The sequence below is a fragment of the Motacilla alba genome, chromosome 1, assembly GCF_015832195.1.
Source record: "Motacilla alba alba isolate MOTALB_02 chromosome 1, Motacilla_alba_V1.0_pri, whole genome shotgun sequence".
Classification (NCBI taxonomy): Eukaryota; Metazoa; Chordata; class Aves; order Passeriformes; family Motacillidae; genus Motacilla; species Motacilla alba.
This window is the reverse complement of record NC_052016.1, coordinates 13,724,805-13,868,983: the sequence shown is the minus strand read 5'-3', so window position 1 is coordinate 13,868,983 and position 144,179 is coordinate 13,724,805. Positions and strand designations below refer to the sequence as shown.

The window sequence follows — 144,179 nt, the reverse complement described above, 5'->3', positions numbered from 1 at the left end:
AAAACATCCACAGATTTCAAAAATTCTGTGAACCATCCACTACAGGTAACATAACTGAACTATTTCAATTCAGTAGAGCCAGAACATGCATAGTGTGTTCATCAGCTCTGAGTTATACTACCCCTTATCCATTTTATGGAATAAATTACATAGGTAAATATTTTCCATGCTCCTCTGATACACTTCTACTATATTCTATATATTCTACTATAACTTAGAAAAAGCTAAAAGTACTACTCTATTGAAAACCTACTTTTGAATAGGTTAAAAAGCATTCTATAAATTTGAAGATGCAAAAGCCACATGTTTTATAGTAATCCTGCTTCCACTGGAGGAAGGTGTGAGGTAGAACAGCAGGAGCTATGCAAAGAACAGGAGAGGAGTGCTTGTTCAGAACAGCTGGCTCAGCCCCCAGAACTGCCTCAGGCTGTGCCATGGCAATCACTTCTCCAGAGGAGAGTAAACACCAGTGCCCCAGGCAGCTCATCCCATCCTTGCCACTGCTCTCTAACCATGGCTGAACACCTTCTGAGGGACAGCTCCCAACAATCCCTGCCCTTTTTTCCAAGGGGTACCATGGCCCAGAGTCCTGCCCATCCCCACAGATCCCAGTGACCCCCCTACCACCCATGGGAGCAGCACCAGGATGCTTAAGGAAGGCTCCTCCACCACTCAAACTCCCATTTAATGGTCAGCCAGCCTCTCTCAGAACAAACAAATGAACTGATAAGCAAATTTAGACCTGTGGCTAAAGCCAACCCCTCTTAGGCAAGTCTTGTTATCAGGGGGTCAGGCTGTTCTCAGCTTCCAAAAAAACAAACCTCATGGAGATGGTGCAAGCCAGACAGTGCTGAAATATCTTTCACAATGCTCTCCACACAGCACCAATAAAGCAGAAGCAATTGTAAACAGCTGTTCAGTCTTAAAACAGCTTTCAGCTGCAGTATATAAGTACAACTTATGCTACAGAAATGTCTTTAGTGAATTTTGTTAACAGCAGCTAGTCACGAGAAGCCAGTATGTTTATGTAGCAGCATTACAGATTGTTATTGTGGCTTTATGGGTAGAAGTAGGTCAAATGGATTTATACAGCAGCCCTGACAATACAGTTGTTATTAATATAGGGGTAGTTGAGTTTATCACCAAACAATGTATTCTTATCTCATTTTCTCAGTACTCCAGAGCAAAGTCCACAATATGATGCACATATTACATACACACCAAGGCAGCAAACAGCAGTGTCATTAAAGGCACTGCACCACCAAGAACACTGCTTCCTCAGCAGTTATGAATCATGAAATAAAACATTAAAAGTGATATCTTTTGTGTGGACATGAAGAGAACCTTTGGTAGAATTAGATACTTCATCTGGCTGTTGTTATGTCACAGAAGTGCTCCTGTGCCATTAAGTAATTTGGCTGATTAACTCTTTTGTATACCAGGAACAAAGCCGATAAAAACCCAAAGACAAATGCCATTACCATCCTGTTAAGCAGTATCAGAAACAAGGAAAATGTTTTTTGTTTTGCAATAGTGTGTAAACAAACATGAATCTTACCTACACAGAATACAAAAACAAAACAACAACAAAAAAAATCCTGTAATTGCCATTGAAATATTCAGAGGGTTTTGGAAGGCCTTTTATTCTCTTCTATAAAATACTGACTTCTTTGTTTGAAGCTAATAAACAACACCTGCCAAAAATCACTCACGACACTCAAAAAAAAATTACAGACACATTCAAAGAAAGTTACATGTCTTCTCTGGCTTTGAACCAAGCTAAAGTCAATTAACCAAGTCAGCACTCCCGAGGGACCTTGGGGCTAATATTTCCCATAACTTCTCACATGTCTGTAGAAACATCCTTCATCATCTTGTAGCAGCATTGACCATGCTGAACAGCAACTCCCACAGGCACAAGCTTTGAAACCACTTACCCTCACATTTCTGAACTGGAAATTACTTTATTAAAAGGCAATTTAGAACAAAAAAGGCTCATCTGATCATAGCCTTGGCCAAATAAGGAACTTTTCCCCTGTTTAACATGCAATTCAAATAAAGTTACAAAATGCAGGCAGCTTTCAGCCTGGTTTGAGCCCTCCAGGTCAGAAGAGCCAAGAAACAGGAGGCAGTAACCAGCCAGGTGGCACCTGGAGGTGCCACTTCCAGAGAAGCTGCAGAGCACAGAGGTTGTAGGGTTTAACCAACGAAACCACAGACACCAGGTACATCTCAGACATCTCACAGAATCATTAGAGCTGTGCCAACCCACAGTGCTGCTGCAGCTCTTGCTTGCAGGAGCATGCTCACGTCACCGGGTCAAATTCCACTTCTGTGACCATGTTTCCTCTCCAACTATCCTCACCTGCTGCCCAGGATCCTGAGGGCTTCCTGTCACATTTCTTGAACAAAGTGTCTGTCCATGTAACTGAAAGGGTTATTTTGCAGTCATGAGAGGGTGGGGGAGAGAAGAGGGTTAATATTTCCATTGCCCAGCAATCCAACAATACACAATCCATTTTGGAGCTTTCTTCAGTGGTTCTTTCAGGCATTTTCTCTCCAGGAGAATTCTCTCAGACTCTGCACACCTCCTCTTAGCAGAATCTTTCCATACCACTAATTATTTTTGCTTCTTCCACCTCCATTTCTATACTCTTGTCAGCAGCAGGCTAAGAAAGCACACACTGCTTTCCAGGTGGCTGCACACCACACTGAGGGTGACTGTCATTATTTCCTTTGTTCTTGCCACAACCTGCTGGCAATTATGTTTCTTTATGATGGCAAACCATTTGTTATTTGTGGACTGGAGCCAGTAAAAAAGTAAACAGCACACATTATTCCTTCTGTTGTACATTAACTTTCATACACCAAGGATCAGTTTGATCTTCCATGTGCTATACGGTTGTTTTATTTTGCCAGGTCCTTGCAAAGCTCCTATGTGTAGTACATATCTATTAAGCAGCAAACAGGATGCTTCAGGGTTCAAGAAACCTGACTTGAACGTGCACTGTCTGAAATGGGACCTGCTATTCTCTGTGATGTGACTGAAATAGTAATTTTTACTCCCATGGCTTACGACCTTCCTTCAGGACCCCGTTCTCCATCGGTTTCCCTGGTACATTTGGTATACTTTGGCACTGGCACAAAGAAGAACTGAACAGCAGGACTCAGTCTGCTGACACCACCACACTGGTGTGTGCAGCCCCTCCAGGCACACACAGAGGCACCCTTGAGCCCAGAGCGTCCAAAGCTCCTCAGCTCAGTGTGAAGGCAGAAGGCATCCTTTCTGCAGATCCAAGGATATTTATACCTCTCCCACAAAGCTCCAAGTCCCTTTCCTGATACTGACTACTGCAGGATCAGTGTCTGGATGTGGTTCTGTCTAGAAATGCTCCTCACAGACCTAACTCCCAATACATCCATTATCTTATCTCCAAATGGCATCCAGCTGCACAAATAGGTAAGCAGTAGATGGCTACACCACTGGAAGGTGTCTGGTTGCTATTCAACAGGAGTAAAGGTGGCGCATAATTGGGCATTTGTTGTTCTTTATAGCAATCTCAATGTTTCACCACTTGGCAGCGTGATCAGAAACAACACTGAGAAGCCCACCTGGCTAAATGTGAGATGGATCTCTCCAAGAAAATTCATTTCTCAGACTAGTATGTTTCACCTATCCAGCAACAGCACTGTGTGAGCACATAACTGCACAAATTTATGTAAAAGAGCAACACATTGAGGGTGTTGCAAGAAGAAAAATGAGAACTAAGGCAAAGAAACACTTCCACAAGATAACGCAGGAATTTAAACATTTGCATGAAAATGCTTGAAAAGGAATATAAAAAAGGCAAAAGGTGGAGGAGTTGTAAAATATTTTAATTACTGAAAAAGAAACAACCAGAAATAACAGCCAGTAGAAAACAAGCAGACATAGAAATGAGCTTTATTCTACAGGCATTTTGCATATGCCTTGGTTGCACAACTAGGAGATTGCAGAAGCCAAATATATTTCCAACTGAAGGTCATTTGAAAACACAAGGTGAGGGGTGAGAAGAGCATGGGGAGAAAGTTTCTTCTAAAAGGAAAAAAGCCTCCAAAGGCAATGAAAAAATCCAGGACAATTTCTTAAAATAGTTGAGGTTTAAAATGCTTCAGAAATAGAAAGATCCACAAAAATGCCTGAAAAGCTTTCTCAACACCTTAATATTGAAAAAGACTACAAGGCATCCTTTGAACATGACTGTCACAAGCTGGGGAAGACTAGGATTGGGAGAAGTTTAGAACCAGAACTTTCAGGAAGCACACAAAAGCCTTGTTGTAACTGCAAGACCCCACCAAAGCAAAACCTTACTTGGACTCCACATGTGCTGCAGAGATAGTTGGCTGCTCCAGCCAGATTAGCAAGAGCAGGATGCAAGGCTGGAATTACCTTGCAAGAAGCTTGCCATCAATCTGCCCAGTGTACCTACAGTCAATAAATCCTCAGGCAGCTCTGAGAGACTCTTTATAAACAGCACCATGTTCAGAATTCACCCCACACCATTGCAAACTCACCAGACTACCACTAACGTGGGGATTTCAAATACAGCATTGATTTCCTTCTCCAGCAGTTCCTAAGCCTTCTTATAAAAGCATGGTATTTGTATTTCAGAGGAAGGATACAACCCATGCTTCATTTGTTTTATAGATAGTTGATTATGTCTTAGCAAAAAAAGTTGTCCCTTCTGTCTCCTGCTATTTTATGTTGAAATATAGGGAAAAAAATACTCTACAAGCACAGCTTGTGGTTACTTCATTTCTTTGGACTACATCAAGATAAGTGTTTTTGCAAAGTAATATTACCCAAGGCAACAACTATCACTCAGATGAAAAGAGAATTTCACATATTTTCAGTCATCACTTAATCCAGTTTAGCATCTGTACTGACACTTCCACCTAGTTTTTTGCATCCACAATGTCTCAAACTGATGTTTGTGCTGAAGGACATTTTCTCTCAATTCAAGGAAGGATCTTTGCTCCTATAACAGAAGCAGCAAGCAGACACCTCAGGATAAGCAGCCAGCTCAAACATCTAAGGAAGAAATAAAACCCCAGATTCTGAGCAGAGAGAGCATCTGTTCTATAGCTGTGGAATCTCTCCCTGGGGCTTCATCAAAATGCAGTTGCTTGTTAAAAGCAAGGAGGCAGGATAGATTCAGTTGCTTTTCCTACAGCTACTCTTATTCCAGAGGAGAAGCTGAAAAACAAGGAGAGTGTCTGTGTAAATCCCAGATGATGATAAAACTGGCGCCTTGGGCACTTGGGCATATACATTTGCTCTTTAAGAATTAGGGTTCAAATCAGCAGGGACAAATCCGTGAGCTCTCCAGACAGACCTATAAGGGAATTGGCCTAAGGAATATTTATTTATATGAGGCAGCACAGAAAGAAGAGAGGCTTAGAGATGCCTGCTGCATGAGTCCTGGCAGCACAGTACACCATGAGATCCTGGCCATTAATTTTCAGTGTCAGTCTGTGCTTTTTCTTCTTTTTTTCAAGGACAACAAGTAGCTTAGAAACATGAGGAGGGAAATCCGTGGTCTGCACTTTTACAAGGAAGGTGTTTCACTGAAAACTCATCCTTCCTTCTTTCTGCATGATAGAAGCCCTCCAAGAGCATTTCTGAAAATGCACCAGGGACACCTAAAACACTCACCACTCTCTCCAAACAGCTTCAGTTTGGAATTCATAGAGTACAAAGAAAAACAAACCATAAAGCCACATAATAGGCTGAAATATCACCCAGCTGTGAGGAAACATCAGAACTGATGCATGACAAACACTATATACTGAGAGATAAGAAACACAAAACTGCTGGAGTGAAAGAAACACCCTCACCAGCACACATAGATCCAGGTTCTTGAGAGAGCTGCAGTCTGAGCACTCAGTTCACACAAACTAAAAACCCAAACTCCACCAGAAAGTGAGAGAATGACAGCAAACTTCTGGGAAGCAATCAAACAAAATTAAACCTGTTTGGCTACATCAGAAAAAAGATTTCCTCATTTTGGGAGCATTTAGCATGCATCAGCAGGTAAAACACTGGACACTGGCTTCTCAGATGGATTTCTGCATCAGAGCTGTTTCTATCTACCTCCAGAAGAAACACAGATCTCCTCCTGCTTTACCTGAGAGTGCATTAAGCTCTACAGCTACAGGGAAAGCACAAGAACTGCGCACTCCGGGCACATCTCTTGAAGTAAATGAGTGAGCTGTTTACCTTGGAAAGTCCTGGTTTATTGAACTGTTAAGAGATTTCAGTTTAATATGTTCCTGCTGTAGCATGCAGAAACTAAGCCATAGTTCACCCAAAAAGATAGTAATCAGTTCAATGCATTAACATCAGCATTTCTCTTTCTTTTATGCTTGATCAAATAAAATCACTTGGAAATCATTTATTAGCTTGCTTACCATCTCAGTTGTTCAAGAGATGGTGTCAAACTAGAAGGAAAACAATAAATTGAACCACTTATAATGTTCAACTCTGGCTTGTGTCATTCAAGAATTGTTAACAGCTGAGACTACTCTAAAATCTAAGACTAGAACTAAGACTGCATCACAGCAGCATTATTAATATCCAGCCTTAACCTCCCCTGACACAACTTCAGGCCATTTCCTTGGGTCCTGTCACAGGGCACCACAGAGACGTGATCAGTGCTTGCTCCTCCTCTTCCCCATACGAGAAAGTTGCAGACTGTGACGAGGTTTTTCTCTCTCCAGGCTGAAGAAGAGAAGACCAGAATCAATAGCAAGACTGTTTGAAATATTAATTATTTTGAACCATTACTAGTTAAAACAGCCATTATGAGAAAGTAATATCAACTTTCAGGTGCATTGTTTGTTGCCCTGCTCTAAATATTTGCAAAAAATAACCACTAGAACACTGTCCCTGATGGTACTTCATATTTCTAAAGTGAGTTGGGGTTTGTACCAAATGACTGCTCTCACAATTAATACTTTTTCATGCACAAACCCTCAAAGTCAAGATGCTGAATGATTTGCACTGATGCAGCAAAAGATAAATGCAGACAAGGCAACCACTACCTCTTGTTGCTTTGAGTATCACAGCTGAGAGCTTGAACTACTCCATAGTTCCAGGATGCCATTGGTGAATTTACAGCCTCCTAAAGACTTCACAGGATGCCTCTCAGCCAGCAAAAACTCAAGTCATGGCCATATTAAAGATAATGAGCTAACATTTACCTGAAAAAGAATTATTTGTATGATGGGAATCTGGTTTATTCAGAAAGTGGAAACCTTAGGTCTTCTCCTCCTTTGTATCTGTGTTTGCAATAGCTCAATGGCATTGACTCCAAGTACAAGCACAGGATGTTCCTGGGAATTACATCTGTGTTTGCACATAAACCCAAACCTACTGTGAACTCACCTTTCTCAGTCTTATCACACTACTTGATCCCTAGCTAGAAATCCCACTGTGACAATGGTAAGCACAGTCATTTCCAAGTTCAGATCTCTTTCACTAGGAATAGGAAGGACCAAAGGCATGAGTGTGACACCTCATTTTTGACACAGCCTGGATTAGGCAAAGTGTTTTCTCCCCTTCTCTTTCAAAGACAATGTTATACTAATTCCTACAAGCAGGGCCACTCCCCTACCAGATCTGCTGCATGACCACTGACTGACTGCCACCTACACCCATCCTGAGCTCTTTTTTGAAGGTTGGATTAAATTAAACCAGAATTTAAGTCAGCTTCAATACATATAAAAAAAGAAATACATTAGTGGTGAGTTTTATAGGCAAGTGACAGTTGTTGGGCTCATTTTGTAGTCATTCACCTCTGGGAAGTCCTTTCACCTTTCTGAGTACCCATTTTAGGGACAGAGACACGGCAGAGTTGCTATCAGTGACTCCACACCCATTTGTATGGCTTTCAGGAATCTGCTTCTCAGATGTCAGGAAGACACAGTAAGGTCACTAGAAGTACTGAACAAGTCCTCTTGGTACTTCAAGACATCAAAATTATTACCCACATCAACCTGTTCCCCTCAGGTCCCTTTGGTAAAAGCAAAGCCTTATTTTGCAGCAGGAGTTTTGCAAGGACAGGCAGCAGTAACCTGTAAGTACTTTATCAATTACTGGGTGTTCTGGATGTTTATTCACTGAGTTGGAAATAGTACAAGACTGAAGAAATACAGTCCTTGTTTCTGGAAACAAGTCCCATTATGGCCCAAATCATTAACTTCCCCAAAGACATGATGAGTCAAATATTTTCCTGCATGATAACAACATCCACTGTAGCAGAGTAAAAATAACAGCATGTGTGCTCTGGCAGCTGAAGAATCACCATTTCAGTGGTAACAGCTTTTCACAGTAAGGATCAACTAAAATTTTAATTGCTTCATGCTCACCTCTCCCTTTCCTACTCATCTTTTTTTATATTATACCCATCTTATCATTATGCTGCTGTACCACTGCCTTGCTATTCTCAGTTCAAAAGCAGAGCAAGCTAAAATGGTTATCTTTACTCACTGAAAAGATGTAGATATTGCATATGACTCAGTCTTACAACTTCAAAAAGTAGAACTTAATTTATTAACTTTTATCTTGAACGATAATTTCTCTGACCAGTATAATTTCAACTCTATCATCTTTGTTGCACCATAAATAAAAGGTGTTTCTTCCATAGTACTCCTCACATGACACAATGAAGTTCTTTCCCTTCTTGTTTTACTTCATATAATGCAACTGCTAATAGAACATAAGAATGTGAGCAAAATCACACCTGTTTATAAGGTATTGTTCCATTTTCCTCATGCCTTTTTAAATTAAAACAAAAGCTTTTCAAACTTGAGGGTAGATATCTCACACCATCCATTTCAGCAGGTTTTGTCTTTCTTAGTACATGTATTAGGTACTACAGGCAAGCTCTTTTATTACTATTTTCTTTACTCTTTATTATTATTATCACCATTACTAATATGGGAAGGGGGCAGCAGAGAGAAGGCAGGAGAGGACAGAGGAAACTCTTACCTTTTCTTTTAGGAGAATACAAACTGACCAACCTCCTGAGCAGAAGAATTTGTTGCTACAGGGACACTAAAAATGAACTTGACTCAATGATATCACAGTGAAATGAAGGTGCAGACACTGTTGATAGGATTAAATATTTTATAATAGCCCCTCTCTTTATAGTGATCCAACATCTATCTAAATTTTACAAACATACATCTTTAGAAATTGCAAAAAATATGCATTTTGCAGTAATGCAGTAATATTGCAGTAATGTGTCAAGATACTGCTAGTGCTGCAAAGGCACAAATCAAAATGCCTGCAGTTCTCCAGCCCCTTATGCATCCATCAAATAGGGATAAAAAGATGACTGGCTTTAAATTAACTGTCTGACAAAGCACTACAAAACAGCTATCACAGAAAGATTGATATTTAGTCTCTTATGTTAATGAAAAAATAAATGAACACATAAGCCTTACAGAGAGATTCAGACTTTTAAAATAACTTGTCCCAACAGCACTGATGTGTCATTATTCTCAAGTTCAGTTATATTAATCCTTGCAATCTTTCCAAATGCACAGCTTAAAAGCATGTCTTCCAAGCAGTTTGCAGTCCCTCTGATGACTAGAGTTCATTCCAGGAGAAATCTTTATGTAATGGCCTCATCACCAGTTACACAGGTGAGAAAAAAATAAGTCAGAAAGCCTTATTTGTAGCTGTGTCTTTCTCTAATGACTGTTATAGCACAAGATTATACACAGGCCTAGCAATACATTGCTACACCTCAGAAAAGATCACATAAGTGACAATACAGCATTTGTCCATGGCAACCTATACGAGGGCAACAGTTACTAAAAGTGACAAGTGCTAAAAACAGCAGATGAGCTCACAAAGAAGGTTTTCCTTGTGAGAATAGGCTAAAATCTGGAAGCACTGTTCCATCTTCAAAGAGCAAAACTTTCTATTTTCTTAAAAAACACAATAAATGTGGTTCATAAAGCCATCATAAATCAAGATGGTTGTTTTTCCAGCAGTTACTCTACATTATCAAAGCTTTCTTACTTTACTCCTTCCTCAAGTACTCCATAACATCAAGAATTTGTGGATTTGAGGGGGAGCAAAGTAAAATAAAAATATAAAGTATATGGTGAGAGAAAAAAAGCGTAGGCCACCAACAGGAAACATAATTCAGTGAAGAGCAAGTCAAAAGAGAGGAGACAGTCTCAAGCTGCATCAGGGGAAATATAGGTTGGATATTAGGAGGAAGTTTTTTAACAGAAAGAGTGATAAAATATTCGAATGGTGCACCTGGGAATGTGGTGGAGCCACCATCCCTGGATGTGTTAAAAAAAAAGACTGGATATGGCATTTGGTGCCATGGTTTAGTTAAGGCGTTTAGAGCATGTGGGTTGGACTTGATGACCTTGAAGGTCTCTTCCAGCCTAGTCATTCTGTGATTTTGTGAAAACCAATCCCTCCCATACAGATATGGTTGACAATGGTGCCCTCAGAACTAGAATTGGGGTTGGTTATTCCATTCATTCTTCTCCCTGCACAGGCTCCTTGGATAAGCAGCTTCCAGCTTTGAGCGGAGCCCGACACAAGCACCCAAGCTGTGCTTTAGAGTAGATTTAATTACAGCACAATCCAGTCTTTAAAGAACAGGAACACAGAGCATATACAGCCCCCCTGAGCTATCCCAGTGTTGGCGTTTGGTCCAACTCCTACATGTTCACCTTGAGCAGAAGTGTTTGGAACATGTCTTCCCAGTCAAGAGCTGATTGCATCAAAATACTCAGTAAGAAAAAATATCCCCCAGTTGACAGGAGTGCCACACAAGTTCACTTCTGATTTAAACAGGCAGCCTGGGGACACAGACCCAGTGTGTGTGGGGAGAGCGAAACACCTCCAAGGGCTGCACAGATCAGCTGCTAAATCCCGCTCCTGCACACGCAACTCCTCATGGTGCACAGCACACACTCCTGCTGGCAATCTGAGCCTTTCTGCCTAAGGCAGCATGCTTCTCAGCCTGTGCTCTCCTGGCTCAAAAAAACTCTGTTTCTCTACTTGCTCTCTGAACAAAAATTCTCCACAAGCTGTGTTGAGGCTTTGCCTCCCCTCAGTGAGTTGTTTTCCAGAGCACATCGGCTTTCCACAAAGTATTTCCTCCAGCAAAGGGCTGGTTTTGACTTTTGGGTAGGATACAAAGCTTAAACATATTAATCATAGATTTATTTACAGGATTAGCAAAAGCCCAAGTAGTGGTTTTGGTAGGAAGGGAAAGATGGTGTTTAGATGTGAGAACTATGATAAGACAGCATTAAGATTAAGGTGTTAAGATATGAAAACCAGCATCTCTTCCTTGATCAACTCAAACACCTTTAACTCTCTCCTAGAAATCTAACTATCACTAGGAACAAGATGTACTTTGCAACGTTTTCAAGCCTGCTACTTTGACAAATCTCCTCACATACTGGATCATTCATGCAAGCGGCCACTATGCCCAATGTCAAAGACGAGGAGAAGAGCCTGAGATGTACTGCATAAACCTCTGGCTTTAGAGTTGCAAACACAAACCGATCACCATTAAATCAACACAGAAGTCCCTGGCAAACCAACCACCAAGCAAGGTAAGGCAGGGTCTCAAGACAATCCCTAAGCCTGTTCTGTAGGGCAGGCCCTGGCCAGAGGATCCCCCATACTTCACTGAAGGAAGACAGGTCTCACTCCCACAGGCATTTCCCAATTCACTTCTCTCAGGACAGTGTGAATGATTTTTATAGAAAATGAACAGCCATCTGCACATTAATAGCACCAAGGAATGTTTGAGCTAATGCTCTTCCAGCAGCTGGGGCTGACCAGAACTTAAAACACCATCAGGCCATATTCTCCATACTGGCAGAATTGCCACTACAGCATCATACTTTCCATGCTGGCAGACACAGCTGGCAGGAGCAGCAGGCCAGGATTTAAGACATATTATGGCCAGAAATAGGCTACCACACACCAGTGGATCACACTGGGGTAGAGCCAGCCCCAGGAAACCATGGTCTACTCTACAGGCATGGCTGAGTTGGCCACCAAAGACAAGGCTTCATTTACTAAAATCATCCTACAGGAAAGGTGTCCATGACACTGCATACAGAGTCTTAGTGGAGGATTTGAAAGTGACTAAAATACTACAAAAAATTCACTCTTCTCTTCTGCAAAACATTTCCTGTGGCTGCTTAAGCAAAAGGGAAGATGATACCATCTCCTCTATCAACGTTTGCGTCAGAGCAACAGCTTGCAGCAGCTAACACCACATTTCTGTGATCACACAGAATTTCTGGCCAGTACCATCCTCAGATTTTGTTCTTCCCCTTTCCTGAAGGGATGACAAAGTCCATGCAGAGAGCACATCATTAGAAATAGGAGCAAGGGGCATGTAAGTGTCTGTTCAGTTCCATATCCCTCCTGATAAATTGATAGTTCACAAATGTGTGCCAGCTGTTCACAAATGGGTACTACTCCACTTGAATTACAATAGACACTTGAATTACAATACTTGTTTTGTATTGTTGCTGTGGATAAGCCACATCTACCTCTTCTCATCCTTTAAGTCTCACAGCAGCTTCAAATATTTGAAATGCAGTGAAAGTTTTCCAGCTGTTTAGCAACAGGTTCTTTTGTAATGTTCCCTGTGTTTGTGAGCAGTACAAAACAAACTGAGCAAGTAACAGCTACCTGTACTAGCAAACAGCTCTCTTGGGTATCTTGGGATACAGTCACCTCTCCCATGCCACAACATCAGCAGTGGGACAAAGCAAACTGACACTCTTCCCTGTTTACTTCCAAAAAAACATTGGGATTCTCCATGAGGATCTTTCTCAGTGGCTGTAGTATGATCCTAAAGATTCAGTAAAGTTATACAGATTTATTTAACAAAAGGGGCACCTGCACAAACCCAGACCTCAGAAACAAGTGCATAACCGGTTATACATGGTTAAAATGCTGCTATGGCACAAAAATAGACTTTCAAAGCCTTTTTCCTTATCTTTCTTTTTGCTCTGATTTTCATTTTCTTATGAGCTTTTTCATTTTCTCTTTCCAGTCTGACTACAAGGCTTGTCAGGACATCTCAGAAGATCCACACAGAAGCAATAAGCACTGTGCTGAAGGCTCTCACATACTCAGGGAAGAGAGGTAAGAGCATTTTAATATGCAAGAGCAAACCTCTTCCCTACCAGGGAGAAGTCAGTCACTAACAGCAAGGATTAAAGCAGAATCGACTCTATTTTGATACCATTTTCTCTGCTCAAATACAGCTTTCAGTAAGAGACTGGACAACACATCCTCTACCCAGGGTTTCTATCCCGTGTCACTTAGCAAGGTTATCCACTCACACCCAGGGTCTGGAGCTCTCAGCCTTGCCAGGAGTGTTTGAAAGCCAAGTGCGCTCAGAAACCTCACAGCCTCAGCCTTCCTCAGCACAGAAAAATGGTACTGGAGACATTCCACAGGACTATGATCTTTTGTTTTACAAGCCAATCTAGAAAACAATGCCAAAAAAATGTGAAAGTGAAAAGGCTTTTTATTGCTCCCCAATTGAGATGTCTACAAATTCAGCAAATGGTATTTTCAGACAGTTTTCCAGATTGCAGATGTTGGCATGAGCACATCAGCTCTTGGATTCTTTGCCCACCAGCTCAACCTTCAGATTTTTCCAAATCATTAGCATAAGATCTCCAAGTAAAATATTTTCCCTGATGTAAAATATGAAACTATTTCCACAGATATTGATTGCTGAACTACCACTCTTTTCAGAAGAATCCAGATATAGACAAGGATGTGCATTATTAGTCTGATGACATACAGTGTAATCAAGCTAATTAATTTGACAACTTGAGATTGAAAGGTACAAATTGAGACATGTGCTGTAACAAAAGTAGGAAAACATGACAGATTCAAGCAAAATATTGCAAGCAGAATGCAATGTTAAAGAGGGAAGTTTAATTAGAAGCACCATGTTTTTTATTATTTTGAAAAGCATAACTAGAAAAATTTCCAAATTGTTAATTGGAGAGAAAGTAAGAATTTTTTTCTTCACAGAGATGGAACTGAATTAATTTACACACAAGTAAGCCAATAAACACTGCACTACAAGACTCCTACAAGTTAAAAAAAAGCTCAAAATTGAACAATTAACTGACAGCAAGAAAAGCACTTTTTTTTTCAGGCATGCAGTAACTTACCTTGAAAAAGCAACAAACCAGGCAATCCTGTTGAAGTAAAATTTACTGGAGGAAATATTTTGCAAATTATTTTATTGCTAACTACCTCAAATGGGCAGTCACTCCCAGTCCAAAGCTACATCTCTATTGTCCAAACCTTTTGACAGTAGTGAGCAGCACACATAAGCTCTTAAGAAAATGAATACTGCTGTGTGTTTGCCAATTAGAAATGCCAATTGCAATGTCTCCCTAAAAATGTTTTAAAACATCATGCCTTCTCAAAAAGAAAAATGTAACTCTAAAACACGTTTGTGAAGAAAAGGCCACCAAGTTCAAGTCATTTTTGCAGCCAATATCCAAATACACTAATTTTCATGATATGGCTTCTCAGTTAAGAGAAAAGGCTTTAAGTCTTCTACTTCAAATGGAAATTTCTGGCTCTCCAACTCAAATAAATTCACTCATCAACTCCATCCTCCCTCCATGCTACACATAATTCTTTCAGATCTTCCAGTGATCAGAATATAACATAGAGGTAAAAATTGATCTTTCATCTTACAAATCATGTTGTTATTAAGTGTTCATAAATATATTTTGGGAAGTAAAAATGGCTAGTCTATTTCCTGGAATGTGATTAATCACTATCAACAAAAAACTGTGAAATTATTATACTAAATCAACACAGAATCTTTTTAACCCTCTTAGCCCTTTTAACCCTCTTAACCCTTCTATGAATTTCTGTGATATTAAACTGAAAAAACATCTGTACATCTTACAAGAAAAAGTGGATGTCGTTATGTGGAAAAGATCAGTGGATTCCTGTCATAGAAGATTTAGGTCCCCTTTAGACCCACACTCAATATGACAAAATTGTGTTTACCATTATTCACACTGAGGGTGAGCACACAGTGATGCTGAACTAGGAAAAAAAAAGAATAAATGATTTGAAGAGATAAATGGTTTTCATCCAAATCTCCTTAGATTCATATCCATACAAGCCATAGCAGACAGGAAAGGGACCACTAGGTTCAAATATCACTGACACATTTTACTACCTAACCATTCACATTAGCATCACCAAAATAAGAATTTCACACACTTCAAAAGCCCAAAAACATGACGGCAGAAGCAGTAGGGCTCTCACCTATTCTAGGGACACAAAAAGCCCACAAAAGAGGTTTGGAGACACACTGATAATCTCTGATGTCTGAGCCATACATTCATCTCATGACAATGCCCCAAAGGTTTCTTCACTGCATCCAGAATGAATGGGGCGCTTTGCTTATAATTTATCAATGCCTCACAGGCAGCAAAGGTATCAGACAGGGGCTTTCAGGTGTGAAGTTTAATGACTGAATACACCAAAACAAAACACCATTTTATCTCGCTTTCTGTCTTATGAAAGCTTCTTCAAAACCATTTCATTGTTCAGGCATATTTTCCCCCCGATTCATCTTTTTCTCTTTTTTTTCCATGTTAATCCTAAACACATTTCTAGGGGTAACTGTGGCTGAGGTTAATGCCACACGCAGCAGACAAGCACCACGAGCTCTTTCCTCTGCAGTGAACAAGATTATTTCTTGTCACACATAATTCATAAAGCAAATTAAACATGTCAGAGTTGGTGAACATTGTGAAAGTGACTCTTGCAGAGCAGTCAACAGATGGAAAACAGCAAGGTAATCATGGCCTCATTAATTACTTACAGGCTGAGATTTTTTGACCATCTCAAAACTGTAGTCAATATAGCAAGGTGATTCTGAAAACACTTGGCAAATACTGAAACAGCAAGAGTTCTTGGCAAGATCTCTCATAAGAAAATATAAAATTATTCCTCTCCATACAAAGGAGTAAAATTCTCACAAAGTGCAGAATCTGGATAATTTATAACTGAAGTGTTGCACTAATAAACCAAAGTTGAAAAATGTCTTATGTTTTTAGTGAGGCAGAAGTGTTTTGTACAGACACGACTGCAGCCTTGCCTAGGGCATGCCAAACATGAAAAATTACAAAGTTGTGAGTACAGCAACTTTAAAACCCTTTATGAAGGTTTATATATATAAAAGATGAAAATTTTGGCACAATTTCCTCCTGCTCCAGAGCATTGCTAAAATTTCTCAAAGAATTTAGCTTTTGGTAGTTCCAGAGCAGGATTAGATAGAAAACAAACCATTTTGTTACAAATGCCAAGTCAAAATGGGGAAGAACTGCTGACTTACTGCAAGTTTGTATTTTGGTCCTTCTTGTGAAGAGGAGGAGACTTAATGCCAACAGCCTTGGTATCTAGTTAGCTTTCTGTAATAAATCACATCTCCTAGTAATTATACTATCACTCCTAATAAATTGTGTCATTTTTCATTACCGTGATTGCAAATCTGCCTGTCTCACCAATCTTATAAGAAAGGATTTCATTTTCTTTGAGGCAACAGAGTAAAAGGGAATAATCAAAAGGGTAAACTAACAAATAAGGGATTTGGGGAACAAGAAGGAGAAAAGAACTGGTATAAGAAAGCAAGCAAAACAAGAAAATTCAACATTTCTTCCCTTTGTGAAGTTACTTTGTACTCAAAGTCAGAATTTATTGCCATTATTCCATGCACCCAAAGCAATATATGCACATATAAGTTGCTGCTTATTGTAAAGCTAAACCAAAAAATTTCAGCTGTTCTGTTCAGCTCATTTCTGCTCATGGAGAAACCTTTTCTAAGTAGGGAAAACCTTTCAATCTGAGCTAGTACAGCCAATTCACGGTATGAACCAGACTCTCCCTTTACTAACACTGCACAGGAAGCCCTCCAAAGCTCTCCCACTACTTTATCCTTCTGAGTGCATGGATGGAAAATCAGCAAGAGGTTTACTGACAAATAATTCATTGCATTAAGAACGGCAGGAAAAGGTTCTTAACACAGCCAATAACAGCAGCACTAAATATGACTTAAAATAAATACCTCTGATAAGACTTGAATGGATGTGTCACTTGCAGCGGAAGAATACCAGTGGCAATGAGCTCTTTCCCATTATCTAAGTACATTTTAAATTCATATAAAATTATATTAGTAAAAATAAAGAATTACTTATTTTAATGGTTCTTACACATAAGTAGTAGAAAATGTTACTGCTAGTGGAAAAGGACTAAAATATTTCAGTTACATAAAATGAATACTACATCAGTGAGTACCAGAAACAGGTGACAAACTCCTTCAAGAAGAAAAGATACAACATAAAGAAAGATGTGTGCATGTGCACATCCATACAAGTTCTCAAAAAATCAAAAATTCCTTTATTAGAAAGACAAAATAGGCATCCACATCTCCACAGTGACAATTTTTGCTGAGGGCCAAGGCTGCAGCTCACTGCACTCGTACATAGAGCAGGAAACAACATTTTTATTCATGCAAATTATGCAGCGGTCACCAAGCATCGGAAAATCAGCTCTACCAACATCAAAGAGGTTCTCACCAGAGAGGACATGTCAGTGTGACCATGTCTTACACACATATGGGGCCAGTGGAGAGAAATGCTTTGACATTTAAAAAGGATCCTATCAAATCAGAAGGCAGAAGACAAATAAAAGCTTCTATATTTATATTGTAATTGAAAGTCTAAATACTTTCAGTAAGTGATCTCCATGAAGTGGAGCCATTGAATTTAGAATGTTTAGGATGTTTAAAATCCATGTTTAGGATCTTGCAGTATCAATAAAGTTGTAAAGGTCCAGCCTCATTTATTCATGACTGATATTTCAGCATGTGCTGTATCCATGCAGCAGCATTAGTGTCCTGTGGGCATCTTTTTCAATTCGCACCAAGAATACCTCTGCCATTGTAATTCAACCTAAAATCGATTAAAGCTATTATATTGTGCATAAAAATTGATGAACAGCAAAATTTTGAGCAAACCTAATCACCCATATATTTGGAAACATCTGTTGGATTTTTACAGGAAGGCTCAGAGGGGTATCACATGTGGCAAGAAGCAATGTAAGTCTCAGCTAACTATAAATCCTGTAACTAAATAAGAATTACAACAAACATAACAGATCTGGGGTTACCCTGTGGTTTCACAGCAGCCTCCTGATGTAAATGACAGTTTCAAAATATTGATCTAATCTAACATTTACCACATTGCTGTTCAATCCTTCTCATAAGGAGTAACAGCCTGATTTCACATCAGCACAAGAAATAAATATGAACCATACTGTTTAACAGCTTAAGTCACAATCTGAACTTAGAGGAAGCTGAGAGCTCAAGATTTCAGGTCAGAAAGAAATAATTCTTCAGTGAAGAAAAAAAAAGGAAGCAAAGAGTTGTTGGTTGACCTTGAACTGCTTTGGCTTGTTTTATTTTTCAATCAACACCTTCAAGCACAATTAATTCCCATCTTCCTCCATGTTACACAGCTGTTTATTCTCCTACCTATATTTTCATGAGTTTACAAATTCATATTTCACTGAGAGTGTGGAGCTCAGGCAAACTTAGAAAAGCATCTGTCACCATTTGTCCTCCTAAAAACCTGCTTGTGTCCTCAGGGAAAATCAACATACCATAGCTGAACAGGGTGTTATACAATGGTAAGACATGCCAGCACTACTTGAATCACCCAGCACAAACATCACCATTTCATAACATACCAAGAATGAACTTTTTCTTGTCAAGGTTTTACCCATCTTCAGCATGGGCACTTCCTACAAAGAATGAAATTTTGACCTTTAGCCAATAAAAAACATTGCCTGAAGTCAACCCTCAAGAAGCTGTGTGACCTTTGGATATTCTAAGGAGAAAAACAAAATCTCTTGCAAATATCTGCATTTATTTGGTTACAGAATTAATGGTGCCAGCCCATCTCACAGATGACACATGAAGAAGCAGCAGCTGCTCTTTCAGACACTGCCTGTAGCCAAGTGACCATGCCTTGCCTTGAAAAATGGATTACACTTCATCAAACTTCTCTGTGATGTGATTTTATGAAGGCAGTGTGATTTAATTCCTGGCCTAGAAGCAGATACTTTCCTGCATGATGGATTTCACATCTAGACATTCAAGACGCTGGACAGATCAGATTTTTCATAACTAAAATACCAGCTTCTTATTAAATTGACAGCAGAGTGCGCATTCATGCACATTCACACTTTGCAAGGAGTTTAGGAAGCACATTCCTGTGTGTGGAGCCCACTCTATTGGGCTATTGGGCAAGAAATTGAAAGCCTCCTCTGGTCCATTCAGGTTTCTACGGACACTTCAGAACCAGGCTAGTACCCTGGAGGTGGTCAGGATCATGCAAATGAAGAGCACACCAAAGGATCAGGTGGTTGCTACATCATGACACAATGAGGTTCAGCAGCAAAATAAACATGGTGAATCCAGCCACTTGATGATGAGAAAGGTTTATATGATTTATGTGTTTCATGGCTAAGTGCTCTGTCTGCCAGCACACAGACTTGTTTAAAACTCCATTTATAAATCCCTGAATAGAATACTCTCTCCTTAACCATTGATTGCCTTGGCCCTGACACTGTTCCCTCTCTCCTCATAGGGCACTGGGCAAGGTGACTGTCACTCCTCCATCACCTCAGTCCCTTGCAAACAGACATAAACACACCCACAGCCCACCAGAGCGGGCAGTGCTCCCTCCACTGCAGAGCAGAGGAAGAACCCAGTGTCTCCAGAAACAGCAGGCTTCAGGTGCTCAGTGACTGACCAGTAATTAATTATCCCAAAGGAGGAACTGAAGGTTTGAAGCACAAAGCTGATCAATACAGTCATTAGAAAGAAGGATGCTCACCAATCTTCTGTGCCATTCTGGAAGTGCAGCTTTCAAAATCATAATATAAAGTGTTCAGGAATTGCATATGCATTAGTGCATTTACACTGTGTCTCTAAAAGCATCAATTTGTTTATTAAGCATTTTTCATTTGGAACATGAATCTGAAAATATTCCAGCTTCCAAGACTTTCTCAGTTGTCTGACTACAGAAGATTGTCTCCCTTCCATTACTAGTAAAGGCCTCAGCTGATTTTGGGTCTTTTAAAGAGATGTGCAAGTGTCACTTCAGGAAACTCCACATGATGAAACCCTCTGCAAAACATTAAAACCTGTCCATCCTGAGTAGTAGCCAGAGCTTTTCCACTAGTTACACAGAAACATATCCTTATTATATGATGCAGTCAGAATATTTGTGCTCAGTCCTAATTTACCCTAACAAATCCTTACCACTACAGGGACTGACTATTTCTTATTGCAGGTGGTTCTCCACTTGCAATTATGACCAGATATTTTATCCAGGACCTAAGAGAGCTTTATTTCCTAATTAAGTCCTGTCTGAACCGGCACCTAAGAGAAACTTCTACTGCAGATTCACCATCACCACTACTTTGAAATATCCTCACACAGCCAGCAGACCTCAGTGAGAAAAAGACATCACTGTGAAATGACTGCTGCTTACAAAGTTTTTTAGTGGGCAGAAAACTAGGCCATTATTTCCATAAGTCATATTTTCCCTACATTTAGAATTAAGCATGAAATCACCCTTATATCAAAAAAGTGTTCTTCATGAAGCATTACAGAGAATTATAAAACAGCCATTAAAAAGATATTTCCCATTTTTTGTCATTCTCCCCAGTGGTCAGTTAAGCCAGGTTTCACAGCATTGTTTCTTTTAAGTCTGTTTTATAAGTGATTGAATGCTAGAGAGATGAGCAAAATGCTGCCTGCAGTATTTATGCTTATTTGTCACAGCTTGAAATTGAACTGGGATACTGAGAGCATTTCAGAGCCTGTGCAAATCCTCTTTGGATTATTTACAACCTGTTGATGCATATTCAGGAGCACACCATAAAATGCCATTAAAATGAAAAATCTGTCCTCAACTACTATGAGCCTTCCCATCTTCTCTTGCTCTTTCAGACATTTTCAATTGTTTTCCTTTTACTGCTAACCCAAATACGGCATCTTTTCAATAATAAAACAGAAAGTTCACAGTGCTGAGCTATCTCTGTGATCCTCACCTATGGTGCTGTGAAACAGAGGGCAGAGACTTTTTTACTGAAAAACAATTATCCTGAGTGCAGAACAGGAGTGCCAACTATTTGCTGTGAATGGATGCTGCAGTTATCAGCTGAGCTAAGATGCCTTTCATTGTCACTAATTAAATTTGGATATACAAGTAGCAGAAAAACCCCAAACGATAAATGGTTCCCATCCAAAGCAGAAAATGTGTTTTCTTGAAACCAACCTCTGTGCTATTCACACAGCAACATTGCTGTTAACAGTTTATAGTGCAAACTCCTCCCTCTTCAATCTCCAAGTCACCATCCTGCAAGCCTCTACTTCACTTTTTTCCCCTTACAATTTTGATTCTCTTTATTCAATAACTTCTTTGATTAAAGTCAAGAGAGTTAAATACTCAATTCTTGCCATCATTTCTGTTCCCATATTCTAGGAAGAGTTTTTTTTGTGCTAGAAATATCCATATTCTAAAATAGAAAAGAAAGTCAAGGTCCCCATGAGTGCAGTATTTCTTTATCACAAACATCCTGTACACTAAATGGCATCTGTCTACCTGAAGGAGCAAGTTTTCCTTCCTTCCAAAGCAGTCAAATATGGAGTGCACTGCAAGCTGTATTTTGTGGTTATTACACAAAAGAAGAAATATCTCCACATTTATTCCCTTTCCCCTGGTGACTGTCAGATTACAGCCAACTGCAATTCAGAGAGAGGCGAGGGAGAAGCACAAGTGCTTAGTCAGCAAGCAGAATTGTTCACAGGCTAAAGGGAGTGTGTGCATTTACAAGAGAGGATTTTGGTTGCAGGAGAGCTTGACTGTATCTCAGTCATGTGCTGCTTCTGCCAACAGCATCCCTGATGTTCCAGCACGGTTCCAGAAGAACCACACACACACTTAAGGAGCAAAGATTAAACCAACATTTTATTGCCTCAACACTATGAGCTCTCACATGCAAGCACACGGGGGATAAAAAGAAGAAAATCTCTTCAATGACAGTTAGAAGAGAGCCAAGACTCCTTGTTTTTGCCAGAGAACACTAAAGACAGGGAATCATTCACACTCAGAGTCCTCCTCAAGGCATGCCCTTGGCCCTGCTTTATCCAAAGCATCCTCTAATCCCTCTCCTCAGGGCTGTGCTTCAGCAGCTGGTAACATGCTAAACCACAGCTTGAGATTCACAGAGGCTTTTGTCCCAGGAAACAGCTCAATTACCATCCCAGGAAAAATGGCGCACTACCTCCCAACTGCCTTTTGCTTGACTCTTAAAGCACTCAGCCACTGAAATAAAAGTAATCTTATCTCTGGTTTAACTGCTCCTGCACCAGAGTGCCAGCCAAACTCCGGCTTTGCACCTCATGTTGTACAACCAAATCCTACACACACACACCACAAAAGGAACATTATTATTATTATTATTATAGCCAAACTTCCCAATCTAATGCAAAGACGGGGAAAAAAACAAAAAAAAACAAAAAAACCAAACAACCAAAACAAAAACCACCAGATATGAAGAATTGCTTATGGTGTACATATTTAATTGAAGAGAGAAATGCAGCATCAGGTTGATAACCTATCTTCCCTGATCCTAGCCAGACTTTGGATAGGCCCAATTATTGCAGATTCCAGAACAGCTTGGCCCTTCACTGTGCAAGCTTCTGGTAACAATTCTACCCCTCAAATATCTCAAACTGCTTTTTACTAAGGAATTAGCCTGGAATTTCACCAAAGTGTTTTTTTTCTGAAGAGAAATTCTCTTGAACCTGTCATCCAAAGATTTGTTTTGTTTGTCTCATTTATACTGCTGTAGGAAGGATACTTGTGATCTGAGGTGATGGTTCCTCCTATTTCTGGGGTTAATAACTGCATTAAACATGTTATCTGCAAAACTAGGAGAACATTCCTCACTTTATTAGTGTCTTACTCTTACTGGAAGAAGAAAAGCAACCAGTAATTTCCATTTAGACTACTGATTAGAAAATGGAAATATTATATGAAGCAACTGTCAACATGGTTTAAAGGATTTTTTTTTCCTGCTGTTTCTTGAAAACTCTTCCAAGTCCAAAAATCAGAAGTCAAGAATTAATTCCCTAAATATTATCTCAGATATTAAAAATGGACACCTAACTGCATCTTGCAGCTGTCACTATTTACTATCAATTTGTTATGAATGAAATTGCCAATCTAATTTTTAATAATTTGCGAGAGCCAAATTATGATATAATAACAAAATACAAAATTTATTTCACGTTCAAATGACAAAATTTCGGTTAGCCACGGATTGGACAGAGTCTAGCCCGGGACTAGACCCTGGGTGACGCACTTACACAGCTCTGAGCCCCTGCATGCATCAGAGTGGTAGTGGCACACCATGGCCTTCTCAAACCTAGGTTTTATCCTCTTTTTCTTGCCGCAGGCTAGGAAGTCCTTTGTCCTTTTCTTAATCAAGCAAGTCCCAAAGGTTTCTCCGGTCCAGTAGAATGCTATCTAATGGAAGATGGTCCAGTCCTCGATGTCTTCGGGAATAATTCGTCGACTTCTGGTCTTGTGCTAGACAGGACTCAAACAAGTATGCTGACAATCCACACCATCCCATACCAAGAGAGAGATGTCCTTGTTAACATTCTGAATACTCAATATTCAGTCCTTACTGGAAGTCTCTCTGACGAACTAAGAGATTTCCCAGAAGCAGATTACAAATCTGAATAGTGTGTGCTCCTTCCCTCCGGTCGAGTAGTCAGGTGTGCTGCCGATGGTGTAATTCTTTGCTTAACTGAAACCTCGAAAGAAACTCTGAGTTAGTGCTGTGCTTCACATGTAAATGTAGTCTATTGGTGTGGTATGTGTGTGTGTGTCAGTTTCTCAATACTGCTGGCCGTTTTTCCTGGCTTTTCTGAAACATGTCCAGACGCAATCCCCACATCAATCCCAATCTTTTAATATCTAAAACTACTTTTGATATACTTTATACTACCTTACATTTGCTTTTTACCTAAATAAAATATGAATTTTGACATTCATCCATAACAAATTTATGGCCACATAATTGCTGCATGTTTCTTAAAGACCATGTAGATAATTTTAAGGCATGTCCAGTATGGCACAGGTCAGTGAGATGAAAGGTAACAGTAGTAGACAACACAAGGGATAAGCCTGAAAGGGAGCATGAAAGTATGAAGTATGAAAGGAAGAAATGTCTCCAGTCTGTGGGCTTGTTTTGTATAGAGTTACTTCATTTTTGTTACACATATATTTTTCAAGCCAGACATCAGGTTTTTTTTACAGTGTTACCATTTCAAATACTTAAGATAGCAACCATACAGAAAAATGTTTCTGCTGTAATTAAAAAAAAAACAAACAAAAAACAGTTTGCAGCATCAAGAGACTTCCACCATAGTTCTTCAAAACTATCATTGCTATTATCCAAAAGTTGCATTATGCCTAGTGCTTTATTTATGTTGCATTAAAGCTGTCTGTAACTTCAGACCTGCAGGTAATGAACAAACTCACTGAACTCAAAGTAAAATTATATTTACCATAGAGGAAAGGAAAAAAAAAAACCCCCACATGTTGTATTTAATTACTGTTATTACCCTGCACAGGGACACCAGGAGAACTTTAGTGTAAGGATCAGCTCTGTAAACCATAATTCCCTACCCAAACCATCAGCACCTCCTCATCTTTAGGCCTTTCTGAGGCAAAATTCCTTTCCTCTGCATATGAGGCAAGTTCAGCTGATCATTTCACATTTACTCCAAGTCCTACCACACAATGAATTCTTCCACCTGAACAGATACTTGGGGATTGTGTGGCTCCTCCTCAGGAAACAAGTTATTTCCAACTTTTCCACAGGATAAGAGAAATAAGGACAGTCAACCTTCATGTAGGTAGTAATAATCAGTGAGTGATCTCTGGCTGTTGTAGCAGTCCTAGGAGAGAACAGATCCTCTGAAGAGCTGGGCTGCTTTTCCATGGGCTAGGCAGACACTCATCTCACTAGCACCAAATCCCAGTAAGATCCCTCCTGCTGTGGAGGATTCAGGGGTCCTGACTGGAGCACATCTTTCAGAGAAGGGAAAAAACCAAAAGCAAGTTGTCTGCTGAAAGAAATTACAGATATTTCAGAGACTAATGTAAGAAACACTTCAAGAACTCACTAGGATGAGGTGAGATTCCTGAACACTGGGGGTGGAGGGAGGAGCTGTGCAGAGTCAGGCATTGCAGCCTCACAGAGAGGTTCCCCAAAAAAGCCCAGGGCAGCTACAAAACAGCCTTTATATTTTCCCTGCTGTTACTGACAGCCCATCAACCCCAAAATGCTCCCAGTGCAGCTCCTAACTCTCACCTTGGCCTGAGCTTGGAGGAGTGACAGTGCTGGATTTGGAGCAAAACACAGGAATCATTGAGCAATTTATGCACAGACAGATGTTGGTATGAAGGCACAGTATAACAGTATATTGAATATTGCACACAGAGACGTGGATGTATACATGCTACATCAAGAATTACAGATAGTAGGAAAAAAAAACTTGGCAAAATTCTAAGTCTCCCAAGTTTCTTTTGTGGCGTTGCAGCCTTGAGCAAAATTCTAATAGCATCGTTTGGGTTTTACATTCACAAAATTGAGTGTGCAAATTCTACTGCATACAAATAAGACATTTGCATATATTTGACCAAGTTCTGTAAGTTTTGATAAAATTTATTAGCTGCTATATCAGTACAGTAGAAAAATCCACCCTGATGTTGATATGAACCACTTTGAGGAAGAAAAACAATAATAAATCAAGCTTGGCAGAAATTGAAATTCAGAAGGTAGGCTGATCACCAAACTCGAAAATGTTATTTAGTGATACACAATAAAACAAATAACCTGCATTCTCCAATTCCCCAGTTAATGTTTATTGATTAAGTTTTGCTAGGAAAAAGCTATTAGCAGTGCATATCCTTAGACAGGTGCTTAAAGCAAGTGGTATAACTTATATCTAACCGTTTGTTCAGTGAAAAGCATTTACAAGGAATTGTTTTTTCACTCTTGAGGGGGTAAAAAGTGGGAGTACTTTGCAACAATGCAAGCAGAACAAATTGAAAAAAAATGCATTCTGTTTTATTGGGTTATAAAAATAAGTCATTGCCAAAGTTTCATAGAGGTACAGTTAGTATGCTCAGCCTTGTGTTGTATTGAAAAAGTGCTTTTCTATTTCCAGACTTCAGAGCAAGCCTTGGAAAAGAAACCCCAACATTCCCTAATGCATCAGAAATAGATACTGAATTTTAAGTACATTAATTGTATGCAGCATTCTATTTACCTACATCTATTCTGAAATTATGCTAGTCTTGAAGATTAGAATTTCCACTTCCATTCTTGCATATTTTAATCCTACAGAGCAGTTTTCAGTCTAAGTGAGTCAAGGAGAAGGGGGAAAAATTACCTACAAACCATTATCAGTCAGTTATATTATTGCTGTAAAGGCATCAACCAGGTGACTCACTTAAATCTAGACAGAAGAGAACACTCTGTTCTTCTTCAGTTCTCACATTTCAAGGAGTTTACCACAACAGCAGCATGATAATAATAAACTTGTAAACAAGTATGAACAGTCCCTGGACATTCTCTTATGACCTCTGCTTAAAGCAATCGCACGTTTCTGTCCCAACCAGTCTTTGCTTCTAATTGTACTTCAGGCCATCATGGTTTAACGAGCTCAGCCCAGCCACTCACTCACTCCCTCCCCCACAGTGGGATGGGGGAGAGAATCAGAAGGCTAAAAGTGAGAAAACTCATGGGTTCAGATAAAGACACTTTAATAGGGATAGATGGAAACAAAGGACACCTTTTTTAGATAGAAAGTAGTTATCCAACAGTTTTCTACTGAGTTTTACATCAAATAATTAATGCACAACATGGTTTGTGGTCTTGTAGCATTTCAGCTTAGTATTCAGCAAAATAAATGTTCTTAAATACATGTTGGAGCATCATCAATAAACAGCACATTCTAAAGGTCAGTATATACAAGTTCTCCAAGAAAGCATAAAGGAAAGTCAGCTTTAAACAGTGAGAGAGCAGGAAGAGTCAGAAGGATACTAAAAATATTTCATTACAGTACAGCATCCTTTCAGGAACAATTTCTCAGTAATACCACAGGTGCCACTCTGCTAAATCTTTTGTTTCTTTCCAAGCTTATCTTAGAAATAGTTATCACAAAGGGACAGTTTTGCTTAGGAAAATAAGTGTGGGAAAAGGCAAATGCTGCAGGGTTTGCATTTCCAGAAGTACTCAAAACCCTTCTGTAAGCTGTCATTAATTACAAACAACTACAGAGAAAAGGAACCAAGTACTCTTGCCCAACCTCCATCATGCCATGCCAAAGCCCTTTACAGCTTATTTCACTATTTCATTAAAAAAAATAATTTATAAGTCCAATTAATTCCTATTTCCATCATCTCCATGGGCTCTGATTTAGGCAAATAGTAGTACACTATAACAAGAGAACAAAAATGCATACATTAAGAGTTAAAATAGGAATATGTCTTTTCAGAGGATCAAAGCATTTGACTACCTTAATTCCAAATGTTTATCTCAAGGTTAATGGCAAAATATAATTTTATGTTCTCAAAAGCATGCTCAACTAAAGCTTAAAAATAAAAGGACTGCTCACCCCTCAGTTATTGGCACAAGCATTTCCATTCAAGGCCACAGCACCCACCAACAGCAAGATCTTCCACACCAGACACTTCCTCCCCTTTAAATACAAGGGTCATAACATGCATCAAAGCTTAGTTTCTTAAAACAACCTCAAAAGTCAGGCAACAGTGAGGTGAAGACGACCAACAAAGACAAGACTGTTCACCCAAGAGGCCCCTGGGGCAGCACACAGTGAGGCTGGAGCCCATCCCTGCAGGTGATGACCTCCAGATATGGGAGCCACGTGCTATCTGCACTTAACCAGAACAAAATGGAAATGTATCAACTATAAACCTCCTTACCTAGACTTTGCTGAGGTCGATTAGAGACACTCTGTGGAGTCAGCAGTACTCGCCTGTCCCCCGGCATCCACCAGGCCTCATCCTTTGTCCACAGCCTGAACACTGCCAATTCAGGTGCCAACTCCAAACTCTCATCTTCTTCTCTTCCAATAACTAAACTTTCAGCTGCAGAGCACCAAAACAAGCTGACAACATACCCAGAGGAGCTAGAGGTGCCACTAAGGTGTTACTTTTCAGGATACCCTCTACTGCTAAAGCAGAGAAGCCACCCAACCCAAGCAGGCTGAAAGCAGCTCAGAGCCCCCAACACCTCCTCCAAACAAACAAACCCAGCTCCACGTTTCTGTTGCTTTATGGAAATCACCTGTTTCCCACCTGGATCTGATAACAAAGCCAGCTGGATCCAATGGCAAACAAAGTCAGCTGGATCTCAGCCTCAAGCTCCACCTAACCTGCAAAGCAGATCAACAGTTACATTTGTCAACTCAAAGTAATGTGTTTATAGTTTTGAATGTGTTTTATTATTAACTTCAAGTGCTTTCCCTCATAAATACCTTCCAAAAGACTGGTGAATGATGTTGTCCTGTTCATAATATACTTGTGTATACATACACACACACATATATATGTGTGTGTCCATGTGCATAAAAGTTCAGGAGAAACACACAGGAAGAATCTCAGTTTTCATGTTAGACTTCTTTTTTCCTTGCAAAGGCAGTTTCATACAAGTAATGCAAACCAAGAAGGATTAAAGTTCAAGGAAAGCAGTAGCTGAGCTCCACACAGATGATGTCAGGAGCAAACTAATGGGACACCTGTCACTCCTATATCAAATAAATCTCAAGATTATGGATGTGACAGACGTCTTAATGATATTTTACTATTTCTCATCAAGATTCTAGGCTATTCTAAAACAAAATAGGAGTAAGAAGCAAGACCCCTAAGGGTATGAAAATTATTTTGAAAGATTGTCCCTACTAAATGTTAAGACCAAAGGTTCTGTTAGAGGTGGAGGATCAGATTAAAGACTGAAAAAGCAAAAAGCATGGACAACACAGGAATCAGAGGAAAGAACATGCTCAGAAGGCATCTTTCTATGTCAGGGACCAGGTGAAGGCCTAATAGCTTTGGAGGCATGCAAGGGCTTGTAAGGTAGAAGAGACAGAAAAACACAAATGGAAGGATAGAAAACATATGTAGAAAGTGGATGCTCCCAGGAAAGGTATGAAAGAAAAATGTTCAAAGCTCCATGGTGACAGAGAGAGCTCAGCATCTCTCAGGAAAAAAAAAAGAGGGGAGGCACAGGGATGAGTAATGCCAGGCAGAAAACTTAACAGAGGTGGTTTTCTATTGGGAAGCAATGGGACATTTAACTGAGGTTTTTCGTGGCAAAAGCACAACTGCCAGGAACTTCCTCAGTCTTCTTGTCTTTGGTGAAAGGCAGCTATCCCTAGAAGTTTTTCCTCCATTTTAAATAACTGGAAGGCTGGATGTAGTGAATGGCCATGAACTTTATCAGCCTCAGATCTTGGGGTCTCATCCAACATGCAGCCAATCAATATAAATCTATGTTTGTTCTATTTTGGTTTTTTTTGGAAACCTGCTCTACACTAGTGCCTCCTCATGACAATCTCATCATCACTTACAATGTTACATTTAAATATCTCTTGAAAAATGAAGGTATAGTTTAGTGATTTATGTAAAAAATAACACCACAAAGCTTCATCTATATTCTTCCAGCAGGACTTTTTACAGATTGAAATTCATCTGAACTTCAAAATATGTTTTTCAGAGATGGAGGAAAACATATAGATAGATGAGTGGGGAAGGGACCTAAAATATGATTTACATTTTTACAAGTCAAGAAACTGAGGGGAAAAAAATTGATCTCACAGATTTCAAGACATGTAGTTTGGTGGCAGAGCTGCTTTTTAGAAAACAGACACTTTTAAAATCTCAAACACATTCATTTCGTAGTCTGTACTCAAAGCAAATGCACCAAGCTTTTGCACAAAAGAAGATGAACAATCAGCCAGCTATACACTATTCACTAATGATGCAAGAAGCTATTTCAGAGAGTGGGATCTTTAAAAGCAAACACTGTCATGGAAAGATGCATTTATTTAGAAGTCATTAGAATATTTGTCTCATCTATTCTTCCATTTTCTCACCTGAGCTCAGTCTGTTTAAGAGCAACACAGTCAAGCTGTTTAATAATGGAAAATTCAAAACCTTTGCAATAAATATGTCCCTAGGCTATTTATTTTTCAATGCAATTTTCAAAATATTAATCAAAGCAGCAGAAAACAAAAAGACTCAGAGATATCTGAGCAAATCTCATAATTTTAACTTATATTAAATGTTTTCTCTCTGTGTGAGCTATTTATTTTTTAGTCAATCAGAACCAACCATACACAAGGATTTCTTTAAGAGAAACAGTAGAAGCTATTTAGTGCCAAACTGGGTTGGAATTTTTTTATTTTTCTAGGTGTGGTGGGCTGACACCAGGTACCCATGGAAGCTGGTCTATCATTCCCCTTCTCAGCTGGAAAACAGGGAGAGGTCAATATAAGAAAAGAGAGAGGTCACTCACCAGAAAAACTGATTTCACTTGGGGAAATGGCTTTATTACCCACCCAAGTCCTTTTTCTCAGGCTCAACTTCACTCACAATCTTCTCTCCTCCTCCCACCAGCAGCACAGGGGTAGAGGGAATGTGTCTGTGCTCAGTTCCCCACAGCCTAATTTCAGGCATCCTCTAACAAAGTCACATTTAAGTATCAGGTTCCACTGTGGGATCCTCTATGGGCTGCAGAGGAATCTCAGGGGCCTGGAGCACCTCGTGCTCCTTGTTTCCCACTGACCTGGGTGTCTGCAGAACTGTTTCTTCCCTTCTCACCTCTCTCTCCAGCCACAGGTTGTTGTGCAGGTTTTCCTCCTCCTCCTACTCATATCCCAGAGGCTGTTCCACCATCCCTAAGGGATTTGGCCCTGGCCAGCAGTGTGTCTGTCTTGGAGCCACCTGGCATGAGCTCTGTTGGATGCAGAGGCAGCTTCTGGCAGCTTCACACAGAAGCCACCCCTGCAGACCCCCACCAGCAAAACATGGTCATGCAAACCCAATATACTGAATTAAGAAGGGTAAGAAAAGGGGAGAATATTTTTTTTAAATAAGAAGTCCCACAGTCTTTGTGGCACTCAGCACTTGATTGAAGCAAACAGTGGCAAATACTGATCTAGATGTGAAAAAACACGTTCGTCTCATTCAGTCAAAATCATGACAAATGTCCATGAAAAGTGTAAAAAAAAAGCTTAGAGCAAGGGATGCTAGACTTGACAGCACTGAAATAAAGGGATGCACACCATTTAGCCACCTTGGAAGAATTGCTTTATTACTCCTCTGCTGTTTGGCTGTCTTTTTCTGATTCTTCTCCAGCACAGATCCTACGTTCATTTTGAAAAAGGTGATGTAGAAACCTCCTTTGTCATTCCTGATGACTGATAAGGATGACTTTTTCTTTACTGAAGAAAACAAATCTAAGTACTCTTAACATTTGCATTGTTAGACCTGCTTTTTTTACATCAGGTGGAGGCAGTTATTCCCTTCAGCAAGTTCTTATTAGTTTGAAAACTACCTTGAATAGGACAAAGACTCTCATTCTCAGTGAAAGTGACTGAGCGCCACAGACTTCAATAAATCTTCAACTCAGAACAAAATCAGCCCAGTAACTGTTCAGCACCCTGGGACAGAGACCAGAGTGCTTCTTATCAAAATGATTCTGGTAACTCATTGGAGGGAATGAAGTTCTAGGTGTTCTAGACAGGAGTCTGGACAAAATGCTTCTAAACTATCCAAAGGGAAGGAGTGTAGTAATATCAGAATCTACTAGGGGTTTTTCTACCTCTTCATCAAATCATAGAATTTTAATGGGCTTAATGATGTGCTATAAGGGCACTATTACTGTAGCTATCAGGATATTGTACACCATTTTGCTCTGTAATTAGCAATTTTCCCTGTTGCTGGTCAAACTCCTCCTTTTCCAGTGGGATGTTGCCCTTATACCAGGCTCTGTGTGTTTGTGTGTGTGTGCATGTGTGCAAATATGATCACAGCAGCTGACAGAACAGCAGCACCCAGCCAAGTGGAAAATACAATTTTCAGAAGATAAAAAACATGCATTCCCAGAGACAGCAATCTGTCTAAATAAGTCATCTGTTAAACATAGTTAGCCAGTAATGGAGCAGTGAAAATGATCAAGATTTCATCTAAAAGGTTTTTTTCCTCATCTAAAGTTTTTCTATGTTCTTTTTTATAATCAAAAATAGATTTCATAAAATCATACAGTCATTAAGGATAGAAAAGACCTCCAAGGTCATTGAGTCCAGCCTCTGACAAAACACCACCATGTCAACTCAGGGCTGTCTTAGCCACCTACCTCTTAAGCCGCTATCACTTTGGATAAATAATTGTATATCACAGAATCTGAACTTTAGAAATATGAATATATGAAATACGGAGGACATCCTCACTTTTGAAAGACTGAGGAAAGTACAGGGATTTTGGCAGCTTCTGTATTTCTCTACATGAATACACACTCTGGTATATGCTGGCATGAAGAAAGCCACTGAAGTCCCAGTGGACAACTGGAATCGAAGATACTAAATCTAAGAAACAGGTAATAAACCCCTTGCTGACATAATGAATTAGGATATAAGCATCCTTGTCCTCCCTCTCAGCTGTGTGTCATATCCAGTTCCCACACTCTGAAAGCTCAAATGAATTTTTCTGGTAACAGTAAGACCTGTGCTTTTCTTCTGAATGATTTCTCAGTGCATTCTGCTTTCCCTGTCCATTGTGAGGAAACATTCATGCTTTTTTAAATTCCAGTCTTTTTCTTCAGTCTCCAATTGCTGGGCATCTCCTTTCCCACCATCTGACATAATAGGTGTGGCATTTCCTTCTTTTTTTTTTTTTTTCCCAAGAGGCAGCCTTAGCTTCTCAAGTTTTCTTTCAAGAAGAGTAACACACCATGCCCTGCCCCATAGTCCCTGCTAAATGTTCTGGAGGACTCCCTTGAGCTTAATGCCTTGGCCTCTGTGATGAGAGCAGGTTTAAATACAAGGAGTGTAAATGTTATTTACAGGGAATAAACATCTTCACGTTTTCCCCTCTTTAGATGGATAGCAATGAGACACACACATTTCATTAAGCAAAAATGATAATCTGTTTTCCTAAGCAGCAATCTTCATTCTCGCTTAATAATCGGCCTTTAAGTGTACTAAGAGTGTTTTATTCAAAGGATGCAAACAAATGGTGTGACTTTGAGAGATGCTGAGCACCTGGTACTGCAAACTGCAGATGGTCTGTCCTTGCTCCCCCGACCTCCTCCTCTGACCCTCGTTAAGGGCACACCACAGCACATGATGGCTGTGCAGAGTCAACTCTCACCTCTGTAGACATCATACTGTAAATAATAACATCATAACCCCTGTCATCTAACTGAGGCTAACCTGGCATCTGCACGGCACAGTTTATCCCAAATGGGTAAGTACTTACGGTAAAGTAGAAAAGGCAAGAACTGTGAGGGATCAGGCTCTAGGTCATCCTGGGACTCAGCAACAGCTACAAAAGATGGCTCTGATGCCAAACACTGTCCAGCCAGCTCCTTTTCTGGTCTCAAAGCCATTGAGACCACTCACACTGCTCTGAGGGGGGTTTGTCCTAGGACTGAGGCTGCCCCAAATCTCTGTGTCACACTGATTCAGTCTCCCTTCACCCCACAGGAGCTAGTCAGGATACAGATATGCTCCAAAAGAAAAGCAAAAGTGTTGAGGAATTTAAAAGCAGGGGGAAATGGTCAGCTAGATCTTTTCTAAGAGCACAGCAGTAAAAATAAAAAAAGGATGTGCATCCCTGCAATGCTGAGTTACTGCCCTAATAAACGCCACTGCCAAGGAGGAGCTTTTTGCACAAGACAGTGTGGCCCCAGAGACTAAACAGCCACTTTTATACTTGCCTTTCATAAACCCAGTGGGAGGAAATTTTTCTGACAGCAGTATCTGCCACATTAATTTCTTACATTGGTTCAAGCTGTTTTATCTCCTCTTTGGTGTCTTTGGTTACATCCACAGAAACGATTTCAGGGCCTCTTCTCCACTCCCCAGAAAGCAAATGCTTCTGGGGGGGGCAGGGGTGTCTGATGGAGGACATAGTGGTGTCACAACTGTAAAAACTCACTAAAACTTTCCTTGGTCCCTCTGTCACAGCTGAAATCAGCATAGGTAAGGAGCTAATATGAGAGGTAAGGAGGAAGAACAGGAGCGAAAAAACTCCAGCATCCCAATCTGATTAACTTCCAGACCTGCAGTTACAACCCAAGAAGAGAGGAAAGAGGTCTGCAAGCAAACTTCAGCTACCTGATCCTTGTCAGTGAATGAGAAAGGATGAAGAAGCAGGATACAACTAAAGCTTCTTAACATTCCTGGAAAGAAACATCCCAGAAAGGAAAAAAGCATGCAAAGGGATGCCATACAGGAAATACAAATTATCCACCTGATTTATTGCACAAGGGGAATTTAAATGTGATGGAAACTCCCAAAAGTTTCAGATGTATCAAGTCTACACTGTCAAGAAAGGAGGAGAGTTTACAAATTATGGTGGCTAACACAGAAGCTCTAGTCCTTCTTTCACTACATAACCATGTAAGGCAGAGTTTGAGAAAGAGGAAAGTAACACAGACTTCACAGCTGGATTCTGGAATTTCAAACAAGGTGTTAAACTGAGGGTTTCCCGCCCTGCTCTTCTCCAACACCAGCTTTACACAACAGCTCAGAGACCAGCCATCATACAATTTTTAAATTTTCTTGTTATTTATCACTCAAACAATCCACTATTACAATTTTAGTGTCATTGTGTCTTAGAGCCTGAGTCCAGGATCAAGACTTTGTTGCAGCAGGTGTCATGCAAACTCAGGGCAAAAAGACTGCCTCATAAAATTGAGATTTAAGTACAGAGGATGCATGGACATTCTTTCCCAAATAAACCCTGCATGCAGATGTTTCCAGTTCAATTACCCATTTCTGTTTTTATTTTCTTTTTAATTTCATGCAGGGGATTAAATAACTTTATCCAAACAAACACAAACATCACTTGAGCTAAGTAAAACTTTCCCACCACTTCCTGACTTTCCATTTGAAACTTTTTTTTTAAAGAAGTTTAAAATAACAAAGAAATACTTTTCCATAAGCCCCATGGCTATGTGTGCAGTAGAGTGCCTTGCTGGAGCGACAGAACAGATACCAAAAGCAGAAATGTCTTCAAAAACCACCTGTAGATACTCTTTAAAAAAAGATCTCTCAAGGTGGTTAGATACAAAGGTACAGGCAGTGTTTCAAATCTGCATTGCCTAAGCCTCAGGCAGATGAGAGGGTGTTCCAGGACAAGGATCTCCCTCTATTTGCCCAGGTCTCGTGTTCTTTTCCTAAGTACCCACTGCCAGCCCTCCTCAGGGAGAAAACAACAGACTCAGAAAGAATTTCTGCCTGACCCAGCATGACCATTCCTGTGTAAAAGACAATGACAAAAAAAATTGGCTCAGAAAAATAAGCTTTAAATTGCTACCTGATATGATCAAAACAGAAGAGCCCCTTGCTACCATCAAATCCATTTCTGCAAGGCACAGCAGCTGAACAAGATGTCACTACATTGAGCAGGGCACAATCTAAGGATGAGCCACAGTTTGAAACCAAAACAGCACATAAAATAACAACAAGCAAACTCTTAGCAAACACCGCAGGAAGCAAGAGGTCCTAAGGAGCTATTTGAAGGAGATGGAGAGACTACTTGCTCTCACTGTGACATCCAATGCCCTTGCATACTGTTTTGGGAATTACTAGAGAGTTTCTCCCACCATCAATGTCACTCAGGCAGTTTTCCCTAGGAGAAATGTATTTTAAAGGTTTACAGACACTGCAAAAAAATAATATACTAAATTGTCAGTTCTAGAGAGGCACTTTCACATTCCTGCTGGACTGAGTGTAATGGCATCAATCTAACAGCAAATGCAGACTACAGCACAGAGATTAATCATAAACAGTTGACTCTTACTGGTCAGGACCAATGGACAGAGCAGGAATGTTTTGCTATAATTTCTGCCATTTCTAAGGTCACTTGTGGTATAATACATTAATTCAAACAGTAGCCAGTGATGCATGCAGCTGAGGGAGGAGATTGTAGTCACTAGTGCCAAAACCTGCAAAAGGAAAAACTGTGTTCAGCTCATATAAAACTGGAACTTAAAAAGCCTGCAGAAGACAGGTCCTAAGCAGCAAGTTCAGCACCTGGCAGGCACCAAATGACCCGGGGAAACTGCATCTAAGTAGACTGATGAAGTTACAACATGGCTGTGTGATGCAGGTAGTTTATAGAACTTCTGTCTTTAAAGGCTTTGCTTTTCTTAATAAACAACACTAAAAATTTCCTTCTAGTACTTTCAACTCTTTTAAGCTTTTGTGGAATAAATATTTGCAATGGAATGTAGAGGCTGGTTTCACTGAAACACATTTTGGGTTTGCTTCAGAAACAAAAACTCTTATAAATAGAGGTCCAAGCAAACAATAAACATCCTGAGCTAAAGGAAAGGGCACTGAGTGGCACTCTGGATTACTCGGCACCAGGGTAAAACGTGCACCATGGAAGTGAGCTGCGAACAACATGCAAAGGGGAGCTCAAAGCACTGCCTGCAAACAGGTTGTGTGTGTGGCACTCAGCCCTCTCCGATGAAGGGCTGGAAACAGCCACTGAGAGGTGCTGAGTCTGAGTCTCAGCGCTGAGTGCCGAGCAGAGGGGGAGAGAAGGCACCGAGTGGGTGTGCGAGCGCTGGTGGGTGCTGAAGAGCTGGGGCTCAGCCCAGGGACAGCAGGTCACAACTCCCAGCCGTGTCTGAGCTCCTCGGCAAGCTGTCACCCACTCCAGCTTCTGCTGGTCCAAGTACACAACTCTGACAGCCCCGTTGTTTCTCTGCAGAAGAGCTGAACACATGCTTGTCCACCTCTGCACCACCTCACACTCACCCTGGCACCCCTTCCTGGCAGCCCAGCCGTAACATCTCGGAGCGGATGAACAGCCTCACCCCTGAGGAGCACGCACTTGCGATCCCAAATCCCACACAAGTCGGGCGCTTGAAACAGACCTCCCCCTTCATCCCCGCTCCAAGCAGCACCCTTTCCACCCAATTTAGGATACACTAGGGCCCCCCCACTCCGGACGACTCGTGTGGCCCCTCCCAACCCTGGAGCCGCGGAGGCGGCACCGGCGCACGGTCCGCGGTCAGCATCGCACCGGGAATGCAGGTGGGCGCATCCCGGGAGCCGCGGGAGGAGCACGCCGGGCATCCCGCCCGGCATCCCGCCGGCTCGGCCCCGGCACCGCCCGCCCCCCCTCCCTCGGCTCCCGCAAGTTGCGGGCAGCGCGGAGCCGCCGCGGCCGCAGCGCCGGGCAGGGAGCGCTCGGGGCGGCGCCGGAGCTTTCCCCGCCGGCGGCCGCTTCCCCGCCCCTCTCCGCCTTCTCTCGTTTCATTTTTGGCGGGGGCAGCGCCGTCTGCGGAGGGAAACGCTTCGCTCTCCGCGCTCCGGGACCGGCGGCTGCCGCGGTGCGGATGCGTATGGACGAATCCTCGTGAAAACAGCTCCTGACGTTTCCCCCCCCCCGCCCCAAAAAAACCCCCAAACCCAAACAAACCACCCATTTGGATAATTAAAACGGTAAATCTAGCTAACTTTTCATTATCTTGCTTGCTGTGTGCTTATATGTGTAGATATTTGTTATTTATCTGGCTTCATTTCGTCATCCTTTGGTTTCTGTTAATTATCTGATCTTGTGCTGCCGGAGAACTTGAAATATAGGGGTTCAGAACAGAGGAGGACTCTGTTTCTGCTTTTTCCTAAAGTTGGACTGAGGAATGAAAATGCTCCTAGTTCATACCAGCCTTGTGAATATGTTTACTTGCTTTACCAACCTGAACACAGATGAGATTTCCTGTGGCAGCATCCTCTTGAGTCTGCTTTTCCTTTAATTTTTGCCGATAATATAGCAAAGATGCGTGTATGCTACACACATGCAGTCCTGTAGGCTGATAGATTTTGTATGCTGGCATTCACAACCGAGATTCCAACTAGGCTTTGAATGGCTTTAGTTTATGATGTTAACAAGTGAACTGTCTTCTGTTTTTATCCTAATTCAACTTGTGGATTCTGCCAGGAGATCATCTGAACCGAATCAAGCCGTGTTTCTTAGCCCTTTAATTATTTCGTTGCCTTTTCAGAGATAGAAGCACGCTCTCGTTTGTACAGGTCACACAATTTGTACAGCTTCATAATCCAGAGGGCTTTTGTTTGAGAGGATATTCATTTTATACAGTCCCTGTGTTGGTTGGATGCTTTATGAGATTGGGCAAGCCCAGGCTTTCTGCACATTATGAAAACCAACTTTAGGAAATTAAATGTCTTTGTTAGGTATTATAAATCCACAGGTACTTATGCTTGCTAGTATAAGCTATTCTTCTTTTTGGACTATTAATCCAACAGATATTTACCTGACGAAAATTTAAATTGAGAGGTTAGTTTAAAAAAAATCAATGTATACATGGAGAAAAGACTGTCTTACTCTCATCAAACAAGAGAAAATGAGAGCATCAGTTGCATAGCTGATAAAAATTACTGACCTGAACTTTGTTGTAAAATATGGGCTAAACTTCCAAGTCTGACTTGGGAAAAACTTCGCTCAGGGTAGACTCTGTTGCTCTTCATTGATTTTGTTTCTTTCCTTTCTGAGAAGTCAATCACATATTAATCTGCCTATGCACACATGCATGAGCATATTCACCTGCACAGGCACATACCTGATACTGTCCAAGTGCAGGACTTGTGAGTTGAGGTTTTGAGCCACAGAGGACTACAAACAATGCAGGGGAAAGGAAAAAGGAAGGAGGGATTTAGAATATTTGCTGTTGGGCATGTATTTTGGGGACCTTGTCTTGGAAATGAGTCTCAGTAGTCAAAGAAGAGAGGCAGGACCTCATATGCACTTGGCACAGCTTCTGCTCTGAACTGCTGCCTGCTGTGATTACATCTGTATTTAAATTAATCTTTGAAAAACTTGTGTTCATCCATCATTTATCTTGTTAGTGTTAAAAATGGGATAAACATGCATTTGCTGGTTAATTTGGTCTGCTAAATTCTAAGATCTGTTGACTCAAGAGACAAGTACTTTGCTTAGGGGCTGAAAAAATTATTTTTGTTTATGGTCATACAAACTGCTGTGTGCTGACACTGCACGCTTCACTTCTTGCAGTGTTGCATGAAACAGGAATATGGAATTAGGAGTCATCTTTTCTCCTGCACACAGGACTTCAAGGGGTTAAGTGACTGGTCAGCAGCACTGCTCAGAGCATTAGTAACTCCAAGGATTATTACTTTCTGAATGCTTGGAAAGGTACAGGTTGTTTTAAGGTACTGTAAGTAAACTGCTCTTGGTACCCCAGCCTCTTCATAATTACCATTCACACCTTCTCTCTTTGGTGGAATTCCTGCAAAGTTCAGATTTCCACCAATCCTGTCATAAATAGCTGGGAGTTTCTTCTTTTTGATTGTGGAGACTGAGGCACCTGGAATGTTAAAGGAGAGAAAAAGGAAATCAGCTCCAAGCCATTGAAAAAAGTTAATACAATATCTAAAATAGGATTTCTGACTTACTTAAAAGCCTGGTTTTTTGAAAGGAAATTAATCGAGCCTTTGTTGGTTTGGAGTTTTATTGTAATTATTATTATTATTCCCAGAAGTTTTGAACTCTACAGCTCTCACTGCCGTAGTGAAACCTGCATATAAGCAAGTTTCCTTGCATGCTTCCTCCTCCTTCCTTTCCTGAGAGCTCCAAATTGCCTGTTTCTTTACCCAGGCAGCACATGAAAGGGCTGACAGAATTCAGTCAGGCAGGAGGCACCCACTGCATGCAGAATCTGACTCCTCAGTACTGAAATTCCTCTTGAGCTGGGGTTACAGGACATCTCTCAGGTGCTCATGTCATTTTGTGCTAATTCCACATGTGAGGGTGACATACCACTATTCTAGTGTTTGAGAGAGCATAAGTGATTAAAATTCTGATATTTTTAATGACTTACTGATGCACATCTGTTAAAAGCGACAAGTGAATTTATTTGATCTGAAAGAGTAACACCTTTTTGCCCCAATTTTCTCTGAGGTATTTACTGGAAAAAAAAGCCTTATATGCTGCCTGATTCAATGTTTAGCCCTACTATTAACCCCTCACCCAGAAAGGGGGCAAAAGAAGGCACAGCTTCAAAATACATGAAAAACTGACTTTAAGATAGCTTTAGCACTTGAAATCAGTTTTTATACCTTTGTCTTTAAATGACTAATCTCTATCTGTGGGTGTCCATTTAACCTGTGATATAACTTTAGAAACTGCTGGAGGCAATTTGTACTATAGGATCTGAAGTGATTAACATTGGGTACACATATACATAAAGCATTTCAATATTTGATGGGTTGCATCTCTTGGCTTTGGATGCCTTTCTCTTTTTTTTTTTTTAATGTCACATTCTCATCTGCAGGGTAATTTATAAGCGCAAGCAAAGGTCACAGACTCCCTAATTCAAGCTTCAACTGTTATGGCATTTTTATACAAATGCTCATTTTCTTTGTCATACCATTTAGCAAAAGGATCAATGTGCTCCATTATCCTGCAACTACTGCGTGAAAAAAGTGGTTCTATCAAAAATGTGTCCCCGGTTGTATTTTTTTTTTTTTTGCAAACTAATTATATATGTCAGACATAATATTGCCCTCTGCTATTACGTTATGTTTCCAAATGTAATAAAGTTGGGGAAGTTTCAATGCATGAAAAAAACAAAATATTTTTTCCATGGGCATTTAATGTCCATGGCTGGAGATTTGCTCCTGGCAGAGGAACAAGTCCTTCTGCCTATATAATTCACATTTTAATTAAAACCAGGGCACATTTTAGAAAATATTGGGAATGTATATTATATATATTGAATTTAAAGTGTTATTTTCTTGATGATTCATGTTATAAATTAATGCTGGAGTAAGAGAATGGAATTGGAGGTCATTTCCTCCACATTCTCTTTAGGTCCTTAGTTCTGCAGTTACTGGAGGAAGAAAAGCACATGGGAGTACAGTGAAATATGCAGACCAAGACATCCTAAGAATTGACTAAACACTTATGAGTTTGCCTTGCCTGCAGTAGGAGTGTGTCACATGGTAATTTGGGAAGCTTGCTTGGAAATGGAAGAGTTATGAAACTGGGTTTACCTCCTACAGGTGCACATCCCTGTGTGTGCATTTGCAGGTTTGCCATAGGGGAGAGGTCAAAAGCCCAAAATTAACAGCAGGATGGCTAATTTTAAACAGCCTTGCTCTGCCATGAAGCATCAGCACTACAAAAAGTCCAACCTAAGGACTCCCATACCACTGGCTCCTCTGCAGAATGGGAGGATTGGAAAAGCTCTATCAGTATACGAGAAAAGTAGCCTTGTTGACTATGTTTAAGTATTATTTTTTCTTGTCAAAATGCAAGATGAGCTTTGAAAATTTTGCATGGCAAGCACCCCCAAATTTAATACAAGTCTTACCAAAGTTAAAAAATGGATCCTAAGTTGTGGGGTTTTTTTTCTTATTTGTTCCTAGAATCTTGTGCCTAATTAAATTCATTTTGTAAGAAACCATTACTCCACTATGTTAAATGGCCCTGTTACATTTTCAGGCTTTGACTGAACTGGTTTTGTGTTGATTGTGGAAAATAGAATAGTTTGATGGTGAAAACATCCAAAAAGAATCAGCCAGTCAGCTGGCTCATGCACAAACACAGCAGTTATTCCCTAAGCGTCTAACTGTTAAAAAGTCATTCTCTGCCACAGGGAATACTGGATTGCAGAGTGACAATCCTGCTACTGAGCTGTCTGTGAGGTGCAAAGAGGGGCCAAGGTGATGTAGCTGCCTACTTGCATAAATAAGTAGGTGTCTGTGCTTGCATATGTACACAAATACACAGAACAGTTCCATGGAGGCCAATACAAAACCCATGTGAATGAACAAAAAAAGTTGTGGTGAAATGTGAAGCAACATTGGGACGATGACCTGCTGGAGAAATAGGAAAGGAAAGCAGAAATGAAAACTAGGAATCAGAGAAATGTCTGATCCAGTATGTAGATTTTTGACATGGGTGAGAAGGATTGGAACTGGCTAGCCAGAAATGCTTATGCAGTAATGAGAGGGGATTATATTTTGATGGAATTCTGCCAAAGGGTACTCTGTACCCATTGAAGTGTGGTTTCATTTGGCAGCTTCTCCTGACTTGAGGAGAACTTCCAAACTCTGCTGCTGTAACTCACAGTCAAAAATATGACGATGTTAGAACACTTTGACCTTCAAAATAGAATTTGAGAGTATTAAATTACTGTACCTGTAACATAGTCGTGTCTGCAATAACCATTACAGGCAAAACAACAAGAGTCAGCATCCCCTTCCCCCTTTTTCACAGCAGTGGAAATAAAAGTTCATTTTAGTCAAGTTATATTCCTTTCCCTTTCTTCCTAGAACTGTCTGTAGTTGGTTCCTGCAGCAGCTGAGTGAGTAGAGCAGGACAGTTGGCTTGGGTCTTCTCATGGACTGGAATGCCAAATGTTCCTTCTTATTGTTCCCTCCCTCTGACAGGGGACACGCTGTTCAGTGAATCACTCTTATGGCCAGCAGCAGAGCATGACTTCAGCATCACCTTGCATCTTCTGTCCTCCCAGTCCTGCTGTTTTTCTTGCCTCACAGCAATTAGGTGTCAGGCAGCCCATCCGTCCTCATCCTCGGCTGTTAGAGTTTCCTGGGTTTTGACTTGCTGGAGTGCTGCTGATTGCACTCACGTGGAAGCACTGCCCTGCCTGGAAAACTTCCTGTGTGGGCAGCAATAATCCTTTGGGCTGTTGTGTCTGCCTGAATCCAGAAGCCACTGTGCATGACACTTACTGGAGGGTGGCTGTAATACATCAAAACAAGCATTTTCCAGTTTTAAGTGCAGATGATTTATTTGTATTATAACCACATTAGCTAGTCTCTAGATGGCCATAATTTGGGCTATAATTGGATCTTTCACTGTATAAGAGTGATCCTTCCTCTAGGAGGAAAGAAACACATTCTTTTTTTTTTTTTTACCTAACTCTGTTGATTTAATAGCATTAAACCCATCCAGTTTATTTGTATTAAGCCTAAGACTATCTCTAAATTTAATAGGGGGGGTGGGATGAAGTAGCTATCTATACTCATTTTCTTATGTTTAGCTTTGTGCTAGATTATAAAAAACAAGCTGGCTTGGAGAAACCACTGCAGTAGGCAGTGGTGGAGCCCACGGAGTACAAGTTTGTCACGTCACTGCGATGACTGTGGCTCACTGAGTCACTGACAAGAAGGGGGTGCTCTGAAACCAGCAGAGACAACTGAAACAGGGAGGTCTGTGATCAAAATATCATCCTTGGGAGAGATTATAGGCCATGGCTTATTGGTAACTCGACCACTTAAGGATGTAGGCTAACTTGGACCTCATCAGTATTACTTAGAGATGCAGCCCAGTCAGTTATCAGAGTCTCTTCCTCGAATTTGTGTTATAATAAATCCTGGTAAATACAGCACAAGCTTTTAACAGTGCCACAGCCACAAAGCAATAAGTGCGTGTTGGGTGAAAATACTAGGAGTATGTACCATTGTCTGGAAAGCTTTAATCAAAAATAGCTCATTATAATAACTATTGTCAAGTTATAAACCTTACACCACTTGTGATTGTTCAGGAGACTCTCCTGGGTACCCTGAAGTGTTTTAATTAATAGTTTAATAAAAATTAGTGTTTAATTATTCATTAACTGTTGAGCTGAGGGAATGACCTGTAAAGTTGGTAAGTGCGCAGGTGATGAAAGGTTGGGGAGGAACACAAATGGATGGAACAACTGAGTTAGAATTAAAAACTGTCTTTAAAAATGCAGCTGAATAGAACCAGTATCAGGGATGCTCTTGGGCAGGAACAATCAGGGGTGCAAATTTAACAGGGGAAATGACAGGCTGGGCAGAGCTGACACCCCTGCAATATCACAGAGCTGATTCATGTCCTGATGATGTCACTGGTGAATCCTTTTAGAAGAACAGCTACATGGCTATCCACATCCTGAACCTGGGCACTTGGAGAACAGGGAGAGCAGGGCTGCTCTGCAAGGGACACATGGGCTGGGAGCCCAAGTGACCCCAGCACAGGCACTCCTCACAGAGGGGACACTGCCAAGCACAGGCGAGCAGAGCCAGGTGCCCATAATGGGGCCAGTGACAACCCCAGATCAGTGAGGGAAGGAACCAGGGGCCACCCAAGGGAGCAGCCAGGAGCAAAAAAATGACAGACATTATTTAGTGACACAGAAAAAAAAATTCAAATGTACGAGAGAAAACAAGCAAATAATATAATTATCCTCTCAAGAAAAGAGGAAAGTCAAACTTTAGAAGTCTAATAGCATTTTGGTCTCTGTAAAAGATGCATTTAAGGCTGTTGATTTCTTTCCTAGGGAAATGACTTCCATTCTGTCCCAACACTTGTATCTACATAAACAATCTTCTGTATTGGACTTGCCCAACATAATGGCATCATTACCATCTCTTCCACACAAAGAATTTTTACATTAGGGTCATAAATCAAGCTCCTTCTCACTCTGCCTTATACTGAGGGCTTTTAATTTTTTTCTTCCATTCTAGTCTTACTCTTCTCAAAGACTGTACTGCAGGTCTCGTTATGAAATTACCTGAAGACTGACAGTTGCCAGTGGCAAAAAGGGCCCCTGCTGTTTTGTAAAAGGCAAAATGTGTTTCTTTTCATCTAGACCAAAGCCTTGTGTGATGATAGGGGTTTGCGTTTTTTTTTAATTAATATTTTAGGATGTTTACATCTAGAATAAACAACCATTTACTATTAATAATAGGGATCTGTGTCTACACTGTCACTTCTCTGATTTGCTGTTAAGTCCCTATCTCCTGATCATCAAAGCTGCATCAGTTTGAGTTTGGACCCTGTTATGCAGAAAACCAATCAATTCCTTTCAAGACAAAAGCCAGATGTGGATTTAGAGGTGGTTTGTTGAGGAGACCATTTCAAATAAGCACAATAGCCAAGACCATATCCAGAGTGGGATCTTTCTGTGCACAGTGTTTTCCAGCGCACTTCCAGCAGATCTGCTCTCAAGGGCTTGCAAACCTTCACGCCATGTCCAAGGATGTGCAATTTGTCCCCCTTTTCATACTAGGCTATCAAACTGCCAATCCACTGATTGAGCCCTCCTGTCAATTTAGGCCTTTTGAACCATAAAATCTCTATAAAGAACAGTGATGATGTCTTTCAGCCATATGGCCCTGTGTTACAGGCCACACAGTGTGGGCACAGCTGTTTGTTCACACTGCTCTAGATGGAATTAACAGGAATATTGTGGGCACCAGCCCCACTTCAGCTAGGGAGCAGGGAACTCTCAGCAAGAGAGACATCTTTTTCTGTTTGTTTCAGAGATTTGTGATTCAGGATTAAGTTTTTTGTTTGCATTTCAGATTTTGTCAGTGGTATAGAGGCGCCCTAAGATTTCTCCTTGGGAAAAGCAGATCAGGCTCTCCTCAGCCCAGAGCAAGGCAGTTACCACTGGACAGATGACAAAATGAAACAGCAAGATGAGCAGGATGCATCCATTAGTTTTTCGCACAAAAGTCAGTGGTGCTTTGAGCTCTATGTGAAGACAAATCTGACCTACAAAAACCTGTATTTGGATCCAGCTGCCAAAGTAAGACAGGTAAAGACAGCATTAAGTGTGGAGCCCGCTCGTGACTGTCTGTAGTGGCAGCCAGCACCTGTAAATGTGGGACCATCCAGATCCCCTCATAACAACAAAGAATGGGAGCTTTACAAATGCTGTCACTTTTCCAGAACACAGTTTGCTCTTTGGTGAGGCAGTTACACAGCCCCTTGTGACCACCAGCCTGGGCTGTGTGTGTATATGGTATTGGGACACAATGTGCTGTTCACACTGGAATTCCAAATCCACGGTAGTCGCCCAAAAGCCAGGAGTGTCATCTGCACTTAGATATGTGATCTTTAATCAGCAGCAACAGCACTGGGTGTATATCTTGTTTTTAAGATGACCTATGAAGCTGTCAGCTGTAGCTGCTTGACCTATAACAGATAATGCCATCAGGAGGAACAAGCACTAAGATGAAAAATAGCTTTCCTTGCTTGGCCTAACATTCATCTGACACTCCTAAAGGCTGGGCAGCACAACTGCACACAGAGTGCAAGTTCACTATGAAGGTGCACCTTAATCACCTCTTTCTAGTGGGCTTATGTTTCTTCTCTCACTTCTCAGGTAACAAGTCAAGTCTGCTGCTCATTAGTCCTATCCTTGATCTTGTGCTGAAATTATTTATTGGCTCCCCTGGTAGTTTGTTAGACTAATGGCACTCATTTCTTGCTATATACAGCTACACGTAAGAAATAAGCAAACCAGATTTTGTCATTTCAGTCATTGCAATCTACAAAACCTCCCAAACAGAACAAAGAAAAGGGGTGCTTAGACGCACTGAAACTTCATCTGGCTTTTAGTATTAACAAGCTAAATTCAAAAAAGGTACCAGAAAAGTGTGAAAAGTATTATTTAGGAAAACTAGGCATTAGATTTCCAGTGAGATTCTTTGGGGTTTTTTAGACATTATCCTTCAGAAGCAGCTGCTGTCTCAATGGCACACATCACTGGTTACATGAAAGATTTCTGTCGAAAGCATGACATCTAATTTCAGAAAAGCAGTCATTAATTTCTAGCTTCAAAAGTCTGTACAGTGTGTCAATCACTAATGACAATTAACCAAAAAAAATCTCAAAGTAGCAATAATTTAATCTCCAAAAAAGAAGAGAGGATAAAAACATGTCTTGGACATTTGCAGGGTTATATGGTTAGACTAGAGTTTTTGTCAACACATTCTGCCTTCAGCTTCAAAATGTTTCTTGTGTTGTGTTCTGAAGAGCTAAAGAATGACTGGAACTGATAGAGGAAATAAGAATTTTAGTGGACCATATATCCACCAAAATAATGCCATTCAAAGAGGTAATTTTTTTTGTAGATACACTCAATTTTTTTTTTGCCAGAACAAACCTTAACCAAACATTGTTGGGCACAGCTGTAGGGTTTTTTTAAACAACCCTGATACAGCAGGAAAGGAACATAGTTGCACCAGGATGGCAGTATTTCTGTTTCCCTAATAGTTCAGTAATTGGAAAGCGCAGTCCAGACATAACTTCTTGCTCTTTGGGTGTTTCTCATCTTGGAACACTTTTAACCTCACCAAGAACCACTGTCACAGTCTCCTGCTCCTTCTGCTCATTACAGGCTGTTCTCAAGCAGGCTCAGAGCCACAGAGCAGCAGCAAGAAGAGCTCTCTAGCCAGCTTTTATAGCAGTCCTGAAGACAGACATGCTCTGGTTCAAAGCTCTTTCATCTCCATTTAAGAGGAGGGCCTGAAATGGTCTGAAGTTAGTACTGTGAGGGGCAGTGGGAAGCAAGCAGAGCTTTGTGTTGCAAGGTGTGCTGGCGCCCAGACTCTGAACTGCTTTGTCCATCCCCAGCACAGGCAGAGCTGACCTCTGCTGGAATCAAAGAGTATATAGAAAGTAAATCAAGGGATTTGATTTACATCCACATGAAGAGAGGAACACATTTTTTGTAAACTCTTCATTGCTTTTCAGTATGCTTTTGCAGAAAATCCCATTAAATCTTCTTTGTCAAGGGCTGTTTGTGAAGGCTGCTGAGTGAAACTCATGATAAATGGGAAAACAACACACCAGAAGCACAGGGTCTGTGTTGCATCCACTTGCAAGAATGGGCTGGGTCTGTTTGATTTGGACATATCCTGAGGCAAGGATGAAGAAAGAGGAGGATGGGTCCTGATTCTCTTTGGAAGATGCTTTCCACTGCAGACCCTCAGAGATAGTTCTCTCCCTTTAAAGCCTCATGTGGTCTCCATTACTGCAGTGTCACCTGGGTTTTACTGAATGTCCATCCCACTGCAGTCTGGGAGGCTGGAAATGTGACAGTTCCTTCCATTTTATTGATTCAGAGGGAGAGGCAGACCCCTGCCTAAGGATGATATAGGGGGTCAGGGAGTTAGTCTCTCGTCTCCCCAGGTAACACAGCCACAATGCTGATGGACTTCTCGGGTGTGTGGTGAGGATAAACTGGTGACCCTCTGCATTTACCAGGGCCATTGCAACACACCCAATCGGCTCATAACAGTCAAAGCCTTTTTTAGAATCTGCTCATCTCTGCTCCATCAAAAAAAGTTACATGACAAAGCTCTTTATAAAATATTAGAAAAACAGGTTTGGCCTGAATTTATCTGGGAGGATACAGAATTAAAATGGACTTAAATGCAGAAAGATGACAAAGCAACCCAAGTTTTTCTGACCTGAAGGCACCAGTCTACTGAAATCTGACTTCCATGTATCAAAGAGGTATGTAACCAAAAAAGAAGGGAACAGTACATATATCTTCACTTCTCTCATAAATCTGGGAGGTACCTTGATGGAAGTGGCACAGAAATCTGGATTGAAATTCAATGCAACAGTAGAGAACCTAAGTTAAAGTCTCAGACAGAGAGATGTGCTGAAAATACATATGGGATGGGCACCATTTACACAGGAAAGAGCACTGGAAACTGCAGGAGCTGCTTGAATTCATCAGAACTTACTTCACATAGAAGTGTAATTCTGACATTTTATTGCCAATTCTTTTTATAAAAGCTGCCCTTTTCTTAGTTGTGACCAACTAGTTTCTTCCCTTAACTGTTACTGAGGGAACTACTTATGCAATGACATAATTTAGTGATGCCTTTTCTGCATCTTAATGTGTAGTACACCTGTGACTAAATGATTTTTACTTTCTCATTTTTTATTGAGACAATATTGTGCAGACTTCTTTGGCAGGAACCTGACATAAAGCTCTGTCTGTGCAGCCCAAACACATTTACTTTCTGGAAACTCATCCATTTAATCTAGAGAAGCATAGATCATTTGAAGAATGATAAAATTACATGGTCAGCCTGAAAATTAAGCCATTTATATGAAGAGGTTTGCTCTTATGCAGCTGTAGATATGAGTCACTGACCTAAAAAGCTAAGGCATTGCAGAGATATTAAGAAAATAAAAATAAAGAATTTAATAAGTTGGTGAAGTAATAAAAGAAGACAGGAAATAAAAGACTTGTTTGTCCCGACTGAAACAAAAAATCATCTTTTTGTGGTAATGAGAACAAATCATACCCCTCATGTTTCCTGTTACAAATCTTCTGGTCCAACACCTGTCAAATGCAATTGTTGGATGTTCTGCCCATTAAAGAGCTGTAGCAATCAAGGATCAAGAAGTATTGCTCTTGCTTTCAGTAAAGAAGACTTTGTCACTCCTTTCTTCAGACTCTTCCTGCCTGCAATTGCTGCCAGCTCAGAAAGAGCTGAATTGGAACAAGGAAATATCCAGGAGGGGTAGAGAGGGCCTTGTGGGCAGAACTGTTCTCCCTCTCAGACACAGCTACTTCCCAGCCAGGAAAGAGAAAGTAGTTTTGGTTGAGGGTAGAGAGGGGAAGAGAAAGGGTAACAATACCTTTTTTTCTTTCTTTCTTTGCATCCTCATCTACCTCTAAAACCTATCCTGAAAGTGAGAATCACTTCTTCTTCTGTCTCTGTGGTGGAGGGAACTACAGGAATCTGTTCTCACCTCTCATTTGGTGCCTTTGAGGGAGAACTCTGAGCTCTCAGGCAAGAGCCTCATCTCCAGCATCTACAGGGGAGCAGCTCATACACTGCAATAAACTGGCTTGGAGTCAATTCAATTTAGATCAAAGTGATGATAATGCCTTAAAGGAGCTAAAGAGAAGATTTGAAAGATGTGTCTGCCTTCTGGAAATTTATCCAACTAGCTACTCTTATCCCTTAGGTTTGTTTGCAAATTTGGGTTCCAAGTTACTTCTAAGTGCCCCTTGCTGAAGTCACAATGTTTTTTGTGTGCAAGTGCTTGTCTGTTTTTTACCCCAATTTAGATGAGTGATTGCAGAGGCCAGTGGGAAATAGAAGGGTCCCTATCAGAGCAAAGGTAACACCTTAACAAATAAATTGTGAAGATAGAAATATTCCTAGTGCAGTCTCTGCTTTTCAGATTTAGATTCTCTGTGTTAGGGAGGAGACTGTACCACAGACCGTGCCATGGGCTCTGCGTCAGATTACAGAAGTAAATCCTTATTTAAACAGGTTTTCTTGCTGTTAGCTTGCTGCCTCTCAGACACAGGCACACACTACCACCATCCCTTTATGCTCCCTGTCAGGGACTAATGAATGTGCTCCATGCCAGCATCTGCGAGTGGCCACAGGGTGCATCTTCCTTAACAAGAGGCAGGAACTGGGCTGGACTTCGGAACTGTGCCTGCTTGTGTGGAGTAGGGATATAGGAAAGTCATTTCTGAGGCAGCGGAATCATTCATGAATTGCAAAAGTCCGGCAAGTCTGAGCCAGGAATTCCAGTACAAGATGTAATCAAATTGCAAATATACATATTAATATACATAATAAACATGATCCTAAAGAAGCTGCTAAATCAAAATGCAATAGGATAAAAACAAACACAGATGATGATAAAAAGATGAAATAATTACAAGCCAGAGACTGAAACTTAAGTTCTGCTATATCATCTACCTGTTTTTCCCTCATACCACCCCAGCATTCTTGCTAGACCTTTCTGATTCACACTTGTGATATATTGTCAGTTCAGCAGCAAAGCTGGAGATAAGGCACCATCATTAAATCCTCACAGAGACTGTAACTGAATAAATCAAATTATGTAAGTAGTTAATTTTCATAATTTGAAATTACTTGTCTTTTATGCAGTCAGAATCAATCTAGGCTATTAGCACCTACTTTGGAGTATTTTTGGACATAGTTTATGAATGCTCTAAGGGAAGGCAGCAAGCCATTTTTGTAAGCAGGTTTGTAATACCAAGTCTTGCACTGGGTTATACTCAAAAGTCATTTCAAAAGTGGTGGCATAATGGTCAGTTCTGGGAAACCTGATAGGCCAAAGCACAGTCAGAAAAGTGCAAGCAGGAATCAGAGAGCTGGTTTGAGAAGGGAAGAGGGGCAGAGAGCACATGGAAGAGCTTTCCACCCTGCTGAGAGCCCGAGGCTGCTCCTTCTCAGGGCTCTCAGAGTCACTGCCAGCCCACAGGTCAGAGGGTTTGAGTTTAACTTAATCCTCTGCCAAAATGTGTGACCTTGGTGTCACCATTTAGTCTCCCGGCTTCTCCCTGTCCTGACTCATAAAGCCAGGTGAGGAGCATTCCCCTGATTAACAAAGAACTGGGAATAAAATCTACATTAAACAGTAAAAGGCATTTGAGCTCTGTGAGAATGTGCTGTTGCTTACACTGACAGATCTTCCTGTGAGGAGCTTCCCTGCAGCTTCGAGTCAGGGTTACTCAGTCTGTTCTCTTGGTATGGGGACAGGCAGAATACCTGCAAATAAGTTTTAAGCAGGACATGCAGTTCTGGAGGCCTCCACATGAAAGACATGTGCCTCTGATTTTCTCTATAGCCAGCCCTAAGTTTATAAAGGACAAGAATTTGCAAATGGTGGTTTGGTCTTACAGCTCTCCCCTCCCACCAAGCTGATAGAAGGCTTTCACAGCTGGTTCTGCAGACCTTCACAAGACCTTTCTGTCTTCTCTGCAAGCAGCAATGGCAACTGAACATTGATTTTCAATGGGGCTTTTCATCACTGAAACTCTGACACTTTAATTATCAGGAGGCCCTGCACAGGTTGGAATTAGAAAACAATTACAAGTACTTAATTCATGGAGCTTAGTACAGCAACTCCCAAAAAGTTATCTGAGCAGTGACACTTTTAAAGCTTGCTTGCTGTAGTTTTTGTTCTTACAAAAGTTTTCAGTCCTTCTGTTCCCTCACACAGACTGTCTAATGTCTAATGATATGTTGAACACATGCTGTGGCCTTTCCATTAACAGGGGCCTGCCTTGTATCTGCTTGTTTTCATCAAAGGCAAAGGCACTCTTGATCTCTCTGCAAGTTTAGTTGAAACTGGGCAATGAGTTCAAAAGGAGCTCATGGGGACTGACAATGGCACAATCTTGTAACTGTTATTTCCCAAGGAAACTGGATTAAAAGGAAGCATCTGACTATGTGGTAGGCTAAGTCAAACCTTCCTTTCTGTCAGTTATAAAAAAAGGTGAGGAAACATATTATTACGCAATATTTACTAGCTGAGTTTCAGTCAGATGGAAACTGACTCCCCAAATGTGGGTTTTTTTCTCATTAGTGGGTCTAGAAGAAGGGCGGGTTTATGTTATTGGACATAACTAGAAAAAATTACTCTTTTAAAGTTCCCTCTTTTATTAATTACAGGCAATTTGCTTTTTCAGGGGTTTCCATGGAATGGTGTCTCCTTTGAAATAATTGCTAAATAATTCTCTCTTTAAGGTTGTTTTGAGCAACATGATGGAAGTCTCCCATAGCCTGGTTTCCTACTGGAATTTTTATCCTTCTTGATTATAGGCTGTGTTCCCATGACAATTCCTGTGCTCATGCATCCCAGAATTAGCTCCTAACACGTTCCAGCCTGATGGTACATTGAGCCCACTCAGTGCTCTGCAAACTACATGTACGCTCTAGGCTCTGAATATGTGGGGAGAGGAAGGTCTCTAATTTGGGTGTTAAGGCTATGGGATTTAAAGATGGGAGAAGGGGTGGACAGAAGGTAGTAGAGAAAGTAAAAGATGGCCAGGTTTATTCCTTTTTTTTTTTTTAATAGAATTGCCTCATGTCTGCAGGCTAAGAAGGGTATGTAAGAGTAGTAAGTATAAGCTTTTGGTGAAATGGAACACTTGCTTGAAAATGACATCACTTTAACTTCAGAGTCAGCTGACAGGGAAAGCAGTTCTGTGTTTTGAGTTAACTTTCCTGCAGCTTTCCTTCACTGAGCCCTCAGTTTAGCTGCAAGTTCACTGTTTCCATGGGGTGCCCGTGTGACATTCCCACTTTAAACACCACAGTGTTCAGCTGCAGAGCTACACACCTTCCTAGAGATCTCCTCTTAGTCCAAACCTGAGGAATCCTAGTAAAGACCTTCTCAAAAGCAACAGCTCTGTGCTCAGTCCTACCTGCCAGAGTAGTGCCAGAGCTGATAGTAACATCCAGCAGTGCCAGGAGCCAAGAAGGGAGCACTTGGATACTCCCCCACTGCAAGAGAAGTCAGGGTCCATTGACAAAAAAGGCTCCCAGTAGGGGCTGGTTTGGCTCCAAATGGCACTGATGGATTATTAGGAAGATCACCACTGCATTCCCATGTTTTGTGGACAGCATTAATGTTTCTCAGCCAAGACACAAGGAATTCCAGCAGGACTCCTGATGGATCTTCATGGACATCCAGCACTGCTATCGGGACATGTTCAACCACTACAGCTACTGAGAGAGCTGCTCACTGACTCTTTTCCACCAGCAGTTACAGCTCACACATTCAAGCTGTTCTGAGGCGTTCTGGATGTTTTTGCCCCCAGCCTGTTCTCAAGAAGCTGTCCAGACCGGAGAAGCAAAACTCTTCAACATGTTTCCATCTGAGAACAGCCTACCATCTCACCATCTGTCACAACAGCACTTTCTAACATTTTCTTCTCCCTCTTGGTGCTTCTTATGCCTCTTCAAAGTTTGCCCTCTGGCATTCTCCGAATGGCACAGCAGTGTTGGGACACTTGCATTTGTGGAGTATCAAAAAGGCTCCTCCCTCCCATATTTTTCTTGCTCAGTATGATGGTACCACGAGGGTTAAAAAAAACTCCCAAAGCTTTTAATAATGCAAGCATGGTTACCAAGATATCAGGCATAGGAGAAAATGCAGTTGAGATTGTAGTTTGCTTTACAGTTTGAATGATGCTCTGAGCCTTCAACTACCTTTAACTTCTACAAGATACATTACCTAAACTAAGATACGTAAAGATGCCTACGGATTTTAAGATACTCAGTTTGCATTAATCACAGTCTCACACTATTAATGATTTGAATTCAGAAAAAAATAGTGCAAAATGTCCAATTTTTTTGCTATGCAATTTGCTCAGACCTTCAGATGCCCTAAACCCAAATTTCGAGGATGATACATTCAAAGGCAAGAGTGTCTTTCTGAGGGGGTCACCTGTAACAGTGACATTGACCTCTCATCCTCACAGAACCTCAGTGAGAAGCTTCCCGCAGAATTATTGCTGCATTGTTGCTACTGCACCAGCTGCCATGGCCATCTCAACAAGACCCTTTCCATTCCTTGGTGACAAACCTCTTGGTCAGATCTGTCCCACACCTCAGGGGCAGCCCATACAGTTGCACCAGGAGGTTACTCCTGATGATTTCTTCAAATCTCATCTATTTTGCAACAATTCAAAGCCATACAGGCACCCTCCCAGTCCCTGTGCCAGTGCTGGTCTCCAGGCTGAGCCCAGGAGGAGACATTGGAGGGGAATTCCAGGAGTGAGGGAAAAACATTGCATTAGTGTTGCTATGGAGATGAAAATTAGCACAATAACTATTGTGTTCTGTTTCAAAGCTTCCCCGTCTTCAGTTTTAACTCCTTCCCCTACTCTACCACTGTTTCAGTTCTGTCCCAGCAACATTCCAGCACACCTGACAGATTTCTGGGCCAGGAACTGGAAAGGGAATGGCAGAAGACCTGAAGTCTGGGCAGGGACCAGAAAAGAAGGAGAAAAAAGTGAGGGAAGGCCTTGTAGAATGAGAGGATAAAATAAAATCAGGGAAAAGAGAAAAAAAAATAAGAAAGGAGAAAAAAAAAAAGTAAGAGGCAGGGATATGGAAAAATTGCTTTTGAAGATAGGGCAGAAACAGAATTGGAAAATACTTTGGTACCATATGGTCACCCTCTACTACTCCATAATGAAGCCCTGCCCCTCACAGAGAGCAATGTACAGGCTGTGCACACTCAGCAGTGAATACTGAAATCTCTTCCTTCCAGGATGCAACAGCCTCTCACTTTTCTTCAGCACTGAGAGAAAAAGCAAAGCTTCTAGAAAAGAAGTATAACATCATGCTTTCTTCTCAGAGGAAGAGAAAAAGCTAGAATTAATTTGATAATTTGAAAGTTTTCCACATCCACAGGGTTGCACTGAATTAGGTGGTTGTGCCATTTCTGATAGGGTTTATGTTTCAGTTCCCTAAAGCTTGCACTTCTTATGGATGAGTTGTTGTTAACCTGAGTTCAATCCTTTCCATAAAATCACTCGGCCTGTAAAAGTAGTGCCCTGCCCTTCTTCAGAAACACTGGAAAAGTGTTCAGGCAGTGTAATAAAGATTCAGTGGAGCTTGTAGATGAAAATTAGGAAGATGAGGCACTTATGATCAACTAGGCTTCACAACTACCCACAAGGGCATCACCAGCCGTGTAAAGTGTCTCTGAACACACCTTTCACCCATGGAAAATGTTGTCTTCTTGCTGCCACAGCCCTTGTGCAAAACCCATTGAGCAAGCCTTGCTCTGTTACCTCTGGCTCAGCAGCAAGCACTGCCTTTGTCCTTCTACCCTTCCAAAATCTCATTCCTTTGCAGGCACTGAGGGTACAGCTGACTGTATTTTGCACAGCCAGCAAGAGACACCACAAACCAGTCCATGAGCAGAGGATAGAATGTGTCTCCCAGGAGAACAGCAGCATGCCTGGTCCTGCCCAGCCACCCTGTGCCAGGGAACAGGGCTCCAGTCACAGGGAAAGGGGGTTACAAAAAGGGTCTAAAATGTGGCTGGCAGATACTCACACTTATACCTTTGTTATATACCCTCATCCCACATCACATCTATTCCTAAAAATGAATACTGATTTCCTAAGCCCAGAAACTGAGCTGGACTCAGACCATTTGGTGCAGGCAGAGCTCACAAAAACTACCCATTAGACTTATTCCTCTTTTGTTCAGACTGACAAAGCCACTGACTGTTGTGGCCACCCGTCTGTGCCATGGCACACCCAGAGACAGCATCACCCCCACGGGGATCTCACTGCACCACCTTCCTTCCTGCTGGCACTCAACAACTGGAAAATGGGCATGGTTTGCAAAAGACACATAAATGATACAGAAGATTTTTGAGTTTATGTTGGTCTCCAGTCCCAGCATTCCCAGATGTTCTTATGTGGTTTGTCACCACCCTTTGAGGGGGAAAAAAAACCCACAATAATTTTTTCCCAGCCCTTCAATATGAGAGAGACTAACCAGTCATGGGACTAACTTTTTTTGGGGTGCTGTGGTGTCAAAGATATACTGCAGCACAGATTTAAAAGGGTAGCAAGGAATGACCAATCTTGGCTATTAGTTGCTGTGCAAAAATTTTCACATAAAACCATAATTTCTTGTAACTTGGATTGTAGAAAAGCCTTCAAAAGCAGGGAGATAAATGTTTTCCTTCCCAGAGTTTAAAGAGGGGGGGAAAGCCTTCACTAATTTATTGATTTATAAGGTATATTTTGTGGAAGCTCGAGCAAGTCCAAAACCAGAATAGGGATCAGTGAGACTCTCAGTCCAACTATAATTCTACTGTTACCATCTCATTTCTATCTCCTTTCCCTCCTCCAGCCTTGCAAAGGAAAATAGCTTTAGACTAAAAGTCCTATGTCCGTTACTTCTGAAGGCTCATTCCCTTGCTTTCCTGTAAAGAACTGTAGAAACGCCTTTCTGAGAAAACTTCAAACCAGATACCAAACAGAGACAGAAAAACTGCTCTTTCAAGCTCAGAAAGTTAAGAAAAAAGCTGTTGCAAATCAAGACTTTGAATTAAAATTTCTCCAGTCAACAAAACATCAGACTTATCTTCTTCTTGGAAGATTATCTTATCTAATAAATGTTTAGTTTAAACTTGAAACTCACATGCAGTATAGAATAGCTGAAGTCTGAAAATACTGGAGGAATCATGGAGTTGGGTGAGTATGCTACTAACTACCCCTTTCCCTGAAAGTAATTTCATTTTCTTTTTATGGAATATAATACATTAAACTGTGACAACTAGCTGAGATCTTTCTAATAGAGGAAGTATCAGGAGAGGGAGAAGCAGCAGGGTATGGATTTTGTTCACATGCCAAAAGCATGTTATATGAAATGTCATTGTGAAGTCTAAAAACACTGAAGAGGCTTGCTTGGCAGCTGGTTAGTTGGGGGAGATACTTATCTGCTTAACTCGCTAGCAGTGCTGAAAGTTTTAAGTGCAATTCAAAATCATCTTTCTACCACATTTCCTTCTCACACTTTTGCAAGACAGGGTGATGAAATCCTTTATTTTGTGAACTTTGAAGAAAGACAAGAGATTACTAAGAGTTTGTTTTTTTTTTAGCTACTGTACCCTAATCTTTCTGGTTTTCTGAGAAGTGTTGTCTTTAGGATGATTTACTTATCTTTATCCCTGGAATTTTATCTACCACACAGAGAATGCAATTTTTTAACAACAGAGTACATGCTCATGTTTCTATTCAGGGGTCATTTCATAGATAAAATGCTTGTATGAATGCCTTAATTAATTATTAGTCACACTGAAATAACCCAAACAAAAAACAGTTTTGGAAAATGCTGTGTTAGGCTGGGGCCATACTGTCTTAATCTAGATATTCCCATCCTGATGATGTCACTGAGAGAGGATTGGTTTTGTGAGGATGATTAATCTCATTTTCCCTGTAACATCATGAATGCTACTAACCAGTCCATTTAAGTTTGCGCAGTGTTGTTATTAGTATCATCTCACAAATAGAACTTAGCCTGACATGTCAGTGACATGGGCATCATCCATATCAACAAATCCTTCTTACACGAGATTTATTCTACAATTTCTATTTTTTAAGCCTTAAAACAACAGGGTCAGTGTTAAGGTACAGAGAACTTTCCCACCTTTTGTGAGGGGCTGGACTAGATGAGTTGGAATGTCATGAAATAGCTCAGATGGGTCACAGTGATGGTCTGGTACAGGCAAAGCCACACCTGGATCTTTGAACAATGCCTGGGTGAAAAGCAGTAGAGCTTCTCAGGGTGCTCCATCCCACCTATACCAATGCATCCCACAGGAGACACACTGCCTCCCTGGGCTCTGGTTCTAATGCCATCTGATGGTGACTGAAAACACCTCAGGTGATGCGACCAGAAGAGAAATCCAGGCTGAGCTCTATCCGTTTGACTCCTGAGCAGGTGGAGTCGTGCCACATGGTTCAGCAGAGAGCTACTGGATGGTGATGCTGCTTTCTCTCCTCCAAGGAGTGCTGTGCTGTGCACTTGAGAAGCAGAGCTAAGCCTAATAGCAGGTGTTGCTGGGGTCTCTCCACTGCCATGTAAAACTCATGAATGTTGCACCGAGCTGTGCTTTGATTGCGGTGTTTTTCAAGCCCATTTTCGCTTTCCCTTACACTCAGCCTTTCCAGCTTTGATCACAATGCAGCACAGCTAAAGGCACCTGAGAAACATTGCTAGGCAACAGATGCTGCAAAGGACAGCTTCCCCTCCCCTCACACTGAGGTGGCAAGAGACCTTACAGTGCTCCAAGTTGCCTATCACAAAATATTCAAGGCAAAAGCTGCTTAGTTTTATGAAGGCAGTCAGTTGAAATTACTGTGAAAGTAGAAGCTGAAAACAAACTGCAGTAGGAGAAAAGAGGCAATTCAAGAAAATTCAAGAGAAACATGATGGGAGACAACAAAAGGCAACCTTAATAAAGAGTTATTAGATGTGTGGGAACGGGTGGAGAATGTGAGGAATGAAATTAGCTAAACACATGTACAAAACAGGAGTTGAAAACTTTTGTGTTAGCATAAATATACCTAAGCTTAATGAACTGTCCTTGTTATAAAAGTTGATTTATTGCTGAAATTCTGGTTAGTGTTCATTTTACACCACTGTATCAAAAATTATGTCTTCCTTGAGGAAACCAACATTACAGTTGTGTTTTTCTTCTGAATTACCAGAGTACTTCACATTAATTTTTGCTCAGTCCATAAATGTCATCCGTGGAGTAAATAGAAAAGTTTCATTTCATCACCATTTAGGAGTGAATATAGAAGTTACATAAAGACACATAAATCTTTATAGAACACAAATGGGTATTTCACCCAGCATATAGCTTGAAAGCCACACATAAACAGAAAATGGTACATACTAAGCAATGCTAAGTAAGCAAAGAGAATGTTGCATCTGTCTAATGAGAGTTTCCTTTAGGACAACAAAAACAAGCTGCTAGAATAACCTGACCTGGAAGCTGTGAAGCACAGTGCAGTACTACATTTAGGAAATGTGTTTTTCCATCGTTTGAATCTTTGACTGCTCTTTTAAATGTGTAAATAGGCTTGCCCAGTAGGATGAACAGTGGCAACGAAAACAGATGTTGGAGATGAAGAACCAACGAGAAAGTACTGAGTATCAAATTAAGCTGTGTGTTAGAAATTAGCAAATGCAGATTTACAGTGAAAATTAGACTTGGCAAAGGATATTAAAGTAAACTGGGGGCAATGGAGCTACTATGCAGGAAGGACAGAGATTAAATATAATCTGGATACAACCCAAAAACTGGGTAAATACTCTGTGCCTCGTTTCAGTCAGAGGAGATGATGCTGAACATCATCTGAGTGGAGATCATGCTGAACATGGAACAGGAGGCAGAATGGCTAAGAGGAATCAGGTTAGCTTAGGTTGCTAAGGAGCTTATTTGGTCTTTTGAGACCAAATAGTCATCACAGCAGAATTCTGAAAGAACAGGATGCAAAATAGCAGGTATAGCAAATACTTTCAATAATTCTGCTGTGTCAATCCATTCTTAAGTGACCATACAACTGCAAAGAAGTTGCTGAGTTTGCCAGAGTAACAGGTTTGGCAGATAAGCATTCTGTCAACAAACATACAGTTGAAGTAAAAACCAGAAAAGGGAAAATAATATTTTAGCTGAAGGGTAATGTTTCCATGAGAGCAAACACAACATGAAGTTAGAAGAACATATCCAGTCTTCAGTGCAAAGAGGTTGGGTTTGGGGAACATTTTTCTCAGGGTAATTGGCATAGAAGTATTTAGAAATGGAGATAGATGAATTTGGGTAATTAATTTAGAGATTAATTTGCCTGAGGTGAGTAGAAGAGAGACCATTGCTAGAACAGAAATAAACAGGTTTGTTCTTTCTGTTCTCTCAGAAGGCAAAGGTTTCTGTTGAATGTGCTGACATGGCACAGACTCAGTTCTTCCAGTTGTTCTTGGAGAGGAGGGAGGAAATGGAAAAGTCAAGCCCTGCCTGCTGTAACAAGGGTTGAAATCCCTACATGGCTCACCCTCCGCTCATGGAATCGACTTTACCCACACTGCCCAGATGAGAGACACACTGAGGGAAAAGCAACCAGCTGTTTTCCCTCAATCAATTATTTCTTAACTTTACCAGAGTTCATGCAGGTTGTAAAACCTAAACCAAATTATTGACTGTTTTGAAATATGAGAATAGAATGGAAGGCATGAGTATCTTTAGATAATTACTGTAATGCTTTTCAAGTTTCAAGTACATGGGATATTCCCTCCAAGGGCTTAACCAAACTTGGGTATGTTTTGTTTGTGAACTCTTCAGCCAGCTCTCTCTGCCACTGACACATCACTTTGATAAGTCCCTTTTTATTTCCTTCAACACACCCAGTTAAAATATCTGACTCATTTCACAAATTCACTTTAAGGTTTCTTATTAAAAAGCTTTGCAATAGTCCAAGAGAAAAAGGGTTCTGCAAATAAAGAATAAAGTTGACTATTCTATTTTTGGAAAACGAGAGCAGTGCTAATTAGCCTGCAGCAGTCTGATGGTGAAATTCCCCATGCCCTACCAGGCAAGGTCACTGGAGCTGTGCCTGCATGTTGACACAACCTTTTAATGCATATACGCATTTAAAATAATTATTTTGCATGTCAAGCCATATCTTCCTCTTCTAAGTTCATTTCCACTGTGTAATGGATGGCTTGAAATCCAATTTAATTAATTTTCTTGATGCAATTTTCCTCCATGTCTACTATTTTCAGTGCATATTACATTTTTACTACTTCTGAATGCATCTTAAGTAATAAACACCACAAATTTCAATTCTGTAATTTTTCCTTTCAGTCAACTCTAATGTTTGTCATTTCTGAAAGCTTAAAAAAAAATCTCTTGAATAAGTATGCACTTCAATTGTTCTTCAAATCCACTGAACAAAGACATTTCATAGCTAACTTGTATTTATTTATCCCTAAAACCAATTCCATTTTCTATTGATTCTTCTTAATGTGGGTTTGGTTTTTTTTGCTTTATAATAATTGATATGCAGTTATGGAATTCAGTTGGATCACAGAATTGTTTTTAAAGCTGGAAATGAAATTTGCTAGCATTTTTTTTCAGATCCTCAGAGTATCAGTTTGATGTAGTTGAAACACTGCTACAAATGAGAGTGTGAAACAAGAGAACAGGGGGCTGTGGGAAGGTCCAGAGAATCTGCTCTCCTTCTAGCCCTGAAGCGTGAAAGGGTCTGGAGGGATGCTGGGACATTGTTACCCTCGTATCCCACATGGAGGAGGGTTCAGGATTTTGGGCAAGGGTGTTTTTTTGGTTTTGCAATCTTCATATGAAGCTCCTCCTGCTTATGCACGACCAGTTCTTTCAAAAGTTTCAACTTTAGGAAAAAATTCTGCTTTTAAATAAAGCAAACAACAACAAAAATACCCCAGTCTATCTTAAATCTGGCTACCTCACAGACACTAAATTTCACAGACCCTTCCATTAAAGCTGTTTTTTTCTCCTGTTCTGTTTCACAGAAGGGACAGGCTGTTTATCAACACGTTTTTCATGATGCCTTTAAAGGTGTTCTGTACCCAGCTATTCCATTCTAAACAGATTTAACTTGATCACAATGAAACCTTCAGGAGAGAGTGGTGGTGCTTTCTACTTCCATTTAAATGATAGTTCTGTCTGCAAAGTGGTCACGCAAGCAGCAGGCAGGAACTTTCTGAGTTGTTGTCTGTCAGTTATTTCCATGTAAAGTATACATTATCTGCAAGTTAAATTTGGTTTGGTTTCCCCAATCTGTCAGTGCTACCAACTCAAGCTGACAATCAAGCAAAGTCCCTCTCATGCATAATTACCTTTAATGAGGAATCCTCTGGCCCAGTTGTTTCACTGACACTTGAGCATTGTTTCTTGCCAGTATTTTTTGCACAGACAGTACAGACCAGAACTCCCAAACAATGCCAGTGACATACAAGAAAATGTTGAACCTGGTTTACTGTCAGCACATCTCCTGTGCTGAGCTTGCACACCAAAGAAAATAGTTAAAACATCAGTTTGAAAGGCAAGCAAGTAGCTGTGCCTTTGAATACACATAAATAACATACTGAGTGGGTGGTAATTTTACATCGAAGTGGGAGATGTTAGATAAAGTCTCTTTGCAGAGCAGCTTTTGAAATACCTGGAACTGAGTGCTGCTTTCACATTCATCTTACTCTGCTCTTTGCTGAACACCTGTAGCACCTCCTCTTTACCCAACCCCATGGAAAAAATTTCTAGGACAAATAATCTTTCAGGGCTTGGAAAAAGACAATTAATTTCGCTTTCTTCTTTAAGAAACAGTGTAAATTTCAGTGTTTAAACATCTCACTTTTGTTTTCATCCACTTTTGGCCTTAGAAAGTTGGAAAGTTTTATGTGTATGGCCTGAGCACAGGTAGAGTGTTCTTTATCTGATACAATAAGCAGTTATTTTAAACTGGAAGCAACAAACTGATAATTGCTACTTAAAGAATGAAAAATGTGTTTCATAAAACATACTTTACCACATAATATTTGTCTTACATCCAATCCAGTGGGCCAGATGCTGATTTTTATTTGGAACAAAGGTCAGGAATCCCTGCCAGTATGAGGTCACTATTAAAGTCCTCATGAGCAGGAGAGAGGTGATCTCTCAGTTTTTTCCTTTGTCCATACACGGTAGCATACACTGGTTCCTGCTATCAGTATTTACTTTTATTGTACTGCTATCTGCTTTTCACTGTAATTTATGGAATCACATTACACACCACTCATCTAGTAGCTAGGAAGCACCCATAACTTCTGCTCTGATGAAAGACCACTGCCACACACAGTATCTGTGAGACATTTATGTTGTACCCACTCACATCCAGATGTCAGCCAGTCCCTCATGCCTAAGTGATTTCTTTCAGTGGCAGATGAAACTGCCTTCCCTACTTCTCCAGATGCATGAATTTTTCAGCTTATTGCTTTTTTTGGAGGAAAGGGGATTAAAGTGAAGATGATGATAAATCTCTCTAACTCCATCCATATCAACATCTTCAGACAGAAAGATGAAGAGCTTTAAGTATGTTTGCATAAAGATTCTTTCAGCATTGTACTGATCTGCAAGAAAGGATATATGTACTAGTGTCAGTGCTGCAGAACTTTATAAATACACTCCAAGATGAAATTGTCAGCTAGTAGCAAATAATGCTAACATTTGCTGACACAGTCAACAGAGGACTGTTTAAAACAGACAGATTGTTATTTACAGCTGTGCCAGATGGGACAGTTTGAAATATGTTTAACTGCTCTTTAGTTAACATTTAAAATATATTCCTCAACATCCTCAAATAATTTTAAATTGCCAAGATTTTTATTTGATGAAAATTTACCTACAAATATTTTTACATTCCTGCTGTCAACTAAAATTACATGTGCCTGTAAATAACAGACAGTCTACAGAAAACTCTTACAGGAGCTCACAGAGTAGAAGCATTAAATATTAAAAAATTAATACATCAATTTCATACAAACTGAGTGAACTATGTAGGAAATGTACGTGTTAATTTACAGTAATACATTATTTTAACATGACATTTGTCCTGCACAATGCATTGGTGGGAAGTTAGTGCCATCTGTGTGTCTAGCTCTCAGACAAATGATTAATAACTAAACCATTAAGGAAGGACCATTGAGGTGGTGCTGTTTTGATTCAGTGTTATTTTCATTTCTTTTTTAGACCCTACATCTTTCTGCTATTTTCTTCCACCCTTTTGCAGTATCCTCCGAGAAAGGTAAAATTATTTTAACAAAAGATTTTAGCAGAGTGGCTACAGCCAGTTCATATCTGAGCAGCAAGCTATACTGTTTTACAAGTTTTTAGAAATTTTGCTAACAGTGTTTGTGTACAGGACGTGTACGTGGTGAATATACCTGGGAATGTATCTGTGTGAGCTGCTTTTTTTTTTCCCCTCCAAAACATGTATGTAGGCTAAAGCACCTGAACTCCATAATTACCTCCCATTGCCCCTTGGATATGATTCAGCTCAGATCTCCAGTAAGATCTCTGGGGACATCACAGCTTCAGACTTTGGCTTGTCTGCTAAGACTTCTGGCAGCACTATCAATTATTTCAAGAGGTGCAGCCCAGGATCCACCGAAACCTGGGAAAAGTTAATTTTACATACACTGAAAGAGCCATTGTTAGCTTGGGCTGGATTTGAAGCATCAGCCTGAAGAAGCAGCTTTAACCAAAATTCCCAATTCCCTAACAGCCCAGGGACAAGAAGAAAAAAAAAAAGGCACAGATAAATGAGATAATACAGGGAATCAGCTTGCCCTTCCCTCTGGTACTCCAAGGTATCATTTTTTTGCAGTTCAGAATGCCAAAATCATGTCAGCAGGGGGTTTGGGATGTCATGCTGAGGGGTGGAACAAGGACAGAGGGGTATCTGGGGTGGTGCCTGGACTGGCCCAAGCACCGGGGCCAGACCCAGATCCAACACCAACCTTTCTAACCCCCCAAAAAAACACGAGACAACTCTCTTCCCTGTGGCAGGGCTTTCTTTGCTCCTCCTGGCCTCAAACAGTCAAAAAGGAGAGAAAATGGTTTTTGTTTTCAGATGGACATAACGTATCAGTACCGTGCATCAATGTGCATAAATAGAAGCCTAAAGTTTTCATTTTGATGCACGCCAGTAGCTTATGTTTCTCTCATGGCATTGCCTCAAGCATGAATTTCAGCACAGGTGCAGAACAGAGTCTTGGAATTTGCATTGGTATTTTAAGCACTATGTGTTCCCTTCAGAATTCTTATTGCATTTTGGATGCATGTCTAAGAAAACCCAGTGTGAACTTATCTAACCTTCTATTTGTACAAGCGGTTTGGACAGTCACTATTTTATTAGCTGTTAAATCATTTAGCCTGTGCATTGCTTCTGCTGTTATGTGCTTGAAACACAAATTACAAGATTCTTGTAAGGGTAAACTAATATTTATCCACTTTTGGTTTCCCACAGGGGTGGATGGGGGTGGCACAGTTAGCCACTGCTTTTACACATTTATGGCTACCACAAGTGGCTCTGGTGGGTTTGCCTTTTGGGGTGGGGTTTTTTGTTTGTCTTAATACTGTGCAAATTAAAGTAGTCTCTATCACTCAGGAAGAATGTGGAGTCAGAAAACCCAGTAGACCAGCTGGAGAAATTTAAGAAAAATATTTCTTTTGCTTTATTTTCCAGCTACAGTAGCTCTAATGGCAGTGGTAGAAGCATTAACACATTGGATCAATAGCCAAATGAAATCTATTGTTCTGGTCCTTTTTTCACTCTTCAGTAGATGAACAGGGAAAAGGAGGAATAGGGAACAAAAAGTTTAAAAAAGAATCCCTTGGAGACCTGAAAGATGAGCTTAAGTTCTCTTGTTCTCATTTTAAAATTAAATTTGCAAGATGATTAATGCGGAGCTGTTTAGTCATGGTAATTTCAGATTTAGCACAGTCCTTTGTGTACTGTGCACAGATCAGGAAAGGTCTATATCCAGTTTCCAAAATTCTCACTTGAGACATTAACTAAATAACATACACTCTCTATTGTAGTTTAGCACACACTCTCAAAAGAGATGTACTATTAGGGAACAGATCTTTTCCAGGACTGTGGGAATTGCAGCCAGTTACAGCAAGTGCAGAGATCTGGGACAGTTACAGGCCCCTAAAAAACTTCATTTATGGTGGCTCCTGCCTGTGGTGAGGAGCTGCTGCTGAGCACAGGGCTGTAGGCTCTGCTCAGAGATCTAAACTGAACCAAAAGTAGAACCTCAGGTATTTGACTGCTGCAGGATGTTTCAGAGTAGAGACCTGCAAAAAATATGAGCTACCTAGCATCTCCTCAGACAGGTGGACTCTGGACTACATGGTTAAGTATAAAAGAACTCCCTTACCCCCATTCCCTCAGTAGAAAAAAAAAAAAATCCTGGCTTAGTAGGAGAGATTTGCCAAGTGGTATTGCTGATCCACTTTAAAGCACGCTGGATTTATCACAGCCAATTTTCAGTCCAGCCAGATATTCATACAAAGATAGTAATGCAGCAACCATATATTTTCTATAAATCTATTTTTTAAATGAAGTTATATCAATTGGTGCCATTGAGACAAGATTTTCATATGTAATTTAGAAACCTATCCAGGCAGGTCATCCCACACTCTTTGTAGCCAATAAAGAGAGAAAGACAAAATCCTCTCATCTGTTTCAGACATTTTACTTTCGGATGTAAAGTACTGCACCCTAGAAAGGCTACTGAACATTAAGAAAATGCAAAAAAAAAAAAAAAAAAACCTTCATAATTTATAGATCTTTGCATTACATGCATCCAAAGAGCTGGGGAAGGGTTTAGAGCACAAAGGTTTTGAGGAGCAGCTGAGGGTGTTTATCCTGGAGAAAAGGATGCTCAGGGGGAACCTCATCACTCTCTGCAACTCCCTGAAAGGAGGGTGCAGCCAGGTGGGTGTTGGTCTTTTCTCCTAGGTAACAAGTGACAAGACAAGAAGCAGCAGCCTCAAGTTGGGCCAGGGGAGGCTTAGATTGGATATTAGGAAAAAAAATTTAATGGAAAAAGCTGTCAAGCCCTGGAACAGAAGTGATAGAGTCACCATCCCTGGAGGTGATTAAAAGATGTGCAGATGTGGTGCTTAGGGACATGATCTAGTGGAGGACTGGGCAATGCAGGGTTAATGCTTGGACTCAAGGGTCTTTTCAAGCCTAAACACTTCTATGTGTGTACATTTAAGGACATTTCTCTCTTCCCTGAAAGTTTTAAGCCTGCTGGAGAACTAAATTTCCATTAAAAGCAGAAACCACATTGCTTCTTTTAAATGGATGGATTAAGGTTATATAAAAATCATGCTCCTCTCAGAATTGTGTCACTGGAATGCTGTGTTAACTTCCTCAAGTACAGGGACTCTTGCAGTAAAAATATTCTCAGTCACTGGCTGAGCTGGTTCAGGATACTTAAAGTGGAATGGGAATTTTATGAACATTTACTCCTCCTAAATAAAATTATTATAAAAATAATCAAACCAAAAAGTTCATTTCAAGGAAGCTTAAAATGAGAGAAGAACACTATACTGAGCATAAAGGATGTCTGGCTGATCTGAGAAACTTTTAATTTCACCACATATTCTCTTCCAGATGTAAAGATACCTCACCCATGCCACTGTCTGAGATTGTTTTAGCTTCTAGCATTACAAGATTAATTTAGTTGTTCATCAAAAAAGATGGATATATGACATCCTTCAAGATGATATTGCCACTATTGTGGCTTTTAAATAAATTTCTGACAGTTGATATTTGTTGGATCTCATCTCTTGATTGCCTAGCTTCCTTGTTTTAGTCCAAATTGTCCTTACTTACATTACTCCTTCAATAACTTCTACAAGAAATTCTTGACACACCAAACCATCCTTGCACAGCATTTCTGCTCACTATAAGCATTTTATTTCAGCACTTCAGTTATTAATTTTCTATGCAGCTATTTATTCTCTAGCTTTTCATGCATTTGAATTTGTAAAGCTCTGGTAAAACTCTTAAATTTTCAGATAAACTTTTCTTCACAAGGCTCTGTTTGTCTAGTGCAGAGAGCTGCCCACCTCCTTCTATTATCAATGCACCTGAGTGCACACGCTCCAGTGGCAAAAATGTTGTTTAGTTGGTGCTATTTTCAGCCATCAAAATACTTTGCAAACATTGTCTTTGGACACTACAAGGATAAGATTTTGGAGTATCATTAGTGCCTTTAACTACAAGAAATACCAAGGAGAATAGATGACACAAAGCTTCTGAAGGAGCACAAGGTTGTGATTAGAACACACTTCTCTCTGTATTCAGGCTGTCTGAATCCCTTCTTTCCTTGACAAGCTGTGCTTTGGTGACACACATCAGACGTAGTAACAATCCTTTCCTAATGCATTTTGAAAATATATAGGTACTGAAAACACGTTGGTGTAGAATGGGGCTGTTGGGCTTTTATGTGTCTCGTCAGGGAGAGAAGAACATCATCTGCTCTTCCCTCCATCTTCCCTTGCCTCCTCCATCCCACATTCTTTTCAGCATCCCTCACAGCTCAGTATTCTCTGAGGAGTGACTTGTGTTTAGTCCCTGCAAGCACATCAGATGTAGACTTGTGGGAGTCGTGGAATGTAATTTTTTGTAATCTGTCACTATTAGGGAATAGAACAGTGGCTTTTTGTCTTAGATATAGTCCACTTTCCACATAGCAAATAACTTCAGATCTTTGCAATTAAATGTGTTTTGTTTGATTGTGCCATTTGTACATTTACCTGCTTCTTCCTCGTAACTAAACATTACCTGATAAATAGTCTGATAAATAGTTATAGACAGGAGACCAGAGCAAGGTCTGCAACATTTCACTACCAAGCTATAGGAAAAACTTCCAGATCATCCTCTAGAATGGCAGCTTGGAGTGGTGTTTTTAACACTGACTTTGTTTTTGAAAACACCTACTCTAAAGAAAAATCAGGGATGAAATTGTTTATATAATCAGAAACTCTTCACTTAATAATATTTCTGTTATATTCAAATTCTTGTTTGCTTTGGCTCTTGCATATATTAAATGCATAAAAGCTTTGTAAATCTGAGTATTGTGTCCAACTTAATTATGTTTGTTCTGCCTTTTTATTTATTATTTTAATCCAAAAGAGTGGATTTGACAACCAAACCCTTGTCAGGGTTTGTCTTACTGTTGTAACCATGATCACCAACCTGCATGGGGCACATTTTAGGTTTTATATGAGTCTCAGGAAAGTTTGGAGGTTTTAGCTGATCAATGAGTGAGATGTACGCTTTTCTCCTTAAATATGAGCTTACAGAATGCTGCCCAACATGACTGGAGCTCTCTGGCTTCTATGCCAAGAGGCAATAACATATTCTCACCAAAAAAAAAAAAAAAAAAAAAAAAAAAAAGATATTTTACAGTTTAGGAGATGGAATTGTTTGATCCCTAATCACTGTTTGATTAGGGATAAATAACAAGAATTCGTACTATTTCCATAGAGATTATGTCAAAGAGATGGCTAAAAGGACCTAAATCAGGTTGCAGTGCTCCATCAGCATTTGGCTGGGAGTTGTTGGTGTGATGCAGGTGTGGAAGAAGTTATTGACATCAGAAAATGCTTTAGGCAAGATAATTTTGGAAGAGAAAACAATTGTTTAAAAAGATTTCACTGAAATACTATTTGGACTACTTTTCTGGTAATTTACATTCTGAAAAAAGTAATGTTAGTTAGAATGGGTACAGAGGAAGAACAGAAAGATTATTAAAGTAATGGAAAAGTTACAAGAGCTTGGACAGTTTTGTCATGTCAAATTTGAGAGGGGGCAAACAGGAAAATAAGATCTGTTTCAAAGACATCAGTAAAAACTCATATAAATATGAACTTGTAATGCATCAGGTAGAACTGGAAGCTGGGTAAAGAAAAAAAATGCTTTCATGCTTATCAGCATGAAACTATGGATCAATCTTCTAGACAAAGCAGTTGGGATGAGGAACTCTCAGTTTTAAAACATGGTTCAATCACATTATGCAAGGATTTATAAACGTAAGAATTGCTGGAGACTGAAAAACAAGTCTGTACTACAGGTTCTTGAGTTATTGTTGCAGCAGTACAGCCAAAACAATTACTATTAATAAAAAAAAAATACACCTATACTGTATTAATCCTCTGCATCAAAATTTCTTTTGTTTACCTGCCAAGAGCAAGAAAGTTCTTTCTACCTTTGACACATTATTTGTTTTCCAAGTTTTCTTTTCCTCCTGCCCCAAATCCTATGAGATTAAGTCTAGAGTATCTTTCAGCATTCAGCTTTACTGCCCCAAGGTTGGCCCCATTGACTGGCTGCAGCTCAAAACAGGCTGAGAGGAGCACGTGCCAGCTTCCCTGCCAAAATTCAATTCCCAGGTCTAGGGGCAGCAATTCCCCTGCACTTCCCTCATGCTAAGCCAAATCATTTCAGCACCAGCTGAGAAAAGCAAAAAGCTGAGCCCAAAAAAATGTATGAAATAAAAAATAAAATTTAAAAAAATTAAAAAAAAAAAAAAAAGAAAAAAAGGCAGTTCACTACCTTTAACAAGAGAGACAGTCTTTTGGAGCTCTGGACAATTCTTGCATCATATTACCTACTTAGGTTTCTACAATATTTTGTTTGTCCATGGCTTCTGCCATTTTACCACATATGGCTGTCTTGGTAACAGCATTATCAAGCAATTTGCTCCTGGACTGCTTGCAAACATACAAAGTAGATGTTTTGCAGACCTTCTAAATCAGACACCTGTGGTCAAACAGCCTGTGCATGCAGGAGGCTGGCACTGGTTCCCAAACCATTAATAGTATCTAAAACTTAATCCTGTAAAACAAATAATTGTAGACGTGGAATGTATGTTTATTTAAGTGCTCTGAAACAGCAGTTGAGCTCTTCTGAAGTTGATAGTATTTACCTCAGGCCAGCCAGGAGCACTTTTCAAGCTCTGTTTGAAAGTAATTGGCAGCACGCCCTATATAACTTACTCTGAAAATTAGGTTGCTACAACACAGTAATAAGCATCAATTTCCTAATGCCCTTCCAGCTCAGCATCTAATTTTAACACCTTCCCCTTGACCAGCAGCTCTGGTCAAGGCTGACAAACTCCTGAGATCTCTTCCTACTTATGAAAATGCATTCAAGTACTCGCTGCACAGAGAGCTCAGCAAGCTTCTTCCCCTCCATCGATGGCTCTGACTGGCCTTGGCTTCTCCCCAGCTTCACTTTGAAACTTCTCCTTTCCCAGGTGGCCTCCAAAAACCACCTGGCCCCAGCCAGTGCCCTGACCTCCCCTCCCAGCCCACTCCATAACCTTTCTCTGCCGTTACCCACAGGGCCCAGTTGGATTCAGCTGGGGCTGATCTACCCAACCACCCTCCTTACCTGACTCAACCATGTAGAGCAGGAAGGAATGCACTCAGCAGACAATTTTATCATGCTGTTAATAATTGGAATTGTTTTAACTGAACAAAACATGCTGCAAAATGAGTAGGCAGTAATGGTAACTATTATCACTTGCACTATTCATGTGCAGTGACAAGGCAGTATGACCTAACTGCAGCTTTCCTGTAGTTCAGCTATTATAGACATCACAGCTGTGATTTCCAAGAATGGTCTTGGCAGTCTGGACACACTGCTGCCAAAAATAATAAGTGAATTGCAAGTTCAGTGTCACAGCCAGCTTTAAACATTAATTCATCCTCTGATTTTGTTTACTAAGATCTAAGATCTCTGCTTTTACTTTTCTGTAATCACAGTCTTCACTAAAAGAGGATCTTGGGGATGTATGCAGGAGGATTCCTTCTCAAAAGAGGAATAGATCAAAAATTAAATCATCTTACCATATAAATAGAGGAGAAAATTCTACATAAAAGCAGAATTAGTATGCTGACTGAAAGCAAACAAAATTAAAAAAAGAAAACAGCTATATCCCTTATTTAATAATGGGTGTTCATTACAGTTTTCAAAAGTGGGATCTCCTCTAGCCACACATTATGGTTTAAAAAACGTGATGAAACTCCCCAGGTATGGGAGTTACGATATGGACTATGAAGGAAAACAATATATGAACAGATACAAATCAAAACAGAGAAAGGCAATCCATTTAATCATTTACATAGGACTGCAGTACCTTATGGTTTCTCCCAAGTATCATTCACTGTAATATCAGAGATTAGATTTCTCCATAGAATAGTACTTTTAGAGGCAATCATCTACCAATTAGTATTAATTAAGATCATAAAAGATGAAGTATTGTATAGGAAGCAACTCTCTAGGGTGAGAAACATTAAAGCATCTGTCTGCTTAATGGGTTGAATCCTGTCTGAGCACTCAAGCCCACCCTTCTATCAGCATCCACACAGGCAGTCTCTTGTATCCTGCACTCAACCTGGTTCTTTTCCTGCTTCCCAGGAGTCTAGAAATGGAGACTGAAAAACTGATTTCAGACATGACACTGCAAGAATTTGGACCATGTTGGACAATGGATCTCCTGTTTCCAAGTGTTGCAGATTGCTTTTAAATTCAAGGTTGAAAAATATGTTCAAGCTAGGGAATCTGTGGGAAGTTGTGAGCTAGGTATATCTATTGATAGGTTCTTTAGGTCAGAAATGTTCTTTTCCCTTCCAGCAGTGGGAGATCCTGGATATCAGGGAGGTCCCCGAACACTGCAAGTGTGTCATTGGTGCACTTATCAGGGGAAAGCAAAAAAAGGAGGGAAACTGGAAAAAGAAAACAGAAAACCTACAGATCATAACTGATGATAACAATAGGGAAGGAGATTAAACAGGATCTTTGGTAGGGGAATTTGAGCCATCATCAGCCCTGGAGAAAACATCCAGTTAGCAACAAAGAGCTGACAACAAATGTCACAGCCCTGAGCCTGGGCAGCCAAGCCCCTCAAAGGGAGAGGTGATAGAGGGTGCTGATACCCTCAGTGTCCTGACAGGGAATCCAGCCCTTCTGTGGAGACAGAGGTCAGGGACAGGAGAGCAAGGTTCCAGAGAGAGACAGTTCTCATGTATACATCTACTGGAGGAATGGGGTGAAAAGATAGATCAGTTTATTTGTAGAAGATTCTAGTGTCAAACCCTCTAATTTGGAAGGAGAACATCAGCCAGCAGGTTGGACTGCATGCTGGGTGGAAAGCAATGAAGAAGATGAAAGGGAAAAGTAACAAAAAGAAGCAGCAGCTAATGGAATCAATTTCTGCAAACAAGCCTAAAGAGTTAGAGATGCATGTCCGTGCCATGCAGAGGTCTAAATGTGTGTAGGAGGAGAGTGGGGGTGGGAGTACATGCAGGCAGAATCTGACATCCAATACTGACTCTGTCTATTGTCTAAAGTTGTTGAAACCCCCTCCTAGAGAAAGTATGCTTTTAGAGATACTATTCTAAAACACTGAACAGAAGAAATTCAAAAGAAACTTTTTAAAATCATGATGGAAGTAAACACACAATCAAAAGGTGACTGTTGAAGCACATATCAGCTGAGCTTATTTTTGTTTTCTAAATCAAAGAAACAGTGTGAACTCAGAATATAAAAGAGAGAAAGAGCTCATTGCTAGAAGGTCATTTAAACAAGGAGCTTCTTAAGAGATGTGTACATAAAGTGTATTATGTAATCCCAGTCACTCAGCAGGGTGTCAGAGACCTACTCTCTTAACAGATATCCCTCCAGACTGTACCAATACCTGAAACACTGCAAAACACTTATTTATGCTTTTGTATTTTATAGTGATCACAAAGAAAAGCCTTCCCTGGTTTCTAGGTGTTAGGAAACAAATCCTACCCAGTTTTGTGAGGCGATCTCTCCCGCAGATGCTGTTGTGAACCCACAGAACAGAGTCACAAATTCTGGGCCTTATTTGCAGCCATGTAATCTCACTGCTCCCTGAAGAGAAAACAACACATGCAATGGAGATCAAAAGCACTTAATGGCAGAGACCCAGATCCCGAGAGACAAACAGCAGAATAAATGCTCTGAGTCATGAAATAGCCAAAAGGACAACTACTGACATGAGGTAAAGCTGAAGTCTGACAGAGTTTGGGATTTTTGGCATTAGCAAAGAGGTTAAACAGTCAGAAGAAATCTTGTTAAACACCTGTTCCTTGTATTTCCTGCTGTTGCATCCAAATGTTATTTAAATTCTGTTCTTTCCTTAATTAGTTTTCAGGTTAAAATATCATGTCACCCTAACAATCAGTATCCTGCTTCTCCTTTTATTTGACCCTTTTATTGAGATCTGGAGACTCTTGGTGTCTCAGTTCTTCACTCATATGCAAATATATACATCAATATAGATACATCTAATACCCTGTGATGCATTTTCTTCATGATCTACATTAGCTGATACTTTTTAAACATGCGATTCCTGTGCTTGAGAATGATGAAGACCAATATCCAGAAGTTTTAAGACACACAATATAAAAATGTTTACTTTAAATGTTCAGAACAAAAGTACTCTTAAAAAAAAAAAAAAAAGCTGTGTCCTGTTTTCTGCCAACAAGCAGGAGAAAAAGAGGTGAAAAAGGTGTGCTGATCTCTGGATGCTGAAATTGGCCAAGTCACTTAATCAGGCATCAAATCATTTCGTGTGAACATAAAGGAGAGCTGCAGCTTTCAGTCTTTCCTTCAGTTTTTGAGAGGGCATGGGTTAAGACAGGGTGTACCCAGAAGATGGAGGAGGAGGACAGGGATGAAGAGAGAAGCCTTTGGAAATTGCCTTTGGCTTTTGCCTCTTCCCTCACACTTTCTTCCTCCCCTTTCCTTCTTCCAGTCTTGTTTGTTCTCCTCACTCTGAGCAGCCTCCCTTAAAACTCCACTCCTGCTGTCAGCATCCAGCATTCACCCTCCTTGTACCTATTCTCCTCACAATCTTTCTGGCACATCTGGAGCCACCTGCTCTATATTATCATCAATCCTTTCCATAACCTGCCAAGCAAATATGTTAGGAGGGAAAAATAAACATAATTATTGAATTCTCATTGCCAAACTACTCTAATGTAATTTTTTGTCTGAATTGCAGCCTTCACCAGAGTTCAGCAACACCTTCCTCTTTCAAAAGTATCCATATGTTAGTGGGTTTTGTCAGCAGAAGTCCTCAAGGTCCTGCACCAACCAGCAATAAATCAGTCTTCAGATCAGCATCAGCTATAGGCATTCACTGTGTAGGCATTACAAATTGTATGCTCAAGTCTGCCAGTGCTGGAGCCCCGCATATTCCCATTTAGCTGCCCCAGAAGTGCAGAGTCTCAGTGTGTAGGGACTCATTCTCCTCCCTCCTGTTTCCCCTAAAACAGCCAGAGCAGCAAATGTGACCTTTCTCCCCATTCTACCACTATCCTTCCCTCTGACTCCCCTTCCCAAATCTTGGCCAGAGCAGACCCTCATCCTTGGGATCAAAGATTTCAACTGTGGCTCCACCACTGGCACACCTTGAGCACGTTCTGTCTCAGCTTTTACCATCCCCACTATAAACCAGGTATTAGTCACTGCAGAGAACTTCCCCACAGCAGAAATCCTATCTGCTCAACTAGCCATATGGGTTCTGTGATATTTAGGAGTAAATCTAATTGCTTAGGCTCTTTGAGCACAAAACATAAACCCAAAACCAACATTAACCACATCCATGCAGACCATGGCTAGTTATGAGCCATTTGCCTCATCTCCAGCATTGCTCATCCAAACTTTTCTCCTGGGGAATGCTCCAGACCCCGAAGGTTATGGTTAAGATGAGGGGCTAGCAAAATCCCCCTTTCCTGCCCAGCACTCTTTCCTGTGTCTGTTGCCCTGGCAAAGTAGCTTGAGAACAAGCCCAGTAGGGCAGAAGAGAATCTTGGCTCAAGTCACTCCTTCCCAGGCAAAGAAGAGCAGCCATGGGTGCATTTTTTAAGCCTAGTTCATGTTCCAGCCCCCACAAGCAGATCAGATGCTGCCAGAGATGGAGATGGCAGCAGTTGCTAGGAGCAGTTTTGAGGCAGTCAGAGTCTCCACAGGAGCCACCCTGGGGCAAGTGCCAGACCTCCTTTGCATCACATGAAGTGAGATACAACTGCGACTATCAGCTGACACATCTCTGTAAACACACAGCCAGGTGTTCTCTTGAGTCTTGACAGGTGCCACATTGGCTAAGAGAGGCTTCAAACAACAGGATCTGTCTAAAAACCCTGGGATCTTTCCTGTTTCAGTTTCTTCACTTAGAGGATTTGATATTTTAAGACTATTTTCCTCCTGGCTAGCTGAGCTTGTAGCTCTGCCTTAACTCTCCAGTCAGGATAATGAGACGTTTGGTTAGACCTCACCACTTCTGGCTGAGGTTGTACCTTTCTCCAACATTGGGAACTATTTTGAGAGGTGGGAGAAGGGTTTTTTGGAAAGGGAAGCATTACTCATGATTGAAAAGTAAGCAGTTCTGTCTTCAGAAGCCAAGGGGGAGGATAGGAGCCTGAGGTTTAGGACAGGAAAATAATGAGATGAAACACTTATCTGCCTTTTCAGTATACATCCAGCTTTCTTAAAGATGTTTTTCTCTCTGAGGGAATCTGAATAGGAAATTCTGAGATGTTCTGCACATTTCTTCCTTTACCTCACGGCTTTTATCTGAATTTTTGCAGCATCAAATCTTGGCTTCAAATTCTTGAACTGTCCATAAACAATAGTGGAAAATTTATGGTGGAGCAAGCACAATAGAATTCTCATAAGAATATAAAAGAAAATATTCTATTACTCCCCCAAAAATGCTCTGTGTGCACTTAGATATTTTCAATATAAAACTGATTATCTACTCTTCTGTATGAACACTGTGTGCTTAAAATCAATAGTATTTTTCCATTTTAAAACGTTCAAATTTTGAAGACTGATCTTTCTTCTACCTGTACATTCCTGTCATTTGCAATGTAAAGGGATGCTGAGGACAATGAAACATTTGTTTTCTGTTTGCTGGAACGGAGTGAAAGATCCACTTTCAAGTATGGTTAGTTACAGTAGCTTTGCCTACCTTCACCCCCTTCACTGCACACCTCATTCCAGCCTCTTGTCCTTCTCTGACCTCTCCTTGCTTACTCTCTGTCCTTGCCCCTGGCAGGAAGGTTGGAACTCTGATCTTTGAGGAACCCAAGCCATTCTAGGATTCTACTGAATGTCCTGTTCATTAGTAGGACAGGCAGGAAATGTCATGCCACTGGTATTTGTCTGCTTTGAAGAACATCTACCACTCCTTGACAGATTGTGTGGATTTTTCCATTAAGAAAGGAACAGATTTACTCCCTTCTTTAAAAAAGCACTTTCACCCATTGTTGCTACCTACAGCTTCTTCAAGGCAGGTACTTAAATACTAAGAAGTTTCAGGTCCTAAAAGTTTCTAACAAGCTGAAAGCACTTCTGCAGGTCTTGTACTCAGATCCATATCTCCCCCTCTCTCTTCCCTTTCCCTATTGTTAGATCCTTGGTTTCTCAGAAGTGCTATACATGGTGAATAGATGAGCTGTATCTTGAAAATTCCCAACTTTTCTGTAATATACATCTTTTCAAGAGAACTGGCAAGCCTAAAAAGTCTAGCTGCAAATACGTCAGCCTGAGCCAAAGAGGCGCAGATTGAAGGCAGTGACTCACTAGCTCGCAGTGGAGTGGCTTTGTGCACTCAGCTTTTTCCCACATTAAACAGTTCTAGGAGAAAAAGTGGGGCTGGAGGCTATTTTGGGGTTTTTGCTTATGTGTAGACTTCTGCTCCATATTAGCCTCTGGTTTTGTACAAAACGAAGTAAACCTAGTAAACCTTTTTCACAAAAAAAGTATTTAATAAACTCCTTAGTCTATCATCCTTTTTTTTTTTTTCTTGGAATTTGCCAATATAGGCTCAGGTGTGCAAGATACCCCCACCAACTCCATGAAGGAAAGAATAAAATTTCTGTAGAGAGAGTGATCTGACAAATGTGTGCATTTATTTAAGCTTGGAGAAACTGGATGAGGTACAAGTAACCATCCTTAACATTGAAAACTTATCTGGTTTCTGATCCATAGTGAAAGAGAGCACTGGCAAATTTCAAATCTTTCCACAGAGAATGGACAACAGATAGTGCAACTATCTCGGTAACTGGAGCAAATGAAAAATTAAGTGGTTTCACTCACAGCAAAAGTTGAGCCATTAAGAATTTGCAGCCTGTAGTTGGAGAGGGGTGAATGAATGTTTTTGTCTCAGAATAAATAGGCAGAACACTAAACTGCCCACCCTGGGCTGGAAAAGGACAAGGAAGAGAAGTGCATTTTCTGCATTTGGTACTAGAAACTGAACTGTGTGGTTTTCGAGCCCTAGCACATCATTTTAAAGCAAAACCCTACTGTGAAGCATGGGCACTTTTAATGCATAGAAAGATACAGTTTAGTACACAATTTGGCAAAAGATTTCAGAGAGCTTGTCCCTGAAAATGTAGAAAAATCCAGACATCTTTACCTAAATCAGGTCTTTCTGCTTGATATTTTTTTTATTCCAAATGTAAAAGAAAGCTGGTTATTTCTCCCTCCACTGTCTTTTAAAGAGAAATGCAATTACTTTTGAGCAACTTTCAGGTACAAAGCCAAAATAAAGAGTGCACAGCATTTTCAAAATTCCCTTATGTCTATGGCATTAAAATTTTATTTCTTCATAAAAGAAGTCCTACTTTTCCTACTTTTTCCTCATTTAATTACAAACCTCTCTACAATGTTCTCAAATACGTCAACAGAAAACACTCTATGTGCAGAAAGTTAGAAGTGATTTATAACTACATATTAAAATGATTGTTTGAGATGTAATCTCACCCAGGCTGCCAGTGAATTTTCCTAAACAGTTCCAGCTTTTGGAGATGGCTTAAAGATTGGAGTGCTGAAACAAAATGTAATTTAGCAGAATGGAGAGCAATTCTTTGACTGCACATCACCATTAAACACATCTGTTTCAAAAGGTACCTCTGACAGCAGCATCCTTTGGAGCTGCATTCATCAGGGCCTCACAAACACCAGCTAGTTTTGAAAATACTGTGTAAAAGTTGAGATTCTTAAATTGAATTTAATTGAAAGCAGCGGTGAAGGATAATATAAACATTTATCTTAGGTCTATAGGCCTTTTCTGGAAGAAAAATATAATCAAGTACCTTTAGTGGCCCCCTGCTGTATCCATCATCATTTCTGTGTTTCACAGCTAGAACTCTTCCCCAAAAGCTCTTCCAGCAGCAGCACCTGCATCAGGAAGAAAGGAGTTAAATAGTCTCAACAGGTTTCTGTAACTCAGCATGGTGTCCAGAACCCCAAACTCGGAGAGTAAAGATGAACCAACACCAAAGCTGTCTGTCTCCAAAGGGTTGCCGAACCACTGGTAAAGCTTATGGCAAGATTCCCTTTCATTTTCCAAGAACTTTGTCTCTTTTAAGTCTTGCATCACAATAGCTATACTTTAAAAGAGAGCGACTGTTTCAGGAAAGTTTGAGCCATATGATAAATTTGCTAAAAGAGTGTTACACAGGACTGAAGGGCTGCCTGCTCTAGAGACATGACCTCTTGATATGTAAGACATTTGTCTGTGAAAGAGACAGCACACAATCTGTTATACAAGTCCAGAAACAATATACACATTTTTTAATCCCTTACTTAGTCCTCTGTCTGTTAATTCCTGTTTTTCCTCACTAAAAGTGCTCTGATTGAGTGAATAAATGACAAGAAAATGAACCCATTTTAGCCACAGAGTTTTTGCAGAAAGATACTGGTGTACATCATTAACTTAGATGACCAAGAACCAGCAGGTTACATCAACAAGTCTATTAATACAGCTAAAAATGTTGTTTGCCTTTAATTCTGAGAAGACTGAGGTATTTCACTGTCTCCTTAAGTCACAGATTGTTCTCCAAATGACTTTGAAAAAGACATATTTATCGCCAAAATGAGAGCCCAAAATTTGTCATGGGAGAGACAGAGATGTGGAATTGTGGTTATAACTTTGTTGGCAGAGGAGGAGATAGTTTTACTGCATATTTCTTTATTAATTAAAACAAACATACTTTCTCCATGAAAGTGAAGTTCAGGCTTCATTTTCAGTCTTAATCCAGAAATCATCCTTTTCAGATTTCTGATCTGTCAAGGTTTGACAGACAAGTCCTGAAAATTGTGACAAAACTCAGTGGTTTCCATTACAAGTCTGAAGATAATTCATATCACTCTGGCTCAGTTTTACCCCTTTTTGGAACTTTGAGTCACTTTTGACCTTGTTGCAAGGCCTGAAGAATTGTTTTTTAAAGCATTGTTTTTTAAAGTAGACAAAGGGGCATTTTCATTAAATTTCCTCTACTTATGTGACTCACTGAGGAATGATCCATACGAAAGAGTGTAAAGCAACTTTGACTACTTGGCCTTCCTTATTGTGTCCTATGTCCTCAGACTTCATCCTTTCAAAGAATGCTAGGGCTAGAGTAAAATGTCCTTCCAAGTAGTTCACAGCCCTAGATGGGAACTTACAGGTTCTTTATGATCCAACATTCATTTCCACAAGAAAAAGTTCTCTCAGTCATGGTTAATCAATGCCTGGGAGCCTAAATGGTTATACATACTGTATCCATTACTTGGATTTATGTTTCATAATTGATTCATCCTGAAGCAAAAGAGAGAGCTGACATAATTCTGTTGTAATTCCACTTAAGTTATGTAATTCCTTAACCTTATTAGCCAAACTGGTGTTCGTTTGACATTAAGCAGTGGGAACGCTCACAGATGGTGAGGGCTTGCTTAGCCACTGCTACTTCCACACTTGTGTGGTGTTTGTGAGGATACAGTGACTCAGTTTACAGTTTAATACAAACACCAAAAAATCTGTTGAGGAGAAAGAAACAATCCCACACGCGTAATCTGGCTTTTTTCTTTTCTTTTTTTTTGAGTTCAAAGTGATTCCTCTTTGCAACTTCACACTCCCTTGTGCATTATGAGCCAACTAACTTTATGTAGTCCTCATGGCAGAAATGTGTCATTAGGAGCAGTAAAGAAATCAGTCTTTCATCCTGTTCAACAACCAACAATTTTCCCTTTCCATAAGATGAGGACAGATGTGGGAGGCAGGCTAAGTTCCTGGAGCAGCAGAGGCAAGCAGAAAGCATCCACAGCCTAATCAAGACAGGCCAGGCAATCTCATTTTTGTGCTTCTCCTGCCCAGCCCTCCTTTAAATCCTCATCTGCAATTAGTGATGACAGATTTCTAATCCTCTTCATACAAGCCATCAGAGGATTGTAACTTCATATGGGAAATGTCTGGGGAAGAAAAATACAGAACAAGAATCCTTCTTTCTTATAAAAGCATTCATTAGTGAAGAAGGAGGAACTAAAAATAAAAAACAGACAGACTGCAAGGGAAGTTTGTTTAGAACTAAATAACTCCAGAAAAACAACTGGGCTTTTCCCCAGCTTATTGCTGTTCCTTGGCAGAACTGAGAGCTTGTTTGAGGGTGCAGTTTATGTCTACAAAATTTCATACTCGAGTAGTTGCACTTGTGAGTAGGTATTATCCTCTTTAGGTAATAAAAGAAATAATGATAACAATCAGATTTGTTTCTAGAATTCAACAGTAGCCTTAAAAACTGTCAACAAGGGTTACTCACAAAACCAACCATCCTACATATTTAACTCTTTGGTTTGCTGCCACTTTCTAGATTGCAAAGTTTTCTTCTAATTTTATGGCAATAGAAACTGGAAAGGGACAGTTTATTTATACACAGATGATGTCACATAATGCTTCACCCTCAGCAACATTTATCATACTCAGATAAATGTTGTTATTATTATCATCACCACCATCATTCCTATACAGAGGAAATACATTTTGAACACATTTCTCTTTTTTTTTCCCCCACTTGTGGCAGAGAGTTTTTGACATTTGAGCATCGACTCTTTCTTCTTATTTTATGCATTTGCCCTCTGGCCATTGTCAACCCCTGCAGTCTGAATAATGAATTCCTCTTTACTGCACTGTCAGTGTGCTGTCATTATTGCAGACTTCTCCTCCTCTGGAAGGCTGTTTTGTAAGTTATTTCTGAAAAGATATACTACATATGTGTTTGGGATTTATAGGACTGTAGTGATCCATCATTTTCTGGAACATCAGATTCAGCACTGTAAATTTAAGGAAAAAGAGAATTCTCATCCAGCTATGGATGTCAAGCCATTCTAGGGAGTATTATCTGCTTCTAACTCTTTGCTACTTTTGTACAGGAAACACAAACTCAGCTCATGATCACAGAGAGATTTCTGTTTGCCTTTGCAGTAAGATTGTAATTTTCTTTATGCCACCTTCACTTCCTGCTGCCTTTTGAGAAGACAAAAACTTGTGTGTGATCTTGAACTTACATCTTCTGCATGATAGGAAATGATGCTGCCACCTGAGCCTTGAAAACAGTTGTTAGATTCATGGAAAGCTGTTTTTCTTCCATAATTATCCTGGAAAAAGGTACCATTTTAAAAAGTCTTATTTAGCATCCTCCACATGGTAAGAAATTCACTTTTATTCTTCTCATGGAATTATTGCAGATGCTATTTTTAACCACAAAAAAAGCTTTCCTTTCACACATTTCATGAAATTTTTCCCATTGTGTTTCACAAGACCAAAGCCCTCATAATATCAATGTCTTTGTTAAGAAAGGAGGGCTGGAATTAATAGTTCTGGGTTTTGGTTACTGGCAGACTTCAACCTGCATAATAGATATTCAGACTTGAAGTAGGAGCACCACGAGGCTTGAACAGCAATGGAAACAATAAAGGTGTTTCAGAGATGGAAGCAATTCTGCTGGACTGTCTTCCTAGAGGAAGTTGCTGCCACACAGAAACTGAGACTGCTGGGATTTTGAACAGATGTGAAATGATTTTATTCTGGGTAAAAAGAGGTTTGGGTTTTGTTCAGGAAATATTAAGTCCTCATATGTACAAAACAACTGCGCATCTTTTAAAAGCTTGGCTTCTGTTTATTAAACAAAACAGAGAGTTAATAGGACATCGGGTAATTCCCCCCCCCCCTTTTTTTTTTTTGCTTATGTGAGGATGTTCTATCATAACAAAAATTACTCTAATTGGAAATTACCTATCAATAGTTCCAAAAACCCTTATTTCTAATTGTAAATTACCTATCAATAGTAACCAAAAATCCTTATTTCTGCAGTTTTGTGATGTCTTCTTTTCTGTCTTTGGCTGCATTTAGCACTACTCTAAACCCAGCCTCACTTAACTCATTGAACATTACCTGAGTTTTTTCTGATGCATAAAAGAAAGCATAAATCCATATGGACATTGCTTTCCAGATATGTAAGATTCATCTTGGAGATGTTCAGTTCCTGTGCTGATCCTCTAGGTCCAGGGTGCTTACATTTTAATTAAACTGAAAATGATAAGGTAATGATAATGAAATTATAATGATAATGATAATGATAAATGAAGAGGTAAAACATCCATCCATACAGCTGTATCATCAACAAGGACTCCCACATCCTTCCCATTCAGACAAGGTCTTCACAAGAGCTTGTAGGCAGCTTGCAAATCTCCCTGCACAGGAGTGGCTGGCAGCACTCCAAACAAGATAACAGGGAGCAAATGGTGATCTAAGCAGCCAGGGGGCCTCCAGATCCCCTTCAGAGGTCACTCTCCCCATTCAGACAGGAATGAAGTCATTGGATGGCAGTGCCAACAATTAAATTCTTGACTGTGTAACCATATGCATGTCAGAAATATTCCTTTTTGCATTAGAGAACCAGGGGAGAAATAGGGAATGCAACTGGAGATGGCCTGAATGCAAAGAGCTGTGTTGAGATGAAGATGAAAATGTGAAGATGCAGAAGCTGAAAAATAAGAGAATGGGAAAAGGATAGACTGCAGGGGTATGGCATGCACGAAAAACACTTTGAGCTTGTGAAGAAACAGAGACTTCTTATATGTTAAAAAAGCCAGATAAAATCTTTGAGGTGTTTAGGTGCTCTCTAGATGTTCTGATACTTAAAATATCTTACCTTGGAATGAAGGTGCAAGATTTCAAACAAGAACTAAAGCCAGCTTCCTCTCCATCCACCCCTTAAGATGGAAATCCTTCTGAGCATTTTAAGGTAACCCTAAAATTATCCCAGCTCTTGTGCACTCCTGCAGTCCCATTCAAAACAGAGCTTTGCTACACCTGAAGAAGTGTGTTGAGAGAAAAGGATGGAGGCAATGGTTACATCAACTTCCAAACAAAACCAGAAAAAAGAGCCACTCTGTCTCTGTCTCTGCCTCTGTCAGTTACTGATGGTCATATGGTGGATGCTGACCGAGATACAGCAAAGTGGATCATTACATCCTGAGTGCTGCATATTCCCACAGCAGGTCATGCTGGCCCCTCTGCCTTCTGTCCCTTCTGACCTTGCCTAGAGAGACAGAAATCTGAATTACAAAGGAGAGCAGGGAGAAACAGAGCACAGGCACTCATTTTACTTTTTAAACTCTGCTATTACTGCCAATAAGTTACATTTTGAAGGTTAATGTTCTGTACTAAGCAGGAGACTTAATTTTTGAAAAATGTTTCACGTCTACCAGTGGCATGGGTACAAAAGTATAAAAGCTTTTACTTTCCCAAGTTTTTGCAAAACATGCAGCACTGATGTTGTGACTCATTATTTGCTGGGTGCTCTCACCCTTCCTTTAGCAATAATGAAAACAGGACTTCCCAAAGTTGCCCTGACAACCTGAAGGAGCCACATCACCTACTATCCTAGCCTAGCCCACAGAATCAGTAAGGCTGGAAAAGAACTCCAAGATCATCAAATCCAACCCTTGACCAAGCACAGCCTAAGTGGCACACACTAAGTGCCACATCCAGTCATTTCTTGAACGCCTCCAGGGATATTAGCCATAGTGCCAACAAACAGGTCTGTAACCACCCTCAAAACCTGCCCCAGAACACTCTGAGCTGAAAGAACTCATCTGATATCAAGTAACAGCCAAATGTTAGCATAATTATATTCTGGATAAATTACCATGTTATTTGATAATGTGTGAAAAATTATTAGGTTTTATCCTTTTTTTTTCCAGGAAATCAATGATATTTCCTTATTTCTTTTGTCACTTTGTCTTCTTTTTATTCATTTTTCTCACTGTCTGCTATTCTCCTTTGAAACAAGAACTGCTTTTGTTATCTGATTTTCTACATTTTAAGCACATTAGCTATTTAAAGATTTTATATTTAAAATTAAATCAGCCTACTCTTGGTAAAATGATATATTTCTGCACTTCACAGTGCAGACTTTTCACAGTGCATATTCTTTTGCATTATGTTTCCTCTTTAGGCGGTTCCTTGCCGTGAGACATTGCTAACTGAGAAAAAAAAATATATTAGAGTTGGGAGAATGCAAGAAACAATGCCTTGCAGTTCAAACATCACATACTCTGGCATGTTTATCTCTTTAGTTTAATAACAGCAGGTTAATACTGCACAATGCCAAGTGCCCCGGGCTCCTGCTGCAGTCAGTGGGAGTTGACAATTAGCCCCTGACAGATGCACCCAGGTGCTAAAAGCTTAAGACACACTAAAACTGCTGGTTTGGCTAAACTTCCTTCCCCTTTCCTTTAAGAGGTCATTTATCTTCAGGAAAGTACAAGTCAGACCTTTCGATTTCTCGAGTTCCTCAAGTCGATTTCTAGCGTGTCCAATCCTGCAAGGCCCTCGCTGGCCATTAGCTCATTCCAAAGTATTTCTGTCATCACCAGCTATGCTCTCATGTGAACTCTGAGCAGGGGGACCTCCTGGTACTGGTCTCTAAGTTTTTAAACAATCATCCCCAGCTATTTGGAGAGATCCTGAAAACTACAGTTTAGGCCTTTCTGAAGAATCTTTTCCTTCCTCTGAAGTAGACATCATTCATTGTCATTTACAGAACCTATATTCTGGTTTTTTGCTTTCTTGCAGGTTTTTGGCAGTATCCAGTGTTGCTAAGGCTGATAGAATTCCTACTACTAGTCCTATTCCCAGAGACAGCTTTTCCAAGGTGATTCCTGACACAGGAGATGGTGAGTTGCTTTTTACCCTCTCAGACAGAGACTTTATAGATGTGTTTGTGATGTACCTGTTTTAGAGATCAAATTCATTTGGTTGGGTCTTCCATAGGGATTATGCAAAGCAGGTTGAATACAGAGTTTTGCTGACCTTTCCTTAAAGTTGTACAGGAGGAGAGAAAAGTCTGCACTGCAAAAAGCCTCAAGTGGGAGCAGGGAAATGCAGCCAAGTGAGGGTTGACCTGTGGGGTTATTGAAGGCTTAATGGGGCAATCTTAGCACACTCAGTGCTGTGGAAAGCTGCAGTCCAGCCAGGAAAAGATGTCAAAGAGGACAATCAGTTGAGAAGAGGAGAGCAGTGGCTGACAGAAGGATGACTGAATAAATGAAGAATGTCCAGCCCAGTCTGAGAAATATAGGCATCACAGAAGCAGCTTAGTCTGCAGTCCTAGATCTGAGCGACCTTCTCCACAGCCTTGGACATTTAAACACTCAACATCTACTTTAACTGAGGGGAAAGAAACAATGGTGCCAATATAATGCTTCATTGCACAGATATATTTTAAAGACTTAACCTTTGCAAGACATTTTGAAGATGGAAAGCCCAGCAGCACAACGATATTTTCTGAGAAGACTTTTCTCCATTTTTGCATTAGCCAGTGTATGCTTGATTTTATTTCTGGTTTTGCCCTGTGCAGTTTCACCAAGTGACTTTTTCCATACAGACTTTTAACAACAAAGATGAAATCCCAAAATCCTTGTTTCCTGCAGTCATTCAAATATAACAGCTTAACATTGATAACATTTAATTGATAATGTATTCAATTGGTTTGAATACAAAAATGTGTAAAAACAGAAGGGTAAAACTTCCTGCAACAGTATCATGAGAAAAAATTGTCATCTAACACTGAGATATGTGAATAATAAAGCAAAAAGAAACAAATCTTCAGCAATCATTTAATTTCCTAAGCAAATGAACATGAAATATGATTGTTCATAAATGAACCTGAAAATTCCACATGTAGAGACAGAGTAGTCATGTGCCACCATTTGACGTTCAGAGACTTTCTAAGGTATTTAATCACATTGCTTTTTTTTTTTTTTTTTTTTTTTTGCTAGAGGAAGAAAAAGACCCTTGAGGCTGATGTGTCCCCATGTTCAGCTCTCCTTACCCTCATCTATATCTACACAAGTTCTGACCCCTAGCATTCCAGGATTGTGTCCACACTCTGAAAGATACAGCAAATTGCACTTTAAAAGTCTTACAGTAAGAGGTGAAGACAAGGTTGCTGCATTTGCACTAATAGAAAAAATAAAAAATGTCATTGGGTAGCTGTAAAATGGACTAAAGTCACCCAGTTGGTTCATGGTACTGTTAATGAAACATACAGATTTTAGTGAAAAATAGGTCAGAATAGGGGCCAGTTTCAGCCCTTGCAAGCCTTTGCTGCTTCCTTGAAGAGCATATACAGAAAGACAAAGTTCCCAAACTTTTATTATTTCTTACTACTAAGTTGGATTTTACCTTGGCCAGGAATTCCTCCAACTGCCATCTGTACACTTTATAGAGAAAAGAAAGACTTTTATACTGTTTCTGAGAAGTTCAGCAGATTCAGGTGTGGGGAATGCTTGGTTTGAAAGCCTCTCTTTCCTTTACTCTTGTCATTTTTAAAACCTATTTTCTCTCTTCTAGTTACTGTTTCTTATGTAATGAAAGAGAAATTTTGGCTGTTCCTTAATTCTACTCTAATACCTGTGGTGACATTAGAGAGAGAAATTACCTGGTAGGCGAAAATGAAAGTGAAGTATAAACAAGGCTTCTGTTTCTGATGGAAATGGTTTTCCTGGCTGCATGCTGGTTTCCAAAAGACAATGACAGGCTGGCAGCTTGGAGAAAACAGGTCTTGACAGCACATGTTAGTGAGCCGAGCGTTTTCTAACACCTTGTGTCACACAAAGCACTTTAATACCATCTGTGCTCCAGCAGCCAAGGGCTGTTCTGTCCCAGGCAGAGCCTTTTGTCTCTGCGTAGTCACGGCAAGCAGAGAGCAGGTTTACAGCACCTGTCTGAGGCTGGATGTGTGTCAGCTCCTCCTGCAAAGCCTCTGTGTGTCCCTGAGTGCCCACAGCTTGCCAGGAGCAGCAGCACAGCTCAGCAGACAGGCAGAGAGGAGTCAGATGGGAACTGGTTTTCTTGTTTAACGCTGCCTTGGCTGGCTGAAGATAAGAGATAAAGATGGGAGGGAGAGGAAGAGGGAATGCAATTCAAAGGCAAGCATGTGCCTCATTAGTGCTCACTATGCAAGTTCTTTTTACTCTCTATAATATTTTTCAGCACCTTTTCAAATATTCTTTTTTAAAAAGGACTTTATAAGTACAATGCATTTCTAAGATAAATATAAGTAGCACAATCTGCAACTTAAATAGAGACCAGGAGGGTAATTAGAAAGCATATCTTGATTGCAATAAATTGCCTTCTTTGAGCAGCTTTGGTCTTTGTCATTATTAAGTTGTAGGTTTCTCAGTGTTGGAAGAAGGGAAATCAATAAAACTAACACTTACCTAAGTAGCATAAAGGATTATCCCTGATACCACTATCAGGCACAGGTTTTGTGCTCGTAAACTCCCATATGCCTAGGGCAATTTAAAAGTTACTGAGTTGCCAAAATTTTATGTGATTTGTCAGAATTTAAAAAAAAAAAAAAAAGGCAAGATCTCTGGAAAGAGAAAATAGCCCCTCCCATGCAGTAAGTAAGCCCTAAATGCAGTCTCTCCTTTCAGTATTGTCATCTTTGAGGCTTAATATTTTTCTCATTATCATCCCTTTTTCATGGATTTTTTTTCTTACTTTAATGAATTTCTCAGGCACATAGTTATTTTCTTGGCTATCTTGCTTCATTATGCTGATGGAAGCAGCCTTTTAATTTAGGACATTATTATTAAAAGTAATGCATGAAAGGCTTATCTGAAAGATATATTGGGTTGGCAAGAGATGCAAATCAAAATGCAACTGTCTAGGTACTCAATTATATATTTTAATGGAAGAATTTGAGTAAAGCTCAGGCAGGAAGGAAAAAGGTACTTATAAGCATCTATCATTTAAATGACCAGCATATTGGTAGACTGTTGCTATATCTCATACCCCTCAATAACGCTGAGACTGAAGCTGGGCCAGTGGACAGAAGTTACCTTACAAAGTCTACGTCCTTCTGCAGTTCTCCAGAAGCACAAGATATCCCTGCATTTCTTTTGTCCCATAGATTAAGTACTTGCATCTTCCAACATCTGGTAGGCTACTTCATCTTTTGTAATCCATGTAAACATTTACCACCTACTTGCCTTTGAATGGACTCCAGAATTTTTTTCTTTGATGTCTCAGGAGATACTCTCTGTGACTTAGGCTGAGGGTGCTCCACAGGAATGCACATCCCCAGTGGAGTGATGCCTCCACTGGGGCACTCATCAGACATTCAGCTGTCCCAGCTATATTTGGGACAGCTGAATGTCTCATGGGGGTTACTTTTAGGTTTCAAATTTGCAGGGCTTTCCTTCTCAGTTCGGTGCAACACAAGTGACTGAAGTTTATTGAAGAGGGCAAGAGCATCCTGCAGGCTCGTGCTGACCAAAAGCTCGCATGACACAAGTCCTTCTGTACATAAGCAGAGCGGATGCCAGCGAGTTTAACCCCTGCAGTGCCCCATGGAACTCAGCCTTAGCTCTTTGGAGCTGATCTGTTCCTTACTGCTCAGCCTCCTGGCAGCCATCTCAATCCAAGACCTTTGCAATGCAGCAGAGGTTGCAGGAATCTCTGTAATGCTTGGATCTGGGATGTAGCATCCTGAACAAGTACAAGAGTAGAAAATAGGCACGCAGACTCTTCTAAAACATGAATGAAGACTCTCTGTAACTTCTTTCTAAAGGGGAATGTAATGCAGATTTTAAGAGCTAGCCTTTAAGCTGTTCATGTAAGGAAAGCAAATGTACTCTGAAAGAAACCTCAAGGTCATGAAGTACTCTGCTTCCCCACCTCCAGCAGGAAAGAGAATGAGCTTGTCATCTCACTCTGTAATTGATTCATATCTAATACACAGCTTAATTTTCTTCTTTTTTAGTTGCTGTCCATCTTTTTATTTTATAGCAGTCTGTCAGCTGAAAACTGGCTTGATGGTCAAACAAAACGTCACCACATAAATATTAACGTTTCTCTGTTTGTAGTGGCTCAGCTTAAACAATTTCTGGAGTTTGTAGGCAGAAACAATGCTGGTAGTGGTGAGTTTTGCCTCAGCACTGAACTAGAGTTCATCACAACTTTTGGATCATCTACTTTTATTTCTGATCTCTATTACCTGCACTCTTTTAACATATGCACCAACCTAGACTTTTAACAGCAGGTTAACAAAAAGTCATCATGGCAGACAAAAGTTAGGATTTCAAATGGAAAGCTGAAATGAATGGAAAGTTTGGATTTAAAATGGAAAACTGAAAAGAAGATAGGCCCTGCTTGCACAAGGGTTTCATCTTGGCATAGTTCACATTAATATAGAATAATTGCTTCAGCGAGGCTTTTTTGTTCAAATATTTAGGAATTTGCCTGACATTCACTCAAATCTTAGCAGCCTTAGCTACATTCAGAAGGACTGATAATTTAAAGATTGTTTTACTTTCATACAATGGAGTTAATTCAAAGAGTTTTATCAAAATTCTCACCTGTTAAATTTGACTTTGAGGTTATTTTAATTATACTGGAACCTTCTAGCTTGTTAAAAAAGTCACTGAGATGCCAAACTTCAATCAGAAATTCAGGACAATTGGTACAGACACTGAGGCAGAAGAAGAGGACCAATCAAAAGACTGTACTTAATGAGATTTCCACGAGACATCTGAAAAGCTGACCTTTGCCAAGTGCTTCTTTTATCATGTATTGCCAGAAATATGTTACTTCTTTAGGTTATGTATCTGCAGTAGAGTCTATCAGCTAAAATCATGCAAGTTGTAATTCTGCTGAAGCCAGTGCACTCTGGGGAGGACAATTTTAGCTACAAATGAATAGGGTCATTTACAGTTAAGATAAGGAAAAGCGAGTTACTGCCACTTCAGTAAAATGCATACACTTATAATAATAGGGGGAAGAAATGTTCAGGCTTTGAAAATGTGTTTTTAAAAATGATGGTAATTACAAGGTATTTGATAAGTTTGTGTCCTGTTTTGAGCACAGTGTTGTCATCACCTAAACATGTTTAGCTGAATTAAACAAAGCTCAGTTAGTGCAGATAGGGTGGGTACAGCAGAGCTCAGCAGATTCACTTTCTAAAAGCTCAGCAGATGAATGCTCAAATTTGGGATTTTAGTCAGGACCTAAGATACAGTACTAAAGGTTATTTTCTCTTACACTTCAATCTACTTCAGGGAAGAGACATCTTTTTCCCTTTCAAAAATATGAAATTCTCAGGATACTAAACACCAGGACTATGCTGTAGTAGGATCAATTAAAGCCTATTAGAATCTATTCCTGCTGACTATCACAACACCTTTCCCACCAGAAAATTGCCAAATATCCCTTATTCTCAGTCAAAGCTTAAATACTTAAACACTAAATTCTAACCTTTATTTGCAGGTACTTATTTGAGTATCTGCAAATAAAGGTTAGAATTCAACTGACCAAAGATAAACATCTTGAACCAAACACTCCAACTTTCTTTTTGCAGTAATAGAGAGAAGCAGACACTGGTAAGGTGCAAGGCATCTGGTGTAAATAGGTCAGCACAATCTCACCCCAGTATTTGCTTCACTCCTTTCCCAAAAAGGATGCCTAAAGTGCCAAAGAGTACCTGGCTAGCACAGATGCTTTTAGCATAAGCAGAGACATAAAAGGAGGTGAGAGGAATTCTGCTAAAAGAAGCCGAAAAACTTATAATGAAATTTCATTTCCCTTTATATAAACAGGTGCATGAAACTTTCTCACTCAGTAGGAGTTGGCGACTTCAGAAGAGGAGTTTATCAGAAACATAGGAAAGAAAAAGTGGGAGGAAAAGCTTTAATTCACAGGGTCGATTAACATAAGCAAATACCTTTTGCAATGTCCCCAGTGCAGGGGAACAGGTAGCATGGTCTGTTCAAGAAACGCAGGCAAATCTTTAGTGAGCAGCAAATTCCAGGGGTTCCTCTATGTGACTGCTGTTGTGTGCTTTTAGTGTCCTTGCTGCAGAGTTTTTGACAAGGCCTGTGCTGTTTTGAGCCTTGTCTCCCATGACAGCTAAGGGCTATAATCCATAAAAATCAAAGCTTGCATGTAAATGTTTTCCTGAAAGAGTGTGTTGGGTTTTATCTGATCCTGTAGTTAGAAACTTTTGCCCTGAGGTCTTTCAGGTCCTTTCTTGGGAAAAAAGATCAATATTTTTGTAGAGAAAAATACAAGGCATCCCATTGAAAATATTACTTATTCTAAATAAAGGATTTCTTGATGTGCCTCTGACCTAGAGCAGCTTCCAATGATTAAAGTGGTAACAAAGAGCTGTTTGACAAAACAGGGTCCTTTGGAATCAGCTGTTGATGTGCTGGAGATGATGGAGCACCTAAGAGGCTGATGATAGCTTGGAGGAGATAGAATGGAAATACAATGCATTGTGGTTTTCCTATGAGGAAACAAAACTTAGCATTGGCATTCTTTGCAGAATTCATTTCTCAAGAATCTATGAAGTCTGTGCTAAGCCTGTACACCTTGCGAGATTTTATTTTTCTGTTACTCAGATTTAATTGAGCTTCCACAAAGATGTCAAAGCCACCAGCAAGGTCATCCTGTGTCAGATGTCAGGGTCATAAAAGACAGCTAGATTTTCTCAGCCAAAAAACATATTCACAGACATTTTACATTGACAAGAACAACTTAACTTTCTCTGTCTGCCTCTGAAAAACATGACTGCTGGAAAATATTTTAACGTATATTTCCTGTAAGTGTTTCTTTCTTCTTTTCCTACCCTCAAAAGAAAGTAACCCAAGGCAGATAGAAATTTCAACTAGCTTAGAAAGTAGAGAACAGTAGAGAAATAGGGCTTTGGAATGGAAATTTTGAGACAGTGATCATCAGATCTTCACCTATCCCTGCACCAAGCTGGAAACTTAGATTTAATTCTACACTCCTTCAATGAGTTGGTATTTACTTGGCCAGGCAAACAAAGGTCCAGGTCTCTGAGGTCTGTTATGAGAATAGTATTTCCTTTACTTTGGAACAGGATTTGGTTTTAAATTATAAATGTGTATACTGCTATGCTGGACAAACACACACATCATGTCTTCAGCTGTATCTGAAAGAGTAGATAGGATAGCAAAAAAAAAAAAAAAAAAAAAAACCCCAGAAGATCACCTGCTTAAATATGATTATTATTACGGCAAATTCCATCAGTAAGCAGTTTACATTTTGTTATTGCAGCTTACAAAAAGGCAATCCTAAAACAAAAAAAATGCTGTGTTTGACCAGGAGGAGACATTAAACCTGTATTTGAACTTCATGTCTTCAGATATCTTGGTCATCACCTCCATAAAATGATTTCTAAGGTTTAGTAATTAGCAGTTATTGCACTGATTAATTGTGTAAAATAAGGAAGTAGCTGAGAAACCTGCTGTGGATTCAGGCTGGTATTTAAAAGAATAGAAATGGACTATTTGGCAACAAGTCTGATTGCTAGATGCTGAGCTGCTGCTCAGAGAGATGGATTTTGAACTGACCCATTGACAGATTTGCTGCTCTTGCTCACCAGGACAAGGACATTGCTGGGTTTGGTTTTTTTTTCCCATCTCTTTCACTGCTTTAAGACCCACAAACATTAGTCCCAACCTTCAACACTTGCAATTTATGTTTCAAAAAGATAAAACAGTCCCATGACTTGGAAGCTAGGACAGTTGTCATAAGTAGGCTCAGATTAGCTTAATTAATTGATGCACTGAGTAAGCTGTGAATGTATCTGAGGTACAAAAATGTGAATATGAAGGTCTGTGTGGAATTACCCTGGAGTGGTTATTTGCATATAATTGTGTTACTGCCATAGTGCCTCAAAACCCAGGCACTCATACTGAACAAAAATACAATAATAAGTGGTCCATTTGCTAGAGAGCTTTCAGTATGAATAGGCAAAGTAAAGGCTTGGGGAAAAGTGGTTTTGAAAACACTTGTGGTCTTTCTTAGCCAGATGAATTGTAACAATTTAACTAATGCCTTTCAGAAGCTGAAGTTATGCCGGACAATTGAAGGCCACATAGGATAGAATTTAATAGTTTACATTTGCTGCCCATCAAATACACCTTCAGTTGTAAACTTGCAGCCCTAAGAATGTTTTCACAGGCAGCTGTTTTATTCTATACCTGACACGTGTATGTTCCCCTACCCAGCTGTCCTCAGGTATTGACTCAAAGCAGCTTAAACTGTGTTTAGGACTCACCACCCTTCAGAAGCAACAAAATATGAAAAACTTCTCTGTGGTATAAAAAGCAGGCAGGCCAGCAGAGCCCTCTCTGGGACTGCAAGATGTGATTCCAGCTTTTAATAACTTTTCCATCAAGAATGGCAGCTTTGTGCTTTCACCAGCTTTGTCCATATTGGAAAGCAGAGAGGAAAACAAACAAACCAACCAAACTTTGCATCGATTTGAAGGAACCCTGTGCTCTCCACCTTTTTTTTTTTTTTTTTTTTTTGCAAGCTCTGGAAGAGGGGAGCAAGTGAGAGTTTGGGGGTTTGGTGCTGCTGCTGCTGCTGCCAGTTTTGGGTGGCTGGGCTATAGTCACTTGTGTTGCAAACAGAGAGGATGCAGCACAGCAGAAGCACAGAGGATCCTCGTGCCTGTTTCAAATAAATCAGCCTTCTAATCTGAAGAATATTCAAAGAACATTTATTGGTATCTTAGATCCTCCAGGGGTAGAAAGAGGTAGTCGCAAAATTTAACAGGTTATCCTACAGAAAGGAAAGTCATAATTTTGTGGAAAATAGGGGAGTATCCACTTTCCTGAGTTTATCTGAGGATCCAGCTAGGAAAAAATAAGGCATATAGAGGAAAACCTAAGGAAGTCAAACTAACTAGAGGCTTTTTGTACTTTGAAGTTCTGGGCTAACTTGCCAGCTCTTGTATCTCCCTCCCATTCCCTCATGAGCCTCAGAGACAAAATGACTTGTGTTTAGCAACAGCTTTTACAGCTCATTGTGCTACAAACTCTGGTACATCACAGCCCTCACTTATTCTCAGCTGAAGAAAGGCAGAGTTTACAGCAGCAGCCAGGGAAATGAGTCATTGTGCCAGTGGAGGGGAGTGACTGAGCCCTCTGGCTCATCAGGGCCCAGAGTCCATCACTAAAGGGGAAGCTGCTACTTTGCCACAGAAAACTTCAGCCTGGTTCTCCAGGGCTAGAGGAATCCTTTCAGTCAATTAACAATCTGGCAAATCTTTCCAGCTTGTATGCAAGAACCCCAAAGCATTAAACAGAGCATTGTCCCTGTTAAGTTCTTTACAATTCACTGCTATGAACCAATAAGATCTTCCATGTCACTGCACAGGTATTTTTCACCCAGACCCAGAAAACATTCAGCTTGTGACACCTTCTAAATACAGCCACACTGGAACAGTCCTGCTCAAAACATCTTAAGAGTTCCTGGGATGGAGGTTACCTGTAGAGTTCAAACAACAGTGGTGGTTCTTTACCCATGAATTTGCTGTGATCTGTTTCCAATCTATTTTTATTGTTGGCTGTTTCAGCATCCTGTGGTGATCAGTGCTGCAGTTTTAATAATTTCATAGCCAGGGTCTCATGAATTCAGTAGTAGGGGGTGTATGTTATTATTAAAACCATGCTTTCAGGTCCCTTCCCTGCTTCCACTGAAATGTATCTGTAATTTGTCTGGAACAGCTAAAAGACAAATTTGCAGCTTTGTGCCTCAGAAGCTGAATATGCATTATAGTGAGTTGAAAAAAAGGAGAGGCTTTTGCTTGCACACTTCATCTCTCAACAGTTCTAAATCACTTACCTTCAAATTACTTACCTTCAAATAAGCACTTTGCTAGTGGAAATTAAAATTCAGAAACTTTCTCCAAGTTTAGGATTTTCCTCCCCAGTGGTGAGCATCTGGGAGCAGCCAATATAGTTACAGCCCTGAAAATTATACATAAATGCATATTTAACATTTTGAACAAGTCTGACACAACTCTATAAATTTTACTTAAGGTAATGTGAACTTTGAAAATTCTTGCTTGAACTGCCCTCACAAAGGCATTTTAACACTGAAAACAAAACCCAATGTATTTGGTTATTCTTTAAAAGTAAGAAAAAAAGAGTTTTCTTAGGAAAGCTTTTAGAAATTTTAGGACCAGTACAGAAGACTAGCACTTACATGAATTCATTATCTGCTTCCAAACAATTTATTCAGAAGCAATGGAACAGAAACAAATTAAAATGTCCCTTTAGATTTCACTCAGGAAATATATTCTTTTATAGGTCTTTGACTCCAACCTTCTGACAGCTAAAATTAACTTTGCATTACTGAAACAGATAATGTGCTGTCCTTATTCTATTCAGAGATAATACAGTAAATACTGATTAAGTTTAACACATGAGGTTTAGAGCAGAAACATTTCTTAATTTACATTAATTTGTATTTGTGAATGATGTCTAGCTGTCCATTAGACTTCACTATTTCAAAACATCATTTAAAATCAACATGTCAGTTTTAATTTTTTTGTGGGTTTTTTTTTTAGTGCTTCTATGTGTATGCATTTATATAAATATTATTTTAAGTCACTAAAACTTAATAATAAACATTACCTTTATTTCTTGCTGCCTGCCAGACAGCTTGCTTGTACAAAAAAAAATTAATACATCCTATTTCAGATTAAATCTGTTATGTATTTTCAGGGAATGTTATAATCTTCATACAGTAGCAGAAAAATGATTACTTTATAGTGCCATAAAATGTGTCCTTTTCCCAGGATTTTCAAGACTGCAATATGTAGGTTAATACAATCAAATCCCAACTACATAATGTAGCTCACAGTGATGAAAATGATGTAAAAGCACCGTGTGCATTAGAGGTAAGGGGAATGGTTTGGTGGCTTTTTTAAGCAATCCTGTCCCTTTTCACTTTTGGGAAGGCAGCTTGGTCAGTGCACAGACCTTTGTGTCACACAGTGCACTTGTCCAACACTCCAGACAACCCCACTTATTCCAAAGGCTCCAATATAGTTCTTAATTAAATCTTGACAGTGAAATTGTAGTTCATGAAAACAATCCATGGTGGTTTGCAAGCCAGTGTCTGTGCATATTAAACCAGCCCTTGACCAGATTGGGTTTTTTACAGTTCAGTCAGGTATGCCTTGAAAGCATTATCAGGGATAAGTGGTGGGTATTTGAATAATAAGCACTCTATGTCTGCCTCTGGGATGAAATACAAAGCTCCTCAGGCAGTCTGCAGGGCTGTTAAGCTCAGTCAGAATGTTTGGTATTTTATTCTGCAGCAAGCAGCCACAGTTTACTTAGACACCAAGCTATTATTTTGATCCTTTTTCCCTGGCAGCAGTGGTGCCTCATCAGCCCATGTAGCCAGAGGTGTTATTTTTCCCATTCTCTCCAACTCCCCTCTCTGACCTATATTCACTTATCTGTTTGTTAGTCTTTCACTTATAAATAGACTTTAAATGTTACTGTGTGAATTCAAACTTATGTTAATAGATAGCACCACCCACTCCTACTAAACAGAAATACTATTTTTCACCATCTTATATGCTTTGAGCCATAATTAAGATAAATTTCAAGCACACTTAAAACATCTCAGTCCAAATGCATGCACATTTCAGAAGTGCTCTTATTAGTAACTTGGTGATAATAATTTTCTTCTTGCAGTTAGAGGTGAATTTTATTCCTGAAAAACAGAGTTGCTTTTCAAAGGACAAAGTTAATCTCCCCATTTATTTGAAATCCTGCTTTTCATTTGAAATGGTGACAGTTTTGACCTTGCTTGCTCTGTGGTGACTCCTTTATCCAAATCCAAATGCACCAGTCAGGCCAACGTTCAGCAGCATGTAAGAAGCCAAAGGGGTTGGAAGTGTAATACCTCACTAAAAATTAGTTAGGTATTATACACTAACCTCAGTTAAAAAATGTCACCAGAGGGCAAGGTGTAAATTAACATGGAAGACTTAAGGGAAACAAGAATTCCCATTCCAGTTTAAGATATTCCTACAGGTGTATATGTCATTTTCTTCACAGGAGAAGTAGATACCTAGAATTTAGTCATCATTTAGAAAACGAAAACACTAAAATTGTAGAATAGGCACCTGAAGCCACATGGAAATTGTCTCTGTGCAGCACACCAGCAAAAAGAAACACAGCCACCAAACCAGCTGGTGTAAATGGTCTCAGGCTGCCCAGACCTGGCATCCTCTGGAGCAAACATAATTTGACAATAACTAATTTTTTTGGAAAGAAAGTCATGGAAAATTTCTGCATGGCCAGGATATTCCTGAAATGCCAGGAGAAAATGAGGTGGACGAGAAAAGTTCCTGGGGGAAGTGCTGCCTGCGCTGAATTTGTACACTTATCCATAGGTATTGGGACAATTTTCTGCCCTTTAGTTCTTATCACCCCTTCATTTGCAAGAGCCAAGAACAGAGATAAAGACTGTCAGGTGTGAGTGTGCTTAGAGGACAGCAGCTGGAATCAGATGATTCTCTAGGAAGGCACAATTCATCACAGCAACTCAATTTACTCAGCACAGGAAGCTGACCCCAAGTTTGAGCCCCAGAGCAATCTCCAGTGTCCTTCCAGAGCCAGACTGAGCACCTGCTGGGCCAGTCCATTTGCCAGTTTATTTTGGTGGGAAGTGCTGCAGCCATGACTCAGGGCCAAAGCAATGTTTGATTTGAGCCTATAATCATCTCTCAGATATTCTCCCTCAGGCTAGTAGCTCTTGTGGCACCAAAACCTACTTATTATATAATTCTTGGTTGGGTTTTTGTGGTTTTTTTCCAGGTAAAAGCTAAAAAGATGAAAACCCACATCCTAACTTGGCAGAGTAACATTTTCACACCATAACACTTGAATTACATGGCTGTGCTGTGGCATGAGGGAGTCAGAATTTGGATACAAAGGGTGTTCTGGGAGGGGGACAGATGTGTATGACACAGCCGCCCTCTGTCATTACTGCTGCCCTGCAGAAGGCTCAAGCATAAAACCTGTAGGCTTTGGTGTTCAGGTTTGTCCTGTTAGAAATTGGCTTGTTCTCGAAGAGAGCCAATTTTAGTGCATGAACAGCGTGGACAATAAAACAGGAGGCAAAAAGGCAACACAGCCAGAGTGCAAGGGCAGCATCTCCTCAGGAAAATGAGGGAAAGAGGGAAGAGAGCTGGAGTGAAACCATGACAGGATAGGATTTATGAGGCATAACAGTCCACAGTATCCCACAGCCTTTTCCAGCCCTCCTAGGGAAGAGGTGGAGGTTGCTTTTACACACTGGGATATCAAAATTTAGGAAGTCAATCAGCCATCTATCTGGTCTGTGGGTAAGATAGAATTAAACAGGAAAACTGTGCATCTCAAATAAATTTCTATAATTTTATAATAGTACCCTGCTAGTTGAATAAAAATAATATATATTCTTTCTGAATCAAATTCATTTTTTCAGATTTTTCCAGGATTCTAAATAAAATAACAGTAAAGGTCATAAAATGATATATTAATATTTATCTGTGTAAACTATAAGAAGAATTTCAAGAAACAAATTTTACATACAGTGCAGGAAAAATTTAAACTGTAAGTTTCCTTAAATAAGTGTATCTGTAAGAGATGGTATTCAAGGAGTTTAGACAAATTATCAGACTGATATTTCTAGATGCAAAATCATTAAAATATCTACAGAGTGATCTCCAGATTAAAAGTGACATACTGAAGGATGACTTAATTTATTCTCTGGCATTGAGTAAAGTAGGTTTCTCTTGCCCAGAAATTTAAAATAAATAACTGCAAACACCCATGGTGAAAATTCTAAAGGAAAAAAAAGATCACATTGTAAAAACACAAAAGTTACATAAGCAACATTTTTAGACATATTTGGAAAGTTAATACTTTTACCCCACAGCGAGTTAGAAATGCTCATGGTGTTTTCCAGTGGTGTTCATCACTACAGATTTTTCCAAAATCCAGTGAAAGCCTCTGCCCCAACCCCCATGGGCAGTGGCCTTAGGTTTTAGTGAAGCACAGCCCTTTGGTTCTACTCTACACTTCCTGGGTATCAGCTTTTCACATCACCTTATCACTCCTGCAAATCAGAGATGGGCATTAGAGATTACAGAGGGACAAGAGCCTTACTAAATGACTTCAGAGTTGGTAACTGATATTAGAACAGAAGAAGGACTAAAGCTTATTTTAAGATCCAGAGGCAAGTGTCTAATTCTGAAGTCCTTAGTTTCTTTTCCCTTTCATTACCAATTCATCCTAAGGCACAAAATCAGCATGACAACTCTCTTTTGTTTAGTTTGGGGTTTTTGTTGTTTTTTGCAAAGCTGTAGGAAGTCAAAAATCACATTTAGAGTGGAAAATACATGGAAAGATTTAGGCATTGGCACCTGAATGAATTTCATGATGATTACATTCCTCTCTGAGGTATGAAACAGCAATTCTATTTCCCTTTTCACTCTTCTCTAGCAAACCTGGAGATCCAATAATGTCATACAACATATTGCAATGTGACAGCAGAGTGCTGATATGTCCTATACAGGCATTTGTTATTTTAGGTGTGGGATAGTTTTTCAAGATATTCAACAACACTTTAAAATATTTGCCTAAATTAGATTTTTTACCTTCTGTTGTGCAAATCTAGATTCTTTTCATCCATACAGGGACATTCAAGCTAAAAGGAGTTGTTGTCAGCACTAGCAGAAATATTTTGTAGGAAATAGAAATCCCTATGGAAGCCAACAGGATGCAGAAGGAAGATACTATATTCTGTAGCATGCACAGTAATAGGGATGCCAGTTTGACCAGATGTTTATAATTAACTAAGAAACAGCCAGACTACTACAAATATTGTAGTGCTCCCTGTTCTGTTCAGAAATGTGCACATTCAGAACTAAAATACTCTGTTTATCCATTCCTTTTGAACACAAGAATTAACTAGTGATACAGGTAACTGAAGGGATACCCCAAACAAAAAAAGGTTTATAGATTCATGTTTAAGTTCTGTTACATTTGGAAGGCAGTAGTCTACAACCCAGATAATGCTGTTGTTTTTATGTCTTTCTGCCAGTGCTCTAACAATGCTCAGGACACATTTTGAAGAAATACTAATCTAGAACATTATGCATGTATCACTTTTCCCTGCTCAAAGCAGCTGGAATAACTGTGGTGCTTCTAACATATTTCCAGGTTAGTTGTTACAAGTGACTCCATAGCTCAGACACGACAGCAGCTGGGAGTGGGAATGATTCCAAAAGTAATTTTGGAAGTGAAGGAATTGAAAATTCTGTGGTATATTTATTTGTTAACTATGCTCATTAGCTATGTCAGAATTTAGTAAAATTAATCATATTTTAATTCAGTAGAATCATCTACCAAACAAAATTAAGTGCTTCCTTAACTTTTTGCATAATTTACTTTTTGGTTTTTTCCTCAATATATTGCCATTAATCCTTGGTGTGGAACTAGTTTAACTGTTTATACTTAATTTATTTGAAAGTTGCCATGACTTGCAGAACTGAGAAAAGATACTACTTGAAGACACTAGGCAATGAACCTGACTTTTAAAACTATATACTCATTTTTTCCCCTAGAATACTGCTTTTTTTTTTCCTTTTTTTTTAACCTTCCCTGACGGCCTGTGGTATTTCTATCTCCTGAGGTGCAAGTCCTCTTCTAGAACAGTTCAAGCACAGACAGTTGCCTTTTTCTGGTAAAATGTGGCACAACTCTGACAACACAGCCCTAAATCAAGAACATCTGTGGGCAAACTGGAGGAGCAGCCCATTTAGAAAGAGTCATTTGTCTCATTCATTGTCCATAGTGAATTTCAAAGCACTACACTGAGTTAGGAATAATCACTTGCACAAAGCAAGGCTGTGAGGAATTCTGCAGAGAAGAATTTAAGGGATCACAAACAATGCCATGCTACTTTTGGTGGGGGGGAGGGGGCGGACACACACACACACACACACACAAAATATTATAGTGTAATACATAAAACAGCACCCCAGACTGGTCATTTCTGACCACTTTAGGAGAGTCAGGGTCATATTGGAAAGCACACAGGAAAAACCAAAGATTCAAATAAGTAGAAAATGTGGACTTAGAAGAAATATCAGAGAAATCAAGTTCTTTAGTCTAAACAAGGGAAGCTTATTTAGAAGCCTAAAGGCTGTTGCAGTGAGGGAGGGACAAAATCAGGCTTCATGCCCACCCAGAGCCCAGCGTGCCTGGCAACAAGGGAGGTTTAGCTCCAAATTCTGAATGTGTTGGGAAATGGTGCCTGGGAGTTGTTTATTTCTATTGCTGGAGTGCCTTAAACAAGAGAAACGTAAATATTTGTCAGATGTGACAGTAACACTGGCATGGTGAAACACTCAAGACTACTGTTCAAAACCAGTTTTCCAGCAGATTATATTTCTGCCTTGTATATACTATTTTCACTAAGTAAGTTTTGCCTTCGCAGAAGATTAAAATTGTGACTGGCATAACTAGGTGTTTGGCTAGTGTAAATAAAAGTCTTTAAGATGTAATAACTCCTTGAATTTTATTTTTGTCAACAGCACAGAAACTCTGGCAAAACATCAAAACTCAAACTTGCAGTCCTTGGAAGTCTTTCATTCCTCATTTCTGGCAAACTCAACAACTACTCAGACTTTCATATAAGCTTTTATTCTAGCTTTTATGTCAAAAATACTTACCAAGTATACTTACACCCTTATTTGTGTTTTACCTACTTCATGTCTTCCTTTTGATCCCCTCTCTAATACTTCATATTCAACACATTATCTGGGGATAAATCATCCTCTGCAGTTCACCAAAGGTAAGGTACCTATGTGTCAGAAGGATACTCATGCAGGAGGCAGTGGTTGTTTTACACTCAGGGCTAGTTATTGGGTTTCAGAGAACATAATTGTACACTTGGGAGGCAGTAACTTCTTAATTACAGTCCTCTGGGGAGTGGGAGGAATCAAAGCAGTGTCATGTCTGAAAAGGACTTGACACAAGTAGCCAAAGTGGCCTAATCCCATCAGAGAAGAAAGCACTTGATCTGTGCTCCAGCAAGTGCCCAGCCTTCTTCAGGCACTCTATAATTAAGTATTTAAAATTGCTCCCCTCAGTGCACTTCTCTGCTTCTGCTCTTCTATCAGCTTCATCCCTGAAATCACCAGCCTGGTTAAACAGCCCTGATTTCTGCTTCCTGCCCCATGCTCTCTCCAGTTCCAGTGGCTGGGGGTGGGATCGTGGCTAAGGCACTGGGCTGGGGGTCAGCTCTCAGTTCCTGCCTGGCCCATATCACACGCACTCTGGGTTTTGGATGTCTGTCATGAGGCATGTCAGCTGAATGCTCACAGGAATTCTGAATGCATTAAATTATCCCAGAAATTACCACTTTTTTAAAAGTTAAGGTCTGGACGTTGGAAAGAGCTCATGCTTGAGAACAGTGTTGTAGCACATGCTAGCTTAATTTATTTCAAAGTATCATCCGAGTTTAAAAAGAACTAAAACACATTGCTGGATCAGGACATGTGACTGACTAAAAAAAGGGAATATCCACACCGCTTCTAAAGCGTGTCATTTAAAAAGGAATGCAATTATTCATTCTTCAACCAGCAGCCAACGTGCAGCTCCTGGCAGTTAGGAACAAGCATTTTCTCCAGGCATGATTTTCCCATGCATCCATTTCGGGCACTTTCCTGCTTATTGTCTAGCCCTAGTGCCAAACAAAAACAGGATCTTGGAGTTGAAAGAGAAGACACTGATGAAATCAAGTGTGGCTTCCCTTACAAAGCAGTGTGAAGCAGGCACTGATTTTAGCTGAGGAGCAGAGTGCTGCCCAGTCAAGAGACCACTCTGTGAATTGTTTCAGGTCATTTTTCCTACAAAGCCCACATTTTACAGTAGGAAATAATGTAAGAAACGTTTAGGGTTATGATCTGTAAGTTCTCTTTCTGGGAATACAGCAAACCACCAAATCCATAAAAACTAGGTATTATTAACACCACCAGAGATGTCCTCTGATGTGGGTAAACACATCCACAGCTAAAACAGGGTGGAAGACAATGAAATTGCAAGCACTAAACATCTCTTTATATAAAATGGGTAATTTTTTAATGCTACGACCAAGAAAGGAAAAAACAAATGAAAGAATCTTTTTGTAAAAAATTATAACCTGCAGAAAATGGAACATTTTCAGACATTTTTACCAGTCATGAACTTCGGCACCAGAATGACATACTCCACAGGGCTGGTGCCTTATTAATACAGCCACAGCACTGCAATCCATGAAGGAAGAAATGGGGGAGGAGGACTGTGCTAATTTAGCTCAGAGTTCCACAGAAGAGAATGTCACACTCACTCCCCCTCAGCAGTGGGCTTTTCATATGGCTGTGTCCAGGATGGCTGGTGGCTGAAAAGAGAAATTGCTACAGCTGAGAGAGAGCAAGTCAGTCACTCATCAGCCCAGTGCCTTTTTCTGCTGTCCTTAACAACAGTACCCCTCTTGCCCTGTTAAAATACTGTCCCTCTTACCTAGTCCAGGTCCAAGTTGAGACAGAACAGAATGAGGCATGCTGATTTAATGTTTAAGTTTTTGTTGAAAACGTCTATCAAAGTGAAAGATCTTTGTGGTTTCTCAAAACCAGGTTTTTTTTTGGTTATTAGCCCTTTATCCTTTAGTGAACAAAGGGAGTCAAATGTGTGTTTTGCTGTGAATCCTCTAGGCAATATCAGCCAGATATTTATTACATGTACTCATCCCATGTGGCTTTCTCTACTGTAGGCTACAGCCTAAGATTATTCCTTTTCTATTTTCCCATCAGATAAAACAAAATGGTTCTTTTCATCTTGGGGTCTGTAAACCTTTATAGGAACAGCTTCTAAGAGATCCATTCAAAACAGTTAGGCAAAAACAAACCCACCACACTGCTAATGAATGACATCAGTTATCACATGGGGACCTGCATTTCTACTGAAAGATTTTTAATAATCTACACATTGGCTTAAAGTTTAAAACTACTGCAGAAGCTAAATACACCTAAATAATATCTGCATGGTCAATAGCAGAAGGCAGATGACCCTTGAGAGAGACTATAAAAATGAAAAGAAGAGAATATGCACAGAAACATATCCATTTGGGTCTTATTGTCTAAAATAAAGTGTCTAAAATAAAATAAAAGGGAGATCTGATGAAAATACAAGAAAAATCGGAGTGTATCAGATGTTAACAGGAAGAGTAACAAGGAAACTCCACCTTGGTTTAACTGGCCACAGGTTGCCCTATTTACAAATAATGAAACCTTTAGAGAAGAGAATAGGCAGGAAGGCAAGCCAACATTTTATACCAAACAATTATTAATGCACTGACAGTCTGAACATTAAGTTAAGGTTTTGTAATGAGGCTAACAGTCTGTGAAGATGGTTCAGTCATAAGACTGTTCTCAGCTTAATGGGTGCCATAACCATTAAAGATGAAACACAATATTGGGAAGGCAGAATAGAATACAAAGCAGAAGAACATCACAGCAAAAAAAAAAAAAAAAAAAAAAAAGCTCTTGCTCCATTTCATTCAGACTTAGCCCTGCACAGCAGGATGAAAAGAAAACAAAAGAAAACACAATACTAGTTTCTCTGTAGTTTCACTGTTCTCACTTCTGGAAACTAAAGCTGAAGATACTCAAAAGCCAACCATAGCTTAGGCAATAAGTCTTCCATGGTTCCCTCTATAGTTAATGGATAGAGAAATCTCCCCAAAAGAATAAATCACAGCAGAATCTTGCCTGTGATTTTTTTGTATCCTCTAGGATAATAGATTAGAAGTTTCTGACATGACAAAAGACAGACACAAAGGGAGCTGGCCATAAATTTGAGGACTGAGCAAACAAACATCATGAAGTTCAACACAGCCAAGTGCAAAGCTATGCACTCAGGGAAGAAAAACCCCAGGCACCTGCAAGGGCAGGAAATCAAGTGGGCTGATATTAGCCCTGCCAAAAAGGTCCTGAGGTTACCATGGGTGCCAGATTAATATAAACCAACACTGCACTCGTGTTAGAAACAAAGCAAATGACCTCATTAAAATAAGCATGTCCAGCAGGTCAAGAGGTTATTATCCCAATCCAGCCAGCACTGATCAGGTCAGACTTGCAGTACTTCAGCCACTTCTGCAAAGAAGGGTGAGATCAAGATGGATGTGGAGAAAATGGAGAAAGTCCAGTTTATGAGATGATCAGGGCTCAGGGCACATGGCTTGTGAGAGAGGGTGAAGAACAGGGGTTGTTCCCTCCTCAAAGAAGGGGTGATCTGTCAGACTGAAAAAAGGATGATCTAGTGCAAATACTATTAGGGAGGCTAAAGACCATGAAACCAAACTGGTTTTGAGAGTGGCAGGCAAGATAATGAAGAATGACAATATTCGTAAACATTTTCTTGATAGGTTCAGGTTGGACACTAGGAAAAACTTCCTCACTGGCAGGACAGGGCAGTTGTCCACAGAGCTTGTAATGTCTCAATTATTGAGGATTTTCAAAACTCCTAAATACAAAGACTCCTAAATACATGACTGACCTGGTCTTTAATGCCAGCAAGTCCCCAGCTACACAGAGGAGGCTGGGTAAGGCAACTTGCACGTGCCCCACCCAACCAAGACCTCTGGGATTCTGTGACTCTCCACAGGAGTCTCACTATTAATGGGTTTAGGAAGACAAGTGTCCCCACACAGAATCAAGCAGAGTGAATGAACCTCTCTGAACTTGCAAGGGCAAACAAAGCTTCAGATCTCTTCAGCCTTTTTATGGATTGTGTAAGTTAGAAGGAAAAGCTCGCTGTTGTCTTTCCTGTTTCACCAAATTAATAGTAAAAACCATGCTTCAGAGTGAGAATCTGTGGGATCAGCCTCACACCTTGCAAAAGCAAAGAGAAAGCTTTTGAAAACAATATGGCACAAAATACAGGTATTCATCAGCTACATTAGGAGTCTCTAGATAATAAGCAAGTTAATGGCAGCAGTAAATTTCAAGCTGGTTATTGCAGGCCGAGGAACAAACTAAGCATGGGGGATGGTTAGCAAAATAGACCTGGACATGATATGACTGGTAACTGCAGGTCTCACGTCTTTGGCAGTATTTTTTTTTTAATTGTTTTCGATAGTGGAGTACCAAATTGAAATGAGATTGGATTTTTAACTAGCACTGCGTGTCCACTGTGGGAGGTGGAAACTGCATATTTAGTCGGAAAGTAATCTGAATATTTGCCCAGAATTAAAAAAAAAAAAAAAAAAAAGTGGGCGGGGAGGGAATTGTTTGAGGTTTTCTTGAAAACAGAGGTTTTTTAGTAGAATCCTCACAGTCCTCTCCCATATTTGTGGTGGGTTTTTTTGTATTTCTGCATTGCTTGGATAACACCAGATCCAGGAATGTTGCAAAACAGTAAGAGAAGGTATTTCAGGCTATTAGACTTAGCCTAAAGCATGAACTACAAGATTTGACATCTCAAAGAGAGCTTTTTCCTTAGAAAGTTTTAGAAGTTCAGGCAACTTACCCAGTATTCATTGTGTAAGCATCTGAAATTGCCAAGGTTCACCTTGGCACAAGGCTTTGTGACTAACATAACACTGACCACCCATGTCATATTAGAAATTGAATAAAGCATGGTGCAAACCACAGATTAAATAACACTGTCTCCTTGCTTCTACATCTCTCTTGGGACTAGTGTGGTATAAATGTTTTATCAGCAATACTGCAATAGCTTCAGAGGCAAAGAAAGGAACGAGCTATAAAGGCCATTCCATACAAACACTGCTGAAACTCGTTGTTAGCATCTCCAAAATGATCAGCCCTTGTTTCTGCAATTCAGAGCCCCCTTCTCCCCCAAAATTCACCCAGTTCTCCTAGGATGGATTTCAGTAGTAGTGCTCCTGTTTTTAAGCACTGCAGGGTAGAATAGCATTTCTGAATAACCTCTCAGGAGATCACAGCACGGTAACTCCTGCCCTCTGTTTCTGATCTGTACAGCTGTAGGGGGTAAGTGAAGGGGCAGTTGGTTGTTTGCTTGGATGTGCCAGTATGGGCAGTAACAGGGGGATAAAATTGTTCTGTACTGACCAAATTAGAAATAAGTAGCTGAACGTACTTGAATTTATGCCAGTAGACTCAGTTAGGTATGGCAGAAACTGAGCAGTGACTTATGAGATCTGCCATCATCACCCAAGAGCTTGTTGTATAAATAATAGTTGATTGGCAGCAACTCAAAGAGGAAAAGACAGAAAGATTAATCCCCAGTTGAAGGACTTAGCATCATTGCTCCTTGTGGAAGAAAGGATAAATTACAAGTGACGAGGTGCCTCTGCAAGATGCTGTTGTGGTTGTGCTTCGGAGAGGAAAGGGCTCCGGGGTGAGAAAGGCAGCTCACACGTTTTTACTGGGACAGGCTGGGAGAGGGAAGTGAGGGGGCTGTTCAGCCAGAAGCACGGGAAGCAGCAGCAGCACACAAACCCAGAAGGACTTTCTGCTGAGCCAACATCAGAGTTTGTCACACTATCAGTGCAGACAAGCACTATAAACAGTGAACAAATGCCCACAAAATACATACACTGCAGTTCTGGCTTACACACAATATCATATAGGACAACATGCACCTTTCTACATAATTTCACAAGGCTCATCCAGAGCTGTAGCAAAATCCTGATCTTTTATGGGGAGGCCACTGTAGGGAGAAAGAACCAAAAGGCCTGTGCAGAGAAGTTTCTAGGGACTATGAAGTAAGCTTTGCAAAAAAACCAAATCAGACTTCTCCATCTGTTTTTACCTAGTACACAGGAAACATGTTCTTGGGTAATGAGTGAAAGATCAGGAAAAATACCTTGACTATTCTTCCAAGCCCTATGACTGTCAGAGACAAAAATACTACTTTTGCCTTCACTAAATAAATCAGCACCTTAAATAAGTCAATCAATTACCAAGACAAGCTGTAGCTAAAGATATCACCATGAACAAAGGGTAGTAAAAATTGGGAAAATACTCTTTTCTTCCCGCTGAAGGTCTCTGCTGTAAATGTCAGGTGGGAGGCATTATTGTATTTTATGCAAATAGCTTTTCTCACTCCAAAAACGTGCTGGTACAGATAACCAAATTCTAGCTACGACCAACCCACTTCAACACAAGACAGAAAGTCTCCCACAACAGGATCCTTCCATATAAATTTTTATATCCCATGATAAACAGCAATCCCTTATATCCAGAGATCCCACACTTGATCTATCAGCATGACTACTGGTGTTATTTCTAAAAGGCCTAACTGGCATTTCTGAAATTACAAGGCTGCATTTCTGCTTAGCAGTGATGAACTACCAAGGGCATTGCAAAGACCTAAGTCTTAATAAAGTTCTACAGTCTACCTGATTTAGTGAACACACAGGATCCCCTAGGGGCAGACAGGTGTTGTTTGATGATAATTTTGCAGAAATCTGGCCCCTGCACAAGAGCAGAAGCTCAGCAATAGTTTAGCAAAGCCCACACAGCATGAAACCAGTGCGGGATAGATAAACACTGAGCTACCAGGCCATCTACTGCCCAAGAATCCAAACTAACAATCTTAAAATCACAAAAAGTTCCATTTTCTTTTTCTCATACCCTAAGGCAGAATTCAGCATTCACCTCCCCCTGCTCACAGCAAAACTCAGGTCAGCTCTCTTTTCCCTTCTTGTGCCTTCTCTACCTGTGAAATTAGGATAAGCCATAGACAATCTGGGTTCCAGATCTTGCAGCAGATAGATGAAGCCCTACCTGGTCCTGGAAACATTTTGCATGCTGGAATACTTGTATCTCATGATCTCTTTGCTACCAAAACTACAAGAAAGAGTTGTTATGACACCAAAGGAGAAAGAAGACAATTTTCTAAGTTATATGCCTGCTTATCATTTCAGTTTTGTTGCCTTTCAGGCTTTGTCACAACTTTGCCATTACTCTCTACAATTTTCTAGAATTGCCATAAAAAAGTCAAAAGTTGCTGCTTTAAAAGAATATTTTAAGGTTGAAGCAATATTCTAGAGTGAGACACTGCACCCTGTAGTTCTTCTTTAGGCGCCTGCAATCACCACTAACTCTATTAAAGGAGATGGTAAACTGGGGCTGAGAGCCATCAGCTGCAGTGGTGAGATGGCCTTTTACTCAGGGAGCTGGACTTGAAAGCAAAAAGGTACAGAAGTGCTGCACATCTACCTGTCCTTTTCCTTTTCTTCCAATTCATTGAAATGTAGCCCCTTTGGGGCTTGCCCTTTGCAAGGCAGATTGTAAATCCATACAGCGAGTAGCTACACTGTGCCTTTAATGGTAAAGGACAAATAATCACTCATTATCACAAGTATCATGTATTTCATGAATAACATTAAACACTTTATCTGTGGACTAACAGATTAACAGAGATTTCAAGCAACCTCCTGTTCTGTTACTTTCTGATATTTAAAAGTAAAGAATCTCTAATTCAATTCTGTTAGAGTATTCCCTTAGGTCAGTGGCAATCCTCATAGGAACTTTTAGCCAGAGCAAAAGTATAAAAGTATTCTTTGAAGAGAATAGATAATCCAGAAAGAGATGGCGATTTCCTCCATGGAAACACAAAGGGAAGAAACTGTGAAGTTATTTTGTGAAAGCAGTTTGTTTCATTTGTATTGAGCATGAAATTAAATGCTCCAAGCAGCACTGAAAACAGTAATTATCTTCACGTAATATCAGTGACATTTTTCACCACAGCATGCATGGTGTTGGGTCTTGAGCTACAGCAAAATAAAAAGCAGACAGGGGACTGGCTGAGAGGAAAAGGGGAGATGTTTAATTTAGTTGGGTTTGTTGGGATTTGGTTTTTTAATAAATAAAAATTTCAAACTCCCATCACCCATCAGGTATTCTTGGACAGGAATTAATCTTCCTTGATGCATTCTGGTATGACTCAACCAATTTAATTCAGAATGCTGATGTTCTTGCTGTAACCAGGCTGGTAGCAGTGCCTTCCAAACCCATCACCAAGACATTAGAGTGATACTGCATCTGCTTCCCACCTGAGGTTTTCAAGACACTACCCACTCCAGCTGGAATATCAGTCTCTGTAAATTCAGACCTAGACACACCCACTTCAGGGACTGTGCCCTGCACTCTGCACAGTCTGTGGCATTCCCAAAGGAGGAATTTCTTACTGGAGGCATAGGTTGTCAGAGAACAAAACAACATTTAATGAGTTGGGAATAAGAAATCTTGCCACATTATGTAAGTATTGTTTAGGATGTTTTCCCTTCCAGTGACTTAGAGGCAGAGATATAAAGGTAACTGATTTACTTTTTAAAGTTTTAATATCTATCATAGTTTCCAGAACACAGAAATTGGGCAACTTTTACTGCTCTTTATGCTTCATTTCCAAAGGTTTTACAAGCCAAAAGACTTTCTCCTCTCTAAGAGAAAACAGCTGTGTGCTCTACAAGACTCAGTAGATTACCTTGCCATGTTTTCTAGGAGATCACAGTGGTTTCAGTGTATCAGGCTGTCCTCGGCTGACAGAAAGCCATAAATCTGCTGTAGATTTACTGCATCTCCCTCCAGGGAGAAATCAACATAAGAAGACAAGGTTCAAGCATATAAAGGGGGAGATTTGTCCAAGTAGGTTCAAGTTTCAATATTCAGGACAGTATGGGAAGGGAGAGGTCCCTCTGGAGCTCCAGGTCATTGCACAGGCTGCGGATTGCAGGAAGGACATGCTTGCAGCACCTCTTCAGCATAATCCTTGTTATTTCTAGTGGTTTGGTTCCCAAGGACAGTGACATAAACGAGACAGCCTCGTGCTGTGGTGCACTTTCAAGAGAGGTTGCATTTATATTGTCCACGGGTGGATAGTACTACTGCCACATCCACACATCCAGTGGCAGAAGTTTTCTCCACTTCAACAGAATGAAAGAAAATATATGTTTTTAAAGAGGAAAAAAGTCACACACAGTGTGAGTAAAATCAGTCTTGTCTCTGCTTGTGAAAGCAGAGAAGTAGAAAGAAGGTGCAGGATTGTTGACTATGGATTGCCATTCATCAAAGCATGAATGTTTACAAACTGAAATAAATACTTTCAAAATGCTAGCAGCATCATGTAAATTAATCTGCAGCTCTAAGAGCCCTCAAATTTGAAGCCTCACAGTAGGCCATTTCAGGGTAGACAATATGGTTATTTCAAGCAATTGAATCCTGCCAAGATTAACGATATTCAACAAATCAGAGATGGAAAAGCAAGAACAGGATCAGAACTGATCTTGAAAAAATAGGTTTGCAAATTCTTATTCAATGAGGAATAAAAGAACTGCTCCAAGAACAAAGCTGTCTGTAAGTCTAATGCTGAACAAGTACATGATGCTCTTAGCAGACAGCACATATTTGTTCACAGTAGCTGCAGGAAACAGAGACTAAACCTCAGTGTGACTTCAGGCTTCTGGCAGTCAGTAGTGCCAAATTAAGTTTGTCCTATAATGAACAAGAATTTGGCAAGTTCTCCAAGGCACAAAGTGCTGAGCAATCGTGTCCCTTCAGCAGGGATGACCACAGCTCTCAATCAGAGGTCTGCACCTTGAATCCCCTTGGATTCCAGTCATCTTGGGACCCCCTTGCTCCCCATGTTCCCAGTACAGCATCTGTAGACCACGGAGTGATTCTCAGTCAGTTCTAGCACAGGGGATCATGAACTATTTACTCCCTACCCTCTTAGGACTTGAGCAGGCTCTCCTTGCCCCTTTCTGCAAGTAAGAATTAATAACAAACAGAGCAGAGCCAGAAACCCTGCCAGCAGAACCTGGGGGAAGCACTGAGATGAAGTTTGTGATGCTCACCTGCTGGATCCACAGAGGCCTTGGAGGAAGACAAGTGCCAGATCACTGTGCCCTGAGGGGGGATTGGGTGCTGTCTTGCTGCTAAGCTCTTTCTTCCCCATCAGAGTAGCTGTGAATATTTTGGCAATTTATAGTGTTGGACAGATTCCATGGAAAGGAAAAGGGAACACTAAATCTCTGACCTAGACTCTCACATGGACTCAAGTCTTCCCGTTAATTAATAAATTAGCCTGCAGCTATTCTACTCTCAATTTTTAAGACATGATGGGCCAGAGAGGTCCCTTTAGACTGGAAGGGCAGTGCAGGAAAAGCAAAGTAACAATCTTCCAGCTGCAGTTTTTAGTAAGCACTCTGTCTGTAGGTTACATAACACATTCACCTGGACAGATAAATTTTACAGGTAATTACTACAGGCATGTCTTTTTGCATAGCCAAATTTAACTATCAGAAAAGGAAAGCAGCAAGTCTCTTTAAAAAAGTTAAGTCAGTCTCAGTTTTTAAATTACTATAAGGCTGTTTAAGGATGCTGTTCCAGTCCAGAAAGCTCTGGGGTAAAGAAAATGAACTGGCCCTCTCTTCATTTGTAACAGAGTCTAGTCTTCCATAAATGGATTTGCTTACATAAAATAATTTTTCATGTTTCTCATCTCATAATAAAATAATAAAGTTCTTACAAGCATAATGCGTGACCACCAAAATTTTGTAAATAGCATGAGCTACTAAATGTATCCATGAATTGCCTCTTCCATCTGCAAAACACTTTTAGAGCCTTCATTTTCTTATGCATTGTTTCCATTGGCTGTTTGGTACAGCTCATTCTTCCTCCCCTGAGGCAGCTCAACTTTTGCTCTGATGAGGAACTTCTGCCCAAAGGAGTTTGCTTCCAACTGAGGCCTGCAGAACAAAGTGATAACCCAAAAAAGTAGACCAGAACTCTCATACTACGTGCTCGGTGCTCTCCCCTAGCTGCTGTTACCTCCTGCAGTATCTGAGCGCACCACGGGGATAAGCAATGTTGGCCACAAAAACAACTAAGAAGCCTCTTCCTTGCTAAATTACCTTTCTTAATACACTTACTAGTTGTATTCATAATAGTTTGGATATCCTAAGCTATTTACAGCTGAAAACTGTTCCTTACTGAGCACTTTATTCTTATAGAGTATATTGTTTCAAACTGCCAAAATTGTCTTCTAAACCAAATTAATTTGTATAGCTTTATAATCTGGTAGTGTAAGTCAAGATCACTGCAAGTTCTGGTCTATCAAAACAATCTTAAAAGATGCAAGTTAATTTCTTTCTGGAAAACATATTCTGTTCTTTGTTTACAGCAAAACCAAACTGCAGTTACATTCACTTTGTAGACCATGTGTAAGAGCTGATGCTTTACTCAGTCATATTCCCCTAAGTAAAATCAAAACTTACAGCATCTGATCTATAAGGAAACACAAGGTCTTATTTCCCTTTACATTACTCTAGATATTTAAATTCATGGAAAGCTGTTTGTGACAGCTGTCAATGGCTTCCTGGAACTGGCACCCATTGTATTGAGCAGAGAACAGCATTTCTATGGCAACTGTCTCATCACATTTCAAAAAATGGACGCACAAGAAGCATTCATCACCTTCTACATTTCCTATTTTCTCAGCAGCACCTGGTCTTTCCATTCTCCCAATTCTTCAGGGCCAAGATAGAAAGAGAACACTTTCCAGTCAAGCTCTGTAGAAGTTTCTGGCTGCTTGGCCACCTGGTCATTAAAGCTCTGAGCTGATGGTTCCAAGAGATTTGTGTTATTATTCCTGCCTGTCCTAATGACTCGTAACAAGGCACAGCCAGCTAGAACTTCAAGTGTGCCCATTGTCCTAGGAAGCCGTTGAGGCTGCCAAGGATGTCCAGTTTATCTCTGCCAGAGGTAAACACAGCTAATACACCCTGGGCTGGCTGCTACCACCAGCTGCATGGAGGGAGGAAGGCTGTGATTCATCAGCTTTTTACCCCCAGAGGCCTCCAGAAAGGCATCACTTGTGTTTGTTCTGCTCTTCTAAACGCTCCTCTGAAATGCAGCAATGAAGAAATTGCTGTGTGAGAAGTGCAGTCTGACAAGCAGGAGGGACTTGGGAGGAAATACAGTAGAGCAGCATCCCCAGAGAGACTGGCCTTTGTGCTGCATATTTGCACCTGTGCTTGCTGAGACTGCAGTGATCTGAATGCAAGGCAGAGCTGCTCAGATTTTAGAGTTTCTGAGGAAGAAATGTAATGGTTATTTTTAACAAGGGTTTCTCTGAAGTAGGAAGAGACCTAGAATTCTATTTTTTTACTGTTTCTTCCCAAAATGGCTACTTTAGTATCCCCAGAGAGAGAAATATTTAAAGCATTATGTGCTCCATTCCCCTTTAAAAAGGACTATAAACAGCTACATCTCGTTCTGCAGCTCAAGCTGGCTATCATGGAAAAGACAGGCAAACAGAATGATTCAACCATTCTTACTTTCAAAGTCTTTTCTGAAAGATGTTCAAACTTTTGCCATTTTCAAGACTGAAACCTGTCAGTCACAACCCCCACATTTCTTTATGCTCTGTTAAAAGCATAAGATATGTGATTTCTTCTGTTAAGGACCTTTTGCAAATTTTTTTCAAAGAATGAGTGAGTTCTGTCTTATTTCACTCTTTTGTTCTAGTTCTGAATAGTATCAATGTGCTCAAATTTAGAACCACTGCACTGACCTGCTCTAAACATAGACATGCATGGGATGGAGTTTGGGTTTCCAAACTTGCTGTGTACCACATGAACTCTATTAACATGCTTTATTTGCATACTGTATTTGAACTTGAGTTACTTGGCTTACTACTGAAAATGTCATTTAAAAATAGTTGGTTTAAACATTTCCATTAGATACCTAATGGATCGGCTAAACATTAGTCCAGCAAATTAAAGAAAATCATCAAGCCAGCAAAACATGCTTCCTTAGCAAATTTCTCTCCTTATTTGTCCTTAAGGATCCCTTACTTTGTATACAAGCACACAAAATCTTTCAAATAACCTTGCTTTCCCCAATCATTTAGCATTATCTGTATGCAAGGTTATATTCATTATATCAATGAAATCGTTCATCCTTTAGTAATTCCCACAAAAATTAAAGCAATAAGTCTTGCCATTGTTGCTTTAAAAATAGCTAGGTATTTATCACCAAGAAAAGGCATTACTAAGAAAATGCATAGCACATTTATTGTTGTGCTGTTACAGCTTCATACTGCAGCATTGTGCTAATCAGCTCTCTTGTACAAATGAGGTCTATGGGATTTGAAATAGAATACGATAATTAGAGAATTGATATTCTATTAATGAACCAATTCCATTATTGCAGAACTAACATGATTATTGCAGAAAATGTTGCTCCTCTGCACTGCACTGTACTATTCCAGATGGAGTTCTAGAGAAATGGACTGCTGTCTAAGGAAAAGAATGTCTAGAGAGGGCCTTCATCATCCTGTAGTTCTCAAAATCAGCAGGGAATTCACAGAAAGTTCATCTGACAAGATTTTATACATATATATATATATTCCTATGTTTATATATCTATAAAGTAAGGAAAATTAACATCAATATTCCAGTGTTGGTTGAGAGCACCCACTTAATTGTTTGCTCCTGAGGGCAGGCAATTCTGGGAGAAAATTTTGGAGGAACTAACCAGTTTGAGGAAGGCCATTCAGAGGCTGCTGCTCAGGTACAGCAAGGTGGGCAGTGATAGTGTGAAATGTGAAACTTCCTCTGTTTCTGGGTGTACAGGTCTTAGAAATCACTGCCAGCCATCCATTCTAAACACAAAATAACTGCACAGTAACTCCCAAAGTTCTCCTTCCCCATAATACAAAGCTGTCATTGCAATGCAGGAGGTTGAGGATGTATGGAACAGCAATTTGAGGACTCTTATCAGATAGAAACATTCATTGCATTACTTGATAATGAAGAAAAGTCTTCTGCTTACCAATATTATCAAAAGTGCTATGATGCAGGAAATATTTCTATCTCTCCTACTAAGCCAATGCTTCCTACTAGCCTAGTACTTATAACCTTTAAATCCCAAACTCTAGGTCAAAGAAATGAGCAGAAAATTGCAGTAAATTGTCAGGCAACACAACTGAATGAACAAGACAACAAACTAATCTGATGATGAGGGAGTAAAAATTTGATAAGCCTTTCAGAACAGATGTTTCTTCAACAATCCCCTGTTATGCTGGTAAAACAGTTAATGCAATTTTGAACCTGGCAAGAAATTTTAACAACTCAATTGGACATTTCCTGCAGAGGAGTATATAAAATACTTCTACCTGAACTGAAGAATAAACTCATACAGGACATTGCTTGGCTTAACAAATTTTGGATTGATTTTAGAAAATTAGTATTAAGTGGTCTGAAACTACCAGGAAGACAGTCTAGCAGCCTACATTACCAAAAGTAACTTTGTGTAATTGTTCAGTTACAAAAAATGCTAGGAACAAACATGACTTCAAACACAGATTAAGCATCAAAGTCCCTTGAAGCCTATTGCAAGCACCAGTATATTGGATGAGCTGGGTCATAAAGAGAGCACAAGACATTGTGTACCAGCTTCCCACAGCAGCGTCACTCACAGCTGCCAGTTTAAAATAATGGCCCAAAGGAGCTTTTCCAAGTTATTCACGGATCACTTAGGAGGAAGGATGTGAGAGTTATTGGAAATTACTCCCAGTGGTATTGGTATGGGAAAGATGAGGTAACCAAAACCCACATGGGAAGGATGGCTCTGAGCCTGCCCCATTAGACTTCCCCAAAATGCTGTGGGCACAGCAGGTGGGGGCAGCAGGGCAGAGGGAGCAGGCACCTCCTCGCTGCACCTCACCTGGCCTCAGGCAGGCTGGAATCCAGGGGCTGGGAACACCAAGCCGTGGTGTCCAAGAGGACCACAGAACAGCTGCTGGAAGGAGATTCCCCACTCCCCTCCGTCCCTGATAGCTTTTGCTTTCTCAAGGACCCATGGCATGCACTAAGCTCTCAGAAGTCCCACCAGCAATGAGGGAGGCAGGAAAGGGTGATTTTGTGCAGGATTCCCAGCCCTGGGAATCAGGGGTCCCATCTTTGGCTCCAGTTATCCCTTTCAGGCTGTGCTGTTTCCTCACAAACCCCTACAACAACTTCTGCTACCACTTCTCCCACCCACTAGTGCTACTCGGAAAGATGCCTATTCCTGTATTTGGAGGGGGCTGTTTTGGGATTTTTTAGTGTGCATAAAAACCCCTATATATCTGTGTGTTTATAGACATTTTTCAATGTTATGCACACACAGTGTTTGCACACAGACACATTCTTCAAAACTACCGAGCAAACTCTTCACAGTTCAAGTTCTCTGCCTTCAAATGCCAAGGTCTCCCCAGTGATCCCAAATACTCACACATCCGCTGCAATTTCCTTTGAGAGACATTTCTTTCATCCTTGAGGAAATTTATTAAAACGCTGACTTTTCATTTAGGACACTTTCTAATTAAGTACCAATCTTTAAAGCTTCTGCCTTCTAAGACTTATTGTTCTTTGCACAAGATGAGAAGGCAGTCACAATTCATTGTCTTTATAGAGACACATATTAGTTCAAAAAATATGTATATTTAGCAGCTTGCAATTCCATGTCCTTGAAGTCAGAAGTGCTTTTATAGTTTAATATAGGGAAATAGCCAACTTTTGCTGTTTTAGACACAGGCCCTCAGCATATCCCCATGTTCATGGTACATCTTTAAAATGTGTAAATTTAGACTGTAATACATTGTTGAAGACTCACTGTAAGTTCTTTAGTTCCATAAACTGGGCCATTACCTCACATCTCATATTCCCATATTCTTGTTTATGAGAAACTGATTATTGCCAATGAGATAAAATCCAAGTGGCACCATTTACAATTTTCCAGCTAGAAGAGAAAGGGAAAAGGAGAATTTTAATAACAGAAGTATTACAAGAAAGCACCTGTCTTCTAAGAGTAAAACAAACAGGCTGAAATGAGATTAAGCCTAAATTCTCTTGCTTTTCCTCTGAGTTGCCTTTTACAAGGGTGTAAAGACAGCTGGTGAACCCCAAAGGGATAAATTCCCCATCAGAGGTTATCTCAATGTTGACATTACTAAAAACATCCTAAAAAATGCTCCATGCATGCCCTGCTCTGTTGGTTATCTTCACTGATGAACCACTGCAGCTCTGAAATTTTCATGCCATGTGTTCTCTGGCCACTGTGTAACAGCACAATGGACATGACAAATGTTCTGCTTGGAAATCTTATCTTTAGATTTTCTACTGTGGATCTCCTGGACAGGGTTCACCTACCTTAGCTCTAGAGGGCCACTTCTATATCTGAGTCAGTCTTCCAAGGCTCCCTTTACAATCAGTGGGGAGAAATAAGCACCTCCAGGCATAATTCTCTTGACTCAACTGAGACAGCTACTTCAGGCTGAGAATAACTCTGCCCTAGAGATGACTGCTTCCCTGTGGAGGGTGACAATTAAGGATTAGATGGCTGGATTTAGTCATTTAAATCAAATAATTTCTGGTTTAAAATGTTATTTTCCCCCAGTGCTCCCAATGTGGAGCATGACACACAGGTAGTGAAATCTCACACGGTCATAAGTGGAGTCTGTATACAATAACCTGCTGCAGAGTTTTCCCTCTAAAGAGCTGATTTTCTTTTGAGAGTGCAGACTCAACGTTTCCCAGGAGAAGAAAATGATCATTTTGGTCTAATTAATGTGGCTGAACATGTGTACTAAAATGGACTTCCTCCATTTTTCACCCTCATGTTCAGTGATTTGACAGAATACTTCACGCTTTTAGGTGCCTATTTCCATCCAAAACACTCTCTAAATAGCACTTGTAGCTAATTGATTTGTTGTAATTTACTTCCAGCTTGCTTTCTAATGCTCCAGCATGGTACTTTTTAAATTTTGAACACAGCGGAAGACCCTCCTGGGAGAAACACTTCTCTGAGCTTCCTCATGGGGTTTTCAAGCTGCAGTTCACAGATGAAGGAGCAATTGGAAGACAAACACCACCTCCAGCCATGCTAGAGGTGCATGAGGCAGCTGTCACTCCCACACACCTCCTGAGTGACTGCATTTCATCCTTTTGACCAGCACTGACAAGGAGACAGGGTGCTCCCTGAAGCTTATCCCTTTGGGATTTATAATAGGGGTGGCTGCTAGCATCATTCCTCTCCAGCTTATAAATGGCAGATTCCCAGAGGGAACAGAGAGGCCACTTTGGGAGCTCTCACATTCCCAGTCCCCAGGTCCAGTGTCATCAGTGCAAAGACAGACACAGACAGGTTTTATTTTGTCCATACACTCAAGCAAGGTACCACAGTGTCAGAATAAACATCAGCTGTGGATCTTTCTCCACTACCAGGAGCTTAGGCCAAGGGATACCTTTCTCCAACAGAAAAAAATATGCTATTACGTTTAATGCTTCATGTAGCTTCTGCTAAGAAACATAAGATCATTCAGTGTAAAGCATGGAGGAAAAGCTCAGCCTAAGAGAGGAAGGTGACAATGTAAAATGTGCCTGAAGGCAGCTTACCAACTACACAAATTACTCCAACTTTCCTTCCTGAAATTCAGCTGTTTGCTTTGCTTTTTGAGGTGCCAAGTACACTAAGGATAATGCCTGACCCCTTTGTGGCAAGGATAATCTACCCTAGGAACAACACTGGTGATGCCTCATCTGGAGCTGTGTCATCTGCCATCATTGGCAGAAAAGTGTCTTTTCTGGTCCCACTGTTTCCAAACCATAGCTCTTGCCAACAGCTGTGGAATCAAATATGTGCCACAGTTTAACTTCAGCCATGTGAAATGCAAAAGGGATCAACTTTCAAGTTAAGTACCAAGTTAATTTGAAAAGGAGGAGGCTGTTGCCCCTTGAAGCACAGTTGTTATTATTATGGCAGTTATTTTCAGCCATACTCTTGTTTCTGGAAAAAAAAATTCCTGAGAATGTAAGATGTGGAAAGAAATACTACAAAAATTGTCTGTCATGGATACATCCTTGAGCTACACCTTTTTATGTAAAGGATCTTCCACCTGTAGCTCTGCCTTGGCTGGAAGAAAACCCAAGAGTCTATTTCTGACTTGTTATGTTGAAGCACACCAAGAAGTACTTAGTCAAGGAATTTTGGCTTTACTTGGAGAGAAGTTTACAGCTGTTGACCAGCTAAATTGTCTTGAAGTTATTTATACTCAGCTCTTTCTCATTAGCAACTAAGAAAATCACTGCATCCTTATGCAAGTCATGGTGAACATGTTGATTTGCCATGTCTGAATCCCTGCTTTAGATGTTTGAGGCACTTGGATAGCTTCTCCTGGAAGGAGGCACCTTTTGGCAGGGGTATTGTGATGGATCAATTAACAGGATCAATCAGCATTTGATTTCAGCTCACCCTGTGCACCCATCGAGGCTCCCAAGGACTGGTGCAAAGTGCTTGCACCCTGGACTCCAGCTTGCACCTTCAAAAACCCTCCTACACTACCACACCTGGGTGAAACCATAATTGCTTCAAGGTAAAAAACCTTATAAATGCAGATGCTGCTGAAACCAGTCATCCTTAATGGTAGGCTCCTGGTATCAGACAGCTTTTCAGCATCCTAGACAACCCATTACATTTCCAAATGGCTCTCCGGGCTTAATAAATCACCCCGTGAAGTTCAAGCAAGAGCTCACAAAGTCCTCTGTAACCTTTCGGTGCGCTTAGGCTGGATTTCTACCTGATGGATCAGAAGCAGCAGACCCAAGAAGCAAATCTGCTCCCCAGGAGATGCATCAGGAAGGATTTGATGCTGGGTTCTCTGCTGCAGAACTAATGGACAGTGCTCATGGCTCAGACCACTTGCAGACTGTGCAGAGATTGGCAGGGAAAATGTGACCAGCTCGCTGCTGCCAAGGGGTATGGAATGGGAAAGGCAGCCAAATGGGAGCATTCGGTCAAATTGCACAGAAAAATATTCTAAAAGCTCTATGAAACAGGGGACTGAGCTCAGCTTTACTTCCAGACACGTTTGCCACTAGAGCAAAAGGAAAGTACTTATTTGACCCCTCCTGGAGCATTAAGTTGCCCATTTTTCACATTTCTTTGCAGCTAAAGCAAAAAGGTAAAAATCTTGTCTTTAAGTTTGTTGGTGTCTGTGTTTCTAGTAGATAAGGAAGGAAATGGGGGGCCAGGAAATAGTCAACTTCTCTCCCTACTCATAGACACTCTGCTGCTTATATTTTCAAACATCTAAATGATTAATAAAACAAAGAAACCCAAAAATCAATTTTAGTGCCATGTGTTGTTGGCAATCCAGATGTCCAAAGACAAAAAATGGGTAATTAAATTTATACGTATGTGAATTTTCTATTGTCAGTCATTATTAGTGTCATAATTCTATGTGTTGAAGGAAGGGCTACATCTCCTTGATAGAGAAGGTTTATTTCATTAACTCCTTATGTACAAGTAGGAAAATTACAGTAAAGCCTACAGGAACAGGTGCACCATTAAGCCTAAGTATTAAAAATACAATTAAACAAATACAATCTCTGACATACTGTTTGCAATATTGCAGAATAGGAAAATACTATTTAACCACATTTAATTCCTTTAAATCATTTCCATTTTAGATATTTAGCTATAGCACTTCCTAAGGCTGAGACTCATTTGATTTAAATATCAATGCAAGATGACATGTTCTTTAAAGGTATGCAGGAAGTCATGTAGATGTTAAAAGAGTTTCTCAAGAAATTTATGCATGAGGTTTTTTATTCAGTTTCATGGAGAACAGGAGACCTTTATGAGCTTTTTTCAGGTCATAAACAGAGCTTTAAGAAAAGCAAGCAGCTGAATCTATGACTTTTGGCTAAAGTCAGTAAATATAGGCAGTATGGTTGTTGTGTTTTCAAAAACTCTCCTATATATGACTACAGCATTTGCACTAAAAGCTTCTTTATAGCAAATATAACATAATTTCTAACCACACAAAACCACGTCCAGAAGGAGGCATGTGGACTCCTCACTCCCTACCAAATGAATTGTTAGTTCTCTAGAATCTGTAGCATGCATAAAGGAATTAAAAAAACCTCCTGACTGAACAGGACACAGAACTTGAGTGAGACTTTAGTGTTCTGATCAAATGGCAGTAGAATTTTAAATGAAAAGCAAAGTCTTGAAATGGCAAGAACTGCTCAGACTGACATTTTTACTCTTGTCAGAAGAAAGTTCCTGTGCTCATCAGTCTCATGTTTTGATAGATAAATGGTCCAAATAGTGCTCTCCCAGCAGTCCCAAACAGCATTTGTGGCATTCTTAAAGGCAGTTGCTTTTCAGACTGAGAACACATAGATAAATACTTAATAACACAGCTTATGAAAACTTTTCAAAGTCAATTGCCTTTCCTCTGACACACCTTTTGCTGATGTTACATAACTGCTTTTAAAAGTGCAAATGCAGTAAACATAATCCATGGTGAACTGAGAATATAAAAAGACCTATTCCCACATATAAGCCACTGCAATCTATAACACCACTTTTATTAGCAAACTGCAATGCAGCCAACACATGGAGATGAAGAAGCCTCAAGTAACTGCTGTTGTTATTATTATTGTTCTTATGAATCTCTCATACAGTGAAAGTCAAAAATCCAAATATTTCCTTCAGTTCCAGACTGGAAAATAACTTTGTCATGCCACAGAGTCAAGCAAATGAAGAGCCCCCTGCCACCAATTTCCTAAACGGATGTCTCAGCAATTATTCTGCAGACTTCTGTTAGCACAATGCTGTCACTGACGCAGCCCAGCTTCCTTCTCAGGCATACTTCCCACCCACACAAAAACTCAAGAAGGCACACTCCCAGCAGTTGAAAAAAAGGTCAAAAGCACCTCTTCCCTACAAATGCACCTACTCTTACATGTGAGCAAAAGAAGAGCCACAAGAACACCAACTTCTTGTAATTCGAAGACAGCTCAAGATCCTCCTTCTGGGTATTCTGTAACAACTATCATGGCAGTAAAATATTTTTAATCATATTAGGCTGAAAAAATACATTATTAAGTAACAATCAAACAGTTCTTATCTTAAAACCTATTAAGGCTTACAGACCCTAAGCCTTGATCTGGCAATTGTTCAGCCAGACATAGAAAAATGTGTCTTAGACCATCAGTAGCACAGGGCAAGGAGCCCAGGCTGGAATGCATCTATTTTTCCCAGCTGTAAAGGAATTACTGGGGGAAAAGGACTGATAAATAATTGTCTTGTGTTCAAAGCATCTGATGAGAAAACCCCCTTTTTGCTGCATTTCATTATGCAAACAGGAGGGGATGAGAGAAGAAGAACGGAGGACCTGCTGTGTCCCCGAACACAGCCCTGCTGATAGCAGCTCCCTGAGGCTTCAGCCATTCACTCTTTCAGAGCCCCAAACTTCTCATCATCACTTGTCTTTGGAAAAGTTACCTTGAGCAATGTGCAACCATTTGACCATGCTGACACCTGTGGATACTGAGCATTGTTATTTTCGAGTGGTTCTGCAGCATAACTTTATGGGGGTCACTGCTGGCACTCCACACCACGGCATCCAAGCAACCTTGGATGAAATTAAATAGATGTGATTAAAGTATCCTGCACTCAGACTGAAGGAAGAACAACAGATTATGGATACTTTCTAGCCTAAATGCATTTTACACCTTAATTCAATATTTCCATTGCAGGACTATCTGCAAAGCTGACAGTTTTCAATATATTTTCGAAGCGCAAGTGCTGTATTGTCCATTTTACAGACTGAAGTCATTCACTCACCAAGCTCTCCTAGTACTTCATGAAGCGTGATTTCTTAGCATTCACAAAGCAACAGCAGGGATCCCACCACCCTGCTTGGTATCAGCTGCTGGACACTGCAGGGTACGTGGGATCCTGGGCATGCAGGGCGGATGCCAAGGTGGCAAAGAGGTGCCCTGGTACAGAAGAGAGAAATCAGTTCAGGGAGGCGGGAAGGGGCCAGAGCTGTTGCTTGATTGGTATTGTCCTGCTCAGAAATCCAACAGGGACCTTTCCAAAACAGTTTTGGCACTGATATCCATTTCTCCCAACTGAATAACAACTTCTAGCATTTAGACAGATTCATCTGTTTCACAGGCCTGAAGAGGCCCATTTTCACACAGTTCTCTAAATCGGGCAGAGGCAAACAAAAAAGAGCAGCCAGGTTCTCTGAGCTGGGCAGATGCAGCTTCTTTTATTCAGGATTACCCACATGGACACCAGCTACACTGTTCCTGCTGCAACATCCACACAAAGAACATAATTCCTTCTTACCACCCAAATTCAGCTCTGCTCACCACAGGAAAAGTAATTATCTGTTAATCATCACAGAAGTCAGAAGCCAACATAAAAGCAGAAGTTGTATAAAAAAGAAAACCCACAACAACAGACCATGTCAGGTACCCATTTATCTAAATTAAAATCTTTATCCGTTTCAGTGTAATAAGGAGCATAAACCTACTGATCCCATTAAATACAGCTGAAAAACATCTTACAGCAATGCTTTTCATCATAACAAAAGGTTAATCTAATGATCCTGTGCCATATTTGAAGGTTGTAAGACAGTCAAATTTTATTTTAGGGGGTTGGTTTGTTGTGGTTGTTTTTGCTGTTTTCTGTTTTGTTGGTTTTTTCTTAGGCTTGGTGGGGGGGTTGCTTCTTTCTTCAGTGCTCTTCTGCACCTACTTTTTACAAAATATCTTATCTTGAATTGAGGTAAGATAAACCTTCACAGTATTTAAAGGTCTGCGGCATTTTTTCCACTACTGCCTGAAAATAATAGGGAAGCAATGACTTGTCAGTGCATTGCATTTTTACCTCAAACAACACTACCTCAAATGACAAATTTTAAGAAAGCTCCGCTTGTTTGTTATAGGGTTTTTTCCAAATTAAAATTTGAATTTGGTCTTAGAATAGTTGATGAATGAATGGTTATGTCTTTGCAGTTTTCTTCCATCCAGTGCTATTATCTAGTGAACAGAGAATTCTGACAGTCAATATTATGGTCAAACCAGGTCATACTGCAATAATCAAAAGAAAATGTGTAAGTGTATAATACAATGTTATTTCCCACACAACCAGTTCTAAGATTTTAGATAAAGTTGCTGCATGGCCTAAATTAATGCCTAATGATTTATTTTTTTTTATTATTAGGAGGCATTATCAGAAACAGAGAGACAAAGAAACTCAAATTCTTTGCAGGTAGAAAATACTGTGACTGCTTGCCTGGGTCTAAAACAATCCATTTGAATTTTCAGAAAGGATAATAACCTTGCAGTAGGGGTCAAGTAACAGCAGAGCCAGGAACTGCAGCTAATGGTGTTGGAACTTTTCAACCTCAAATCCCAGAGCTAAGCAAGTACAAACAGATGGAGCTTCCATGTAAAAATACATATAGTTTTTTCAGATGCTGGCAACCACAGCCATTTTTCCTGTTCCAACAGCTGGTGATATTGCTATTTTTCTTCAGTCTTACTTGAAGCCTTGGATACTTAGGTCAACTGATTAGAGAGAGCATCCCCCTGATTTATACATATATAACTACCTGTGTCTTTTTAAGAAAGCCTCTAATCCTTTGGACTAGGAAAGGGAATAATTGGTATATATGAACTAGTCACATCCGAAAGATTGTGAATAAAGAAACAAAGAGGAAAAATAATCACAGAATGTAATGTCAGCATTTACTGGCTGAAAATGGGAAAACTTGAAATGAGGAAAAAAAAAACCCAGGGTATTTTACAGAAGTGGGCACTTGTCTGAATCTGTTCATTGCTCCTTTCCAGAAGAGTTAACACTATAACATTCTTCAGCTTCAAAGAGCAAAGAAGCATTTTGAACACTAAGGAAATGTAGTTTTCAATGATGACTTCTTAAAATAGAAAACACAGAAATGATGGGGAAAAATATGATGCAATATACACATGGGTACCTACACAAGGGCAAACAATGTCAGAACCTGTACTACAGGTCTCATTGCTTATCAACAGTACATTGATGTTAAAATGTTAAAAGCCTTTTGCCATAAATATCAGTAGCTTCAGAGGTTAAAAATGAAAAAGCATTTTTGAGCATACAGCTTTGACGTTATAATTTGGTCTTTTCCAATCTCCTAGCAGAAAAATAGTTTTTCATGCTCTAGTCCATAGGGAAATCCTCCAGCTTCCCAATGTGACAGTTGGGCTGTAAGCAACCCAGAGAAAGGAACTCAGCATTTCCAGCAGTGCTAAGCATGATGTTGTTGTTCCCATACATAACAAACAAGCCAGATCACACAGAAGCAAGGGCTCACCTTTGATTTTTCCAGGCCTCTTCCAGTCTCTGAAGATCAGCACTTTAACCATTTTGCTCTGTCCTTTTACTCTTGCTTTTTACCATGTTATTATGTGAAAGCACATCTTACAATCTTGATCTCTCTCAGAAACTACAGGGGCCACAGAAAACCTGCAGTTGCTGAGATTCCACCCGAGGTTTTCTGAACTCTCCTGCAGCAGTTCAGTGCACTGATGTGCATTCTGTGGATTTGGGCAATTAGACACAGTCTGTTTAATGCTTCTTTTCACAACCAAACTAATATTTCATGTTGTCATGTGCAAGTTCAGTCAAACAGGTTTTTTTTTTTAAACAGTCGTTGTGAAATATATTGAAATACATTGCAAGAGTGCACCAGGTTTTCAAAGAAACATTCTTATCATATAAAAACAAAAATTTCATTTTCTCAGCATACAACTTAAGGAGAAAGCAGCTGCAAAATTATTTCCTCTTCAGGTTATGATTACAATCTAAATCTAAAAGTTAGATTTGCACAACCCTCTTTTGAAACTTCATAGGTTTTTCTTACTCAGGAAACGAAGAGCTAAAGTGCTGCCTACAAGAATCCCTAGGACAAAGTTGTACCTAAACTTCTATACAGTGCTGAAAGCTTTCATAGTCATAATGTTATGTTTTAAAAAGATCTTAGAAAGCCAACATTGATAGATTCTCAAAGGAAAAAAAATCAGCAACAGGAAAACTAAAAACTTTTAAATACTCCCTTAGTCTATCATTCAAGATTCTTTAGCTGCTTTATCAATGAGAAATTTTGGGGGTCAACTGGAGCTGGGTGATCTTCCTAGGCAATGATCATTTGTATTGAATTCCTGGGACAGCTATAAGGTTGGTTTTCATAATTAATTCTGAATCATCTGTTTAAATTTAAGGAGCCATTCACAGTCATCTGTGCTATGTGTCAAGTGTCACAACTACATCTGAATTATGCAAAGGAAAAAAGTTGTGTGTGACAGTCTGTTATTTTCCTATCAGAAATGAAAATGAGTTCACAAAGCATTAGAGAGCTGAAGAGCTGATTTAGTAATCACAGCATCTACAACAAGAGACCTGGCACATCCAGGGAGCTTCCTAAGGAAGATAAATCCTTGTTTCTGTGTTTGGACATTTTTGACGCTGTGCTGGTGCTACAAGTTTTCTGGAAAGTGTTGTACCCCCAAAAATACACCCAAGGCTGAATGTTTCCAGGAATTCTTCAGCAAGCTTTGATGGCAGCTGACCACAGAGACATTCCTTCTCTGCCAAAATAGGATCTTGGGAGATTTTGGTGGGCTCCCAGTCCTGACCACGCACCAGTCATTTCCAGACCAGCTGCCAGTCTGGGCCGGTGGCAGACAGCTGCTCCAGTTTGCCTTCCTCTCATCCTCACTGCTGCAGACACACACTGAGCCAAGGAAACCTGCCAGAAATCTCAGAAATCCCACACACTGACCTCCACAGCCCTGTGTGGAAGTGCTGTTTGATGCATCTTAGGTTTTCAAGGAAGTCGTTGTTTTTGTATCATGTCAATGCAGTTTAGCACCAGTGTGGGATACAGACACATGCAAACACTAAGCAGGGGTTACTCCAGCAGCCCTCCTTCCCAGCCATTCCACTTCCTCAAGTGCTCCTCACAACTCTTGCACGTGATGTACTTTCCTCTATCTCCACAGCTCTCCTCATCACACACTTGATTTCATGCAGGCTGGGACTTATTCTGCCTAAATGCTGCTGCTTTTAAAGAGAATCACATTGCAGTGCAGTAAGAAACTGAAGTAAAGAGAAAGGCATGCTCAAGAGCTGCAGAGTAGAAGTGGAAAATGTGAAAAGGAGGAAAGCTAAAGCCCAATCTGCACTAGAGAAGTTTTGCCAGCATAGCTGCATTCCAGATCTCAAGACACAGATGGTATAAACAGCCCTGGAACTAATGGGGTTTCTGCCATTAGCATTTATGCCAATTCACTGTGTGAACATAATTCTTCTGGCTAAAATATTCAGTTGTGTCAATGCTAGGATTTAAATCCCTAAAAAATAACTAAAACCAACCAAACAAACAGAAAAAAACCCCAACAACAAAACCTCCACACAACAGGAAAAGCACACAAAAGACGCAAATGAGGACTTTCTGGTTATCCCGTGGTGCTCATGGAAAGTCTGATCAGTTACCTGCCCACATTATTGCTCTGTCTCCATTCAGGAGAAAGCAGGTACAAGAACTCTGTATTGTATCACCAGCACTGTGGCACATATGCATAGTATAGCAAAAACCACATCCTGGTTAGTATAGATCTAAGTTTGAAGGCACAGAATCTGAATTTTAGAAAGACAGCCTCCAACCTAAGTGTACAAGTCATCAAGGCGAGTGGAAGTCATCAAGGCAAGGCAGTCTGGCATCCTCTGGCAGAATAGCACTGTCTGAAAGAAAAAACCAAACAGTCCTCCCCAACAAAATCCTGTGCCATGGATGCATCACTGTGAGAAAGTTTCCACAAATTCTTCCTGCTTTTCTGGCAGCTTTCCTCCATACTTTTCCCATGGAGACAGGACAAAAATAAAAATCTTGAATTCTACTTCCTATAAAAGGTTGATGATCTTAATATCCCTCCCTTTTCCAAAATCATCAGCTTTAAGGACTGTTTTGTTTATTTTGCTTGAAGTACTTCTTGGCCAGGGCTACATGCACTTCATTCAGGGGAAACAGCCTGAATTGTCTCAGTCCTGATAAAGGAAATGTTGGAGAAGTGCTGTTTAGGGCAAACCTAGTGCAGAGTTTGCATCTGATAGGATTATCCCATGCCATATGGATAATAAGATCAAGGGGAAACGATCTTCAGTCTCCAAGATGATCAGATGAGGACTAGAACAAAGACAAATGACACAGTGGTGAGAAGTACAGAGAAAGACACTGGGAAATATGCAGTGAGACAAATACTATCTGAAATAGCAACAGTCTACAAAAACTACTCAGAGATGAGATTAAAGATTAAGTGAATTTTGCCATCTATCCTAACTGTAAGTGATCAGCCACAGACTTGTGCTGTTCTTGTGTCACACAGAATCCTGCTGCAGATGAGGAGCACAGGGACGTGTCGTTCTCACTCCTCTTCCAGCAAACTCTTCTGAGACCAGTTCTCCCTCAAAGCTGTCCTGGTGAGCACACAGCAGAAAAATAATTCCCCAACTGTTGGTCCAGGGTATAGTCTGAAAATCATGGTTTGTTATGTTATAGATTGAAATAGAGATCTTTTCCAGGCACACATTTGAAAATACTGTTTTGCCACTGAACCACCTCCTTGTAAACGAGTTTCAGAGGGAGGTCTATCACTGAAGGAGGTTTGGGACTTGCAGCCGCACACACAAGTGTTTTCAGAGGGCTGTCAAAGAACACATGGCCTCAAAGCATAAGGATGAGTGGGAAGCAGGAGAAACAAGGCTGCATTTTATGACTGTTCAAGCAAACTAAAACTGCCTCTCAACCTCCTTGCTCCAGCACTGCCTTGTGGCTCCTACAGGTTTCAAGGCCTTACCTGAAAAGGCAGTTTTTTTGGAACACAAGCAAAGCCATTCTGCATTTTCAACCCCCTGTACAAATTAAGTTGATAGCAATGAAAACAAGCCACTCCTGCCTAGGAAGAATCTAGCTGTACAAATTAGATTTAAAAATGGGTGATTAGTCACTTCTTTGATTCACTACCAATGAAAAAAAAAAAAAAAAAACTTCAAGTAAAAACAAACAGGAACCTTGCTTTTTCTTCACCAGGACTAAAGTAAAAAATTTAAACTTTTTCTTAATACAGAAAATTTTTGGTTGAATGGAATATTTCAGGCATGTTAGATCCAAACTAAAGAAAGGATGAATGCCAAAGAATAGGGATGGGAAGTGAGTGGCCCACTTATGTTATGGGGGGTTCAAGTTCAGATCCCAGCCCCAAGTCCAAGGGGATATGTGCCTGTAAGGACAGGGTGGTAGCCACAGGGTTACATGAGATTTTGTCTTTACCATCATGGACATGCCATTTTGCTCAGTGTGGAGCTCACACTGGGGGATGGGGTGCTCAAGCACTATTTCTCACATATATTTATTTATTTAAAGAGCTTTGAGCATCAGCAGCAGAAAAGATGGCAGGAAGCAGTTCCTATGGGCACTATTGTCCAGGACCTGATCTTCTGGGGCTCTTCCACAACCTATACAACACAAGAGACACCTAGCCAGGCCTTTATCCTGAGAAATCTGGATTAGGGGCTCAGACCAGCCTCAAATAAGGGAGGAAACCAAATCTCTTCATCTAACAAAGAAACAAATCACTGTCGTCTCTTCTGGAGAACTATGAATAGAAGAATGAAATTTTCTCTTTCTCCAGCCAAAAATTATCAAATCAGAACAGGTTCATTCTGTGACCACCCAAGTAACTGAAGCTGGATTTGGGAGCCATGTGTTATATAAGCAAGTCCATCATCCTGTATTCTTGCTGCTCTTCCTTCCCTCCCCCCCACACCCCTCAGCTAGATTAAAACAGATGGCAGAGGGACATGAAATAAAGAGCAAACACAGGCAAGTGACTAATTTTCCAAAAGGAGACAGAAAGCCAAATCCTTAACTTCAATGTTAGAAGCAGCAAGGAATGCATAATTACCCTCTGAACATCACATTCCTCCAACATAAGCAGATGCAGTGGTTGCTAGAGATAAGATGACAACAAGCAGGGGAGGGATCCTCCAGGCAAGCTTGACAGGCAGTCTGGGACTACACTGCAGTTCTAGACACACAAGCAGAGAACCTGGCAAAGGAATCAATGTGGGAAATATGAAGGTGAGTTAATTACACCAAGGAGATGAGGACAGAGTGCTCCAGTGCTTCCCTTTTACCAGAGAGCACTGTCTTCATTCCAGTCCTGCTGGAGTTGGTGCCTGCATCTCTCTTGTCAGCATCCAGTGGCAGAAGGCAAATTCCCCTTCCCTGACAGCTCAAGGAAGGCTTCAGACTTTGCATTTCAGCTGCTTCAGTGGAAGCACTACGTATCTCTGTTGGTTTTGCTCCAGAAGCAATAACATGACAAAGTAGACATTTGGGGTGGTAATTTTCAGGACTAAGTCTACCAGAGTTTGTCATTTTAGCCATTTGGGATTATTTCTGCTGGCAGAACAAATTTAAAGAGACACCCAAAAAATTTAAAGCAAGCATAATCTTTGTTATGCCTGACACAAAGCATACTGCAGCACATCATTTTGCCAACAGAAGGACTTTTAAGAATGTTACACAGCTAAGAAAAGCACCAATCCAGGTTCAAGGCACAGAAAGGGACTTTCCTTTGCCATTCTGTAAGAAATCAGAGCACCTGTGCTCAGACATGGAGATACCTATTCTCCAAGACTCAGATTTGTTTCCTTCCTGGGTTATATTGGTATTCAGGGCATGCTGCAAAGCCTATTTATTTGCCCATGCTTCTCCTGAGGTGTGCTTGGGAGACAGAACTCCACATTATCTTTAGCTGATATTAGTTCAATTGATTTGCCTGTAATTTTGCAGTTATTTGCTGTCTGTGTTTCTAGGTCTGTTGTGACCTTTCACAAGTGAAAATTATAAATAACTGCAGTTTGTGGAGACTCATACAAGAAACACTAAACAGCTTTTAAGATATTCCTCCTGCTGCCAATACACTTCAGGTCCACACTGTGCTCCCATGGACTGGATAGCATCACCTAAAGAGGGAATCTTAAACATTACTTTAGCATGCATATACAAATATTTCCTGACAGATTAACAACTGGAAATAACTCTACCTCTGAGTTAAGTGGCAGATACGGGAAAAAAAATAAATAAAAAAGAAAAAATAGGGTTTTAAGCATGAAGAAATGCAGACTGGGTAAGGAGAGTTGGCAACCTTGTAATTTCTGCTTCGCACTTCAATCTGCTGACAGACATCTACTTTGCATTCCAGGAAAGGCAGGCTAGCTGCAGCAGCCTTCAGCTGGCAAGGAAGTTCCCTTACAAACCTTGTCCCAGGGATGCGCTGTGGCTTTAGGAGCCTTAGGAGGAGTTATTGGCAGGAAAGAATTTAGGGACACCAAGAATCAGGTGAAAGTGTCCCTCTGCACTTCTTTCTCTGTTGGGACACTGGGGTTCAAGATCAAAGTACACATCCCCTATCAGATCCAAGTACAAGCTCCTCTTTCTTAAAAGGGGATTTTTTTTTAATCTAAAGCAGCAATATTTCCCTTTACTCACACTAAATACAATGGATGAAGCTAATTGTCATTAGTACATCACTTTGTCAGTATCTAAAGACACACAATCATATTAGGGAGGATTTGTACAAGTTCATAAAGCCTCATAAACAATTTTAGATCAAATTGGCTTGCAGGTCAGAGTGGCCAACAGAGCAAGGGACACCTACTGGCAAGTGAAGTGTTTCATTTCCAAAGCCAGCTGAAGCCTGGTGGAAGGTGGAAAAGTAGGAGCTTTCTCTGCCCTGGCACAACTTTGTGTTTACTTAAAGCACAAAGGCTGCTATTGCTGCCTGTAGCAGTTTAAATGCCATAAATTCAATCCCTGGCTTATTCTGCTGTCTGATTACTGTTACTGTTTTTTAATTAAGACACATTTTGCTAATGAACCCACACAGAAAAAAAAAAAGCAAACACCTTCTTCCATCCCTCCTAGTACTCAGAAAACCTGTATTCAAAAGCAGTAATTAAACCGTAATCAGCAAGTTTTCTCCCCACCAATGCTTAAAGCAATATTAAAACAAAAAAGAAAAAACAGGCCAAAAAATCAAGAGATGCACATTTCTAGCACTTCAATCTACATTCAGAACCCCAAATAGCAGACTGATGATGCCTTTCCCAAAGTGTCGTGGTTTGAGAGGAAGTGAGTTTTTGGGAGGTGGTGGTGGTCAAACCAATAGGTGCTCAGATGTGAATATTGGCACCTGGTTTGGCCATTGAGGATATGGATACGCCTCTGAGAACACAGGGGTTAAAAGCAAGGAACTCCCAGGAGAACTCTCTCTCTTGGTTCCGGTGGATGGAGAGGTCAGACCTCCCCTGCCCAGCTGCGGGCTGGGCGGGGGAGGGGAAGCCACGAGGCCGGAGGGAGGTAGGCCGGAGCCTTGGGCAAGGAAGGGACGTGAAGGCCCCTGGCCCCGGCAGGACGAGAGTGAGTCCCCCACAGAGATGGAAGGGTGGAAGAACTCTGAGAGGCATCGGGCAGCCCCCCTTTCCCAGGAGGGAGAGATAGAGAGAGAGGTGCCAGTGCTACCTTGAAACTTGATAGCACTGGCCTGGCCGAGAAGGAGAAAGGGGGGGGGGCGGCAAGGAAAGTGCCCGGCAGAGCCAGCGTGGGAGTTCTGGACGAGTAGAGACTGTGATTTTAACCCTTTCTGTGGGATAATGAAAACCTTGCAAATGCTGATCCTCCGGGAGTTGAAGGAGAAGAGAGACGGGGATAAAGTAAGAGGAAATACGCAAGTGTGATGAAAGCTGTGAAGGTTGAAGAACGACTGAGAGAAGTTGAGAAGAATCCTAGGTGGAGGAGATGATGGAGTGGCTTTTGGCTGGACTTTTCTTGTATGGCCATGGACAGAACCTTTCCTGTAATACAGAGACTGCATTTTAGGGGGAGGCGGTGGCTTGGTGCGAAAGGAGTGATGTGAGCGGAGACGACAGGTGATGAGGTGATGGTGCTCTCGAGACCCCTCGGCCCCAGGGGGTGAAATATTGGGGGGGACTAGTGTCCCAAAAAGGCGAGAGACTGTCGTTTTCTCCTGGAACTGGGTGAAGCATCCTTGAAAAGGGAAACACTAAAAGCAGCTCTGGTCCATGTGCAGTGGTGAGAGCACTGAACATGGAAGGAAGAAGTCACAAAGTGTGGTGCTGAGTGACGGGGAAACACAGCTAGACTCGGCTGTGTTTCCAGGGGAAATTGCCTATGGTGCAAGAGGGACTCATCTCTCCTTGATGAAATGAGAGGTGGATGTCGGAAGGGTGGAGATGGACTGAGTTGATTATTTGAAGGGTGATGGACTGGATAAAGATCTAAGGTTTTGTTTTATTCTATGGGAAATTGAGTGGGGGGAGGAGAAATGTTTGAAAGGTTTCCATCTTGCTCTCTGTGTGCTCATTTTATTATAGTTCTATAATAATAAAAATTTTTTTCCTCTTTGTTTACAAGTGGAGGCCTGCTTTGCTCTGTCTCTGATCGCATCTCACAGTCGACACCAGGGAGAATAGGTTTTCATGGGGGCACTGGCATTGGGCCAGCGCCAAACCATGACACAAAGGTATTCCCAGTCAGGTTTCTCTAGCATTAGGCATTTTTAATTATTTTTCATGTTTTCAAGGGCAGATTAGTACTGTTTTCCAAACCTGGAAGGGCAGACTAAGGCTGTTGAACAAGATCAATTACACTGTTATTTTGTAAATCTTAGTCACAAATGTTGGGTTATGGGCTTAATAACACACTCGCATGCTCAAGAAAAGCTGAAACACCAGCAACATACATTTTTATTGAGTGGCCACTAGACAAACTCATTGTTTACTTTTGTGATAAGGCTGAACAGACATTTTCACCCATGCCTTCTAAACATGATCAGTAAGATGATATATGCAAGATGTAAGATATATATGTAAGATGATATATGTGTGTGTTTACAGACAAGGAAGTATTTACATTCAGGTCACCTTAATTTGCCAGATCTGGAAGGGAAGGAAAAAGGATATGTAGAAGTGGCTAATTCCTCAAAATAATAATATCCTTGTGTCCAAGATAAGAGGCATGCTATCTTTGGTGAACAGCAACTTCCTTTGTTTACAGAGCTCTTGTTCAACAATCATAAATAATAATAAATAAATAATGAATAAAGTACAAGACACCATTTTCACCAGTCTTAAATTCAGGACAATGTAATGCAATCAAAATTTCAAGTCTTTCCAGAGTTTTGGAACAACAGCTTAATATTGAAAAGGTAATAATAAAAAACAACACTTCCATCTGCAGCAAGAGCAGGGGCCATGGAATTTGAGTTATCAGTGATAAGCTGATAGATTCTACAAGAGGGGCACTGAGCTGCCAACTCCACAAAAGTAGCATTACAAACATCTGGACTGTAATAATTCTTCTGAAAATAGCTGCATGCTTGAAATAGTTACTGCTAAACCCATTCCACAAGAGATAAATCATGCTACTAAGACAAAGCAGTAACAATAAACAAACTAAGGTTCCAGGGAATTCCTCTTGTTTTACAGTGAATTAGCAGAAGCACTGTAATGAATTTGCTCAAAAATTGACAAGGAAAGGCTAAAGCAGAGGGGTCAGCTCTCCTACATTCTAATCCAGTGCACTGTCTACAGGATCATCCTTCATACTCCTAAAAGTGGGTTGGTTGCTTGCTGAGGTCAGAAGCCAACCACAGCAACTGACTGAACCGAGTTCCACTTAAGAAAAAAATCCAGAATTAGGTCACTTCTGGCCATTATCAAAAGAGAAAGAAGCATCAATCCTTAAATACTGCCAGTGCTTGAACTCCACATATTTAAAAAACAATCTTTTTAGTTAATGATCACCCAGTAAAGCTGCACCAGTCAGAAAAGGATCCCCACCTCACTCAACCAGGAAAGCCACCAAATTTTGCGACTGGCAATCCTAAGCAGCACGGCCCTCATGGCTCTGCCTCCACACAGAGAGGCATAATCACTGCACAGAAATGTGCGCATTTCTGTCACTGTGCTTCTCATAAAGAGCCTCCAAATCACAGCAGCAGTAAGGAAACTACTGATTCCTGCACGCCACTTTTACAAATCTACCCATAGTGTCTTCCTTACTCCACAGTCTCAAACTGAAGAATCTTTCAAAAACGATTAATCAGCTTTCATTAGCTCTAAATTGCTTTTTCCTTGCTTGCAATTAAGAACTAATATCCAAAGAGTTAGAAATTTATAAGGTGATTAACCATAATGAGTGATTAACCATAGCATGATCAACTGCTGAATACCAACAGATATCTTAGTTTTTTCCCAATAAACTTTTTTTCCCTTTGTATTTGCACAAGCTTGAAAAGCAAGATTTATTTAGCAGAAGTTGAGCATTCACCAGATAATAGCATATGTGTCTGTTCTTTCCCTAGAAGGCAGCTAGCTACAGACAAAAATATCTGCAAAAACAGAAATCAGTGTGGATTCAGAAGGTTTTAAGGTGACACTGACATGATGAAAGATCTATTTTTACATGTGTAAAGTATACTTCAAGATCAGAGAAAGGAACACAGAAAGCACACACATGTTGCTCATGTGCAGGACAAGTATCTGCTCAGCATGTGCAAATATCACCACATAAAATATATTTCTTTTCCTTGTGCTTCCATTCAATTAAATGTTGGTCAGTCAGTGCTGAAAACATTCTTGAGCAGTCAGTAGCATATTTAGCACTGCCTGGGTTAAAATATCAAACCAAGTGAGTGAGTTGGGTCCGAGGTTATAAACAGTAAATGAGATTCTTTTTCAGCCATTCCAGCATATCAAAAAGCTTTAGTTATGTTAATAAAACCAAATTCTGAAAGAAAAAAACATTCACTAATTTCACCTATTTCCCTACTTGTGGCATCCAATGTAACACAAGTGCAACTCACTCACTACACTCAAAAATCTGTGAAAGATAACCCTTAGGTGTTCATCAAGTAGATCTTACACAAGAAATTGCAGGTCAACACTCACTAGAGGATGAAACCTGATCCTCTTTAGGCCAGAGCTCGTCACTTACAGTAAAAGCTGGAAACTCCAATTCAGCTGCACTCTGCAGGGTACTCAGAAACTCTTCTTGATAAGAACGTATCCCCAGAACACAAGCAAGAACTTTTTTCATCAGTATTTCTCTGCATTTTCCTTCCTGCAGAGCCATAGGACGATTAGGTTATTTCCACAGAAAGAGTCATTAACAGAGCAAGTAGCACCCAAGTTTTCTTCGGTTTTCTTTGGCAGAAACCACAGAACAGCAAAACTTGAGGAAAAGTAAAGATGTTCTTGGGACTCTAATGTACATCTAATATTTCACTTAGCCAATAAGTGAAACATTTGAAGCTTTAAAACATATTAAGATGTTTCATTTTAGAGATGTGTAAGAGGAAGATGTAAAATTACACTTCCATCACACCATTTATTTCTTCTCCTGTTTTTATGGTGTCACCCTAGGGCTTATGGCAACGTTTCACATTTCTATTTTCTCTTCAAAGCTATGTCCCAGTTCAGAAATCCCATGTTTAGCTAATACACAAAGAATGAGTCACTTATTGATGGGGAAAATGAGTTTATATGGGAAAAATAAGCATTGTGCCTGCTGGATTAATGTTTTCAACAGCCATTACATTGCTTAGTGGAGCAGACAGCATGAGCCTAAAAGTAGTTATTAGTGCTTACTTTAGGAAGAGGTTGTTCACATTTAACCATTTTCAGGACTTCTCTACAAAGCAATCAGAATAAGTGCTTCTAGCTGGAAGGGAAGTAAGTATTTTAAGCCACTCAAGGAACTAGGCTGGAGTTTGGAGCCAGAATAATTTCTAATGATAAGTCTGAATTTTTTGTAAGCTTAGGGCCCACAGTCTTTTATGATAACAAAAATCAAGGATGCATCATCTGAATGTTTTTACTTTTCCAACAGGTAACTGCTACGGGTAAAGATCATCTTTAAAAGGGAACATGGATTTAATAAACTCAACTGAACAAAACAGTACATCAGAAGAACCTTTCAAATGGGCGACATCCAAGATTCTCATTTCCATTACCCTGTCTGTGCTCGCTCTAATGACAACGGCCATCAATTCTCTCGTGATGACTGCAATAATTGTGACAAGAAAGCTCCACCACCCCGCCAACTATCTAATCTGCTCTCTTGCAGTGACTGACTTCCTTGTGGCAGTCCTGGTGATGCCCTTCAGCATCGTCTACATCGTAAAGGAGACCTGGATCATGGGGCAGGTGGTGTGTGACATTTGGCTGAGCGTGGACATCACGTGCTGCACTTGTTCCATCTTGCACCTCTCCGCCATTGCTTTGGACCGGTACAGAGCGATCACGGATGCCGTGGAATATGCCCGGAAAAGGACACCTAAGCACGCTGGCATCATGATAGCAGTTGTATGGATCATATCCATTTTTATCTCCATGCCACCTTTGTTTTGGAGGCACCAGACAACCAGCAGGGAGGACGAATGCATCATCAAACACGACCACATTGTTTTCACCATTTACTCCACGTTTGGCGCCTTCTACATCCCGCTGGCCTTGATCCTGATCCTTTACTACAAGATCTACAAAGCAGCAAAGACATTTCACAGGAGAAGCGTCAGCCGGATCGTGAGGGAGGAGGGGGTGAATGGACAAGTCCTTTTGGACGCAGGTGAAAGAAGCACCAAATCAGCTTCAATGCCCAGCACAACAGAGAAAACCTCAGATCCCCTGGTGAGCTCGGATAAAATCAACATCACCCTACGAAGTCCCAGGTCTGAATCCAAGCATGAGAAGTCCTGGAAAAAACAGAGAATTTCCAGCACGAGAGAGAGAAAGGCAGCAACGACGCTGGGTTTGATCTTGGGGGCATTTGTGATCTGCTGGCTCCCCTTTTTTGTAAAAGAAGTGGTTGTTAATACCTGTGAAACATGTCACATCTCAGAGGACATGTCTAATTTCCTAGCATGGCTGGGATATATAAACTCCCTTATTAACCCTTTAATCTACACAATCTTTAATGAAGATTTCAAGAAAGCCTTCCAGAAGCTTGTACGGTGCGGGCAATACCTTTAAGAGCTTTTGTTCATATAAGGAGAACACAGTCATTGTTTTTTAACCTGTATAAATTTATATAACTGAGATGGCATTTGTTGTATTTAAGGCAAAGCACCAGGACTCCGCATTTACGTTATAATGACTTTTTTTGTATAGGTCATGTTCGGAGCATTAATTGCCCAAGTTTTAAAGAGATGGATCCTCTGGGATTGGTTTTGCTCTAGAAAAAGAGGTAGCTCTGATCCAGTTGAGATTTGCACAGCTGCCTAGCTTGAAGCATAAGGTATTACCTTAAATATGATGGAAATACACACTTGAAGTAGATGAAGAAACAAAACTTTCTTAAAAGTAACCCTCAGTCATCAATGAAATGTTAAGTAAAACAACACACACATTTTAAACCCTACTGATGCAAGACAGAAAATACACCATAGAATGACAACATGATTTTAACAGTCTGGCACAGACCTGCAGCATAGAGCCAAGCCATTCACAGCCAAGGGTAGTAGCTTTAAATATATCTACCAACATCCTAAGTCAGTGAGCTGCAGCCCTGCCTTGTCCCATAGGTGGACTTCCCTGTGTTACACAGCACCCCAGCAGCAGGCAGGGGGCTCTCATGGGTTACCAGTTTCCTAGCAAGCCAGTGTTGGGAGCCCTCTGCCATTGCACACCCACAGCAGATGTGAGCATAACCACAAGGGAAACAGCCAAACATCTGGGGCACCTCCAGTGAGCTGGGTACACAGAGTGCCTGGTGCTCTGAGACAATGCTTCCATGGGAAGGGGAGGGTTCATAAAGAGCAGCTGGTTCTCCTTGTGCAGATATTAGGAGGGAAGCTGGAGACAAGGAGACACTCCTTTCTCCATGCCCTCACACCTGGCCAGGCACAGAGCCTGTGACCTGCAGCACCAAACCAGCCACAGCTCTCACCAGGGCTGAGCACTGCTGACAGAGGGTGGCTTAGTAAGGTTTGAAGAACAGAGGCTGACAGCTCCAGCTCAGCATGTTCAGCCCTCCATCCTCAGAAGCCTGATGCCCCTGAGCTTCTTCTCAACTGTCCCAAGCACCAGGGCTGTGGTGCTTCCTTTCCAAGCAAGTGAGAAAGCACGACAGTGCTGGGAGCATGGGTCTGTGGAAAAGGCTGTGCAGCACCTTCTGCAGCAGGGGAACAGGGAGTAACCTCAGTGTGCACTGCACGCCCGGGGCTCACTGAGAAGCTCACCTCTAAACTCCTCCTTCCCCCAGAGCATCCATCCATATCCCCATTCCCGGCAGAGTTAAAAAGGCACTACAGGAACTCCAGCCCACCCTAACTTATTTAGTCAAAGATGACCTCTATGAACAAATCCCTTCCAAGGCCTGAAAGATGGCAGCTTGACCAATCCTGATTGACATGGCTCTGATGCCAAGCCATGAAGCTGTTAAGAGCCACACCAAAGCCCAGGTTTTGCACTTTTCAGGACAAACAGATTCAGGGTGTGTCACTAAGAGCCCAGATTCAAATTCTTTGTCAGACATTCAGTGCTGCCTCACAGGAACAGAGACTTGAAGCTCCTTACAGGGATTACAAACCCCACTGTCAGCAGCAGCAATCTCCTGCTAAGGTTATCCAGTTTGGCACCTGGGCCACCAGCCTAGGGGCACCACAAAGAAACTGAGAAATGACAGCACCATGGTCACCTTTAACTGGGGAAAGGTGTCACTGGCCCTTGCAATTGTTCTTCTAAGAGACTTTCAGTGGTTTGTATTAGACAAAAAAAGAAAAACACTGGAAAAAAAGTCAACACTGTCATCTGTCTCTCCCCCTCTCTCTCCTCTGTATTACAAACTCTGGAGTTTGTAATAATTTTTGTATTTTCCCCACTGGCTACCAGCTGACATAACAGCTGTCAGAAGGGTTTCCTGCAAGATAACGAGGTTTGAAACTTGAGATACTGAACTAATTTCTGTCACTTTCAACTTACTGTATTCTGCTTTCACATCAAGGTCCAAATGAAATGCTATTCAGAATTAGCAGAAACAGTGTGTTTACTTTGCTGTTGATTTTAACACAGCCAGGAATCTAATGGAAAGCTCACTTGTCATACCATGGAGCTCTAGCACAGCTGTGGCACAGCTAAATTTTGAAGATACTGGGATGCGACAGAGTGGAATTGGCTCATGCTCAGTGCAAGCCAGCACGTTTTATTACCATTGCAGTCAGAGCACAGCCTCTGCAGCCCCCATGACCTCAGCACTGGCTGCATTATGCTGAGAGAAATAATTGCTCTCAGCATCAGCTGTGCTCTGCTGTCTCCAGAAAGAGCCATGAATTTTAGCTTTCCAAAAGGATTAGCAGATGAGCAGGAGGCAGCACAGAAAGCCCCACAAAATCGTTCACTCTTGAAGACCTCTGTTTCCCACATTTCCCGAGTCATAACCCTGGTTGTCTTGGGGGAATTCATTCCTTTCCCCCTGCCTCTCCCTTTATGGCTGCTGGAGTACAGACTATATTGTTTATCCTCTTACTAGTAAGATGTTTGACAATATCTTGTGAAACCAAATTGGAAGGAAAAATAGGGGCTGCTTTTCAGGAGAAAAGATACTTAAAATACTCATTTAAATAGTAATGGGTGAAGCTCAAAGAAGGAACCATATGTAGATAAACAGAAAATATCTGTCATTTATGCACTGTTAACAGTATTATACTCTGAAACTAATTAAGCTGCTAAACATTTCTCAAGATGCAGGGTGGTTTCTTTTGTATCGTTTTCACTGAGCTGTTTCTGCTCACCCTTCAACACAGCGGTGGGAGAGGCAACTACAAGAAATCTGATCAAACAAGTGGGAAGTTATTCCATTAAAAGCACTTGCGGCTTGTGGACCATCATTTCTTGGTGTCTGACTGCGACTCATCACTCGTTCCCTTACAGAACCCACTGTGCCAAACACTTCCCCACACAGCACCACACAGTATCATTTCATCTCTAGCATTTACCCATGCATGTGATGCATCCAGAAAAAAATAAAAGAATTCCCCTTTCAAAATGGATAGATGTTAAGATGTCTGCAGGATGCTGCTTTCCCTCCCCATGAAGCACACAGGCTTCCACTGGACCTTAGCACCAGGTCCAAGGAGCACAATTTTATGCACTGGAGCTAAGATTTTTTGCAAGTAGTTCTGTGCCCTGTGAGAGTTCGGTCTCAGCAAAGAGAAAAAAAAAAAGCGTCTGGTTTCCCACCTCTGTCAGAAGACTCTGTGTGTGTATTTCAGGGAAAGGGTTTACATGTCCTCCAGAGTTTGCACAAAACTTCCTGGGTCCCTATCACTGGTGCAGCTGCCCTCCCCATTGCTGTTTGCTGCCCACTCATCGGATTTCTTCCAACACCCAGAGAACTGGATTTGGAGCAGCTGACCCACTCCCACTTCAACTTTCACAGAGAATTGTTCCTGAAGCAGCTGTGAACACGATAACCAGCTCATGTGGATGGTTTTTACAAACAACAAGCAGTTAGATACACCTCGTTGTGCTGTACTCATTTCTTTGCTTTTCCTCCCTGCCAGATGCTTTATTGGTGTCCTTTCCTCCTGAGGATGGCATACCCCTACAAAGAGCTTGGGGACTCAAAAATACATTTGTTTTAGTGATGCAGTCACACTTGTTAACACATGACTGTACCACCCAGAAACACCCACCTCATCCAAATGCGCTTTTGGCAGTCGCTGTCTTCAGCTGGCGCCTGATTGTTC

At 40.4% G+C, this 144,179-nt stretch overlaps 1 protein-coding gene across 3 annotated transcripts; it reads left to right on the top strand.

Annotated features, from left to right (window-relative positions):
* The first annotated feature begins 37,730 nt into the window (after nucleotides 1-37,730).
* On the top strand, nucleotides 37,731-143,297 carry HTR1F (5-hydroxytryptamine receptor 1F). Of its 3 annotated transcripts, XM_038135681.1 has the most exons (4): nucleotides 37,731-37,967; nucleotides 86,163-86,263; nucleotides 130,731-130,824; nucleotides 139,322-143,297. In XM_038135681.1, the coding sequence occupies exon 4, from the start codon at nucleotides 139,360-139,362 to the stop codon at nucleotides 140,461-140,463; it is 1,104 nt and encodes a 367-aa protein (XP_037991609.1). In that variant the 5' UTR covers nucleotides 37,731-37,967; nucleotides 86,163-86,263; nucleotides 130,731-130,824; nucleotides 139,322-139,359; the 3' UTR covers nucleotides 140,464-143,297. The 3 variants fall into 3 exon arrangements, with proteins under 3 accessions (XP_037991609.1, XP_037991602.1, XP_037991617.1); XM_038135674.1 differs by lacking the exon at nucleotides 130,731-130,824; XM_038135689.1 differs by lacking the exons at nucleotides 37,731-37,967; nucleotides 130,731-130,824 and adding an exon at nucleotides 63,386-64,438.
* The last annotated feature ends 882 nt before the right edge of the window (nucleotides 143,298-144,179 follow it).

Excerpts from the sequence above, each read along its gene's own strand:
- HTR1F (XM_038135674.1), top strand. The coding sequence starts at position 139,360 with ATGGATTTAATAAACTCAACTGAACAAAACAGTACATCAGAAGAACCT.